The sequence below is a fragment of the Ursus americanus genome, chromosome 16 (genome assembly GCF_024610735.1).
Source record: "Ursus americanus isolate L20-20 chromosome 16, mUrsAme1.1.p, whole genome shotgun sequence".
Classification (NCBI taxonomy): Eukaryota; Metazoa; Chordata; class Mammalia; order Carnivora; family Ursidae; genus Ursus; species Ursus americanus.
Genome location: NC_142142.1, coordinates 5,967,880 through 6,089,775, shown reverse-complemented (window position 1 = coordinate 6,089,775; position 121,896 = coordinate 5,967,880). Strand labels below are relative to the sequence as shown.

Here is a 121,896-nt window from a genome sequence, read left to right as displayed (position 1 = left end):
TAGTTTTGATTTGTATTTCCCTGATGCTGAGTGATGTTGAGCATATTTTCATGTGTCTGTTAGAAGTTGTGGCATATGTGCACAATGGAATATTACCCAGCCATCACAAAGAATGAAATCTTGTTATTTGCAATGTTGTGGTTGGAACTAGAACTTCTAGAGCAAGCATGCATATCCTTCATAAGTGCTTAGAACCGTTTTATTATCTTAAACAAGGAAAATGGTGAAAGCACACTTCCAAATAAGAACACTGATAGACATAAAAAATATCTACGTTTGCATTTTAATGATTTATCACACATCTCTTATTAAAGTGATTCTAAGGCTAAAAACCATCTCCCTCTTCTACTTGGAAATGTGGGCACATTTTTCTACCATATATATTTGTACAAGAACAATCTGGGACAGATGAATCATCTAGATCCCACACCAGGGGTTTGTCAAATAGAAAATCTGTTCATAATCATGAAATTTTTAATAAAGGCACAATAAATAACTAGGATATTCCAGGTACTTTGCTGGGTACTGAAAAAGACAGAAGTGAACTGCTTTTTAAATCACTTGCGTGTTGATTAAGGATAAAGATAAGAAAAAAAATACTATTACTTAACATCATAGCAGTAGTCAGTAGAGAATGTTATACAGATTTGGATGAAAAATAGCTAACCTAAAATACATTTAAAGGAGCTAATTTATGGAGTCTATTGCAAACAATTAAAAATATAAATGAGCGAAATATTTGTGTATCTATTTTTTGCATTTAATTTAAATCATTTTATGTATGTGAACCTTTTATCTCCAAACACATCTCACACTACTATAAGACAGAGGAATTTGTAATAATAATTTATAGGAATTGCTGGTAACAGACACACACACATATACACGCTACATGTTCAGGAGATGCTGAGTCTGTGTAGGTGAGTATGTGTGCTTAAATCAGCACCTTTTAGTCACCGCTGATCATGCCTAACATAATAAAAGCTATGAACATGGGGCTCCTGGGTGGCACAGTGGTTAAGCGTCTGCCTCCTTCTCAGGGCGTGATCCCAGTGTTGTGGGATCGAGCCCCACATCAGGCTCCTCCGCTATGAGCCTGCTTCTTCCTTTCCCACTCCCCCTGCTTGTGTTCCCTCTCTCGCTGGCTGTCTCTATCTCTGTCAAATAAATAAATAAAAAATATTTTTTAGAAAAAGCTATGAACATGTTATTTTACTCTTTTCTATTTTTGTTTAGAATGATATTTTAAAAATCTTTTAAATCTAATTAGGACTGCACTACTATGGCTAAGATTGAAAGATACCTGGGTGCACAGAGAGATAAGAATCAGAAAGGAGATGGGACACTTAGCTATAAGAAGACAAGAACCCCAATCCTGACTCCTAAAACATCTAATCTAGATTATGTTGTTGCTTAATTAAATCCATAACTAGACATTTGATGGGCCCACTGAGTACAGGCAATGTGTCTCTTTGTGCTCAGTCTCTATTCTGTCATTACCATCTTCAGGTTTCTATAGCTGTTCAGAAATTGCTGAGTTGAGCTTTCATCGTGGCAGAAATTGCTCCTCAACCTTGTTTCTCACATAATTTTGCCTGGATCCGATTTCTAATCTGCTGACTCTTCACAGAGTACACAATGGGATTCATTAGAGGGGGAACCAGAAGGAAGGTATCAGCTATGATGACCCTAATAACTGGGGAAGCATTTTTGGCAAAGCGGTGAAGGGCGGCCAAGGTGACAATGGGCACATAGAAGATGAACACAGCACAGATGTGGGAGATGCAAGTGTTGAGAACCTTGAGGCGGCCCTTGTGTGAGGCAATGCCCAGAACAATCTTCAAGATCAACATATAAGACACAGAAATGCACACCAAGTACAATAAAGATGTAAGAGCCACAAATAGTCCATAGATGACATTGACCTTGTTGTCAGAACAGGCCAGCTTCATGACATCCTGGTGGAGACAGTAGGAGTGGGATAGAAGGCTTTTCCTACAGAATTTCAGTCTCTTTAGAATAAAGGGGAAAGGGAGAACCAACATAATACATAATGCAGCAAATACGAGGCCAACTTTAATGACTCTGGCACTGGTCAGGATGGAGGTATATCTGAGAGGACTGTAGATGGCTATCAAGCGATCGATGGACATGATTAAAAGTACTGATGCCTCCATAGCTGAGAATCCATGAATGAAGAACTCCTGGGCAAAGCAGGCATCGGGAGAAATTCCAGTGGCATTGAACAAGAAGATTCTCAGCATGGTTGGAAGGGAGGAGATGGACAGTCCCAGGTCAGAAAAGGCCAGCATGGAGAGGAAATAATACATAGGCTCATGCAGAGAGGTCTCTGTTTTTATGAAAAAGAGGATGGTGCAGTTCCCCAAGATGGCAAGGAGGTACACGAAGCAAATGGGGATGGAGACCCAAATGTGAGCATGCTCCATGCCTGGGATCCCAACGAGGAAGAAGGTAGAGATTGCCACTTCCGAGGTGTTAAAGAATGAACGTGAGGGGATCATTTAATTTGTGTATAGTAATATGAGGGGATCAGAATATAGATCTCAGAAAAGCCTTCCTGCAATGGCATGAATAGATTAGTTCAAATGTGTATGCTTTAAACATTGGTATGAAATCTTGGGATTGCAGCTCTTTTGTATAAGAATTCTTGGACTGAAACAATATATTTTAAACTATCTTATTAGGAGTAATAGCACGACCCATATCGATAGGATATCAAGAGACATGAATGCATATTAATCTGCACGAGTAAATGCCAGCAGATAGATATTTTAAATATTTTAAGTGCTTTTCCTGAAGTCATCATGAATGAGGGAAGCAGTAAATTTCACAGCCTCTGTTTCCTGTAGCAACTTTTTAAAGGAGAGTCCTGCCTTTAGTCTGAAGACTGTTTGGAGAAATATAGAGCAAAGAAGGACATCACAATTGCATTTGTAGTTATTAAAGAATATTAATTTTTTAAAACAGTGTTCTTTCAAAAATGGGGCTAGCAAGGCTTAATATCCACATCTAAAAGAATGAAGGTAGACCCTATCTCACATCTTGTACAAAAATTATCTCAAAATACATTATGGAGCTAAAACAGAAAATAACTCAAACAATCAAAGTCTTGAAGGAAACTTAGGTGGTAAGATTTTGTCACCTGAGGTTGTGTCTCTGTGATATCATTGGCGCTCTTTGTCTTTCTGGCTTCCTTGGCTCTCATATAAGCAGATATCATTTGATATCCACTGACATACTAAAGGAATGAAAAATTATACCCTCCATTTAGAGGCCACTATGTACAAATTAAATGATTAAATGGAATTTATACAAAACTCACCTTCACACCATTCCTTAAAATCCGTGAACTCATAGTTTTTTGTTAGAATCATAGACTGCTTTCTATTCATCATGAGAGAGAAAATGCAAAGCAGATATTTAAAACTATGAAGAAGGGTGTGGACATAGGACAGACTACGGAGAAAGTAACTCCATGTAGTCCGTACTGCCTCCCATGGATGCCCTCTGCAAACTCAGAGGTCTCTTATATCTGCACGACAATAACTCCACCATTCAGCAAACATGCCACCCCAGGGCCAGCCAGGTTCAAGCACCTGGCTTTGAATTTCTCTCTCTGCTTGGTCCCTGGCTCTGGCCTAGCACTTGGGTGACTGCTATCATTTAGAAGGAGTCTGGACTTCTACCATGCATTTATGGAATTGTTGGACTTTTTAGAGAGTTAGGGTAATGGCATCCATCCTAACCACTCAGCAACTACAGCCAGGCAGATACTACGTGAATTTTTTGCTTGAGCTGGTGCAAAGGCAAGTGGTAGCTAAGAACATCAGAAAGCTTACCAGTAAGTTGGAAAGTCGTTGGACTCACATGTCAGAGTAAAGAGGAAATGGAGGTGGCATGCAGTCACCAGAATTTCACTGCTCTGTAGGCACAACAGTCTATCCTGACCTGCAGAGTCTAGTCCTGCCTCCTTGCTGCTTTTCTGTTGGCCCAGAAGATGTCCAGGGTTCCAACTCAGCAGGCTGGACCCAGAGAAAAAGAAACTCCCTGTAGGTGAAAACTCAAAGGGGACTGGAGCCCTGGAGAGTCATCCAACCCCTGAAAATGAGAATTAATCCTTTGAGCAAAACACCCCTTAAGCCTCCCGTGCTTCCTCTGGCAGAATATGCTCCTGTCTTCAAAGATCAAGAGAATTATGTGAATACTCAGAACAGTTTCACGGTGTATGATACCTATGCCTTTATGTGTGCGTCTCCTCCAGTGAACTTTACTGCCGTAAACTGATACGTGTTTCCTTCTGCAAATTGACAAGGTTTTGAAAATTTAATTTTCATCCAGCATTTGCAAAGATGGAAGTTTTTTTTTAAGAACATAGAAATGCGTTTTATTTATTTATTTATTTATTTATTTATTTATTTATTTATTTATTTATTTAAATTCAATTAGCCAACGTATAGTACATCATTAGTTTTTTATATAATGTTCAATGATTCATTAGTTGTGTATTACACCCAGTGCTCATCACATCATGTGCCCTCCTCAGTGCCCATTGCAGAGTTCCCCATTCCCCCACCCACCTCCTTTTCCTCGACAAACTGAGGGCGGCGGAAAGATGGTAGTTTTCAACTGCACTCAGGCTTTGCTGTGGAATTTTATAAACGTAGAGATTTCTAGGGCTACCCCAGATTCACTGAATCTCTTCCCTTGATATTCATGGTATAGTGTTGGTGTGTTGTTGGTATGTTATGTAAATTATTTTCCATGATTATTCTGTTCTATATCAGTATTGTTTTCACTGTAAAAATCATGCTTACTGATTTGTATACAACAGATGTAACATTCACTGTACTTATGTATAGGATATATCATCATCCTTAGAGACATTTTTTTAAAACTTTTTTGGTAATAGTTTTATTATCTTGCTTGTAATGGAAACAACTGAATTTACTTATCAGTTGTATTATATGTATTATGAGTTTTTGAGACTTTTTATATTTGAATGGTGTAAGTAAAATTCACAATGGCCATTTTAAGATTAATGTAACACTTTTACATTAGCTTAAGTATCTTAAAGCAATGACCGGTTTTATTTGATAGATTCATGAAAGCTCTGCAATTAGCAACAGACCAGAATTTTGTCCTCAGTAGAAAAAGACCCAACCAGAGCTTGTGGGAAAGTCCTGCACCAAGTACTTCAAACTGCAAAGAATAGACTCGGGTAAATTTCAGACTATTCCAGTGGGTTGAGTGGTGATTTCCAGGACTCTTTTCAGTCAATAGATGATAGCTTTATGAGACTGTTAACCTAAGATCCAGGAGAACAAGAATTAATTGCACAGCACTGAATGAACTGATGGGTAACATCCTATTATGTTTGTTTGGAATATTGTTGATGTCATCTTATGTTCTATTTTCTGAATATATAAGGAGGATTTTTTTTCCTTTTCTTAAGCTTTTTTCACCAATAATAATCCAGTGGATTCTGCTTTTGTTAAATGAAATGAAACATTTTGAGGTTATAGCCAATTGTCATTGACTCCTCAGAGTTCAGAAACGTGAGTGTGTTTCTTTTTTTAAAAAAATATTTTATTGATTCATTTGACAGAGAGAGAGAGAGAGAGCACAAGCAAGGGGAGCGACAGGCAGAAGGAGAGGGAGAAGCAGACTCCCCGCTGAGTGGAGAGCCTGACGTGGGGCTTGATCCCAGGATCCTGGAATCATGAGCTGAGCTGAAGGCAGATGCTCAACTGATTGAGCCACCCAGGTGCCCCAAGTGTGTTTCTTTTCATGACAATGTGTACTTGCCTGGGTGCAATAAGAACCTGTCCTCTTTTTACTTAAGATATAATTTGAAGAATTGGTTATGCAACCAAGTCCTTTCCTACAATGTCATACTTGAAAATGTTGCTCATTTTATCAAGTATGACTAGTGACTTTTAGGGAGCTCCAATTGTATAAACTCTGTGCTGACAAAGCTCTCTCAAGTAAAGTAGCCTGTTACTTGACTCAAAGGCATAGCTCTTAAAGCTGTTAAAGGAGGTCACTTCCATGGCAGACTAGGATCCTGGGATGTTTTGGGGAGTCTGAGAAAAGAAAATATTGCCCAAATGTATAGATACGTGAAGGAGTAGTTTGACAAAGACAATTTCTTGGTTGTAACTCCCTATCCTGGATACAGCATGTGATAGCAACTTTTGAACATCTACACTGATTCTGTATAGAAATCTCCAGCACTGAAAACTTAAGAATGCCCATTTGGTATATTACCATTCTTTCTGCATCTGTGTAAATAACGAGGTAAAATCAAAGGAAAGCCTTATTTTGTGATCAGGAAAAAAAATCTTCCGTTGAACTTAGAATGTATTTAAAGTGGGGGAGATTACAGAGGAGCAGGTGCTTCGGTGGAAAACTGCATTGCTGAGAACACATTGTTATGGGTTATCTGATTCTGAGCATGTGAACTTGGTGTTTTCAATGCCTTTGAGCTCTTTTCCGACTCTAAGTTGTAGATACTAATAGCAGCAAAGTATCTCGTGTAGGTAGACCTGCAAATAAATTCTGTCTGGTAGAAAGTCAATAAGCATGTGTCCCACGAAGTGGAAGAGGCTGTTTGTAAAATTCATTTGCAAATTAATACTAATATTCCTATCCATAAATGTATCTTTTATATGGGGTCTCCTTTGAACTGGTTGTATCATTTGCCTGGTTCTTTCATTAAAAGTGAGTTAAATTTGGGCCACCTGGGTGGCTCACAGTTGGTTGAGCATCTGACCCTTGATCTCAGTTCAGGTATTGATCTCAGGGTTGTGAGTTCAAGCCCCACTTTGGGCTCCATGCTGGGTGTGCAGGCTACAAAAAAAAAGATGAATTACATTAGATCTCTAGTGGATGTTCATTTTATGTCTTTGCGAGAGCTGTAGTTTTACCTTTTTTGAAAATTAGTCTAATCAGGGTTTACATTCTTCCATGGGAGAAAGGCAAATCTTATACAGTATAATGAGTTCTGGGATTAGGTAGAACTCCCATAGAAACCTAGAAGACAGGAAACTTTTTATTCTGCATAACATAGACAGTGATATTTTAATGCTCAGGAAGGAAATACTGAAATAAATGAAATGAGTGAATGACTTAAATTCTTATATTTTCGTAAACTCTGCATGTGTGTATATTTGTCGTTTTATTGGTTTCATGTATGCACGTATCCCTGCCCATTACAATTTTAGTTCCCGAGCACATAAGCATATTTCATAAAAGTGGAAACTATAAGTTGAAGAGGACTAAGAAGACTATTTTAAATGAAGAGACAATCCTCTGTCACTTCTGATCACTACCCACATAAATGTATACTGTTAATTCTCAAATGAATGTATAGAATATTACTTTAAGTACGATAATGGCAAGCATATACTGTGCTCTTAAGGCTGGTTAAAGCAAGCTGGGTGAAAACGGAACCTTAGAATACATTTTATGTTTATGTCTGAGCCCTAATCCGAAATCCTAAACCAACATATTTGCAAGGCTGATTCTTCAGTCTTAAATAATGTGTTGAAAGATGATATTGTAAAGCAGTTAATACATGGTGTGAGTCCTTACTGAGTTGTTCTGCTTGTTCTGTGTCATGTTCTGATCGGGTTTGCAGTGCGGTTAAGCATCCCTGTCAGTTGTGTTTCTGACCCAGCTTCCCTAAAATCCTATTTCTTATCTGTTGGCTTTTCACGCAGTATACAATGGGGTTCATCAGTGGAGGTACCAAGAGGAAACCATCAGCCATGAGGATCCTAATGAGTGCGGGGCTGTGTTTGGCAAACCGGTAGATAACAGCTAGGGAGATAATGGGGACATAGAAAATGAGCACAGCGCAGATGTGGGAAACGCAGGTGTTGAGGACCTTGAGCCTTTGCTTCTGTGATGCTATCCTCAAAACCGCTTTCAATATCATCATGTAGGACATGAAAATAAATGTTAAGTCTAGGATGCCTGTGACAGCCACAAATAAGCCATAGATGACATTGACCTTGTTGTCAGAGCAGGCCAGCTTCATGACATCCTGATGGAGGCAGTAGGAATGGGAAAGGAGGCTCTTCTTACAGTATCTTAGATGTTTTAGAGTGAAAGGGAAAGGGAGGATCAACAAAACATTTTTCAGAGAAAAAGCAAGCCCGATGTTGATGACTCTGGCACTGGTCAGGATGGAGGTGTATCTCAGAGGGTGGCAGATGGCAATAAAACGATCCAAAGACATGATGAGAAGAACTGATGATTCCATAGCTGAGAAGCCATGAATGAAAAACTCTTGGACAAAGCAGGCATCAGGGGAAATTCCTGGAGCATTGAACAAGAATATCCTTATCATAGTAGGGAGAGAAGAAAGGGACAGTCCTAGGTCAGAGAGAGCCAACATGGAGAGAAAATAGTACATGGGTTCATGCAGAGATGGTTCCGATTTTATGAAAAACAGAATGGTACAGTTCCCCAGAATGGCAACAAGGTACATGAGGCAAATAGGGATGGAGACCCAAATGTGGGCATGCTCCGTCCCTGGGATCCCAGTCAAGAAGAAGATAGAGACTTCATTTTCAGATGTGTTGAAGGTAGACATGCTGGGTAAGTGAGAGAATCAAGATGAGAAGCTTGGGAGAGGCTTCCTGCAATGCTGCAAATAGACTGGCAGATGCCTGACTCTATCCAATTGCACTCATAGAGATCTTGTGAATCCACGTGATATGCACAGAATTCTTAGATATAAACCCAAATGGAGAAAGATAGGAAGAGGAGTCATCAATAACCAACTGAAAACAATAACTGAGAGAAAAGGAAAATAGATTCATATCAAAATTGAATCTTACAACAGATACAAGTTATAATAGGTATAAGTTCTATACAAGGACGGATTGGTCAACTAGGATAATTATACAGGTGTCTCTTTTCCAATTTGAGAATTTGATGCTTTCACTTTTTAATGTGAATATTATAACTTACATACTCTTAAAATTTCAAATAATTACATAAAATTCAGAGACAAAGTAATATATTTTTACATAATGTCTTCTAATGTAGACATGGGTTTTTTCCTTTCTTCAAATCTTCTATGTCTCTCCAACACATTTGGTTATTTTCTCTACAGAGATTATACATGTTTTGTAAAAATTTTTTAGAATCCTTATGCAATTTTTGCCATTATTTAAAGGATCATTTATTCTCTCTAATTTTTCTATTTTTCGTAATGATTACTGGTCATGTATAGGAATGCTGCAGATTTTTATTGTAGAAGCCCATTATAAGCCTGTCTATGCTGGCCGTTCTCTTTTTGTATCCTCCCTTCTTTTGTCCCCTTAACCATGTATGCACTTCTGTAATGAACTCCTTCACTAGACACTGCTCACTTGACTTCCTCATGTGCATCTGTTTCTTGCTGGCACATGGTCTTTCATACTTTTCACTTAAGATTTTCTTCTCCTCTTCTAGTCTTTAGGCTGTTCTCATTATCACTGATGTTCTGCAGTGCAACATGCAGTACACAGGTGGAGATTTACAATTCACTTATTTTGCTCGTAACTTAATATTTTCAAACTGAAAAGTATTTTTTTTTCAATTTTGAATGTCTTCTGCTATTATAACTTTCAACATTGCCTACTAACGATATATCTAGCTGGAGCATGTTGAAACTTCTCAGTCTAACTTCCTAGTCAGATTGCTTCATATATTCCAACACTTCATTGGTTTTTGTTGCATTTTGGTGCATTCTTCAGCACTACTGTCTTTTTTTTTTTTTTAATAATGATTTTTTATTATATTATGTTAGTCACCATACAGTACATCCCGGTTTTCGATGTAAGGCTCGATGATTCATTAGTTGTGTATAACACCCAGTGCACCATGCAATATGTGCCCTCCTTACTACCCATCACCGGTCAGCACTACTTTCTTATTCACTAATTCTGTTTTCATTTGTAGCTGGTCTGAAATGTATTCCAACTATTGAGTTTTAGTTCATGACTCTATTTTTCTTTTCCAATTTATATTTTTATTTTCAATTTATATCTACCTATCCCCCCACAATTTTTCATTGATTTTATTGTTATTATGCTGTCTTCAGGTTTTGAGGATCTTAAGCATGCCTGCTTCAAAACTTCTTTTAAATTGTTTAGTTTTTCTTTTTTCATCAGGGGGATTGTAGAGTTTCTTTGTCAGTGTTAGTCTGCATATATGTTTTAGAATTTTACTTATAATTTCACCTTGAGTGAAAATTTCCTTGTCTGTTTGATGATTTATTTTGTTTATGCCCCATGATTAGATGTAGCAGTTGACTCTTCCTTCCTTCCTCATTTGTCAACTGTACTAAGTCTTTTTATAATGGTAAAAGGATATTGTTTCAAATGAGAGCTGAGTACAGTTTTGCCCTTCTCATTCCCCCCACCCACCAACTATCTCAAGACCTGGCTTGTTATGGGGAGTAGACTTGGGCTGTGACAACACCTATTTCCACTCTCCACGTGGATTAACAGCTTCATGTACCAAGCAGGGTAACTTATATTGGTCCCTTGTCAAATATGGAGCACTAACATGCTGAGTCCCAGGCAGGTGCTGAGCTGCCAGTCACCAATATGCCTCTAGACCAGCAGCCACATGATCTGTGCATTCAGCTTCAACACACCATTATATGTTTTTAGATGGTATCTCATATCTATCTATATCTATCTATCTATCTATCTATCTATCTATCTATCTATCTATCATCTATCATTATCTATCTATCATCTATCTATCTTTCTATCTATCTAACTATCTATCTATCTATCTATCTATCTATCTATCATCTATCATGTATTTTCTACTTGTCTATCTAAGGAGCATGTCAATGTCTTTTCATTATCTTTAAATTTTATTTATTATTACTAAATGTTTGGCATAGAGTACAAATGAACATACCTGATTCAGCTTACCACACCATGTTGAATAAAATTCTCCATCAAAACTTAGATACAATTTAAAAATGTAACCTGTTAGAGCTTATGTTCAGGAAAAGTTGATTTTTTGGAGAATTGTTTGATCATGTGCTTTTGGGAAAATAATGAGTTAATGTACCAATTTAGTCTATAATACACTAAAACTAATTGCAGGTTTCTTCATCAATCTTTGTCATGAGGAATTTGATAATAACTCTCAGATCTGAACTATTTAGGCCATTTCTTAGTAGTTCCATTCTTATCTTTACATACACCTTCAACCACTTTGTCACAACATTTCTGTTGTCATGATGTAGAATTCCTAAAAACTCATGTTCCCTTTTTTCCCTTAACTGTTTCTTTTCTGTGATTGGTCTATTCTACAATCTCAAACTCCAATTACTGTAATCCACCCTCAGTTCTTTCTAGGTCGTTGTTGCTCCTTAAACTTTCCTTGCCTTCTGAAGGGATTTTCTAGACTAAACCCCACCTCCAAATTCTTATATACATTTTCCTCCACCCAAACCACTTCCATCTCTGGGTCGTCTGTAAACATTTTAGTGACATTTATTCCCCTCAAAAATGAGATGTTTAGGAGACAATTAGAGAAATGCCTAGGAAGTTTTGGCTTATATAATAAAAGATATTATATTTCTCCCAAAATTCATAGGTTGTAGATAACTTGGCATTGTTTTTTGACATATTGTTCTCTTAATATAATAAAACAATTTGTTTATTGATAAATCAAGAAAAAAGGAGTAATAACATTTTCAATGATCACATTATTTTATTCTTCACTATCAACCTCTACTTCTCCAAAACTAATATGTCTATCTATATCATCTATCATCTATCTATCTATCTATCTATCTATCTATCTATCTATCTATCTTTCTATCTATCTATATCTATCATCTAATCTATATAGATACATATCTCTCTTTGGAAAATGCTATACCAGGGCACCTGGGTGGCTGAGTTGGTTAAACAATTACCTTTGGCTCGGGTCTTGACCCCAGGGTCCTGGGATCGAGCTCCGCATTGGGCTCCCTGCTTCGGGGGGAGCCAACTTCTCCCTCTCCTGCTCCCCTGCTTGTGTTCTCTCTCTCTCTGTCAAATAAATGAATAAATAAAACCTTTATTTAAAAAAAAGAATTCAATGAGATGATATATATATATATATATATATATATATATATATATATATATATATATATATATATAAAGCTGTACCTCTCTGGAAGGGCTATTTTATTTGCTTGAAAGTGTGCCATTTTTGGAGAGTCTACAGTAAAGTAAAACACTGTACAGAAACACTTCCAGTATGTTGTTTCCATCCCAGAAGGGCCTACCCAACCCAATTCTGTACTTTGCAAAAATATAAAAAAACGCAGTTTAAGTAGCAGACACAGAATGTCCTTAAAGGATGGAGTTTAAATAAAGTTTACTATTTATATGGAAGTCGTTAAATAAGGTTGTTTATCATGTTCTTTAAGTTAAAGGTAGAGTGATGTTTAATGTAGTCGGAATGGTGTCATCCAGACAGCTTCAGGTGCTGAGCATATCCTGAAACTGAAGCAGGTGTTCAGCAGGAAAGGTGTGCTAGCTTGCCAGAGGAAAAGGTAGGCATCTTAATGTTATTGACTGATAAGATCATGCAGGTTTTCAGGTACTTACCAAGGTGTTGGCCACTTTTAAGGTTAAAAAGGAAATGAATGCAAGGTGAAGCCACCCCAATCCTAGTTGTTAGGCACAAGGTTGTTCAGGACAGTCTGATTCTAATCTTATACCTGGATGCCCTTTTAGCATAACAAAGGGCTCTGGGGATAAGAACTCAGGAAACTCTCCAGAAGGAATAAAAGGCCCACAAGTCTTTAAATGAATTAATTCAAGCAGTGCTCAGCTGAATTGCCATTCTGCATATGAATTAGCCATTTCAGTTTAATGCCCTAGGAGACCTGCCCTAGGAGGCCTCACCCATTGCATCCAGCAGAATTGGTTCCTCTGTCACCTGCCCTTGCAGAGAGTTTGTATGTGGCTTTTCTGGAGGAGTGTCACATTTTGTTTTCCAAGGTCCTTATGTTTGTGCCTATACTTGGGTTTTCATATAGTCATATAGAACAGTCAAAATTTTATTACTTTGTGGGAGTGCTTTTTATATTAAAGAATATAGCCTTCTATTGTGATATGTATGCAAATTATTTTTACTCTTAGGTCACTTGTACTTGTCTTTGCTAGTGATGGTATCACAGTTGGGTTCTCACTAAGGTGAATATTTGTGTGCAGTGTATTTGGAGAGTGCTCTGAGGTTAAAGACCTGTGGGGAAAGATGAACTAGAACTAGTGGGCAGAGAAGTTGAACTCTATGCAATTGCTATAACAAAGACTACATCACCTTTGGGAATCACTACCTCTAATCCTGCAGAATCCACAGTTGTGAGAACAGAAGGCACAGCAATCCCTGTGACCCATGTATTCTTTTGGGGGGGAGGTTGTCAAAGTACGTATAAAGGCCTTTGATTCAATGTGAACATATGAGAAAATCTCCAGCAAAAACAAAACATGAGGATGGATAACATTAAAAAGAAAAAAACCTTAATGCAGGAGGTCAGACCTATGTTATCAGTTCAATGGGAAGTCTTGAATTAAGGGTTCCCAGGATTATGAATTTTTAAAAATCTCTATTAAACATATTGGTGTGAAATTTTAAAGCAGTAGTGATAAAAGTAGAATGATAAGTGATTTTAGAGAAAAATGAATGAACATCTAAAAATAATCTAAGTTTGACTGCAAAGCAAATAAAATTAGATGTGGGTAAAAAATTGCAATAGCTAGACAGGACTTTAGAAGACAAAAGAGCTAATGTTTTCTAAGTACTTAGATATAATTAATTTCACCTAAGAAGTTATTTGAGGATGGTTTCCAATAAACCAAGTGAATTAATAGAAGAGGAATACATGAGCCCTAATAAGTGGTGTAAAACCATAATGTAATTAAAGTAAGTCCCAGGAGGTCACATGTGCAGCAAGCCAGAGGGTATCAAGTCTAGTTTGGAAAAACATGAGGGAGAGCTCTAATACATGTCTAGAGGAATACATAGGAAGTCTAAGATTTGCATAATGCTTGCAAATTTAAAACAATATAAGAAGGTGATGAGGGCAAAATAATTCAAAAATGAAATTAATTAAAAAACTGAAGAAAATTTAAGGAACTGTGGAAATAAATTGGGTATGCAATAATTATGTACTATGTATATTCCCATAGTCATAAAATTAAGACTACTATTTGTATATCTTCAACTTTTAAAGAAAAAGTATGAGATGTTTCTCAGTGATAATAAAACAACATAAACAGTTTAGAAGTAAAAATGTAGTGATTGGAAGGAAATTTTGTGGACAGAAATGTCCTCATTTTACTAATCCAGAAGTCAGGATATATGCTTATATTTCTTCGAATAACAAAACAATGTTAAGCATATTGTTTAACTGTTTACCATAGTTAATAAAGAATTCAAAACACTGATACAAGCATATGAAGAATAGGGACTTCTGGCTTCTGGTTCCACATGTAAGGAGCTTGGAAATTGCTTCTCCATCCTGAAGTGATTGAAAAATCAACAACTCTCCTAGCAGCACTAGGAGGTGAGAACACAGGACAAACCCCTGCACCCAAGGTTGGAGAGACAGCAAAATGAATACAGGGAGTCACAGTTTGCTGGAGCAGAGATTCATTAGCAGAAACCACTTTGGGAACTAATGCTGGCGTAGGAAAATAATAAAGACTGGATAATAAAGACTAGACCAGAAATAAATGAAATGGAAAATAGACAAATAATTTTAAAATTGACAAAACAAAGAATTGCTTTTTTGAAAATGTAAACAAAATTGATAAACCCTGGGCTAGACTAAGGAAAAAAGAGAAAAGCCTAAAATCAAATTAATGTCAGACACCAAGCCACAGATTAAAGAAGCTCAGAGTACCTCAAGCAGGATAAACATCAAAAAACCTGTACTTAGGCTTATCATTTTCAAACTGCAGAAAATCAAAGATAAAAAAATCCTAAAAGAATTCAAAGGAACAAAACACCTTACCCACATGGGAACAAAGATAAGACACATATCTGACTTAGAAACCTTCTGCTAACTTTGGGCTTTATTTTGTTTTGTTGTTTATTTGTTTTTCTGATTCCTTGGGTTGTAAAGTTAGGTTGTTTATTTGACAGCTTTCTTCTTTTTTAATATAGGTGTTTATTTCTACAAACTTGCCTCTTAGTACTTTTTTCCTTGCATCCCATAAGTTGTGATGTGCTATGTATGTTTTTGTTTCCATTTGTCTGGAGATATTTTGCAACTTTTTAAATTTCTTCTCTTACCCAATAGTTGTTTAAGAGTGCCTTTAATTTCCATGCATTTGTGAATTTTGCTATTTTCTTTCTATTATTGATTTGTAGTTTCATTGTGTTTGGAAAATATACTTGGAATGATTTCAATCTTCTTAAATTTGTTAAGACTTTTTTTGGGACTTAACGTGATCTCTTGGAGAATGGGACTTGTGCACTTGAGAAGAAAGAGTTGGGGAGAATGCTCTGTGTTTACCTATTAGCTCCATTTTTTCTATTGTGTCATTTCTGCTGTTTCTTTATTGACTTTCTGTCCATTGCAGTGAGTGGGGTATTGAAGACTCCTACTATTCCTGTATTATTATCTATTTTTTTCCCTTCAAATCTGTCAATGTTTGCTTTATCTATTTAGGTGCTTTATGGATGGGTACATGGATTTTTGTAATTGTTATATCTTCCTGTTGAAATCATTCTTTTATCATTATATGAAAACCTTTTATGTTTCTCGGGATAATTTGGAAGTGAAAATCTATTTTGTCTCATGTAAGTATAGCCATCCCTGCCCTCTTTTAGTTGGAATTCACAAGAAGTGTCTTTCAATACTACTTCATATTCAGCATATTTGTGTCCTTATATCTAAAGTGTGCCTTCTGTAGACAGCATATAGCTGGGTATTACTTAGCCATTTAACCACTTTGCAGCTTTTGATTGAGGAATTTAGTCCATTTACATTTAGTAAGGTAAGGACTTACTATTTCCATTTTTTAATTGTTTTCTGTCAGTTTTGTATTTTCTTGTTTCTCTTTATTTTTTGCTTATCTATTGGAGAGAGAGAGAGAGAGAGAGAGAGAGAGTGTGTGTGTGTGTGTGTGTGTGTGTGTGTGTGTGTGTGTATTTATCATGGGGCTTGTACCTAGCAAGCATAGGTATAGCAGTCTGTTTTAAGCTGATAACTATTAACTAACTATAACCATATCTCTATAATCTATACTTACTTTTTCCAGCATATTTTATGTAATTGATGCCAATTATTTCTTCATTCTACATTATCTTTCCATTAGCAAATTTCTGTGGTTATAGTTATTCTTACCATTTTTGTCTTTAAATTTATATACTAGTGTTAAAAGTGATTTACACACTACCAATACAGTATTCTGTTTCTTTTTATATTTATCTTCAGCAGTGAGATTTTTTTTGCATATGTAAGATTAGCAAGATATTTTACTTTTATTTTTTTATTTGCTTAACGTCCTTTTTTCAAATTGAGGAACTCTTTGAAGTTCTTTTACTTGAACTTAAACTCGAAAAACTTGTTCTTCAACTTGAAGTTCTTCAACCTGAACAACTTGAAACAATTCTTCGAAGGCAGGTCTAATGGTGACAAACTCTCTCAGTTCTTGCTTGGGAAAGTCTTTATCTCTTTTTCATTCTTAAAGAACAGATTTGCTGGACAAAGCATTCTAGCTTGTAGTTTTGTTTTGTTTCTCTCTCTCAGTACTTAGAATATAAACTCCTACTCTCTCCTAGCCTGCAAGGTGAGAAATCTGCTGATAGTCTTATAGGGGCTCTCTTGTATAATAATAATAATAATTCAAAAAATAATAATAATTCACTTTTTTCTTGCTGTTTTAAAATTTTCTCTTTGTGTTTGACTTTTGATAATTTAATTATAATGTATCTCTGTAAACTTCTTTGGATTTAATGTACTTATGTTTCTTTGGGATACATAAATTTGAACATCAATAACCTTTTTAGATTTGAGAAGTTTCAGCCATTATATCTTTAGATAAGCTTTCTGCCCCTTTCTCTCCTAGAACTTCTATAGTATGTGTATCGGTTCTCTTCATGGTGTTGTATAACTCTTCCAGGACTTCTTCACTATTTTCATACTGCTTTTTTTCTTTTTGTTCCTCTAATTGCAATATTTCAAATAACTTCTCTTTGAGTTCCCTCACTTTCTTTTGTTTATCCAGTTTGCTGTTGAAGCTCTTTATTGAATTTTCAGCTCAGTAATTGTATTCTTCAGCCACAGGATTTCTCTTTGTTTTTTTTCTTATGGTTTCTATTTCTTTAGCGAAATTCTTTTTGTTCTTGTATTGTTTTCCTGATTTTGTTTGTCTATTTGTGTTCTCTTGTAGTTCATTGAGTTTCTTTAAGATGATTATTTTTAATTCTTTGTCAAGCAATTCACAGATCTCCATTTCTTTATGGTTAGCTACTGGTGCTTTATTGGTTTCCTGTGTTGGTGTCATGTTTGCTTGATTCTTCATGATCCATGTAGCCTTACATTGGTGTCTGTGTATTTTAAGAAGCTGTCACCTCCTCCAGTCTATAGACTGGTTTTGGTAGGGAAAGGTCTTCTCCTGCCAGGTCCCTGGACAGATAGGACTGTGTCTGGGACTTTGGTTGAGTGGGGCTAGAGCCAGGTCACAAGGCTGCTTCTGAGTCCAGTGATGTTTATGGTTGGTGGGCCTTTTACTAGGTGTGTGGATGGTCATAATTCCCCTTAGATCCCCAGCCTAGATCCCCATGCCTGAGACCATGGTTGAACAGGGTGGGAGCCAGATCATGGAGCTGCCTCAGAGTCTGCGGTCAGTCTGTTTGGTGAAGCATGTACAATTTTTATAACAAATATATGTGTGTGTTTGTGTATAGATATGTGTGTGCATGTATGTGTTATAAGTAAAAATTGCAGGTTTTGCCAGTTAAAGCTCCTCAACTCTGAGAAAATTGTTTAACTCTTTGAGTTTTAATTCCCTAATCTATAAAATAGGGTGAAATGAGCTAATTCATATAAATAGCTTGTGACACTTAACAATCAGTAAAAATTGGCTCCTCTTATTATTGTGCTTATTTTTTGATAATTATTATTCTTCTTCTTTGAATAAACACTGCTAATATAAATGTACATTTATAAAATGTAAATAATATAAATTATTTTACATCACTTTTAAAGCCGTGGGTAATCTCTTTCCCACTTCTCTCTACATTCTTATATCCATGAAAAAGATTTGCTCAATATAAACCTACACTCCAAAAGGATTGACATAAATTTCCAGTCTTTTCCGCCTGAGTTCCTAAATACATTTTATTTTATTATTTTATTTTATTTTATTTTATTTTATTTTATTTTATTTTATTTTATTTTATTTTATTTTATACTATAGTACTTTTTTAAATACAAGAGCTAGGTTACTTCTCTATTTATTTTCTCTGACCAAACCAGGTTACAACCCAGGTCAACATCTCATTCCAGTTAGTCCCTAGTCTAACTTGTGTATATTTATTACAAGGCTTAGCACTGTCTCACAATTATATGTTTAATTTATGAAACAATCTATGAGATGGCAAACTAATTTAAGGAAGGCTCTATATCTTAATAACATTTGCACCAAAAATGACATGGTATTCTCTGGACAGAAATCATAAATTGTGAATGTAGAATAGTTTTGGGAGAGGAAATATACATTGATAATAATTAAATAATTGAACATGATGATAAACATTTTTGTTGCTGCCATAGAGATACTGATGACTCTTTACAGCTTGTACAATTCCCTTGTTCCCATCTCTGATTGTCCCCTATGTTCTCTACTAGTAATTCTTTTCTCAGTCTAAGCCCAAAGTCTAGTTTTGTTGTGGAAACATTTCTTCTACATCCAGAAGAATGAGTCACTCTTTCCCAAGAGTTGCCAGTGTCATAACAAAGGCAACAATTTCCCAGCTCTAGAAATTGCACCCCCCCACCTCATTACCTCAGTCACAGAAATGGATGTGATGCGTTCCTGTACTTTGAAAATGCTTTTTCTCCTGTCACTAAGATAGTTTGCCCAGAAGGAGTTAGAAAACAATCCATACTCTGCTGGGAATGGTTTTGGGAATAAGCCAGATTCTTTAGCCCCAGGCATCAGATGCTATTGGAATGATGAAGAGGGTGAGAATATGGGTAGGGAGGGGAGGAGAAATCGGTTCGTGTTTCTCATAGCTTCTCATTTTTAAAATAAAATGTAAAGTCTAGTGTTCATTTTCAAAGCTTTCTGATTGAATTCACAGCTTCTACACTCCTTATGTTTTCAAAACTCCTTGCCTTCTAACTGCTCAAAAAGTATGATCCTTAGATAAGTAGCATTGGCATTACCTAAGAGCTTGTTAGAAATTAAAAATATTAGGACCTCATCGATTGACGAATGGATGAAGAAGATATATTATATGTATATGGATGAAGAAGATGTATGTGTGTGTGTGTGTGTGTGTGTCATAGACTATTATTCAGCCATAAAAAAAGAATGAAATCTTGCCATTTGCAACAACATGGATGGAGCTAGCGAGTATAATCCTAAGTGAAGTAAGTCAGTGAGAGAAAGGCAAATACAATATGATTTCACTCATATGTGGAATTTAAGAAACAAAACCAATGAAGATAAGGGAAGGGAGGGAAAAAAATAAGATAAAATCAGAGAGGGAGACAAACTGTAAGAGATGCTTAACTCTAGGAAACAAACTGAGGGTTGGTGGAGGGGTGGGGTAACTGGGTGATGGGCACTAAGGAATGCACTTGATGTAATGAGCACGGGGTGTTCTATGCAGCTGACAAATCCCTAAATTCTACCCCTGAAACTAATACTACACTATATATTAATTAATTGAATTTGAATTAAAAAAATCACCAATAAAGAGTAAGCCCAAGAAGCTCTAGTCCCTCAGCCTTGATTCGAATAAAAGAAGTACCCCAGGTCCCTGTGCAGGAGTGGGCTCTCTCCCCTCCCCCAACCTCCACCCCACACTTGCTGTGTGACCCCAGGTGTGCCATGTAATTTCCACGTCCTATAAGTAATAAACTTCTTTTTTTTCAAAGTTTGCTAATAGTTCTTGCTGAGGGCATCTTGCAGTCATATAAATATATATCAGTACCAAAGATTTAGAAAAAGATAATTTACAAGTGCTAGTCATATTAGGATAAATTCGTATCAAATAGTTAGGAATAACTATAATGTAAGATATGTAATAGCTCTTATTTTAAAAGCATAAAACAACATTGAGAAAAAATAAAGACCTTAATTAATTGAAGTCTGTGTTCTCAGATTGGAAGACCTGGTAACCTAAAAATTTCAATTCTCCCAAAACTAATCTATGGATTTGGTCCATTCACAATGAAAGTCCCAATATAGATCTTAGTGAAAATTGGTAAGCTGTCTATAAAATTCATGAGGAAATGCAAAGAGGTGGATAGTCAAGGTATAAGCTAAAAAAAGAATGTATTAGGAAGCCATGCTCCGTATAAGCACGGTGGAAGTAGTGATGAACCAGATAATGGTGTTTGCCTTTACAGAAGTTAGTATGGGGACTTGAATCCTGTTGTTGCTTAATAAATTATTATTAAGCACGTAACTGATGAATATCCTGTCCAGTGAGAAGTTGTAAATACCTTGTAACAGAGGGGCCTCTCTGCACTTAATTACCACGGTTCTATATGGATGCCCCAATGAAGCTGAAGCTTCAATTTCCCTCTGGGTTGGAGTAATTATACTTTCATCCCCATACGCTCATTCAAGAAGAGAAAACTGGGAGTGGTGGAGAGAAGGGGGGACCCGTTTATACAATTTCCAGGATCATAATCATATGCTCTTGGCACAGCTGTGGTTAAGGGTTGTTTATATTAATTTTATGTCTGGGGACCCACCAGACTCTGACAACAATCCCTACTTTTCTATCCTGGGAGAAACCAGGAGTATTTATAGAGAGTTAGAATTATTCAAGCCTCGCTGTTCATGGAATCAAAGGTTTTCAGGACCTGAGGTTTCTAGAGAATCAAGACAGTAGCATCTGTAATCAGTACACAAATGACCTTCAGATAGAGATGGAAGTTCTTCTCAGGTGAGGGATAAACCAAAACAGAACTAAAGGTAGAGAAATGAGAAGACGGGAGCAATGAAAGGACTGGAAAAAGACAGCTACTTCTTTCTTTCTTTCTTTCTTTCTTTCTTTCTTTCTTTCTTTCTTTCTTCTTTCTTTCTTTCTTTCTTCTTTCTTTCTTTCTTTCTTTCTTTCTTTCTTTCTTTTTTTTTTTTTTTTTTTTTTTTTTTTTTTTTTTTTTTTTTTTTTTTTTTTTTTTTTTTTAAGATTTTATTTATTTATTTGACAGAGATAGAGACAGCCAGTGAGAGAGGGAACACAAGCAGGGGGAGTGGGAGAGGAAGAAGCAGGCTCATAGCAGAGGAGCCTGATGTGGGGCTCGATCCCACAACACCGGGATCACGCCCTGAGCCGAAGGCAGACGCTTAACCGCTATGCCACCCAGGTGCCCCTCTTTCTTTCTTTCTTTCTTTCTTTCTTTTTTTTTTTTTTTTATGAAAGTACACAAATTTAGGTGAAACAAAATGGAAGAAAATGGCAGCAGGGGGCAGATTAGGAAGGATAAAGATGTTCAGAAAGTAAACTAAATGGCAGAGGGAGAGAAAGCCCCAGAGACAGAAACAGAATATGATTTTACCTCCAGAGGAGGAAAGTTTCGGCAGAGAAAGACAATGAGACTGGATCCTTTGGGAAACTGGCTCCTGGTTGCATGATTAAACATTCATATTGATGTGATTATCTTATTATAAATTTCAGGTAAGTATAATTTTTAAATTATAAACAGCAGGTAGATTTTGGCACAGTGTGTGTTATTACACAAAGGCTAAAGACAGTAAAATCATTCAGACAATGAACAATTTATGCAGGAGGGGAAAGTGAGTATCATTTTCTTTAGAAGTAAACAATTGGAAATGCATGACATATCATAATGTCTTTTTTTTTTAACAATTTTAAGATAAGGTAGTCAGTCGGGAGAAGGCAATCTTTGAGAACCACAGGCAAGACCTCAGAGAGGCTGTGATAAAATGGTGTTCTCACTCTAAGTGGCTCTCCCTTAATTACTTGGAATAAGTGAGTGTGTGATGCAAGTCTTTTCACGCTCTGCCTTTGAAATGTCTTGACATCAGTCTCAGCCTCTTCCAACTATTTCTTTTTCAATTTACCATGACCAAATTGTGTTAAAATAAGTCAAGAACTGCAAAGAATCATTGTGAATGACATAGAAATGGAGTCATAAGAAAACCAACAGAGAAAGGACAACCGTAAGGGGACTGAGAAAAAGTGAAAGACATGACAGCTGCTCAGTGAGAGAGGACAAGAAAGAGCACAAATGTCCCAGCTTTAAATCCGTGCACAGGCCTGCAACTGAAATTTTCGAAGTCTTGCAATCTGAATTTAGAGGGTTCAGATCAGGGAGAAAGACATTTCTAAATTCCAGTGATCCACTTTATTTTCTGCAACTTTTCTGAGAAGTAAAGAAAATATGATTTGTATCAAAATTGAAAGAGAAAGCATGGGATGATTTCCTGGCATGTAGTAAAGGAAACTGCTTTTCTTCTGTGGCCACAATACAATCTCTTTGTGTATTTGTGTGTGTGTGTGGGGGTGTGCACACACATGCCCATGTGTGCTATATACTTCAATGTTAATGTCTAGAGTGTTTTCATGAGCTGAGCTTTAGAACAGAAATTAGAACAAAGGTTTCTGAGTGAGGAAGAAGAAAGAAAGAAAGTCAGCGAGCGACTTTAGTCCATTGTGAAGACTAGAGAGGAAAATATTGCTTGGAGGTAAAGAAAAAGAAATGCATGGAACTGGTATTCTGCCTGGTAGATGGCAAACTGCTTAGCTGACTACTTTCTCCAAGACAAGGGCTGCAGTGAAAACTCAGTTTGGACCACTTGGGGCCGGAGAAGAGGACCAGGGAGGTGTCTCACTCCTAGATGACGGGATGCCTGGTCTTGGGGGAAAAGGGAGAAAATGGCAAGTCTGTCTTACTACATGGAGAGGATGGCTTGTATTTCCTTCTGTTTTTCAGTTTGTAGATTGTAAGCCAAGGAGTTCTTTGGAGTTATAGATTGTTCTATAACTGAGAACTTTCAATGTTCACACTATAACATGCAGATAAGAATCCGTCAAGGGGGGGAATTTGAAAAAAAAAAGTTTTTATGAAATAAAATAGACACAATAAAAGGTCAGTGCTAGACAAATGGAACCAATGATCAATATGGGGCTACATTTAGAAAGATCTTCACTTGAGGCCAGGGCTGAAATCTGTGTTAGACTTTTAAAGAGTTCAGAGACTAAGTGTCTACAAGAAGGATGAAGGAGATGCTGAGATGTTGCAGAAGAGATGTCTGACTTTAAGGGATGGAGTAAGTAGGGGCGCCTGCGTGGTTCAGTTGATTAAGCTTGCTCTCTCTCTCTCTCTATAGAAAGAGAAAACAAAGCATGGGGTAAGTGGGGAATTTTCTCAAGGACTGTCAGTGGCATTAGACAGGGCTAAAATAAGGACACAGAGAACTGAAGGGGCAGAGAATCCCACAGGGCTTAGCTGCTGTGCCCAATGTCATCAGCCTGGGGAGCAGCAAGGCCAGCATCAGCAGAGGAGACCACAGCTCAGAGAAAGTAAGGCCAGACATTAGAATTCTATTTTGAAAAGGGAAAAAGAACTTAGTTGTTTCTAAGAGGCATTGATGTGGATGCTAAGGGTGACATATCTGGGATTGCTCTGGGTTCATGGAGGTACATGCAAATGGGTCATAAAATTAGAAAAACATTTAATATATAGGTTGAGTGTTTTTAAAAATGTGATTATACTTCATTCCCCCTTCTGATTACCCCCCCTTTCTTTATCCCTTTCTTCTCCTACCGATCTTCCTACTTCTTATGTTCCATAAATGAGTGAATGAAGCATGAGAGACTATGGACTCTGGGAAACAAACTGAGGGCTTCAGAGGGGAGGGGGGTGGGGGAATGGGATAGGCTGGTGATGGGTAGTAAGGAGGGCACGTATTGCATGGTGCACTGGGTGTTATACACAAGTAATGAATCATGGAACTTCACATCAAAAACCAGGGATGTACTGTATGGTGACTAACATAATATAATAAAAAATATTATTATTAAAAAAATAATAATAAAAAATAAAAATGTGATTATAAGCATCATTTTGAGAGGAAAAAATGCAAGAAAAGATCAATAGAAATGACATGGATATTACCCATTTTTACTAACAGATGTCTGATTTAAATATATAGTTTTAATGTTATTTTGTGGGAAGGAATATAGGAAGAGTTTTAATAGTTACGTTGTGACCTTATGATATATTTATCAATAAATATTTTACTTGCTACTGTGAGGAGTTTAGATTAAGGAAGAATTGCTTTATTAAATAGCAAAAATATGCAAGTGTGCTAGAATTATGGACTTTATTCTTTTTCATGTCCCCATTTTACATAATGTGGCATTTATTTTTATTATTAAAATATTAAATATTCTCAATTTTTAAATATTTTAAGTGTTGAATAAAAGTAAATATGAAGGGAAATTTTGTTGAGTCCTTGGGAACTGTTCAGTTGTTATGAATTAAGAGATAGCCTAGAAGCAACAAATGATTAACTCAAGAACATCGCTGACACGAAACAATGTAAATCCATAGACATTTACTCTTTTCTCTATTTTCATTTTTACAGTGTTTGGCAAAGATTTCTTTACTCTTTTGCGGCTTCAATTTTTAGTGTCCTCAGTGCAAATTCATCAGCGTTCTTGTCAGAGATGATCAGATTGTGTGGTACACACTTTTTGTTCTGGAATTTAATGCTCTTTGCTGTGGAAGACCCATAAGAAATACCCTCTTCCTTTCTCTGTGAGGTTGGAGGAAAGAGATGCGGTATCCTGCTTGCACTGCTCACGTTCACAAGGGATAACTTTGAGAGATAAAAAAGGAAAACAGAAAACATTCTTCACTGTTTGCCAAAGATCACCATGGTGGTCTGGAATAATAATAACACCATGGAGCCCATATTTATTCTGAGGGGATTTCCTGGATTGGAGTGTGTCCATTCTTGGTTCTCAATCCCATTCTGTCTTGTTTACTTGGTAGCATTTATTGGTAATGTCACCATCCTCTCTGTCATTTGGATAGAGTCCTCACTCCATCAGCCCATGTATTACTTCCTTTCCATCTTGGCACTAACTGACCTAGGTATGTCCATGTCCACGCTTCCCACCGTGCTTGCTGTGTTATGGCTGGATGCTCAGGAGATCCAGGCAAGTGCTTGCTATGCTCAGCTCTTCTTCATCCACACATTCACATTCCTGGAGTCCTCGGTGCTATTGGCCATGGCCTTTGATCGTTTTGTTGCTATTTGCCGTCCACTGCGCTATACCACCATCCTTAACAACAGTGTAATAGGCAAGATTGGTTTGGCCTGTTTGCTAAGAAGCATGGGAGTTGTACTTCCTACACCATTGCTACTGAGACGTTATCACTACTGCCGTGTCAATGCCCTTTCCCATGCCTTTTGTTTGCACCAAGACATTCTGAAATTATCCTGTTCGGATGCCAGAATCAGCAGTATCTATGGACTGTGTGTAGTTATCACCACACTGGGCGTGGATTCAGTCTTTATACTTCTTTCTTATGTCCTGATTCTTAATGCTGTGCTGGGTATTGCGTCTCATGAAGAGCGGTTAAAGGCACTCAACACATGCGTGTCCCATATCTGCGTGGTGCTCATTTTCTTTGTGCCAGTTATTGGGGTGTCAATGGTCCATCGCTTTGGGATACATCTGTCCCCCATAGTTCACATCATCATGGCCGACATTTACCTGCTTTTCCCCCCAGTACTTAACCCTATTGTCTACAGCGTCAGGACAAAGCAGATTCGTCTAAGAATTCTCCGCAAGTTTGGACTAGGGAGGCGGCTTTAAATAACCTCTATCCTGAAGTTCTCCCACTGAAAAATCTTGGGGCAGCTATCTGAGTAGATGAGAAGTAAAATACTTGGGTTTTGGTCATCTGGTTAAATATATAATTCTTTCACTTTCTAGGTATGTGATCTCAGTTAATCATCAACCCTTACAAGATTCAGATTTTTCATAACGAAATTGTGTTCTTTTCTATCCCCCAAATAATTGAGCTTATAAGGAACAATGTGTGTAAAAAAAGATTGCTTTTTAAACTATAAATTTGTTGTTATTGTTAAATTATTAATATAAATGATGATAATAGCAATAACTTTCTTCATACAACTGTTTATATAATTTCTCACGTTTATGATCCAGAAATTAATCTCTGTCTATCATTTGCCCATATTGTGTCTCTCATGCCAAAATGTCATAATTTTTAATGAAAAGATTTCTGACTTCTTGGGGGAATTTGGAACTTGACTTTTTGACAAGATTTTGAACTGCTACTGTGGCTGTTGGCTATAAACTAAGTTATCACCTCATCATCACATGTCTTTCCTCCCCTGGCCACTGTAGGTCTATCAGCTTCTTCAGTTTATCAGCAAATACTGAGGCAGACACATGGGGTTGCTCTAGAAAGCCTGACAGTCTAAAAGTCTAGGCAAACGTGCAGATTCCCTGTTCCACAGCACAGAATTTCATGTCTTCATCAGTGAGTGGGTTGGTAGTTGTGCAAAGCACCATCTTTATCTTTTAATAAAAATGTTCTCCTCTTGGGTAGATCTTCAATATCACTGCCTTTCTCAGTTTCTTTATTGTCAATAACCCGTTACTTTTCTTTTCTTCTTCACTAAGGTGGTTTCCACATATGCTTTCATTAGTGATATTTTACTATTTAATATATATTCACTTTCTTCTCCACTGTACTGAAAACCTTTTAAGCATGGGGTCATTACTGCTACACTAACACATCACTCTGGGGCTCGCCTCCCCCAACCATCATGAATACTCATAAAATAGTTGTAAGTGTAAATTATATTGCCTATTTGCTTATCCAAGTAAAACATACTGAGAAAAATGAAATACCTCTTGTAGCACTTACTGCTTTCAATGCTGCAGGTATATAAAATATAGAATGCATGGTCTTAATGTTAAAGAATTAATGTTTAATAGTGGAGACATATTTATAAAAGGATTATCAAAGTTAACGGATGCTATCATTGAAATAATTAGTACAACATTGTTATTTAAAGATTGGGATTGAAGTAATTGATACTTTGGCTGTGCCGTGTGGGTCAAACTCATTCTTGCCAGCTAGACTAAGTGTGAAAGAAAGTGGTGTGCTGAAGCTAGCTTTTTTGGCTTACAAAAGGCAATTGTGCAATATCTTGTTCCAAATCCATGTTCTATAAAACATTGGTAATTTGAAATTGGTCATGATGGGAATATTTACACAACAGAAACAGGCAAACACTACATACCAGAGCTTTTAAAAATTTTCCTAGAGAGTTGGTTGTTAAGCATTTACGAGCACCCCACTGGGCAAGGTATTCCAGGAAGGGGAGGTAGCATGAAGGAAAAGAAAGACTGTAGAAAGAGCATGTGTAAGTAATATACCCCCATCTCCAGGAGAAACTTGAGACTTGGCCAAACTATTTCACGTTACCTCAAAAGAGAAATGACTCTGAAATGAGTTGTAATGGACATGAACACGCACACTGCCCAGATCCCACTTCAATAAAAGATTTGTAGCCTCAGCTGCTGGAAGCGTTGTCAGTAGAGAGCCTTCAACTTAGAGCCTCAGCTGCAGATATGAGCCTCGCCCAAGGTCATGACCTATCCAACCACTGAGATAATAAGGTGTAAAGGCCTGACCCTTCAGGCCCAACGCAAAACAATTCACTTGGACAATTTTAGTCCCAGAATTTTCTGTGGTATGGACTATGGACCTGACTCACAGATCAATTTCTCCTTCTGGCAATCCTCCTTCTAGTCCTCATTTCAGGAAGCTTATCCCAAGGACTCTATCTGAAACATATTGCAGACTAAATTTTACATCAAAGTCTGCTTTCTTAGAAACCCTCGGATAACAGGTTTCCAGAAAAACTGTGCCAAAGATGAAAGATGAAATAAAATTCTCACAGAGACATCCTTGTACAGGAAGATGGAACAAAATAAGAGGAGATAGCCATGATTTTTGATTCTAAGTCTTAAGAAAAGGCCATCCTCAGTGTATGAGTCTGGGAGAAGGGAAATAATTCTTATTCCTATACTTCTAAGCATTGTGTGTAAGCATAGACAGAAAAGGGTTGTGGAGTTCTCACTTGGCTATGTTGAGAATAGGAAATTCCATCTGTTCTTACATGCATTCTGCTTTATCCAATAGAGCCTTCAGCATGTTAATCATAGGGGTTTTAAATTCCTGGTCTGATATTCCACCGTCCATGTCATAGCTAGTTCTGATACTTGCTTTGTTTCTTCAAATTGTATTTTCAACCTTTTAGGATGCTCCCCCCTCCCCCAATAGCTGGACATGGTGTACTAAGTAAAAGGAACTACTTCAAATAGGGCTTTATTAATGTACAGTAAGATTTTGGGGGGAGAGGGGTGCCTGGGTGGCACAGCGGTTAAGCGTCTGCCTTCGGTTCAGGGCGTGATCCCGGCGTTATGGGATCGAGCCCCACATCAGGCTCCTCCGCTATGAGCCTGCTTCTTCCTCTCCCACTCCCCCTGCTTGTGTTCCCTCTCCCACTGGCTGTCTCTATCTCTGTCAAATAAATAAATAAAATCTTAAAAAAAAAAAAAAGATTTTGGGGGGAGAGCATCCTATAGTCCTATGTTTAAGTTTCAGCCCTTCAGTGAGCCCATGCCCCTGGAATTTGAACTTCACAGGTGTTTCCCAGTTTTGTTTCATTTTGTTTTGTTTTAATTCTCCCCCCTTAGATGAAATAGGATAGCTAGCATGGACTGGGGTTGGGTATTTCCTTCTCCCACATGGACAGCTAGAGGGGGCCGGAGCTGGGTATTTTACTTTCCTAATGTCAGTTAGGTGCTAATACTCAAGCAGGTTAGGCTCTGGTTAACTAGTTTCGCCTAAGGCATTGTTAAAATGAACAGAGTGCCAAGGCTTATTTCAAAATGGTTCCTTTTCCCCTCCCTGCATGGAACATGAGCAAATTTTTCTTTGATATTTCTGTGGGAGTTTTGAAAAGCTCCTGGAGGCAAATATCATAATATTTTACCCTCCACCCCCTGCCATTGTTGGGTACCCTTGCAGTTTTTAACTGTCAGACTTATCCACACTGAGCTTCCAGTAACCTGTTAATTTGGTTCAGATTTTTCCTACCATAGTGGTGGTTCCTGAAGCCATCTTTCTTGTGAGCCTCTAATCTGTAAGGTATGATTCCCTATATTCCCTGACTCTTCATTCTTGGTGGGGGTATTTTGCCCTGTGTCCTCTCCTCTCTCATGGGTCCAAGAAGAGATACAGATTTTCAGTCTGTTCAGTTTTTTCCTCATTGTTGGGACAGAGTGGTGACTCTGAGCATCTCACATGAGGAACCAGAAGAAAGTAGCCATCAAGTTTATTATTTATAAAATCAGATCAAGAAAGTTCTCTTTTTTAGTTTAATATGTTTTAATAAGAATTATCAGTATTAAATTTAATCTAGTATTTTTCTTCATCAATCTACATTATCAAGTAATTTATCCATTTTATTAACTATATTTCATATATACTATATTCACTATATTTTCTATATATGCCATATTCACCATATTACATGTATATCATATTCATTATATTACACACAGTTAATTACATTGTGTGATTTTTGCTTATAAAACAACTTTGATGCTTGAATTAAACACACGAAGAGGAAAAAATCGTTTGTTATTCCAGACTGATGAAGAAAAAAATATTTGACTAAACTTAATACTGATTACGTATTATCATAAAAGTCCAACAGGATCATAGTGTGTGTGTGTCCACGTGCATGCAATTACTGGATTGGATTTGTTAGTATTTTGTTTTGAATTTTGTAATCAGTTTTATAGGGTATTTTGCTCTTTGATATTTCTTTTCTGTGATGTCACTTTCTGGTTATGGAATACAGGTTTTACTCGCCTCATAAAAATCATTGAGAAGCAACCCCTCTTTTTATATTCTCTAGAAATACATGTGTAGAGTTTCTGTTCTTCTTTCTATGCTTTAAGTTATTCATTAAAGATGCTATCTGGGCCTGGGATTTTCTCTCTATAAAACTTTCAAATAAGGTTTTCAAGAAAGACATAATTTCCTGATAATCTGGAGAACACTAGTTTCAGATAGAAATTTCTGGGCCCTTGTCTCTCAAATATTGTTTCTGTGTTGTTTTCTTCTCTCGTGTATCTTCACCATACATTAGAACCTTTGAATGTCTCACATGTCAATTATTCTCTGCTCTATTTGTCTGTTTTCATTTTTATCTTGTTCTTTTCTTTTGGTGCCACACTTTAGATATTAGCAGAAGATATTATTAGCAGATAGATATTATTTATATTATATTAGCAGATAGATATTATTTCAGTGAAGGCTTGATCAAGGCACCAAACAGAGTGCAGTGAGGAAACAAGCTGTGATTTCCATTTCCTGCTGCACTGAACCCTGTGCCACAACTGACCTCCTGATGATACATCAGAAGGAGGATCCTCTGCTTCCAGACGACAGTTGATCTTGGGTAACTGAAACCACAGAAAGTGAAACCACAGGTGAGGGGGAACTGCTGTAATTTTCCCAACATCCAACAGCTAGTAACTAACTGCTGTCTTTGGTTATTCAGAGCACAGACTTTTTCTAGTACATTCTTCGGACTAAATCCACTGCATCTTTCTCCATCAGATGATCCCTGCAACACTGCTCGGGTGCTGTGAAATCTGGACTCCCAGTTTGGGAATTTGGCATAATCATCTCCTTTCTCTGAGCAGGGGTAAATTCTCCCGTGGCATTTATCCTCTCTGAAGTTTACAGTAAGAAAAAAAAAAAAAATGGTCCTGAGGGGATGGCTAGTCAAGAGGGGGAATGCAGTTTAGAGTAGTTAAAGCCAAGGAGTGCAGTGTGGATAAAGCAACTAGCTGGATGGAGTCAGAGGTGCTGAAAGCAAACATGTTATCTTGGCTCTGGAGTTGCTGAAGGAGAAATGGATGCCTCACTCAGGACATCTATGCTTCCTTGAAGAGCTGTCTGCCATTGTGTTTTTAGTCTTCTCGTATATCCATATTCAGTGGCTTTCTCTACCTGCAACAAATCCTTTCACCTGGCAGAATGGAACTCAACAAATCTGTAGGAGGGTGAATGGCTGTCCACACTTGAGGACTCAGGTATGCCTAAAGGAAGGTTTCTGAAGTGAGAAAAATGGGCAAGAGGTTATAAGTACCTAATGTATTTTCAAAGGCTGCTCAAAAGAGCTCTGGGTTGTGATGCCATTGTAGACTCATCCCCAATATAAATAGTGCACATGATGGGAATCCATGTACTGAAATCTCTGTTCTCGGAAACATTGCTATCTGATATTAACTAAAAATTATACCATTAAAGATGGTGATAATGACAATGATGGTAATGTTCATGGTGATTTGAGCACCTCCTCTATCTCCCTCTCACATATATCACATACACTCGGCAGTATTATGAGCCAAAAAAGAAATCTGGCAAATAACTTTCAAGAGAAGCCCTGAGGGGTAACATAGGTGACACTCCAGGTCACACCTGCTTTTGGATCACTGTTGTGTTTGGCTCATACTCTTAAGATTGTGGGTACTTCGGCATCTTCATTAACATTTTGCTTCACTTAAGCCCAAAGTTATCTCCCAAAGGTCTTAAGACTTTTTCTTCACTTAAGCCCAAAAGTCTCAGACTCTGTGCCAAGAACTTTAGATACATTTTCTTAAGTAAAGTAATCTCTTAGGTAAGTTAATATGGTTCTCAGGCTTTTATGCTCAAAGAAGTTCAGTAATCTGTCCAAAGTGATAGAGGTAGTGAATGACAGTTGTCATCAGCCTTCCTCTGACTCTGGAGGAGGAGCAACTGAGAGCAGGGTGCTGTGTCTACATCAAATAGACCCTTTTATGGAAGATGGATTATGAATATCCTAGGTCCAAGGAGTCTTTAATGTGAAGTAGTAGGAGAAAGTGATCTAAGAGGGAAGACTCGGCATACCTGGCCAGGATGAAGTCTCTGAAGATACTGAAAGAGTTGAGGAAGTTCTATCTATTTGTCCTTTATCATCCCACATTTTACTTTCATCCACTTTTTAAAAATTACTATGACCGCCTTCTAAAGGATTACCCTGCCTTCTCTTTTGCCAGCCTTTAATCCATTCTTAACATTGATTCTAGTTTGATGGCAATATAATATAAATCTGGTTGTACTGCTTACTTTTTATTAAAATGACTACATTGTGTCTTCTAAGATTAAGTCCAAGCTCTTTATATTTATACCAAGTTCCTTCAGAAATTCTGGTCCCCTTCTATTCAATCTTTGCTCCAATAACCATCTGAAGACCCACCCTGTCCTATCGTTTGGCTCAATTGCATTCATTCATACGTGTAATGCTAATATCATTCTGCATTTACCTGTTTGTTAATCAGCACAGAATGCAACACAGCCTGTTGGTCCCTCTATCTCATACGTGTCATTTGAAACCTAATTCAAGAATTACCTTCAATAAATCTTGCCCGACATCTCTGGGTCAGGTTAGTTTCCTATTTCTGTGTTTTGTACGGACTTGTATTAAACTACTACTTTAATTTTAGATCTCTCCATTTACTAGGTTATAAGTACTTGAAGTCAGTTTTTATATATTTCTCTACATTTTAGCACTACCAGTTTTCTTTTTATAAAATATATTCTCAATAAATGTACAATGATGAAATAGATTAATTGGGAAAAAAACAGGTGGTAATTATATATTATGAGCAAAGGAGTGATTGGAAAGAATCTATACAGAGCAGCACGTGTCAGACCATTGCTGCTTCTTGTGATACTGACTGTACCCGAATTGTTCCAGGTTCTCGTCTTCCCGCTTAGACTGAGGGTGCCTCCATCATCACGATGTCTGTCTTCAATAGCTCTACCTTGTACCCTCGCTTCCTCCTGACAGGCCTCTCAGGCCTTGAAAGCAGATATAGCTTGATTTCCATCCCCATCTTTCTGATTTATGCCACCTCAATTTCAGGAAACATTACCATCTTATTTATCATCAGAACTGAGCCTTCCCTCCACCAACCAATGTACTACTTTCTGTCAATGCTGGCACTTACTGACCTGGGCCTGTCCACTACAACCTTGCCTACCATGTTCAGCGTCTTCTGGTTCCATGCCTGGGAGATCTCCTTTAATGCTTGCCTGGTCCAGATGTACTTCATTCATGTTTTCTCAATTATTGAGTCAGCTGTGCTGTTGGCCATGGCCTTTGACCGCTTTGTAGCAATCCAAGAGCCCCTGCGCTATGTGGCCATTCTAACCAATGGTGTAATCATTGGGATTGGGTTGGCAGTTGCTGGAAGGGCCTTGGCTCTGGTCTTTCCAGCTTCCTTCCTTCTAAAGAGGCTTCAATATCATCCTATCAATATTCTCTCCTACCCATTCTGCCTACACCAGGACCTCATAAAGACAACTGTATCCAGCCGTCGGGTCAGCAGCATCTATGGCCTCATGGTGGTCATTTGCTCCATGGGACTTGATTCAGTGCTTCTCTTCCTATCCTATATCCTCATCCTTGGCACAGTGTTGAGTATAGCTTCCAAGAAAGAGAGGATGAAAGCCCTTAACACCTGCATCTCCCATATCTGTGCTGTATTCACTTTCTATACACCAATGATAGGGCTCTCTATGATCCGTCGCTATGGACAGAATGCTTCCCCAATTGTCCATGTGCTCATGGCCAATGTCTACTTGCTGGTCCCACCCCTCATGAACCCCATTGTCTACAGTGTCAAGACCAAACAGATTCGTGACAGAATCCTCCAGAAATTCAAGCAACAGAAAGTTTAAGAGAACCTAAAACATACATTTCCTACCCCTCTCCTTTATATTTATGAGAGTATTTCATGTTAATGTAGAATTTTGAATTTAAATTTTGCTAATAATATTTTATTTTATTTTTTTATAATAATTTTTTATTATGTTATGTTAGTCACCATACAGTATATCCTTAGTTTTTGATGTAATGTTCCATGATTCATTATTTGCATATAACACCCAGTGCACCATGCAATATGTGCCCTTCTTAATACCCATCACTGCCCTATCCCAATCCCCCACCTTCCTCCCCTCTGAAGCCCTCAATTTGTTTCCCAGAGTCCACAGTCTCTCATGTTGCTGCAAATGTTGGGTAATCATTCTTTCTGATGGCTGAGTAATATTCCATTGTATATATGGACCACAGCTTCTTAATCCAGTCATCTGTTGAAGGGCATCTCGGCTCCTTCCACAATTTAGCTATTGTGGACAATGCTTCTATGAACATTAGGGTGCATATGGCCCTTTTCTTCACTACATCTGTATCTTTGGGGTAAATACCCAGTAGTGCAATTGCTGGGTCATAGGGTAGCTCAATTTTTAACTTTTTGAGGGACCTCCACACTATTTTCCAAAGTGGCTGTACCAACTTGCATTCCCACCAACAATGTAGGAGGGATCCCCTTTCTCCACATTCTCTCCAACATTTGTTGTTTCCTGCCTTGTCCATTTTTGCCATTCTAACTGGCGTAAGGTGGTATCTCGATGTGGTTTTGATTTCAATTTCCCTGATGGCTAATGATTTTGAACATTTTTTCATGTGTCCATTAGCCATTTGTATGTCTTCATGGGAAAAGTGTCTGTTCATATCTTCTGCCCATTTTTTTGATTTGATTATTTGTTTCACATGTATTGAGTTTGAGAAGTTCTTTGTAGATCTTGGATACTAATATTTTATCTGTAGTGTTATTTGCAAATATCTTCTCCCATTCCTTGGGCTGCCTCTTAGTTTTTTGGACTGTTTCGTTGGCTGTGCAGAAGCTTTTTATCTTGATGAAGTCCCACAAGTTCATTTTTTCTTTTGTTTCTCTTGCCTTTGGAGATGTGTCATGAAAAAGGTTGCTGTGGCTGATGTCAAAGAGGTTGCTGCCTATGTTGCCCTCTAGGATTTTGATGGATTCCTGTCTCACATCGAGGTCTTTCATCCATTTGGAGTTTATCTTTGTGTGTGGTGTGAGAGAGTGGTCAAGTTTCATTCTTTTGCATGTAGCTATCCAATTTTCTCAGCACCATTTATTGAAGAGACTGTCTTTTTTCCACTGGGTGTTTTTTCCTGCTTTGTCAAAGCTTAGTTCCCCAAAGAGCCGATGGTCCATTTCTGGGTTCTCTATTCTGTTACATTGGTCTATATGTCTGTTTTTGTGCCAGTACCATGCTGTCTTTGTGATCACAGCTTTGTAGTACAGCTCGAAATCCGGCATTGTGATGCCCCCAGCTTTGTTTTTCCTTTTCAACAATTCCTTGGCGATTTGGGGCCTTTTCTGGTTCCACACAAATTAAGGGCTCTTTGTTCCAGTTCTTTGAAAAATGTCATTTGTATTTTGATTGGGATGGCATTGAAAGTGTAGATTGCTCTGGGTAGCATGGACATTTTAACTATGTTTATTCTTCCGATCTATGAGCTAATAATGTTTTAATTTAAAGATAGTAGATATAAACCTTGATAACAGTAAAACCTATATTTTCCTTATAGAGAATAAAAGCATGGTTTTGTTCTGACTTTATGTTGACATACTAGGGAATATGATCACTAAGCCCAGGTTAGGTCATTCTTAGCAAAACCATGATTTTTCTTTTAATAATTAGCCGTTAATATTTGTGAAACTAAGAGTCATCAAGTCAACAGTCTAATGAAGTTTTTTGTTATACTTTGCAAAGTTCCTCAATTTCTGAAGAAAATTTAGATTTTAAGATGGCTTTTGATCTGTCAATTACTGAAAGAGAGCTGTTAAAGCCTCCAAATACCAGATTGGATTTTTCTATTTCTCCTTGTCATTCTATCAGTTTTACCCCAGGTATTTTGATGCTTTGTTGTTAGGTGCATAGATATTAAGATTTGTTATGTCTCTTGGAAATCACTTTATCAAAATATAATACCCTTCTTATCCTTGATAGTTTTTCTCACTTTAAAGTTTGTCTTTTCTGAAATTAATATAGCTCTCTAGCTTTCTTTTGATTGTGTTAGCATGTTATATCTGTCTCCATTCCTTTACTTCAATATATATTTTAGGGGACTAGTTCGCTAAGTACTGTTTTTTTGTTTTTTGTTTTTTGTTTTAATGTTAACAGCTTTCTGAGATATAATTCATCTACCATACAATTCATCCACTTAAAGTATACAATTCGGGGTGCCTGGATGGCACAGTCAGTTAAGTGTCTGACTCTTGGTTTCTGCTCTGGTCATGATCTCAGGGTTGTGAGGATTGAGCCCTACCTTGGGCTCTGTGCTCAGTGAGGAGTCTGCTTGAGATTCTTTCTTCCTCTGCTCCTCCCCCCTCTCACAGGCATGCATGATCTCTCTCAAATAAATAAATAAAATCTTATTTAACAAAGGTGAATATATTATTAATATATTTTAAAATATATACAGGGAGACTTTCCAAGATCATGGAGGAATAGGAGATGTTTTCGTAAAATATCCCTCGACTGAGATTAATCTGATTATCTCCCCCCTGATTAGACCACAGTTATGTGACTGGGGAAGATCACATAGTAAAATACTATTTATGTCAAAATATACCAAAGGTACGTACTATCAACATGGTTTATCACTGTTGACATTGAGCTTCATCACCTGGCTGAGGTCATGTTTCTCAGGCTTCTCTTGCTCCCCCATTTCCAAGTTTTCTCTGTGCAAGTAATTTACAATGCATAGCCCACAAACTAAACAGTGAGAAGTTATGCTCCACCTCCCTGGACATGGAGCATCGTCATATGTTGTTTGGAATTTTTTTTGCGTGAGAGATAATCTATTCCTGCATTTGTTTATGTATTCATTTATTTTTATCAGTGTGGACTCATATTTATTTTATACTTCAGGTTGTAACCAATACTACTTTATTTTGTCACATTGACCAGCTCTGGCTATTGGGAATCCTTTCAGTTGGCCCCTGTGTCCCTTTGACTTACCCCCATAATTGTGTGGGGGTTTTTTTGGTGAAGAGGGGTCACTTCCTTACTTTCTAGGACCACAAGATGCTACAGACATATCCCATATATCCCCTGCCCCAATCTTAGAATGTGATATTTCTTTGAGAATTACTGATACCTTTAATTACTGATATTTCTTTGAGAATGACTGATACCTTTAATATCATTACTGATAATGATATTAGAAACAAAGTTTGGGTGCTGGGTGTACTTTGCTACTGGGGTGTCATTGATTTAAGACCTTCTCAGCTGGCAGAGCAAGGAAATGCTAACCTGTGTATGTATCCATATCTATAAATATCTATCATTTATTTATCTATCATCTTTCTATCATCTGTTATCTATCTAAAACTAAACATAATGATGTCTCTAATCTGTTCCCACATGAATTGAGGGAGTTATCCTTGATTCCTTGTTTGCTGTAGGTTATTATAAATATGTGTCGTCATTTAAAAAATATCTTTCTTTAACCATTGATATGATCAATATGACTTTTCTTCTTTAGGCTGATGTTCTAGGTTACATTGTTTTTTGAACATTGAATCAGTCTTGTATACCAAGAATAAGCACCACTTGGTCGATGTACACTTATTTTGGTAAATTGTTAGCTTTAATTTAATAATATTTCATTGAGGATTTTTGCATCACTTCATGAGCAATAATTTTGAGGCATAGTCTCTCTCTATATATTTGGACATCTTTAAATGACTTTGGTGTTAGGGTATGTCCAGCTTTGTAAAATGAGTAAGTATTTTTTATGCTTCTATAATCTGGAAGTGATTTTAGAGAATTGATATAATTTCTTACTTTAGTGTTTGGTAGAATTCATCAGTGAAACCCTCAGAACCTGATTTTTTGGGAAGGTTATTAATTAGTGATGCAATGTATTTAATAAACATGGAGATATTTAGAATTGTAAATTTTCCTCTGTGGGCTTTATATTATTTATATATATCCAGTTGACCATTGAACAACATGAGTTTGAATGGTGTGGATCCACTTAAATACAGTACAGTACTATACTCTTCCTTAGGATTTTTTAATAACATTCTATTTTCTCTAGCTTACTTTATTGTAGGAATACAGTATGTAAAACATATAACTTACAAAAAACAGGTGTTAATTAACTGTTTATATTATCTGTAAGGCTTTCGGTCAACAGTAGACTATTAGTAGATAAGCTTTGGGGGGTGTCAAAAGTTATAAGTGGATGTTCAACTGCATGGGGGTGGGGGCACAGTACTCCATTTTCTGTGTTGTTTGGGATCAAGGCTAATTCTATATATAGGACTTAAAACTATTTTCAATGCTGTTGTTACTAAATCCTACTTGGCTTTTAGTTGTGTGAAATTTATCTAAAGGAACCTTGGAAGATGGTTGGAGACAATTAACGTTATGACTATAAAAGACATGGTTAGGACATGAATATAAAGTAGCCATTAACAATTTATTTTATTTATTTTAATTTTGTTCAAAGATTTTATTTATTTATTTGACAGAAAGTAGAGAGAACACAAGTAGGCTGAGCAGCAGGCAGAGTGAGAGAAAGAAGCAGGCTCTCTGCTGAGCAGGGAGCCTGACGTCAGCCTCGATCCCAGGACTCTGGGATCATGACCTGAGCCGAAGGCAGACACAACCAATTGAGCCACCCAGGCACCCCATCAATTAAAATTTTAATACCTAAATTTTTAAATTTTAAGTACTTGAAATATTAATACATTACTTACAGATTAGCATATCTGAATCTTATCAATCAGACCAACTGGAAATAGGTATGAACTTTCCCTCAAAAGGTAGGACACTGCATTAGTTTCTTGGAGGAATCCCGTTGGTAATCCTGTGTAGCTTTCAAAGTAGGGAGTCAAATATTGGATGGAGATTTAAAATCAATGTATAAAAATAATTTATAAATATAAAGATATCAATATTTATTTTATGTATTTTATTCTTAAATATTACCAAATTTGAGTTGCACTTAAAATGAGAAACAACATCCAAATTAAGGAAAACACTGGAAAGAATGCTGTCGGTGTTCTTTTGACAAAAGAGGCCATCAAAAGCTCAGAATGTACATCTTTCTGTCTCTAAGAGAAAAAAAGCATTTAATGTGCTCAAGGTGCTCACAGGAAATAAATTCTTCAAACAATTGTATTTAGATCTCCCTTGTGTCACCTTCCATTGATTCCTTTCAGAAAGTGTTTACTGAGTCTCTATTCCATGCTCCTTGCTGAAAGATATTCTTCCATGCTTCCAAACCCTGAAGATACATGTTCTGGCTCAGTCATGTTGCAGAGTTGTACAGTCATTTTTGTACCATCAGATGGTGAACATCAGGAAATCAGTTCCTAGCCTCTTGAGCAGTTGCTTTTATTTTCTATTTCATGATTTTTTTATTTAAATTCAATTACCCAACATACAGTACATCATTTGTTTGAGATGTAGTGTTCATTGATTATTGGGTTGTGTATAACACCCACTGCTCATCACATCAATTGCCCATCTTAATACCCAGCACCCAGTTACCCCATCCCCCCACCCATCTCCCCTTCTGCAATCCTCAGTTTATTTCCCAGAGTCAAGAGTCTCTCATGGTTTGTCTCCCTCTCTGATTTCTTCCTATTCAGTTTTCCCTCCCTTCCCCTATGATCCTCTGAGCTATTTCTTATATTCCGCATATGGGTGAAACCATATGATAATTGTCTTTCTCTGATTGACTTATTTCCCTTAACATAATACCCTACAGTTCCATCCATGTTGATGTAAATGGTAGGTATTCATCCTTTCTGATGGCTGAGTAATATTCCATTGTATATATAAACCACATATTTCTTATCCATTCATCTGTTGAAGGACATCTGGGCTTCTTCCACAGTTTGGCTATTGTGGACATTGCTGCTGTGAACATTGGGGTGCAAGTGCCCCTTCATTTCACTACATCTGTATCTTTGGGGTAAATACCCAGTAGTGTAATATTTTATGATTTTTTTGTGTACACATCAGTTTCTGCTCACAACAAATTCAGGAAGAATAATAAAAAGATCTTTGATCTCCAGGAATCATGGAGAAGATATGTCCCTATAAGATTACACAAAATATTTATAAGAATATCCAACAAATTCTTGTAAAAGTAGGGAGACTTTGAAAATTTATTTTCTACATGAACTTGTCTGAGATTCATCTACTTTTGTAAAGCATAAAGTTCCAAGGGATGCATGTGTGTTGCAGTCCACAAAGAAGGAGGGCTTTGGAGAGGAGAAGTGGTGCTATAGATAGAAGTTTGCCAAAATACACTTAACATGTACTCTCACATAAACACACAACACACCCCACACCGTCCCAAGGAAACAATTTGGTTAAACATGACTCAAAACCACCATTAGAATTCTATATATTCAAGCTTCTCTTAAAAACAAGATTTTCATTCTTTAACAGAAGTATTGTTTTCAGGTATGTTCACTTCATGCTTCTCCAGAAAGGAAGGTGGTGGCACAGTGAGGGCATGTAGTGCCTACAGAATTTTATGAAGAATAAGGAAAAAGATGCTAAAATGAAAAGTAAAAGCTGGAGACATTTTTTTTTTTACTGCACTAAATATCCCAGGATTGTCCTCAGTGAAATAAGATAAATTTAAGTTTTTAACAGAAATCTATGAAGATATTTCTTATTTTACATCTAAATGTAGTTCTTTGTTTCAGAGAAAGCAAGGCAATTGACATGAACTAAGTGTGCCGTCTCAAACACAGAGAGATGGAGGTTCACTAAATCTCCATAGTTAAAAGGAAAGGGGCTTTCAGTGGGATGTTTCTCCTGCTCTAACAGAGCCCTATAGTCAGAAGAATAAATGTTCAACACCAACAGGGGAGGAAACATTGAGATTTAAGAACAGAAAACATTCTTCAAAGTTTGTTCCTTTAGGAGCTGCAGGATCCCTTGATATGAGGAGCAATAGAAAAAAATCAACCTAGAGTAGAGTCAAAATTAACTTCTTTCAGTTCTATCCATGCCCTCAAGAACTAAGGAAACAAGAGACTCTGCTTTGAGGTGAAAGCACGGATCACACACTCACGAATCTGCTTTGTCCTCACACCATAGATAATAGGATTGAGGGCAGGTGGCACGACCACATAGAGATTAGCAACCAGGATGTGGACATAACGAGGAATTTTTTTGCCAAATCGGTGGGTGAGGAAGGAGAAGAGAGAAGGCGTATAGAAAACACACATGACCCCAACATGTGACCCACACGTACTCAGAGCTTTGTGACGAGCATCTCGAGATGGGAGGCGGAAAACCGCACGAAGGATGTAGGCATAAGAGATTCCAATCAGTGCCAGATCCAAAATAAGAAAAGAAGCCACAAAAAGCCCATAAATGGCATTAACTCGAATGCTGGCACAGGCCAACTTGGCAATGCCCATGTGCTCACAATAGGAGTGGGCAATAATTCGAGTCTCACAGAAGGGCAGACGATGGGTTAGGTAGAGAATGGGCAACATGAGCAGGACAGGGCGCATTATAATACCCACACCAATGCCCGCTAGCACTCGGGGTGTCAGGGTGGCTGTGTAGTGGAGTGGTACACAGATAGCCACGTAGCGGTCGAAAGCCATCGCCAGCAGAACAGCGGACTCCATTCCTGTGAAGGTGTGTATCAGAAACATCTGGGCCACACAGGCTCCAAAACCAATTTCATGTGCATCAAACCAGAAGATACCCAGCATTCGGGGCACTGAGGTTGTGGAGAGGGCCAGATCTATGGCTGATAAGATGGCTACAAAGTAGAACATAGGATCCCGCAGAGTACGGTCAGACCAGATGATCAACAAAATGGTGGCATTGCCCAACAGAGCCAGTAAGTAAATGGAGCAAAAAGGCAGGGAGATCCAGCCATGAGAACCCTCAAGTCCTGGGATTCCTGTAAGAAAAAAGGTGTCTGGGTGGAAAGTAGAAGTGTTTGTGTGGAACATCTTGCCATTGATGAGATGAGAATTAGTTGACTACCTCTAGAAGGAAAAACAAGAGCTATAAATGCATATGTCAAAACTTTCCAGTAGGCTTAATTTTTTTCTGTACCTATATTATTATCAAAGCTAATGCTGGGGGGCTGGGATGGCTCAATCATTTAAGTGTCCTGCTCTTGATTTTGGCTCAGGTCATGATCTCACAGTCATGAGATTGAGCCCACATAGGGCTCAGGGTCTTAAGACCCTCTTAAGAGTCTCTCTCTCTCCCTCTCCCTCAGCCCTTCCCCCTGCCTCTCTCTCTGTCTCAAAAAAAGAAGAAAAGCTAGTGCTAAAACTTGAGTTGAAAGTAATATGAAGGAACAGACTTAGCACTCTTCAAATGGAAGTAACATTAACTTTATGAAAGGTCTCTCTCTCTCTCTCAAGTTTTGGACAATAATATCTTACATTCATTTGCTGAAACCCCATATAAAACCTGGAATGAATTTTAAAAACTTTAAAGGGGCTCATATTTATACTGAGATATCCATCTTCATCGAAGACAAATATGCTTTATCTAAACACAGCAACACAAAATCATCAAACAACAGATACAGACACGTGCACACAGAATATGACAATATAATGAGAATAGAAGTGCACCTAGACCTGTAGAATGATAGAAAATACAACAAGATTTCTTAATCCAGTTTGTTCAGGATCAGATATTACATTGATACATTTTTAGAAAACCAGATCCACAATGAAGAACTGTGCTTCATAATGCATGCCTCCGTATTTACTCATATGCTCCCACAGACATGCTGTGCTGTACCTCAGATATAATAAAAGTTGCACAAAGATGGATGGACACACTGTACTGTACCTCAGGTATGAAGATAGCCACACAAAGATAGGAAAACACTGCAGCTGGAAATCACTTCCCGGAGAGAAATGTGTGTCTTTGCTATAGTATTCTGATGAGAATTAGCTTAATAAACAACACCAAAGTTTCTGTTGGTTGCCAAATTTTCAAGAATGTCCCCAGACATCCAACAATTCTCCCCATCCTTGTATGTGTGTGTGGGGGAGAGATTTGGGGGGAAGAATAGTGAAAAGATGTGTTGAAAGGAGAAGCTTTGAGATAAGTAAGGATTTGTTTCCAACGACTATGATGGCGGTCAACATCAGGCTTAAGAAATCCATGTTCCTGATTTACCACGCTGTAGTTATGACTTTCTCTCTTTCTCCTTTGTTCCTTCTTTCCTTCCTTCCTCCTTTACTTTGTCTCTCTCCCTTTCCTTCCTTCCTTCCTTCCTTCCTTCCTTCCTTCCTTCCTTCCTCCCTCCCTTTCTCCCTCCCTCCTTCCCTTCTTTCTTTCCTTTTCTTTTTCTTTTCCCTTCTCTTCTTTTTCTTTTCTTTCTTTCTTTCTTTCTTTCTTTCTTTCTTTCTTTCTTTCTTTCTCTTTCCTTCCTTCTTCCTATAGAAAAAAAACAAGCAGAGATAAGATAGCACTATAGAAAAAATAAGGAAAGTATAGAAAAGTTTAGGAAAAGAGAGGAGGAAAAGTGAAAAAAGAAGAAAGGAAAGGAAAACAGAAGGAAACATATAGAAAGGAAGGTAGGAACAAAGGTCATCTCAGCTCTAATTGACTCCTGAGAAAAGTGACAGAGAAAAGTCCAAATTTGAGGAAATATTTTATTAATGACTTTTAAAAAACAGAGATTCCCCAGCTAGTTCAGTCCTACAAGACTGTACATAATGTTTATCCGCAGGCTACTTATTTCTCCTCTTCCCTCTTTGTAATCAATTTTATGCACCTGCATTTAACTCTGGGCCTCTGATGAGGTTATTTTTAATTTATTACATGGAAGGCCATGCCCTAATACACAATTATCACTGACAATTAAGATCACTTGTACCACAACGTTAACTTCCCTCTATAGAGGGTTATTTTAAAAATTTACGTTGTCTCAACATAATCCAGTAAAGACCTCTTTCAGAGAGGTCTCTTTCAGAGAATCTTTCTACAGTAGTGAGATAGAATATATTAGCTTCATAAATTCAGTTGCAGCCTGTTCCTTAACTGGTAGACAAGAGTCTATAATCACTATTCATCCCCATCACACATTTAATAGGAAACTCACCTCCAGCAGGACTAGAGCTAGAGAGCTCCAGTATATCTACTAAAGGGAATAAGGCTTTATACTACCCATATTTAGGGTCCTTGGGGGCCTGTCTGTAAACAAAGCCAACTCAAATTCCCTGCATGAACCAGAACTAACACCTGAGAGTCTCCTGAGAAATCCCATTCTCTGCACCTGGGATAAAGGGACTGATGGAGATTCAGACATCTCTCCCACCCCAAGTTTTGTCAATTGGGTGTCAGAGATGCAAAAACTAATGCTACAAAATGTAGTCATATGAAATATGAAATGGGTGGCTCAGTCAGTTAAACGTCTGTCTTTGGCTCAGGTCATGATCCCAGGGTCCTGCGATTGAGCCCAGGTTTGGGTTCCCTGCTCAGACTGGAGTCCCTCTCCTTCTGCCCCTCCCCCCGACCTTGCCTCTCATGCTCTCTCTCTAGCTTACCCTCTCTCTCTCTCAAGTAAATAAATAAAATCTTTTTAAAAAAGGAATATTAAATGAACAGACTCTCTTACTGGGTAAATTTTGCACCTTGATTTTATTAGATATTATAGCAATGCAGACTTAGAACATTAATGACCAATACATATATCTCCCTCCCCACACCCATGTCTTAGTAATCATAGTAATCATCGATAATCTATTAATATATCATAGCTATCAAAAAGACAAAATCTGGGGTGCCTGGGTGGCTCAGTCATTAAGCATCTGCTTTGGGCTCAGGGGTGGTCCTGGTGTTCTGGGATCGAGCCCCACATCAGGGTCCTCTGCTGGGAGCCTGCTTCTTCCTCTCCCACTCCCCCTGCTTCTGTTCCCTCTCTCGCTGGCTGTTTCTCTCTCTGTCGAATGAATAAATAAAATCTTAAAAAAAAAAACACACAAAATCTCTTGTTTCTTTTCTACGTAGTGCTAGTCTCACTGGCTTTAAATAGAAGTCAATAAAAATTAACATGAAAATAAAATAACATGAAATGTATTTAAGGAGATGATATACATGGAGGCCAAAGAATGGAAAGATTTGTTACCCTAATATTACAAAATAACAAGTCAAAATGTATTTTTCAATGTAATGAATAAAAAATAAAAGTGAAATTACATACTTAATCATAGAAAAATATAAGAACACTACATACCAAAGTTTCTATTAGGATGGTAATACAGTAGGAAAATCACTTACTGGGAGATGTTATTCCCATTACATATATCAGTTAAAGCACTTATATTAATAACACAGTAAAATAATCTATTGAAATTACTGAAACTCTATAAAGGAATGACAACTCAAAATAAAATATAAGAGCAAAAATTTATTCTGGCACCATAAAAGAAAAGAAGACCCAATGAGTATAAGAAAATTTTTCATTACTGTTACTCATCAGGAAAATGTGAATTCAAAGCACAGTATGACATCCTACAAAATTTCCAGTGTGGCTGAAAATAAGACTGATAATTCCAAGTATTCTTCAAGATAGGGGACATCTACTGACCGCTTTGGAAACTGGAAGTGTCTATTAACTCTAAATATTCCCTGTGTACCAGCAGTCACTACTAGGTAAATGTCCAAAAGAAATAAGAGATTATGTGCACCAAAACACATACACAAAAATGTTGCTAGGGATTTATTCAGAATAGTGGAAAAAAATCAAACAAGTCAAAATTTTCAGCAACAGTAGAATGTATACATTAATTGGGTTTTTTCATTAAAGAAAATACTACCTGTGAAGAAATAAAACAACACAAATATAACAATGAGAAACAAAAAAAGAAAAAGAAAAAAACCAAACAACTGAATTATTGTTATATGCAAAATGGATTCATCCAACAGAAATCTTGTAAAAGCAAAAACCAGATACATTAAATTGTGTTCTTAAGAATTTTAGACTTTATCGTTTTAATGTGGAACTTGGGGGGCAAAAAAACAAGACCAAAACAAACAAACAAACAAACAAACAAACAAACAAACAAACAAAACAACCTCTGCATGAATTAGAAGATAAGGGGCACAGGGACCACAGGGGAAGGGAGGGAAAACTGAATAGGAAGAAATCAGAGAGGGAGACAGACCATGGGAGACTCTGGGCCCCAGGAAACAAACTGAAGGTTACAGAGGGGAGAGAGGTGGGGAGATAGGGTTACAGAGTGATGGGTATTAAGGAAGGCACCTGTTGTGATGAGCACTGGGTGTTATACGCAACCAATGAATCATTGAACATGACATCAAAAATTAATGGTATACTGTATGCTGGTTAACAGAACATAGCAAAAAAATTTAGATGGCTGAAAGGATTACCTGTTTAAAGCTGTCAAATTTTCCACATTAATATTTAGATGCAACTCAACATTCATCAAAATCCCATTTTGATTAATTTCATATAATTCAATAAATTTTCTGTGAAATTTATTCTGATGAATTATGAAAAGAATAAGGTACATGTCACAACATCAAATTTAGATTATGAGATAAAATGTTAAAGTCTAATATGATTTGAATATTCTAAATCATGTGATATGCAAATCATGGAATAAAATTGAACCAAATATCAAAGTGACATTATGCTTGATGTTTGCTTTTTATTTATATTTTCCTATATTAAAAATAAAAAGTGAAGGAACTAGACACTTATCTATCCTTTCTTCATACATACATATGATGTATTTAAGAAGAAACAATTCTGAGACTCAAGCAAGCCTGCTGAGAGGCAGGCTCCAGAGACAGTCCAGAAAAACTCCCCTGCCCTATCCCCACCCTTCTTGGATTCTCCTGTTATTAAGATGTTAGCTCCAAAGACTTAGAACCTGAGTTCTGAACTCAAGTTCAACTCCCAGTGGTTTCTTTTCTTGTCATGCGGGGAGGCCGTCCCCACTCTATGCCCATGAGAGCCCTAGAAATGAGAAAACATGGCTATAACTGAGCTCATTTAGAAATGCTAAAGGTCTTGAGAGAAGTGAAGTCTTCCTCAGACCAAGGCGCTCATCCTCATCCTCACAGAACCCCTGGTACTTAAGGCAATTTTAGTCCCACTCGTTCGTATCATGGGCTAGCTGGGTGGACAATAGCCAAACGGATGTCTTCAGGGCTCTAATCAGAGCACACAGGCTCTAGGGAAGACACCCTGAGTATGATTTCTCAGGGCACCTGAACCCATTTGGGTTTGTGACCCCTGAGTAGACCACTGCTGTTTTACTCTGTAGGGGTGGAGATTAGGCTACAACTTTTATTGAGGATAAATTTGTGTGTGGGCTTCTCTGCTTAGTTCAGTACATCAGAGGAAGGCTGATGAAGGAGAGGATGAGGGTATAGATGTATCAGTCCTATATCCTGAGCAAATCTATGGTATCTGAGCAATGATTCATGCTGCTCAAGTAGTCTTCAATGCATTGTGCCCTTTTACATTGATGGAACCTTATGGAGGGCTCATCTCCTAAAGATGAATGCAAAGATGACAGACTTGGTAATTATACTTGCTTTCAAATTCCAGATCTTTGAATTCATAGAATGATTTTGGGGAACTTAAATTAACTTTCTTAGTTTTTTGGTTTTTTTTTTTTTTTAATCTGTGTTGTAAGTATGGTTATCTACTTAAGACCCCCCCTAAGGATTAAATGGGATAACGCCTGCAATGTAAATACTATATGTACCTAATATACGCCACTTCATGTTGATTTATTTTTGTAAAGAGATGGATAGGGGTGTAGAATTTAGCCCGAAAACATTATAGGGTTTTCTTTTTCTAATTTTTCCTCCCCAAAAGCAGATGTGAATTTCTTTAGCTCCAAGTCCTCTTTTTTTCCATGCTTTGTAGTCAGACAAGGAATCAAATGCTAACAGAATTTGATTTTGTTGGAAGCTAATCCCTGGGTATGTCTTAAAGACTTAATATTAGAATCAGGAAAACTATTAATGCACTGTGGTGTTTGGGGATAGTGTGGACTATAATAAATTTATAGTGATTCCACTGTTTGTCTTAAATTTATATTGAAATTATTTACCAGAAAAATAATAACACTCCCTTAACTTCTCCTGTTCTCTTTTCTTCATTCATTGGGACAAGCAAATATATGAAAATACATGGCCTCTGTCTGTCAAGTAAGAATTTGCAATATAATAAAGGAGAAAAACATGCAGAAATATAAAATACAATATGACAAGAGATAGAAGACAGGTAAGTACAGATAGCATAGGAACACTTGAGGATGGAGGTCCATGATGGTTCAAAATTCCTAGAAAATATTCTTACAGCTGATATGTGAGCAGATTTTTCAATTCTAACCAGGTTACCTAGGGTTTGTATGTGTGAAGAAACGCCATGACAAAGACATAAGGTTACCACTTTCACGAATTGAGTAGATGACCCATTCCTATGTGCAGAGAGATATAGAAAACATTTCAAGAGTTAGAAAACTTGCTAATATTTTATAAGACATAGAAGGCCACATTTTCTTTGTAATTTCTTGGTTTTTATTATTTTCTGGTAATTAACATTTGTAACTGTGTTTGTTTATTTATTTACTTGCCTTAAACTACACATGTAATAATACATGAATATATAGAATATATTGGCACTGTTTAAAAATGCCAAGCCATGCAGATACAGCTAAATTATATGCTCTATACCTCTTTCCATCCATTCCACAGTTTAGATCTCTTCTCCATTGGCTGTGTATACATTTTAGGTTATTATGTTTATAAAATTCTTCTAAATGTGTGTGTATATGCACATACATATATACATGCACTTAATTTTTGCATGGGTGTCAATGTTAATGGAAAATATCAAACTTCTGCTTCATTTTTTTCATTCAAATTTTTTTCTATGTCAGCTTACATAAATACTTATTCTGTGTTTCTGAGCGTTCTATAATATATAGATAACACAGATTTTTAAGTTCAGCATTACTTTATTGATGGACATTTTGAATGCTTCACTATTAATTCCATTACAGGCTCTGTTACAGTGCATATACTTCCATAGGTATATGTGAACAGTATTCCCTTGGATGGCAAGTAGTTAAATTGCTCTGCCCAGAACTTAGTTTTTAATAAGAAAAATACTATGAAATTTTCCTCTAAGAGTAGGGTCAATTTTCTCCAATCAATTGGGCATAAGAATCACTCTTTAACCCAAACCTCATTAATGCTTGTTATCATCAATCTTGAAATTTTGTTGGTTAAAAATATCATACTGTATGAATTGTATCATATTCATTTAAGTTTTAATTTCCTGAAGTGTGAATGTTTTCTCTACATAATCTTTCCACATATTTTCTTTTTTATTTTTAAAGATTTGTTTGTTTATTGTGAGAGAGAAAGAGAAAGGCAGTGAAGGGGCAGAAGGAAAAGGAGAAAATCTCCAGCAGACTCCCTGCTGAGCATGGAGCCCGACCTGGGGCTAGATCTCAGGACCTGAGATCATGACCTGAGCTGAAATCAAGAGTCAAATGCTTAACCCGTTAGCCACCCAGGTGTCCCTGTCCACATATTTTCTATTGGTAAAATATGTTTAAATTGTGTAATGGCATAGAGCAAGTAAAAGGAATGAAGGCAAAAGTGCATGAGAAATATGAGAATGTTGATGGAATTACAAATATAGATAAAAGGATATCAAGTTTCATTTTAGGACAAAAGAAGAAAGAATGTGAAAATGCACTAGCTTAATGTATATGTGTGTACATAAACATAAAGGTAGGACAGGGTAAGGTTGACAGAGCTGTCTGGTGGCAGATGTAAATTTTCTTTCTGAGATTGAGAGGTTAATTTTCCCTCTGAGAGGTCATATGTTGAAAGTGAAGGAGGATTACTTAAAAAGAGAAAAGCTTAGATTTGGACCAGTTCCTTTATGGAATATAATAGTTGGGTGCTTTTGACCAGTATTCATAATCAAATTAATAGTGATGGCTTTTTTTTCTTGTTGTGAGATACAGGACAATCCTTGTCTTCTTCTAACATACACAAATACAAGTAGACTGTCATCTCATTAGGTCAGTTTTTATCACTACATTTAAGAATAAGGGCTTTAGAATCAGTGCCTGGGCAAGAAACAGGTCTATCACTTATTATAGATATTTAAAGTTATAGAAGTTACCTAAATTCTTCTCATCAAAATGGAGATGAAATTTGTGAGATAATACATGAAATGTTCTCAGGAAAACAACTGACTCACATCAAGCATTTTAAAATGTTTAACTATTAAATTATTATATAACTCCCCAATGAATTGGTTTCCCTGGATTTCTCTTCTGTCCCAATTCATAGTGTGCTTCAGACAGAAATGTCATTACCTAAACTTTCCATAGAACCTTGACCCACCTATCCAGCTGTTTTTGCATTCAAAAGAGAATATCCATCTCTAGGGATCTTGAAGGCCAAATAACCACAGCAAGCAGAAACTCTGGGTACGAAACTTCAATGGAATAATAGCAAAACACATGTCATCACTGTCACTCCATACTGATGCCCAGTCTGCTATGCATATTCCAATCCTGGCTTCAGTGGACACTGACTTAGGGAGCATTTTTCCTGATCACAACACTCCATAATCTTCAGCTGTCCACAATAGTGTTGAAAGGAGTGTCTGTGGAACAGTGTCAATTGTGCTTCTAAGAAGAAAAGGAGGAAAAATCTGTTTATTTTGGGACCACTATGACTTTCAAAATGTTCTACTAGTCTTAAGAAATGGAAGAAGTATAATCAGCAAATCACAGCATGGGGTGGGGGGAGGGATCAGCCAAGCAGAAGTGTGCAGAGTGAAGGAAAGGTCACGAGGGGAAGTTTGGATGAATTTGCCTGGAGAGGGAGCTCAGTGGAGAGCCAGTCATAGAGCAGTTCGACTAAGTCGATACATTTAAGGGAGGAAGGAAATTCACGAGCGAGGTTATAATCACATTGCCACAATTCCCTCCCTGGGAGGGCAGGGCTAAACACAGATGTGTCACCTGTGGACAGTCACAAGTAATGCAAAGAGCTGTTCACTTCCTGACACACTGTTATCAGCCCCACTCTGGTCATCATGCTTATTGAGCTCCAGGTTGGTGTGAAGAACCTCCTTCTGGTCCTTCCCAAGCAAGCAACATAGCCTCCCAAATCTTGGAATTCCATTCTCAAAGCTACACCCTATAACTGAGCTTCTTGGCATGTCCCAGAACCAGGATGACTAAAATCTAAAGAAAAAAAAAAGACATATTTTCTCTTCCTGTCATTCCTCCTGCCTGTGTAATTTATGTCTTACAACTGTTTCTAAGTCCTCCAAACCCATAACTCTTACATATTTTTCCCGTATGATTCTACATATATGTTTACAAATACATGTATCTTAATGAAAGAAATTAGTTGAAGGATCCATTACGTACAGTGTAGTTTCAATGAATTAAGCAGTTATTCCACCGTGCATCTACATTTATTTTTATTATATTTTTAAAATATTTTTATTTAAATTAGTGAGAGTTAACATACAATGTAATATGGGTGTTGTACACACATATTGAATCACTAAATTATACACCTGAGACTCAAACATTGTTTAGCTTTCATTTGGTATTACTTTCTTCTCAGTGGATAGAAGATTTTGGACTTTCATATATTTAGCTCTGATTTTGGGGACCTGCATATTTTCCCCTATTTGGCATCTACAGATCAGGCACATTGCAAATTACAACTGTGAAATCGTATCTGAGAGATATGATGAAATAATTTGTTAATATTGATAGGCATTGTAACTACTCTATGACATACAATTCCCTACTGACTTAACTCATCAAAGGTTTGGATATTTCTAAGTTATTATTTCTGTTTGGTGTAGAAAAAAATTCATGAAGAGAAAGCTAAAACTTCTGACACCTGTTATGTCAACATACAGTAAGACTGATGTCCATCCATCAGCCTTCATTCTCATTGGCTTTCTTGGGTTGGAGGCTGCCCACATCTGGATCTTCATCCCCTTCTGTGTGGTCTACGTTTTGGCCCTCCTGGGAAACTGTTCTCTGCTGTTCATCATCAAGATGGACTCCAGCCTCCATGAGCCAATGTACCTCTTCCTCTGCATGCTGGCTGTGGCTGATCTTATTGTGTGTACCACAGCTGTACCGAAACTTCTTAGCCTTTTCTGGTTCCATGATGGAGGGATTCGTTTTGAAGCCTGCCTCACTCAAGTGTTCCTGATTCACTCTTGCTCCACCATGGAATCTGGCTTCTTCCTGGCCATGGCATTTGACCGTTATGTAGCCATTTGTAACCCATTAAGACATTCAGCTATTCTGATACACGCTGTAATTGGGGGGATGGGTTTAGGTATAGTACTCGGGCACAGCACTTCTCAGTCCTCACCCTTTTCTGCTATGTTGGCTTCCCTACTGCAGGACCAATATCATTTCCCACACCTACTGTGAGTTCATGGCCCTCATCAAGATTGCCTGTGCTGAGACAAGAGTCCATAGAGCCTACAGCCTCGTTGTTGCCTTCCTCACTGGTGGGGTGGATTTCATATTGATCATCTGTTCTTATGTTCTCATACTCCACACTGTCTTCCACCTCCCATCCAAGGAGGCCCGACTCAAGACCTTGGGGCCCTGTGGCTCCCATATCTGTGTCATCTTAGTGTCTTATACTCCAGCCTTCTTCTCTTTTCTCACCCACAGGTTTGGTCACCATGTGGCTCCCCATGTCCACATATTTATGGCCACCATCTATCTTCTTGTCCCCCCCCCCATGGTGAACCCCATTATCTATGGGGTGAGGACCAAGAAGATATGGGACAAATTCTTAAATTTTTCAGTTTTTCAAAGCCTGTGAGCTAAGTCTTTTGTGTTGGGGAGTAACATATGAGCAAATGTTATATTGTCTATCTTAGAATGTGTGATTTCTTCATGGAGCTCCTCTTTTAATGGTCAGAGGGTGTGGGTTTTCTGTGGGAAGTAACTCATCCAAAGACATATTTTATGTTGTAACAATTGTTACATAGAGGCAAATGTATTATTGAGTATGACTCTTTACCAAAATGTTAAAATATTGTTTCCTAAAAAACACACACACAAGCATAAAATGTAGAATCATCTGAGGCTAAAAACAAGAGATATTTAAAATTAACATGATATATAATCACGTATCTTTGGTTTACCATTTAAGACTTACTACCAGATTTACAAATTTCCTTTTTTTTTTTTTTTTTTGCCCCAGTTCTCCCCTGAGAGGGGCCTGCATAACTTCCAAATGTTCTCTTTCCATTCTGAAGAAAGGGAATTAGTGCTGTTTCCTTCTTCAATTTGATTCTTTACAAGAGCTATGTTTTTTCCTTGGAAAAGACTTTCAGCACCTGTTCTCTAATCTGTTTAGTTCTGACGCCATAGATTACAGGGTTGAGAGCAGGTGGAATGACTACGTAGAAATTAGCCAAAAGGATGTGGATATAGCGTGGAATATTCTGGCCAAACCTGTGGGTCATAAATGAAAAAAATGCTGGGGTGTAGAAAGCCAACATGACACACACGTGAGAGCCGCAGGTGCTAAGTGCTTTGAGCCGGGCATCGTGGGAAGGCAGTCGAAAGACTGCACGAAGGATCTGGACGTAGGAAATGACAATAGCTATGATGTCCAACACCAGGACAGAGATGGCACATAAGCCGTAGACGATGTTGACCCTGATGCTGGCACAGGACAGGCGGGCAATGCCCATGTGCTCACAGTAAGTGTGAGGAATAATTTGGTGTCCACAAAATGGTAACCGTAGGATGAGTAGAACAAAGGGCATGGCAAAAGACAAAGTTCTCAGTAGGATTATCAATTCAATGATGACTACTACCTTGTTTGTCAAGACCAGTGCGTACCGAAGAGGGTTACAGATGGCCACGTAGCGATCATAGGCCATGGCCACGAGCACAGCTGACTCCATGCCAGTACATAAGTGGATGAAGAACATCTGGATGAGACATCCCTCAAAGGAGATTTCTCTCAGTTTGAACCAGAAGATGCCAAGCATCTTGGGGATGGTGGACGTTGACAGGCCCAGGTCGATAGATGACAGAATGGCCAGGAAGTAGAACATGGGCTGGTGGAGGCTGCTCTCGGTCTCAATCACTGAAAGGATGCTTATATTCCCAAGAACAGCTGTCAGGTACACAGCAAAGAAAGGGAAACCAATCCAGATATGTATATGTTCCAGCCCCGGGATCCCCAGAAGGAAGAAAGAGTACGGATGAAATAGGGTGGTATTAAGTGAGGCCATCTTCTGGGATATTTTGAGAGTGAAATAGATTATCGATCAAGTACCTCTCATTCACTGAATAAGCCTCATCCTTGCTTCGTGCACAGAGAAAATGAAGGGATCAGTGAGGGGATCAGACCTGTCGTGTCTACCCATCACTGAGACCTGAAAGGGTACAAACTGAATGGTAAAATGAAGCCACGTGATTTCAGTGTACTTCATCATATCCATTCAATTTAATTAAATATTGGTATTCAATCAAAATTGACTGAGTATCTAGTATAGATGTGGCAAATTCTGCAAAAGGTGAGTTACAGAAGTTTCCTTTTTTGATGGAACTTGAAGTTTTAGTGGTTGAAACAGTTATGCAATCAACCATTTAAATTAATAAAATAATTGTTAAGATAAAGTTGTTCTCTTGGTCCTTAGGTACACAACATATTTTCCTGTAAATCATTTATCATTATTTTATACAAAAATCATTTGATTTATGACTACACACATTATGTACAAGGTAGGAATGTAAACATGAGCCTAATGACGGCCATTAGGACTCTGCATGTTCCACATTTCCGAGCTGAGCATATATAATGCAGTCTCCAAAGAAACTGCAAGTGTAGCAAACCAGTATTTTTTAAGACAATTTTGGATCTGTGTACGCTCCTGGATGTTTAAGGCCCCCAAAACAGTTTTCATGCCGTAGTCATTTTCTGATCTCTCCTTTCTTGCTGGTGCCAGTATCACAGAATAAATCTGCCTTGAGATTTCATTAACGAAGCCACACCAAACTTCATTTCAGGACAATCCTCTTCATCTGGGTCTGCTTAGAAGGGAGTGTACATATTCCTCTTCAGTTCTGTTCTGATGATAAGGAAATAGAACCTTGCCCTGTAAGTACCCTCCTGCAGATGTCTGTGCAGGAAGAAACACAGAATTACACATGGGCACAGAAACACTAATGTTCAGGTTTGTACAAGAATACAAAATTATTCAGTAAAGTGAATTAATTTATACACACCAGTCCTGGAAACTAAATTCATCATTTCTCTGACTATAAAAGTTGTTACAATACATACACATTAATAACTCTAAGCACGTTGTGATCAAGAGCTCTTCCTTTCTCTTTTACATACTCTTGAGATGATAGATAGATAGATGATAGATAGATCATAGATAGATAGATAGATAGATAGATAGATAGATAGATAGATAGATATCTGCACACGGAGAGAAGGTCTGGCCCTTAAAAGTACTCAGTAGAAATCGAATTACCAAGAACCAGCAGCAGGAAAGTAGGTCTAATCCATACCAGTAGGAGGCTGTCTCCTTACTGACCTGAGAAGTTTGGGAGCACGTGGAGGGCTGTGTTATTGTTATAGATCACCTTTGATGTACTCCACTCTCTTACAGACAGAACTAGGCCTTTCCATTGCTCCTCTGCCCAGTATTCTGTGAGAAAGTCCTGTGCAAAGCAGGAAGAAGCCACAAACTGCATTAGCCAGATCAACTGTATTAGAACAGTATGTCTGGGGATGGAAGCATGTGTGTGTTTGGGTCTGTGCATGTGCATTTCTGTGTGTGTGTGTGTGTGTGTGTGTGTGTGTGTGTGTTGGAAAAGTGCACTGCAGCTTGGGTCTTGGGCGAATTGCTTAAGAAATCCCGGACAGAAGAGTTTGATCACAGGTACAGGAAGGTGACAGTTAAGATAACTAGTCAAACCAAGCAAATTAATAGATCGAGAAAATAGAAGAGGGATTTCAAGAAAGAAATAAGAACGATATAGAAAAAGAGCCCTAATTTGAACAGGGATGACTGTATGCAAGGAATAGAATTTGAACCCAGGAGATTTGGGAAGGGGATGAAATAGAACCCTAGAATCGGATTTCTTCTTCTGTGATTGTGGTTCAGCTAATTTAGAGTTTAGTAAGATGAGAAATGGAATAATGTTTAGAAGCAGACACTAGGAGTTGAAGCCAGAGTCTTCCTGCCATGTGAATTTGGTTCAATTATTTCCCTTCTTTGGGTCTATGATTCCTCACCTATGAAATGAAGCTAAAATGCAGAGTTCTCATGAGGTTTGCATGAGTCAAAATGTGTCATCAAGAATGTATAGTTACAATTCCTGGTAAAAACCTATCGATTAGAACAGGATAAAGTAGAGAGCTATCGTGGAAGTGGTTCCGACTTATCTCAGGCCTTCAGATAATCCTCACATCAGGGGTCAGCAGACTAAACCCTCATCCTCACTTCACATGCATATAACTATTTTGATAGGGTTTCTAACATTTGTAATAGAGTATATCTGATTAAACCAATGGTTAGACATTTTCACAGACATTAACATTATGTTCTCGGAGACCAAACCATTCCAAAATGATTAGCACATTGGGGCGCCTGGGTGGCACAGCGGTTGGGCGTCTGCCTTCGGCTCAGGGCGTGATCCCGGCGCTATGGGATCGAGCCCCACATCGGGCTCCTCCGCTGGGAGCCTGCTTCTTCCTCTCCCACTCCCCCTGCTTGTGTTCCCTCTCTTGTTGACTGTCTCTATCTACGTCGAATAAATAAATAAAATTTTTAAAAAAATGATTAGCACTACCTTCAGTTGAAAGAAAGTAGCAAGTGGTTTGGTGTGTTTTACTAGGTTGTAATTGGTGAGAGGTAATTTCTGAAGAGATTAAGGTAAACTCGACTATTGTTCTCCGTCTGTGTCAAAAATGCCCTCAGGATGGCAACATTTATCCAACCTTTAAATGAGATTAGAGGGGATTGAAGGACAGGTAACAGTGAGCAAGAGACAGAACAGATGAGAAGAAAGAACCTGACTGATCAGTAATTAGACAGACTCCAGGTCAGTGAGGAGCTCTCTGCACAGAAAGAACGGCAGAGTTGTCGAAAGCCGTAGGAGCTGCACACAGAGATGGTGCGAGGATGTATCAGAAATAAAAGCAGCAGTTGCCCATGTGCACGTAAGAGCTTATCTCAGCACATTCCTACAGTCAGTTCCCTTATCCCCTCCCTCCGGTCAGCACGTTTTCCTACTCCCCCCACCCCCGTCCTATCATCCACCACTCTTTTCCTTGTGCTCAGCTGGACGCAGATAAGGATCCATACTTCTAAAGCATCCCTTACCAGCAAGGACTCCGGGAGAAGTTAGCAAATCTCCCCTAGCATCCTTCTGAGCTCCATTTGCTTTGGTGGGAGGATTTTTTATAATGTGACTGCAGCCTCTAGAGTGAGAACTTTGTCTGTCTTGGAACTCCCTGAGGATAGTGGGGGCTAGAAACCTCGGAGATCTGGATTAACTCCTTTTCTAGTGCAGTAGAGTACACCAGACACTGATAGACCATATCCTGATTCTGGCTCCTGACTTCCAAATCTAGGATTAGCATAGTTCCAGACAGACAATTATTATTATTATTTTGGTCTTGTAAAATTCTTAACATTTTTTCCAACAAGGTTCCTGGAATTGGTTTTAGGCTATTGATTTTGAACTCCTCAAAGGGGAGGGGGTGCTGGTCCAGTCCCCAAATATATATAAGCTAATGATTGAATTAAGTCTGGGTATATCTTCTTAGTATTGTGTAACTACCATATTGACTCCATATTTATTATAACTGAAGTGCTCAAAAGTAAAGAAGTACACTAAAATTGCTCCATAATGACTCAGTATTTAGCATAATTGCACTATCCTGAAGTGAAGAAATGCACACAGTTTTGCATCATACTGAAATCTATCATGGCATTCCAGTGGCGGTTTCCCATCAGTAATGGAAAGCAGAGATAAAAATCCAGAAGGCAGAGGCTAGTCATTTTATCACTCCCTTCCTGACCACTTGTTTAAAGCCATGTACGAATGGCCTTAGCCTTTCAATCTCAATTTTGAAACCTGTAAAATGAGGACAATTGTCAAAAGAGTTTCAGTGTCCTGTAGTCCTAACATCATATGAGAGTGTCATCCGTTTCACTGATGAAGAGACAGAAATCAAGAGGGGAAAAGAAGTTTACATGGGGAGGTAGAGCTGCGTGTTCAAGCTTCCATTCCAGAGGGCTTTCCATGCGTAACAGGAACTGATCTGGGACATTCAGATGGATACAGCAGTTTCATCGTTCATTCTCGGATGAATTCAAACAACTATGCACTGACCGTCTACGATGTATCAGGTACCATTTTAGGCACTGCCCGTATAGTAGGAAACAGGACAGCCAGTAAGAGAAGACAAGAAACAGAATATAGAATTACATAGATGAGATATACTGTCTGCAAAAGACTCATTTTAGACCCCAATACACCTCCAGATATAAAGTGAGAGGGTAGAAAACCATTTATCATGCTAATGGAGACAAAAGAAAGCTTGGGTAGCCATCCTTTACCAGCCAAATTAGATTTTAAACCAAAGACTGTAATAAGAGATAAGGAAGGACACTATATTAGAATTAAAGGGTCTATCCAACAAGAAAATCTGACAATTGTAAATATTTATGACCCTAACATGGGAGCAACCAATTATGTAAGCCAAATAATGCAATATTAACGAAACACATTGATAATAATACAATAGTAGAGTGCTTTAACACCCTATTCACTGCCATGATCGTCTAAGCAGGAGATCAACAAGGAAGCAACAGCTTTGCATGACACACTGGACCAAATTGACCACAAATATATTCAGGTCATTCCATCTAAGTCAAGGGAATATACATTCTTCTCGAGTGCACATGGAACATACATTCTTCTCGAGTGCACATGGAACATTCTCCAGAACAGATGACATAGTGGGTCACAAATCAGGTTTCAGCTGGTACCAAAATATTGGGATCATTCCCTGCATATTTTCAGACCACAATGCTTTGAAACTTGAAGTCAATCACAACAGGGAATTTGGAAAGAACTCAACGACAAGGAGGCTAAGGAGCATCCTACTAATGAATGAATGGGTCAACCAGGAAATTAAAGAAGAATTAAAAACATTCATGGAAACAAACAAAAATGAAAACACAATAGTTCAAAATCTTTGGGATGGAGCAAAGGTGGTCCTAAGAGGGAAGAAAATAGTCATATAAGCCTTTCTCAAGCAACAAGAAAGGTCTCAAATACATAGCCTGATGTTACACCTAGAGGAACTGGAGAAAGAAGTGGGGGGAAAAAAGCCTAAACCCACCAGGAGAAGAGAAGTAATAAAGATAAGAGCAAAAATCAATGAAATAGAAACCAGAACAGTAGATCAGATCAATGAAACTAGGAGCTGGTTCTTTGAAAGAATTAATAAGAACAATAAACCCCTGACCAGACTTATCAAAAAGAAAAGAAAAAGGACCCAAATAAAGAAAATCATGAATAAATGAGGAGAGATCACAATCAACACTGAAGAAATACAAACAGTTATAAGAACATATTATGGGCAAATATATGCCAACAAATTAGGCCATCTGGAAGAAATGGATGCATTCCTAGAGACGTATGAACTACCAAAACTGAAACAGGAAGAAATACAAAACCTGAACAGACCCATAACCAGCAAGGAAATTGAAGCAGTCATAAAAATATCTCCCAACAAACAAGAACCCAGGGCTGGATGGCTTCCCACGGGAATTCTACCAAATATTTAAAGAAGAAATGATACCTATTCTTGTGAAGCTGTTTCACAATGTTGAAATGGAAGCAAAACTTCCAAACTATTTCTATGAGGCCAGCATTACCTTGATCTCAAAACCAAAGACCCCACTAAAAAGAGAATTGCAGACCCACATCCCTGATGAACGTGAATGCAAAAATTCTCACCAAAATACTAACCCATAGGATCCAACAATACATTAAAAGGGTTATTCACCACAGCCAAGTGGGGTTTATTCCAGGGCTGCAAGGGTGGTTCGACATCCACAAATCAATCAATGTGATGCACCACATTAATAAAAGAAAGGATAAGAACCATACCTCTCAATAGATGCAAAAAAAGCATTTGACAAATACAGCATCCTTTCTTGATTAAAACTCTTCAGAGTGTAGGGAAAGAGGAAAAATACCTGACTATCATAAAAGCCATCTATGAAAAGCCCACAGGGAATATTACCCTCAATTGGGGGAAAACAGTTTTCTCCCTAAGGTCACTAACACAACAGGGATGTCCACTCTCGCCACTGTAGTTCAACATAGTACTAGAAGTCCTAGCCTCAGCAATCAGACAACAAAAAGAACTAAAAGGCATCCAAATCAGCAAGGAAGTCAAACTCTCACTCTTTGCAAGTGACATGATATTCTATGTGGAAAACCCAAAGGAGTCCACCCCAAAATTTCTAGAACTGATATGAGAATTCAGCCAAGTGGCAGGATATAAAATCAATGCACAGAAATCAGTTGCATTTCTTTTTTAAAAAAATATTTTACTTATTTATTTGAGAGAGAGAGAGCACAAGCAGGGGAGTGGAAGAAGGAGAGGGAGAAGCGGGCTCCCCACTGAGCAGGGAGGCAGATGTGGGGCTCGATCCCAAGACCCTGGGCTCATGACCTGAGCCAAGAGCAGATCCTTAACTTACTGAGCCACCCAGGCACCCTTCTGTTGTATTCCTATACACTAACAATTAGACAGAAGAAAGAGAAATTAAGGAGTTGATCCCATTTATAATTGCATCAAAAACTGTAAGATACCTAACCAAAGGGGCAAAGGAACTGTACTCAGAAAACTGTAGAACACTCATGAAAGAAATTGAGGAAGACACAAAGAAATGGAAAAATATTCCATGTGCATGGATTGGAAGAACAAATATTGTTAAAATGTATATGCTTCCCATGAAAATGTATATGCTTCCCTATGAAAATACCATCAACTTTTTTCACAGAGCTGAAACAAATAATCTTAAAATTTGTATGGAACAAGAAAAGACCCCAAATAGCCAAAAGAAGGTTGAAAAAGAAAACCAAAGCTGGGGGCATCACAATGCTTGACTTCAAGCTCTATTACAAGGCTGTAATCATCAAGACAGTATGGGACTGGCACAAAAACAGACACATTATTCAATGCAACAGAATAGAGAATCCAGAAATGGACCCTCAGTTCTATGGTCTACTAATCTTTGACAAAGCAGAAAAGGGTATTGAATGGAAAAAAGACAATCTCTTCAACAAATGGTGTTGGGAAGATTGGACAGCCTCATGCAGAAGAATGAAACTGGACCATTTTCTTACACCATACACAAAAATAAACTCAAAATGGGTGAAAAACCTAAATGTGAGACAGGAATCTTTCAAAATCCTAGAAGAGACAACAGGCAGCAACCTCTTTGACTTTGGCTGCAGCAACTTCTGGCTAGACACATCTCCAATGGCAAGGAAAATAAAGGCAAAAATGAACTATTGAGACTTCATCAAGATAAAAAGCTTTTAGAATGCCTAGGTGGCTCAGTCGGTTAAGTGTCTACCTTTGGCTCAGGTCATGACCCCAGGGTCCTAGCACTGAGCCCCACGTTGGGCTACTTGCTCAGTGGGGAGCCTGCTTCTCCCTCTGCCTGCAGCTCCTCTGGCTTGTGCTCTCTCTCTTTCTGACAAATAATAAATAAAATCTAAAAAAAAAAAAAAAGATAAAAAGCTTTTGCACAGCAAAGGAAATAGTTTACAAAACCAATAGGCAACTGACAAAATGGGAGAAGATAGTTGCAAATGTCTTATCAGATATAGGGTTAGTATCCAAAAATCCATAAAAAGCATAGCAAACTCAACACCCAAATAACAAATAATCCAATCAAGAAATGGGCAGAAGACATGAACAGACACTTCTCCAAAGAAGACATACAAATGGTCAACAGACGCATGAAAAAATTCTCAACATCACACGGCATCAGGGAAATACAAATCAAAACCACAGTGAGATACCAGTCAGAATGGCTAAAATTAACAAGTCAGAAAATGACAGGTGTTGGCAAGGATGAGGAGAAAGGGGAACCCTCTTACACTGTTGGTAGGAATGTAAGCTGGGGCAACGACTCTGGAAAACAGTATGGAGGTTCCTCAAAAAGTTGAAAATAGAGCTATCCTACAACTCAGCATTTGCACTACTGGATATTTACCCCAAGGATACAAATGTATTCATCCGAAGGGACACCTGCACTCCAATGTTCATAGTAACATTGTACACAAACTATGGAAAGAGCCCAAATATCCATTGACAGGTAAATGGATAAAGAAGATGTGGTATGTGGTATATATACAAAAATATATACATACACACACACACACACATATACACACACATATGTATACACTCACACACAATGGAATGCTACTCAGCCATCAGAAAAATAAAATCTTTCCATTTGCAACGACATGGTTGGAACTAGAGGGTATTATGCTAAGTGAAATAAGTTAATCAGAGAGAGACAAGCATATGATCTCACTCATATGTGGAATTTAAGAAACAAAATGGAAGATCATAAAGGAAGGGAGGAAAAAATAAAACAAAACAAAATCAGAATGGGAGACAAACCAGAAGACTCTTAATCATAGGAAAGAAACTGAGGGTTGCTGGAGGGGAAGGAGGTGGATGATGGGGTAACTGGGTGATGGACATTAAGGAGAGCACATGATGTAATGAGCACTGGGCGTTACAACTGATAATCACTGAACTCTCCCTCTGAAATTAATAATACACTCTATGTTAATTAATTGAATTTAAATAAAAATAGATATATATTTACAGATATGTGTAACCATCAAAGCAGTCAATTTTTATCATCTCAAAAATAATTTCATACTCTCTAGCTATCACTTCCATCCCATATCTTCTACCTAAGCATGGAGGAACCACTAATCTGCTTTCTGGCTCAATTGATTTCCCTATTCTGCACTTTCTTATAACTGTAATAATACAATATATGGTATTTTATGGCTGATTTCTTTCACTTAGCATCCTGATGTAGCATATATCAGTACTTGAGTCCTTTTAATGGTGGAATGATACTTTGTTTTATGGTGTTATATAAATGCGTTCAGGACTGCTGCTGTGTGTTGACCTGTTTATTGTTTATTTCTTCACTGCAGGTAGGACTTTGAGCTCAAGCCTACTGGCACAGATTGAAATACTTACACATCCAAATACTTTAAGCAAATCCCAGACAAATACAATTACAACCATATAAAGACTCCCCAATCTGCATATTTCGCAAAACCGTACTCGACTTCTGCTAGCTATAGATAAGATGAACTCTAGGGTTAGAAAAAAGACTCTAAACCACTGCGGCCCTTCAGGGCTCTCTGACTCAGACACTACCTTCCATGCTGCTGAGAGATCCTGTCAAGAAACACGCCCTCTCTCCAATCGCCCGCTATCTCTGGAGTTCCTTCGCTCTTTTCCCCTTGGAGGGGTGGCCCTGCCACTACCCTGGGAAAGTCTCCTCCTGCGTGGCACTTCCTCCACTTCTCCTACCTCACTGTGCTACTGCCATCTCACGGCCAAGCCTTTTCCTTAGTCACTCCCCAGATCCCCGAACTCACTAGAATGTGTATCATATACTTTGTTTCTCATTCAGATGATTGATGAACATTTGGTTTGTTATCACCTTTTGTCTATTATGAATAATGCCAATATGTATATTCTTATACATATTTTTGCGTGGTCAGAGAACATCGTTTACGTTATTTCTATTATTTTAAATATATGTATTTATATATGCTATAAATTTATATATATATTTATGATCTAGCATATAGTCTATCCTGGAGAATGTTCCATGAGCACTTGAGAAAAATGTATGTCCTCTTGTTGAGTGGAGTGGTTTATAGTATTATTTGAGTTTTCCATCTCCTTGTTGATCTTCTGTCTAGTTGTTCTATCCATTACTGATAGTGAGAAAGTGGAGTATTAAAGTATCTAGCTTTTATTTTTGAACTGTTTATTCCTCCCTTCATTTCTGTCAGTTTTTGCTTCATGTATTTTGCTGCTCTGTTATTATGTGAGCGTATGCCTATCATTGGTACACTTTGCTGATGAATTGATCCCTTTATCATTATAAAAATACTATCTTTGTGTATAGTATCCTTTTTGGTTTTGGTTTCAAAATCTGTTTTTTTCCGAGGTAGAAAAGCCACCTTTTTCATAGTTCCTTTTTGTGTGATATTTTGTTTTCCATTCTTTTACTTTCAATCCATGTGTATGTGTCATCCGCAGAGAGCACAGAGTTGAGCCATGTTTTAATATCTGGTCTGACAAACTCTGCTTTTTGATTGGATTGCTCAGTCCATTACCTTCAATGGTAATTTGATCATGATAAGTTGAATTTACATCTGCCATTTTCTTGTTTTTTTATATATTTTTATTTTTAAATTTCTCCATTCCTTCTTTGCTTTCTTTTGCTTTAAATTAATATTCTTCTATGTAGCATTTTAATTTCTTTAATGATTTTTTCCCTAGATACTTTTGGTGGCTTTCCTTAGTGTTTATAATAGGGCTTACCGCAATCATCTTACCAAAATCATCTTCTGATGTATACTAGCTTAATTTCAGTGATATATGGGAACATTTAAACTGTTACTCCTATATAGCTCTATTCCATTTTCCCTTTATTTGTGGTATTGTTACATGTATAATACATATATTAATGTCACAATTCCGAAATATATTGTTTTAATTATTAATTTACCATCTGTAGACATTTCTAATAATACAGCATCGCACCTGCCTACCTCCTCTGTGCTGTATTGTCAAATACATTATACATACATTATATTTCTATATGTTATAGGGCCAGCAATATATTGCATCTGTACCATTTATAAAACTGCTTTTTAAGGCAGTTAAGAGAAGAAAGGAGATAAAACATACATCTAAACTGTCTCTTATAATTATACAATTACCTTTACTGGTGTTTGTTTGTTTTTTGTTTTTTTGTTTTTTTTGTGTGTGTGTGCATGTAGATTCAAAGTAAAGTCTTGGAGCATTTACTTTTAGGCTGCATTTGACTATAATCTTAAACCATTGTCTAAGAAGAAGCAATTGTTAAGTTAGACTTAAAGAAACCAAAATATTCTGTGTATCAGGCACAGTGTTAGAAAATAGACAAGCCAGGGGCACCTGGGTGGTACAGTCGGTTGGGTGATGGACTCTTGATTTCAGCTCAGGTCATGATCTCAGGTTCCTGGGATCAAGCCCTGAGTTGGGCTCCGTGCTTAGTGTGGAGTTTGCTTGAGAGTCTCCCTACTGCCCCCTTCCCCTCCGCTTGTGCTCTCTCTCCCTCAAATAAATAAATAAATCTTTAAAAAAATAGACAAGCCAAAAGCTGGAAGAAAATAGTTGTGAAACACATGACAAATGATTTGTGTAGAATGAAGTTCTCCTACAACTTGATCATTAAAAGACAAACATCTATTTTAAAATGGACAGAACTGAACAGCCATTTCACCAAAGAAGATATACGAATAGCCCATAAACATATAAAAATGTGTTCCAAAACTAGAGAAATGTAAATTTAAATCACAAAGAAATACATACGGCTACTCAGGCAAGCTAAAATGAAAGGCTAAAACAATAAGCAAGGGCGTGGATGTGATTTTCTGAAATTTCATAAATTTCTCAGGGTGTATAAAATAGTACAACACTTAGAAAACAGATTTGGCAATATGAGTTCTCTGTAAATAGACCCTGAGACGGTGTTTGGGGCATAATGTATTTATGAAAATGTTGATGCTAGTGAAAGGCAAGGCAAGGCAATAGGGTTGGACAGAGAGAAATAGAATTGTAATATCGCCCTGAAAAAGCTGTGTCCAATCCTGGAGAGAGCTTGGCATGAATATTGACTATTAATAGTGATCTTCAGATAGACCTCAATGAACTGGCATTTTATTTGTGTACCTGCAGCCTTAACTTTTCCTGAGGAGTAGGGTTAGTTATACCTGCTGATATGGTATGCCTTCTTCTTGCTTCCTGGTTCTGGTGCCCAAGAGCCCAAAGTCCCCAGATAGTAGTCACGGCTTATAATTAAACGTAAATCTTGCTGGAAAAAGTACACACTCTTTACACCACCAGGACCTGTGAGCACACAGAGTCACTGTTAGGACAGAAAGCACAATATCTCCCATGACCTGTGTACTCTTCCCATTGTGGTCCTAGCACATAGGAAGGTCTTTGATTCAGTGTGTACATTGACTCCAAGAGGATACCATCCCATAGAATACGGCTTGAGCTGATGCTCCAGATGTGCCTTTTGCAAGCTGTGTGAATGCTCTGTTAGGCTGGTAACTTGCAGTATATGATATAACCAACGGATTGAGTAGTCCTGAGCCCACTGTCTCAGTTCTTTGGTTATAACCTGTGTTCCCTGGTCTGATACAATGTTGAGTGAAATCCTGTGCCAGTGGATGAAACGCTCCATACGCTTTCAGAGAGTGGTTCTGCTGAGGCAATGCAGGTAGAAAGACAATCCCACACCCAGAATGCATGTCTCTTCTGTGAGATCAAGCTGCCCACCGTGGCAGGATTAGGACAAACGTAGTCAACTTCTCATGAAGTGGTTAGTTGGTAACCATGAGAAATGGTGCCACATCGAAGTCTCGACATCAGTCTCTATCGCTAGAAGGTCTGACATTCAGTGTTGGCAATAGCTGGATCAGTCTTAGTTATGTGGGATTCCACAGTGTTCAACCCTTGGGCAGCTCTATCGCATCCTCTATGGCCTCCAAGTTCACGCGCAAGCACTGTGGTGGCTGAAAACGGAGGATGATTGATGGCTGATTATACTCTTCTGTCAGCGTAGCTGCACCCTCCACAGTGGATAGTCTCTGGTGGGCAATAACGTGTGGTGCAAAGACCTTCACAACATATGCCCACGTCATTCTGCCTCCCCAGACCTCCCGGACTCTGGTCTTTCCGTCTTTTCTTGTCAGTCTCCTGGCCAGCCCTAATTCACCACTGCCAATGATTCTGTGTATGTTCCAGTCTCAGGATTCTTTCTTTTCTACACAAAGGGATCACTAGGTGCATCACCTAAGCCTCAGTATAGGGGACCAACACTTAAAATAAAAGCAAAATCTGTTTGCGGAATATATATCATGCAACGAAAGGGAATAATGTGAATGTGTATGCAGTGATATGATTTTTTAAATATGATTTATTGAAAGAGCTGAATAGCAGTGCGTGTAGAATTATTTCAATTCTAAAAAAAATAATTCAAACAAGATGTGTGTGTGTGTGTGTGTGTGTGTGTGTGTGTGTGTGTGTTGAGAGAGAAATTCATGGAATCAATCATTTCAAATGGTCAGTGGAGATTATCCTTGGTTACGGGTATGGGGAGAAGGAGAGGCCAACATTCACTTTTTTTTTTTTTTTTAAGATTTTATTTATTTATTTGACAGAGAGAGAGACAGCCAGCAAGAGAGGGAACACAAGCAGGGGGAGTGGGAGAGGAAGAAGCAGGCTCCCAACAGAGGAGCCTGATGTGGGGCTCGATCCCAGGACTCTGGAATCACACCCTGAGCCGAAGGCAGATGCTTAACGACTGAGCCACCCAGGTGCCCCTACATTCACTTTTGTATTAAACATGCCAGTATTATTTATTTTCAGTAACAGGCAGTATTTTAAAAGTAAATACTATTCCCTTATCTTTTAAAAGTAATAATTTGTTCCTGAAAGAATTAAAAAACTGAGGGGCTCCTGGGTGGCTCAGTTGGTTGAGTGTCTGTCTTTGGCTCAGGTCATGATCTTGGAGTCTCAGTAACTAGCCCCACGTAGGGGGTCCCTGCTCAATGGGGAGTCTGCTTCTCCTTCTCCCTCTGCACCTCCCCTCACTCGTGTTTTTTCTTTCTCAAATAAATAAATAAATAAATAAAATATTTAAAAAAGAGAATTAAAAAACCCAGTAACCCAACTGTAGTATCACTAACATAAGGACAGAATAATACAATGTGACAATTGCTAGGAAAAAGCCAAGAACAGAATGCTCTGAAACTGAACGCAAGGGAGCAATTAATTCAGCATAATGGTGTCTGGATGCTCTCATATTCTCTTTTTTTTTCCTAAAAAAATGACTAAATCATTTACATTACGGGAAATTCACCTGACTCTGCTTGCATCCAGTTAAGGATTGATTAAAGTATCCAGCTGGGCTTTTTATTCCCTCTGTGGGGAGCATTATCATCCCAAAAGGCCACTAACAAAGCTTCATGGAGGAAGGACTAGCATCAGGAAGTCATCATAATCCTGTGTACCTGAGGCTGGGGTTGAAGTGGCTTCATTCTTGGTTCATATATCTGAGCCTGGAGTGTAGACTTAATGGCCCAGACCTCGGTAAGTACCTGAAAACCCTTATGGTCCAATTAGATATCATCAATGAGGAACATTAAGATGGATAAAATGTGTCCTTGATGAACTGTTAGTATTTTACTATTTAATACCAGCTTAAATCTCTGGATATACTTAAGAGTGCTCCAGAGAAACAGAAGCAATAGGATATGTATTGGGCGCTGAGGATTACATATGGAGGTTGAGATGTCCCGCCATCTGCCACTTAGAGTTGGAGGTCCTAGAAAGTTGATGGTAATTCAGCCTGAGTCGAAAGACCAGAGCACCAGGGTGGTAAGGGCAGGAAAAGATGGATTGACGTCCTAGCTCAAGCAGTCAGGCAGGAAGGACTGAATTCTTCTTCCCTCCCCCTTTTGCTCTATTCAGGCCCTAAACTGATGGGATCAGGCCATTCCATACTGGGAAGGGCAAACTGCTTTATCTATGAATTCACAAATTTAATAAATCACACATGGCTAGGTTTTGTACAAATTCCATTTAATCTCTTAATTTTAACATAGAGGCCTCCAAGTTGAGGATATGAGTTTTCATTCATTCATTGGATGTCATGGGAAATGAAATATGATTATATGGGAGACCATAAACTAGAGGAAGGAGGAGAAGTAGAACTATTATGAGCAAGAGCACACCACGCTCTGAGTTACCATTCCTCTCATTACTGAGTTAACTCTGACCTAAAATTTGGATTAATTTGTGTTCACAAGGTAAGCAGGGTTAAAACAAACAGCAACAAAACAAGGACTAGTTTTCCAAGCAGGAGAAAAACAAGTGTTGCTCGAGTTTCGTAATATTGAAAATGTCAAGTTCTGCCCTAGGTTGCTCTATGTAAAATAAAAATGTTATACTATTATATAAAAATATGTATCCTTTAAAGAAATGACTGCTTTGCACAGATCACGGCGTTCTTTCTTCAGATCATCTTCTGTAGCAATAACACGGAAGCAGGAAGCATTATGATATGTGTGTTTGGGGCTAACCAACCCACCCAAAGCAGCAGAGGACTGGAGTGGGGGTGTAGGTCCGAGAGCATGGAACTGTATATACCTAATAGGGGAGAAGGCAGGGCTTTGCATTTCAGTCAAGGTATTTGACTTGGGAAAGTGGGGGTTATTCGGATTTTCTTAAGAGAAAGAGAATGACTGACATTACAGAAAGACAAATCTGGCAGCTGGCACAAAGGCATTGTGTAACACCCGTGCACACACGTGGCCTCTGTGATACTGGTGGTGAGTACCTTCCAAACAGGAATGTACTGACTATTCAATCAATTGCTTATAAGGTTTTTATTTTCTTTTTGTGTGCTAACTGCATTTAGAACTTCCTCTGTATTCTCCACTATTGAGAATTATGATTCCACATGCATTTATTTCAAAACTATATTTTGCTGTGGTTACATTTATTACTAAATCGCTAATAGATGACATAGGGACAGAAGTTAAACTAAGCAAGGAATTCAATCTAAAAAGATGGAATTAAACCCAGAGAAAAAAACTCAAGAGCTCAACAAAATGGTCACATTACTAGCAGCTCAGAAATGCAGGAGGCGTGTGCATAAGCTCATGGATTGTGAAGGAGAGGTTAAGAAAAGGGTACAGGAGATAGATGTGAACACACACGCACACTCACAGAACAGTATGTTCAAGAAAAAGAGAAATGCATGGGCGCCAGGGTGGCTCAGTTGTTGAGCATCTGACTCTTGGTTTGGTTCGGCTCAGGTCATGATTTCAGGTTCCTGGGATTGAGCCCTGTGTGAGGGTCTGTGCAGCTTGAGATTCTTCCTCCCCTCCCTCTGTTCTGACCCCTGCTCACACTCTGTCTCTCAAAAAAAAGAAATAAATAAGATCTTAAAAAAAAAAAAAAAGGAATGGAGAAAAGATAAAAGCAAGAGTGAGGGAACAAGCATGTGTAGAAAAGAGAGGCACTATTACAAAGCTTGATACTGATTATATACAAAAGAAATCTACAAGACTTTGGCAACATATGTGAGAACAAGAGAGGATGAGAAAAGAACAAGGCAGCATAATAAACAACTGACCTATGTACCACTTTATGGGCTGGCATCTGTTCCCTAGTGACCAGGAACTGGTATAAAAGCAAATCATATGTGTTAAATTTATGTTTTTGTAATGTACCTTTTAACACTTTGAAATATTTACAGCTTCTTTAAATAATGTCAACAAGTTATCTTCAATAATATTGCTTTCATGCTAGCACAAAGGAGTAGCCAGGCACCAGTTATATTACAATGTATCTCTCTGACTTAAGTGTTTCCCTTTATTCCTCATGTTTTTCCACTTGTAACTAACATTGACTCTCCAAGATTCCCTCCGGCATGCAGATTGGAAAGCAAGCCAAAGTTTGCAGAATGCGATTGGTGCTGGCACGAGGCGGTCACCCATGGGTAGCAGTTACCCTCGCATAGTCCATTTCAGTCCTTCATTCCTTTAGCCTCTAGTTGAGAAAGATCACTTGTATTCATCCGACAAATATTTACTAAGAATCAAATGGGTGAAAGCATCAAGGAACACCAAGATAAACATGAAATATGCCCTGACCACAAAGAGATCAGTGAAGTGGGAGGAACAGATGCGAAATAAATGTCAAATAAATACTCATATGATAAACTTGCAAAAGGTCATAAAGCAAGGCATATTCTATCTTGGATGTAAGGTGAAGAAATGTTCCAGGAAAGGATTCTAAAGGACATGATATCTAATTTAGAATTTGGACAAAGGCAGGCAAGGAAAAGAAGAGTGTTTTTATGATACGTAAAAGCAAAACACTTGAAACAGCACAGTATTCTGGATATTGAAAGAAGTTGACTGGGACATAAAGGGGAGAGTTAGTCATAGAAAGTTAGGAGACTGGTAATTAACATCCCTCTCTAGCCAGGATTATACTGCGATCATTATTAGAATTGTTTAGTCCTACATTTTCTCTTTTTTGTTCACTACGTAGAAAAAAAAATACATTACTTTCCTAGCAACATTTCTCTTGATCTAAAACGCTTACACCCGGGGCGCCTGGGTGGCACAGCGGTTAAGCGTCTGCCTTTGGCTCAGGGCGTGATCCTGGCGTTATGGGATCGAGCCCCACATCAGGCTCCTCTGCTATGAGCCTGCTTCTTCCTCTCCCACTCCCCCTGCTTGTGTTCCTTCTCTCGCTGGCTGTCTCTATCTCTGTCAAATAAATAAATAAAATCTTTTTAAAAAATAAAAATAAAAAAATAAAACGCTTACACCCTTATCATATCACAGAGTGAATTTTACGATCATTGTGGATTTTAAACTTCCAATTTGTGGCCCCATTAAGTATTATGGAAATAATAATACTCCTAGATGGTAAAAATAATCAACAAATCTAAAATACTAACTGTGGTTCTACTATAACTTTCCAATCGCTTTTACAAAGTTGCCATACCATTTTACAATCCCATCAGCAGTGTACGAAGGTAAAATTTCTCCCAAATCCTTGCCAACACATATTATAATTTTTTTTTTAAATTTTAGGCAGCCTATAGGTGTGAAATGGTATCTTGCTGTGGCTTTGACTTGCATTTTCCCGATGATGAATGATGTGGAAGATCATTTACATCTGCATTATTGAATTATAAAGATTTTCCCTAAATTCTGGATGCATGTCCAGATACAGGATTTGCTAATATATTCTCTTATTCTGTGGGTTGCTCTGTGGACTTTCTTGATGGTGTACTTTGAATCACAAACTTTAAAAAAAGGTTAAGTCCAATTAATGTATATTTAATGTATTTTTTGTGCCATTTTACTGTTATAGCTCTTGTATGGAAGTCTTTTATTGTGAAATAATTTGCATATAGTGTGAGGTTAGGATCTAAATTCATTCTTTTGCATGTCAATATGCAATTGTCTTACCATCATGTTTCAAAACAATACAATTTCTTAAAGGTTAAATATTAAATAATTGCACATGTATCTGTAGTGTGATGTTTCGATCTGAACCTATGTTAATGTGTATAATTTCCAAGTTCATAGAATGTCACTATCCTAACAAAATATGTTTAAGAAATAGAGGTTGATAAATTTTCTGTTTCCTTCTTATGTGCTGAGTCTAGGGAAAACATCTAGGATATTTATATCCATCTACTGATGAATATATGAGGAATAGGTATATTTTCATGTTCCTGTATCCTACTTGCATGTATTATGATATTATTCCTGTCCACACTTTACAAAATGTTTTATTTTAATCCGAAGAATTTTTGCAGAATAGGTGGAATCACAAGATTCCATTGACCCAAACAACTAGACAAATGGCTACACAAATACACATTTAAGGAAACTAGTTTTTGCCATTGCAGGAAGGCTCTTCTGAGACCCACATCCTCATCTCCCTTTCCTGCAATGTCAGTCTTTAACACCTCGGAAGTGGAAATCTCTACCTTCTTCCTCGTTGGGATCCCAGGCATGGAGCATGCTCACATTTGGGTCTCCATCCCCATTTGCTTCGTGTACCTCCTTGCCATCTTGGGGAACTGCACCATCCTCTTTTTCATAAAAACAGAGACCTCTCTGCATGAACCTATGTATTATTTCCTCTCCATGCTGGCCTTTTCTGACCTGGGACTGTCCATCTCCTCCCTTCCAACCATGCTGAGAATCTTCTTGTTCAATGCCACTGGAATTTCTCCCGATGCCTGCTTTGCCCAGGAGTTCTTTATTCATGGCTTCTCAGCTATGGAGTCATCAGTACTTTTCATCATGTGCATGGACCGCTTGATAGCCATCTACAGTCCTCTCAGATATACCTCCATCCTGGCCAGTGCCAGAGTCTTTAAAATTGGCCTTGTATCTGCTATAAAAAGTATCTTATTGGTCTTCCCTTTCCCCTTTATTCTAAAGAGACTGAAATTCTGTAGGAAAAGCCTTCTATCCCACTCCTACTGCCTTCACCAGGATGTCATGAAGCTGGCCTGTTCTGACAACAAGGTCAATGTCATCTATGGACTGTTTGTGGCCCTAACTGCTATGTTAGACTTGATGTGCATTTCTGTGTCTTACACGTGGATCCTGAAGATTGTTCTGGGCATTGCCTCACACAAGGGCCGCCTCAAGGTCCTCAACACTTGCATCTCCCACACCTGTGCTGTGCTCATCTTCTATGTGCCTGTCATCACCTTGGCGATTATTCACCGCTTTGCCAAAAACGCTTCCCCAGTTGTTAGGGTCATTGTAGCTGATACCTTCCTTCTGGTTCCCCCTCTAATGAATCCCATTGTGTACTCTGTGAAGAGTCAGCAGATTAGAAATCTGATTCTCACGAAATTACGTAAGAGACAAGGTTGATGAGAAACTTGAGCTGCAGTGAATGCCCAGCTCACCTGGCAATGTTTGAACAAATGTAGAGGTTGAGAATGACAACAAAGGAATAGAGACTGACAAAAATATATATTTCATCTACTCAGCAGGCCCATCAAGTTTCAAAGTATTGAGTTCATTTAGCAGCAACAACATCCAACAGAGCTTGGGGTTATAATACGTTGAGCACTACATTTTCTACCTCCTTTTTCCCTTTTACCTCTCCACACAAGCAGCTATATGACTATATCAACAATAGCTACAGAAGTACCATCTTATTTTGATTCAACAAAATTTTCTATTTATTATTCTAAAAAAAAAGGAAATTAGTATGTCCATTTGGGAAAAAAGCAAACATAACTCTAACTCAGGCATGATCAGCCCTGACTGAAGTGAACAGAAAGATTAATCACTCTCTCTCTCTCTCTCTCTCTCTCACACACACACACACACACACAGCATCAGCATCCCCTAAAAACCTATTTTGTGTGCATTTGTGTGTATATTTGTGTGTTTGTGTGTATGTATGTGTGTTCGTGTGTTGGGGGGTGATATATGTCTGTTTGTGTGTTTGTTTCATCAGCAACTCAACTAAATCATAAAAATGCTCCTATCTTCATTTACTGTGAAACATGTACTAAATGTAAATACAGTATAGGTGAGCAAATATGTCATCAATTTATATTTTAAGTTCTCTGCAATATATTAGGGGCACCTGGGTGGCTCAGTCAATTAAGCATCAGCCTTCCTTCAGCTCAGGTCATGATCTCAGGGCCCTGGGATTTAGCCCAGTGTCGGGCTCCCTGCTCAGTGGAGAGCCTGCTTCTCCCAATCCCTCTGCTGCTCCCCCTGCTTGTGAGTGCTCTTTCTCTCTCTGTCAAATAAATAAATAAAATCTTAAAAAAATATTGAATACACTGCTTCCTTTAGTATGCATATTGGGTGAGCTGCTCCTTACAAATTTGTATAGTACTTTCTTTGCCAGTTAGATAGCTAAACAGCAATATTATTTCTTAATTGGCTACATCCTACATCAATGTGTATGTGATTGAAGTCAAATATTTTAATTTCTATCTTTGTCAGTGTCTAGCAAAATACCTCGAACATATGGATTGGTTATCATATGTTGCTAAAAGCATAGCAATCCTAGCACGTTTTGAAGACATGGATATAATGCATGATAAGAAAACCAAAGAATCCATTAAAGTATGTCTGAAAATCCCCATTAATATAAAGTTCACTTCTTTTATGAATTAATTACTTGGATAGAAATTAAAATAAAAGCAAGCACAAATATAGTCATCAATCCTAAAATAAGTGGAGTAATCTCATGTATGTAGATAAGATCTAGTCAGGTCCTCACAAAAATTATCTAAAGTTTTCTAACTGAATTTTGTCTCACTTTTAATAAGCACTAATATTTAATCCACACTAAATCCTGAAAATTAGAAGGTCTGTATTACTAAGGTAAACACTCCCTGCTAGAGGCGGTACTAAATCATAGTATCCTATGCAGCACAACATTCTTAGGTAAGACATTGCAATGGCTCACAGATAGGAAATAGAAGTTGCAGGAACCTGGGGAGCTTCATCATTCTTAAGTTCTAGAAGTCATAGCATCACCAACTCTTGCTCTTTTCATCTTTCTTCTTTGTTGAAATCACTATTCTGAATGAAACCCCCTACGTGATGAGTAAATGGTCACAAGTTGGAGGGATAGGTAGTAGGAACACTTCTTACGTCTCCACTAACAGAGAAAAGAGTGAAATTTCACTATGAACTTCACTTAGAGACTTAAGGAAAGGCCTGAAAAATATGAATTACTTGATATTCTTAAACCAGAACTTGTCGTAACACCCTTGGGTATGAACTCAATGTGATTGGCAAAACTGGTTCATGACATTACTACAATCGCTGTGACTGGAATACACAAAAGAAGGTGTTTCTCTTCCTAGGAAGGTTGAAGAAATGGTATTTGGAAAAAATAGAACAAACCAAATTAAATAAAATAAAGGAAAATGAAATAAAACCAGTAGCTGTCTCCTAGACCTGCCAAAGAACGGAATGACATTATTGAGAAAAAATATAAAAAATATGATTTAAGAAAAAAATTATTAAAGGATACATAAGAAATGAGCTTAAATAGCAGCTTTTAGGAATTTTATTGGGAGTTCTTAGAAAATGGATCCGTTATTATTTTACACCAAGAATTAGCAATGAGTGTACTTAGAGAATGCAATTCATCGTGGAAATGGTAAATCATTTTTAGAATGCTACATTTAAGAAGACAGACAAGTATGCTGAAATATATCATCTTAACTGACAGCACCTATATAAGAGCCATGGAAAGCCCTCCTTTCAATCTTGGCAAGGCATTAGAATCACTTGGGAGCTTTTCAAAGTCTGGATAATAATGTAACATCACAGGCCAATTAAAACAGAATACAAAATTATTTTTAACCTATTATCCTATTGATGGATATTGGAGTTGTTTCCAAATTTTGGCTGTTATAAATAAAATTCCTATAGATAATCTTAGAGATGTGTTTGCTGTGGCAGCTGTAGTATTTATGTTATGGTATCTCATTATGATACTAATTTTTATTTTCCTCAATGCAGATTGAACTGTGAGAGTTCAAGTACACTTTTTTTACATTACTTACTAATTTCTAGGGGTTCTTTATATATCCTTTGTCATATATGTGTAATAAAGATGTTTATTCCTTGTGGATGGTTTGTCTTTTGGTCTTCTTAAAAGTGTCATTCAGTGAATGGAAGTTCTTCCCTTTTGTTAATTATAAGTGATTATTATTACTTCAGGGCTAATCTTTTTATGTCCTTGGTTATTCCAAGGTCATGAACATTTTTTTTTGTAATTTTTGTTCTACATGTTTTTTCCTTTGTTATTTAATGCTTAGGTCTATGATCCAGCTGAAATTAATTTTGATAAAGTTCAATATTTATTCATTTATTTTTGTATATAAATTGCTCCATTTGTTGAAAAGACCTTCCTTTTCCTATTAAATTTTGTCAGTGTCATTTTGTCTCTTCTTGTGTGTTGGTTTGCAACCTCAGGAACTTCCCAGGTAAAATCTGAAACTGGCCCCCATACACGGAGGGCAAGCAGAGACCAGAGAAAGAGGCAGAGCATTCCACGTTGGTAGGTGGCAGGTTTAACAAGCACAGAAACATATATGAGGCTTGTCTTGGGTAGTCGTAGGACGAGGAAATCTCCACATCTGCTCCCAGAATCTTAAAAGTTTACATAAGGCGTTCATGGGTTCAGTCACGTATACCACCCAGAGGGTCTCAATAACACATTGCTTCCTCAAGGCTATGTCCTTGAACATTTCAGGGCTCCTACTGTGAATGGTGCCCAGAATGTACATTCGGAGGATTGGGTGGGGGTGAGGAGCCTCCAATTATCCAGGTCCAGTTCATGGGTCAATTGACAGTCATATCCTGTTGATAAATTCCTCCAACATTGTGTCAATGCCACACCGCTGAATAAATGCAGCTTTAGAGTTAGTGAGATCTAATGTTGCAGTTCATTCAATGTTTTTCTTATCTTGCCTATTCTAGGTCTTTTGCATTTCCACATAAAGTTTACAACCAGCTTGTCAATTTCCACAGTAAAACCTACTAGGATGTGATTAGAATTGTGCTGAGTGAATGTTACTTTGTGAAGAATTGTTAGCAACACAGAGTTTTCTAATCTATAAACCTGATCTCTCTGCTTATATAGATCTTGAAATTTTCTGCAGTGTTTTGAATTTATCCGTGTAGGTATCTTAAAAGTATTTATTGTATTTATTTTTGCATGCTTGGTTTTAGCGATTAAACACCTTGACTGGCATAAATGGTATTTTATATTTATACAAATTGTTTTTTCAAGTGTGTGGGAACTCAGTTTTGTATATTTCTGGCTGGCTTTTTAAAACTAACCTATTCTTGGGTGCCTGGGTGGCTCAGTTATAATGTTAAAAAGTTAAAATTAACTTATTCTTAATATTTATAGATTTCTAAACAATCATCATTTGTGAGTACAGACATTTTTACTTTATCCTTTCAAATTTTTATTCTTTTCATTTCTTTCTTTTTTCCATATTACACAGTCCCGGACGTCCAGTAGAATTTTGAACAGAATACTGATAGGGACATCCTGAACTTTACATGTCATTGAGAGAAAATGTCCAACATTATTTCATGACTGTAATGTCAACTAAAGCATTTTTATATATGTCTACCAATTCAAAGTAGTACCCTTTATTTCTAGTTTGCTCAGAGGTTTTGTGATGAAAATATATTAGGACTTTATCTATTGAGATGGAATGCAGTTTTTTCTCTATGTCAGTGTGAAATTTACTCATTGATTATTGAAAAGTGTGTATTTTTATGATCAGCTCCACTTGGTCAAGATGTATTGTTATTTTTTATATATCGCTGTACTCTATTTGCTGTTTTTAATGTGTTTGTAGATACCTATATTCACAAAATATATTAACCATCAAATACCGTTTGCATTATTTTCTTCGTTCCAAAGATAAGATTAACCCTGCTAATCTCTGAGAATAAGCTGGTAGGCCGTTTAGAATGTTGAAATAATACAGAGTTCCAGCCAACCATTCTGTCTATAACTCCCCAAATATTGATTGACATTCCTGATTGCATGCAACATGTTTAACTATCAGGAATCTGGCAGCCCTGAGCTCCTACCTTACCTCTACCATACAACCCCTGCCTGATCTTGGAGAGACCACGTGACCTCCTTGAGAAAGATTTTCTTCATCACCTGAATGAAGGTAGTAAATGTACTTACTATTATCCAACATATTAAAGGATTCATCATCGTCATCTAGTAATGAATGAATCTCAATATGTGGAACAATTTGAATACTTGATACTGTTAGTTTCTACTATGTATGAAGTGTGGGAAAGAAGAGATTAAAGGGCCCAGATATTTGGCTTGTAAAATATTGAACATCATAGTGTATTCTTATGATAAGTCCCTAAGAGACAGACTTAGGAAAGGGGAAAATGAAGTCTAATTTGGATCTGTTGGTTTACAGGGATATTTAGTTAGTGATGTCCAGGAGCATGTGGAAGGATGAATCCAACTTGAGGAGTGAAGTCTAGGCTAAAAATAGATGTCATAGGGTGTTTGTCTTGCATCACTTCTTTATATACACAAACTCAACTCCCAACATCTCTGCTTGGACTCTGACTGGGGCAGAGGAATATCTGAGCCAAGTACCCAACAGAAGTCTCAGAGATTTTGCTCAGCATTTACCACTACCATGTTTCTCCCATACCTGGTTACTAAGGACCTCTTACTATTGAAAACGGTTCCTGATTCATAGTCTAGATACTTATTTCATGTCCTTGGTATTAACTCTCACTGGATTTCCTGCATCTGCATGTGTTTGTATGCTTATTCTCAGAGCAGAGGCAGCCTGGCTGCAATCCCCAGAGAGTTCAGTGCCCCTTGAGCAGGTGACTGGGGAAATAAAGAGGCAAGCCCTCATATATGAGGAGGAGACTTGGTGGCAGTCAAATTCAATGACATGTGGGATTTTATACCAGAAGCTTTCAGCTACTCTCAAAAGTGATCTCCAAAATATCCACTCTCTGGTGAGTACCCAGATAGCCCTCTAGCTTTCACTTACTTTTGAATTTTTTTTAATTTTTATTTTATTTTTAATTTTTTGGCTCTCAACCACACAGAACTTCCATATAGAGCAGGAGGAAGCTTCCAAAAGTCATACTTCTAGCAAGAATGTTCCTTTCAGAGACTAGTTAAAAACACTATTTACCTTTTGGAGGATCAGCCTTCGGTAATATTCAAATTCTCCTAAATTGCAATACTGACCATGTCAGTTTATTATTCTCCTGGTAACACTTCACAAGTGGTCACAAATTTCAGGCCAAAAGAAATGAGGTATGATTTGTCAGTAATCTCTGCAGGGACTGCCCTGACAAATATATACATGATTTGAAATACAAGTATTTTTTAAAGAATGTTTAAATAACCAATTTTCAGATGGCAAAAAATAGCATTAAGGACAGTTTAATTTTGAGAAGACCATACATTACAAGGGGGATTTCCAAAGGTTAGGAAGAAAAAGAGTCTGGAATTCCTTTGCCTTTACTAAATGTCACTTTGGGAATCATATATTCTACCCAATATTAGATCTAGCACACAAAAGCAAAACAGTAGACAACTTAAGGGCCCTGGTTGTGATGAGTGCCAGGTGTTGTGTGTACGCGATGAATCACTCAATTTTGCTGAACCTAGTATTACACTATATGTTAACTAACTAGAATTTAAATAAAAACTTGACACGTTTTTTAAAAGGGGGGAATTGATGACTGCTTACTAAAACTTTACAGAAAAAAATGAATTCAGACCTGTATCTGAATGCAAAATAAAGGTCCAGATTCTCTATAGGGAAAATATGGCCAGCAGTAATTTTTCCAAGCTAGGATAACTGAAGATTCAAGTTCAAAGTGACATGTATTTTTCACTATATGGTAGCCACATAAATTCTTTGTCCTGTCAAAAGAAGCTCTTCAAAAACTATTTTTTGGTGATTTTCCAGATATTCATATTTTACTAACGTAGCATCTCTCTCTCTCATTGTAGAGCCCTCTAAATGCGTCATGTCTATTATTAATAAATCGAACGTTGAAATCACCACCTTCTTCTTGGTTGGGATGCCAGGGCTGGAATATGCACACATCTGGATCTCCATCCCCATCGGCAGCATGTATCTTTCTGCTATTCTGGGAAACTGCACCATCCTTTTTGTCATCAAGACAGAGCCCTCTTTACATGAGCCCATGTACTACTTCCTTTCCATGTTGGCCATGTCTGACATGGGCTTGTCCTTCTCTTCTCTACCCACCATGGGGAGGATCTTCTTATTCGATGCCCCTGAAATTTCTGCCAATGCCTGCTTTGCCCAGGAATTCTTCATCCATGGATTCACAGCAGCGGAATCCTCAGTGCTCCTGATCATGTCATTTGACCGCTTCCTAGCCATCCACAGCCCTCTGAGATACAGCTCCATTCTGACTCCTGTCAGAGTTGCCAAAATAAGAATAGTATTCTTTTTCAGGAGTTTCCTCCTGGTTCTTCCCTTCCCCTTCACTTTGAGAAGTTTGAAATATTGTAATAAAAGCCAGTTATCCCATTCCTACTGTCTCCACCCCGATGTCATGAAGTTGGCCTGCTCTGACAACTGAATCAATGTCATCTATGGCTTTTTTGGAGTACTTTGTGTTATGGTAGACTTTATGCTCATTGCTGTGTCTTACATCCTGATCCTCAAGATTGTGCTGGGAATTGCATTCCAAAAGGAGCAGCTCAAGGCCCTCAATACTTGTGTTTCACACATCTGTGCAGTGATCATCTTCTATCTGCCCATCATCAACCTGGCCATTGTCCATCGCTTTGCCCGACATGTCTCACCTCTCTTCAATGTTCTCATGGCAAATGTTCTTTTACTTGTGCCTCCAATGATGAATCCCATCGTGTACTGTGTGAAAACCAGGCAAATTAGAGTGAGAGTTCCGGCAAAATTATGTCAGAAGTAGATACAACAGTGATGTGTAATAGGAAACATAGCAGCTAGTTGTTTTGGGAAAGATTCCCAAGATAAGTTGCAGAGAACCTAATATTTGACATGAAGATGCATCAGTATCACTTTTTGTCATTATGTGAGATTTATGTCATTCATAACTGATACCGGGCATGGATATAAATAGAAGTGGTAACAGAAAGTGCATATCTTAAGGTCCCTCCCTTAAGGGATATAGAAAAATCCATTATCAGGATGAAAATAGATGTCTTATGATGTCATCTATGATAGAACCAAAATGATCATGTATATCCTTCCAAGGGATATACAGAAGTGGATACCTCATCCCTCAAATGCAATCCATCTGTATTCATTTCTTTGAGGTCTAGACTCAAATTATAACTTAGTCTGTCTTCCTCTCACTATTTTCATTTTAGTCATCCCAGTATAAGTCACCAGTATCTCTTTAATGAAATACTGCAATAATCTCACAAGTTTCTAAACATCTACTCTTGTTACTTTCTATTTGATTCTTTATGTTAGACAAGAGTTATGTCTTTAAAATGAAAATTAGATAGTATGATGATGACTCTTTTGAATATTGTTTCTCTTTTTTTTTTAAATTTTGTTTATTTACTAGAGAGAGAGAGAGAGAGGGAGTGCACAAGCAGGAGGGGAGGGGTTGAGGGAGGGGGAGAAGCAGACTCCCCACGGAGCAAGGAACCCAATGTGGGACTGGATCCCAGGACCCTGGGATCATGACCTGAGCTGAAGGCAGACGCTTAACTGACTGAGTTACCTAGGCACCCCTAAATATGAAGTTTCTTATTTCTTTGAGAATAGAATTGAAGCGATGAAGTACATACTCTAAGACTATACATTGACTGGATCTTTCTCCTTCTCCAGCATCATCAGACAGTCCTTAAACTCCAGCCCTTTTGGCCTTCTGCGTATTTGTAGAATTTACAGAGCTCTCTGCTTCTTGTGAATTATCACATCTGATCCTCAATTTTAGAATGTTCTTAACCCCAATTTCATATAATTCATTTCTATTCACTTTTTTGTTATATTTTGACTAAATTTCACTCTAGAATACTTCCTTAAGCCCTCAGTCCAAAACATAACCCTTGTTTTGAAATCTCTTTTATAGCTAGTTTATCCTCTATTCTGTTTATTATTGTTTGCAATCACAGATATAATTTCTTTCTTTCCTTTCTACTTTCTGAATAAAGCGTGCTTTCAAAAAAAGGCAAATCATATCCATTTTATTTGTTTCTGTTTACTGAATGCATAGCATGTTTTCTGATGTGGAGTAAATCTCCAATAAATAATTGTTGAATGAATTTGAATGAACAAGCCACATTTGGGGAAAGGGGAATTACTTGTTGAAAAGTTCAGAAACACTCCACCCAGATGTGATATAATTGTCTTCAGTTGTGTGTTACAAAGACAGGCATATCACAGGTGCTCAAAAATGTTAAAGAAAAAATAATATAGGGTTAAGGAGGAATTTATTGTTTAGGTTGTGGTAAGTGACAAACCTTCCTAACCTTCCCAACGTGACCTCAAAACTCAGATCATAGAACCGAGTTTTCATCTTTTCTCATATCCACTCATTAACTCAAGTCTTATCCACAAATCACAATAATTCTTGTCTCCTACATTTTATCCTCAGGTAAATCAAGAAACAAAGTCTATAAATGTCAGATGCTTAATGAACAATAATGAGCCCACACTTGGAAGGTAACTCAGAATTAATGAGAACTTTTCACAGCCATAAACATTGTTTTTGAACCTCTAATATGTGCAACATGGGCTTCCAGGCATTTTCAGACATATATTTTATTCGATTCTCATAATACCCTGGCTTTATATAAAACATTCCTGCCTATTTTTTCATTTGAAGATACTGAGGCTCTGAGAAACTGAAAACAATTCTCATAGACAGGAAATTAAAAGCTTTCATTCAAACCTTATCATTTATACCACAGGATAGTACTGTCTTGGCTACGTATTAGCTCTCACGTACATTCAGGATTGCACCTGTTTCCACCATGTGTCCTAGAATAGAAAATCCCATCATCAGATCAGACTAAGAAGTTTTTCTGCTTCTTGGCTGTCTTAATCCACCCAACTTTCACAGTGCACCCAATATGAAAGCAGCGAATATGTTATCTGCTTCAAAAAGACAATAGTGGGGCAGCTATAGAATAGATGGCCCCATTTCAAATAAGATAAATTGAAAAGTAATTGGGTGATGGGCATTAAAGAGGGCGTGTCATGTGATAAGCCCTGGGTGTTATATGGAATTGATAAATTATTCAATACTACATCTGAAACTAATGATGTACTATATGTTGGCTAATTGAATAAAAAAAAAAAAAAGAAATGTGAAGGATCACAGGTCCCAAGCAAGTCCAGGATTTAGCAGGGAAAATCCCATTATGCTTAAAGTTTTGAGAATAATTCTCTTTTGCTTTATGTTCAGTCCCCCAGGTCTGCCAGGATGGCATCCTCGCCTTTTTAGACCAGTTGAGTATTGGCCTTGTCCCTTCAACCATGGGTATTGGCAGTCTGTTCCACTGAAATCAAAGCAGTGGTCCTGTCCTTTGTCCTTTGAAGCCAAAGGAGGAACGACCCTGTCCCCCAAGCCTTTGGTTCTCTGGGCCCATGGTAGTGTTGGCAGTTCTGCTAACCTCTGAACCACCTTTGGGGTCATTCCTCCCTTTTCTTAAAGGCTAGTGCATGTTTGTAGCTTAAAAGCTGTATTGGCCAGTCCCATAGCCTCTCAAAAATCTGACACCTTTCCTTCATTTCATCTCATTTATGTCCCCATCAGTATAAACTGCCAACATTCCTGTTGGTGTATAACGCTCTAACACCTTTTTGGCTTCCCATACAATTCGCCAGGTCATCACAGATTTTACTCATACTGCTACCACAGGGGACAGAGACTTCAGTATAGAGCTGAGCTCATCTCCTCCGAAGCAAAAAGTGAGAGGGTTTTGAAATGCTGAAATGTGCTGAAGGAAAGTATTGAAGGATGTGGGAAGGGAGCGTTTGACCACTGTGATTAGGCCACTTGTGTTTGATTAATAGTGTTTATTCAAATTAGGCTTCTAGCCTCTCACAGAGACTAGGAGACAGGGGTCCTATCTTTCTTGATGATTTAATTTCAAAGGGAGGTTCCCATGTCTTTGCCAAAGACATTCCTGACTGTAGAAGATACTGCCCAAAGAGACGGAGAAAGAATTTACAACTGCAAATTTTCTAAAGTATATGTTCTAAGAAAAGGCAGATCAGGGGCCTATCTCAGGTTTTAGTTGGGACAACCAGTAAACTCTTTTGGCAGGGCTAATCTTTCTCAGGTAGACATTTTAAGAATAGAGGTCATTATCCAGGGATATGGCCTTGAATTGATAGAAGCCATGCTAGTGTGTGGTCAAGGAGAAGGTCCTCCCTCTGTTGGGATGTCTCAGTGTCTCATGATACATTGCCTTCCCTTTATGTGTCTCTGTGTCCAAATTTCTTCTTATAAGGATATCACATCATATTGGATTAGAGCCCAAGACCTTATTTTATCTTAATTACCTTTTTAAAGGCCTTATCTCGGGGCGCCTGGGTGGCACAGCAGTTAAGCATCTGCCTTCGGCTCAGGGCATGATCCCGGCGTTATGGGATCGAGCCCCACATCAGGCTCCTCCGCTATGAGCCTGCTTCTTCCTCTCCCACTCCCCCTGCTTGTGTTCCTTTCTCACTGGCTGTCTCTCTCTCTGTTTCTCCCTCTCTGTCAAATAAATAAATAAAATCTTAAAAAAAAAAAATAAAGGCCCTATCTCCAAATATGATCACACACTGAGGTGCTGAAAGTTAGGACTTCAATATATAAATTTGAGGGGAGTGATACAATTAAGCCCATAACAATATGCTTTCCTTTTTCTCCGTTATAAAGAACTATTTGATGTGTGCATTTGACAATTAAAATATTCAGTTATCTGACAAATGGGTTGGTTTGATGGTGATCAGAAGGGACTAAAAATGGCCTCATCATTTAAAATATCTGTCTTCAACACACAATTGTGATCTGTATGAAATATGTCTCTGCTTCAGATACTAAATTTGAGATGAGGGAATGACCCTTACATGTAATCACTAAAAATCAAACAAACAATAAATATTATAAAATTTAGAAGAAATTCATCCTTTCATTTCTTTCTATGTTTCCTATTGTCGAATACCATCTACTGGTCTCTACAGGACAAGTCAACTTCCTAGCCTTTCACTTTCTATGGAAGTTCTACTTAATGCCATATTTCATTATTCCATAATTTGTCTCTCTTCCATTCAATAATTTAAGCCATGTTAATGTGTTATTTTCCAATAAGGTAAAACCATGACCCTGACACATATATAAATAATGAACATCCATTAAAGGTATCATTTAACTTATCTTTTTTAATGAGGGAAATAGGCTAATGTAACAATCTGTTCAAAGTAGAATTCACAGAAAAGGTATGTTTATAGACAGAAATGTTGACATGAATTTGCAAATGAGTACAAAAATGGATTCATCCATATTGGGAAAGGAAGTCAATTGAGCTCTGACCAGACAAAATATATTTGCATGTCTACACTGGGGCACCTGGGTGGTTCAGTCAGTTAAGTGTCTGACTTCGGCTGGGTCATGATCTTGGGGTTCTGGGATTGAGCTCCGTGTGGGACTCCACGCTCAGTGGGGAGTCTGCTTCTCCCTCTGTCCCTCTCCCTGATTGTGCTCTCTCTCTCTCAAATAAATAAATATAATCTTAAATATATTTGCATGTCTACCAAACATGAATTGTTTTTAGTAATTAGTATCTATAATTAACAGAATTGTAAAATAGTGCAAAGACATAGAAAGGCACAAAGCCCCCACATAATCGGGATCAGATAACTCAGAAGGCCATGCTTTAAACAATGCATAGTTTTCCACTGACGCCCACATTTTCCCCTATAGTCTCCTCCATTTAAGGAAAATAGAATCTTAAGGAATAATTATTCTTGATTACAAAATGAGGCTAACTCATTAGCTTTGGCCTGATTATTTACATAAAGGCAGGAAGGATGTTAAATTGCCATAAAGGTCTTCTTAAATTTGCAATGCCAGAGATTTTCATAAGCAATCTCAGACTGAAGAGCACCTGCGTGGCATCAGTTAAGCATCTGCCTTCTGCTCAGGTCATGATCTCAGGGTTCTGGGATCAAGCCCTGGGTCAGGCTCCCTGCTCAGTGCAGACTCTGTTTCTCCCTCTCCTTCTGTCCCTCTGCTTGCCTGTGCTCACTCTCTCTCTCTCTGTCTGTCTGTCTCTCTCAAATAAATAGATAAAATCTTTAAAAAAAATCGCAGATTGAAAAGCCGCTTATATTTGCTGTACTGAAACTAGGAAGCCAGTCCAAGAAACTTTCTCCATCAGATTTCCCTTACAGTTCCTGTACACTTTGAATAAATTCTTCTCTTCTTGAAGTCATCAAAATGTCTCTAGGGTCCTGGCCTTCCATGGAAGTGACCTCTCTTAACTCTTTGAAGGCTGAACGGTATAACCAATTGCCAGGCCAGTTTTTCTCAAAGGGCTTGGTCAGCACTGGCTCTAGAAGGTCAACTTTAGTTCCTTAACAGTGGTTGCTAATACCTGATTACATGAACGACGTGTTCAAGTATGCCATCCCAGGCCATGCCCTGGTTGCATAATCAATTTTTCCAATCATTTCTTGCTAAAAAGGTGAACAAGCTTTTATTGCACCTATAGAAATAACTTCATTGCCATGAAAAGCAAGGACACACAATTGAAATTGTGGAACTCAGTTAGAGATAGGTAACATCCCCTCCAGGAGAGGATTATGCTAAGTGAACTGAATCAAGCAGAGAAAGACAATGATCATGTGGTTTCACTCATATGTGGAACATAAGGAAGAGTGTGGAGGACCACAGGGGAAAGGGGGGAAAATTGAATGGGAGGAGACCAGAGAGGGAGACAAACCATGAGAGACTCTAGACTCAGGGAAACAATCTGAGTGTTTCAGAAGGGAGGGGGGCGGGGAGATGGGACAGCCGGATGTTGGGTATTAAGGAGGGCATATATGGTGATGAGCACAGGGTGTTATGTGCAACTAATAGATACTTGAACACTACCTCAAAAACTAATGATGTACTTATGTTGACTAACTGAACATAATAAAAAAAGTAAACACATATCATCAATGCTGAAAAATAAAAAAGAAATAGGTAACATTTCGAGGCACCTGGGTGGCTCAGTTGGTTAAGTGTCTGCTTTTGGCTCAGGTCATGATCTCAGGGTCCTGGGATCAAGTCCTGTTTAAGGCTTCCTGCTCAGCAGGTAGTCTGTTTCTCCCTTTCCCTCTCCTTCTGCCCCCCTCCAAATAAATAAATAAAATCTTAAAACAAACAAATAGGTAACATTTAAAAATGTTTCACTTCAGTTTACAAAAGCAGAGTCTGCTAGATTATTATGGGTTGCAGATAGCTTAAGAAGGCTTTTATATACCCAGAAAATAGAACATTAAAAAAATCAAACAATATTCAAAACAAACACAATAAAATGGACCTCATCAGTGCAGAATTGTTTAATTCCTCTGCTAGATCCAGGATTAGTAGTCTCCAGAAGCTATCCATCTCTCAATGTGAACAGTCCTGGCTATCATGACTCAGTCGGCTGGAACAGACTGATAGTTACCTAAGAATCTAGTTTTGAAATGAGAAGTGCTACTACAGTCCTTTTCCCTGGGCTCTGAGACCATCATTCCTTGTTGAAGACCCAAAACTCTGGCTTGTTGAAGACTGCGGAGTTTTCAGATAAGCATCGGAATAAAACAAAAACAAAAACTATCTACAGGTTTAAGATAGTCAAGATAGTTAAGATAATCTTATAATGGCTATAATTTATAATTAATTTCTTTCTGATAACTTTCATATGTCAAAGTTCCAAGGAGACTGGGTAACAAGAATAATGCAACTGACAAGAAAATTTATTTGATTCTCTGATATGCAAAACAAGATAATGAAGTCATTACAAGAAATGAAGTTCTTTTTTTTTTTTTTTTAAAGATTTTATTTATTTATTCGACAGAGATAGAGATAGCCAGCAAGAGAGGGAACACAAGCAGGGGGAGTGGGAGAGGAAGAAGCAGGCTCATAGCGGAGGAGCCTGATATGGGGCTCGATCCCAGAACGCCGGGATCACGCCCTGAGCCGAAGGCAGACGCTTAACCGCTGTGCCACCCAGGCGCCCCAAGAAATGAAGTTCTTGATAACCATCTCAAGAATAATGATAAAGCTTATTTTTGAGGACAGTGGACGTCACATTTGTGTATGAAAATTAATAAGTAGAAATTTTTCTGAGGAAATTACCCTGACTCACATTAATCATGAGAAACAATATATATACTATACCAAGAAAATATCAAGACTACACCAAGAATATCAAGTAAAGAGATTCAGGGAGTCTAGAATAGGACCTAGACATCTGTATTTTTATATAACTCCATGGTGAAGTCTATCTGTATCTCCATTTAAAAACCCTTGACCTTAAAGATGCTTAGTGAAAATTAAAATTTCAAAACCCTCTCAACTTGTAGAAGAAAACACTGTAACTTTCAGGAAGTAAATCCAGTGGAGGAGGCAGAGCCAGAAAGGCGTAGTTATGCAATCTGAAACTGCTGTATTATTCACATGGTGCTCTGGGATCGTGTGGGGTGAGCATCATTGTGCCCGAGGGAGCAGAGGAGACTTCTGAGTGTTCTCCACAAATGACTAATTCCTGTGCTTTCCTGGTCTCTGATCCCCTTGAAGGGTCACCTATGGGGAATTTTCTTTTCTTTTCCTTCTGAGTACATCCTATTAAGTTGGACTCTGCAGAGATTTCTGGGCCACTTGGGAAAACATCAAGGAGGGCTAGATTCTGTAGGTCAGGAGAAATCAGTGTGCTTGTACAGCAGCAGAACCCCAGTAACGGTGGGCCACCTCTAGGTCTTCTGGATTCTAATGTGTGGTATGACGATGTTCTTACCCACTTGCTGGTAAGTTTCCTGATATTCACAGGTGTCATTTCCTGATTCTAACAAAAATGGTGTCTATGAGTTCATGGCTTTTAAATCATCTTTTGAGGGTTTTTTTTTTTTTGGCATAAATTTTTTTTTTTTTAAGATTTTATTTATTTATTTGACAGAGATAGAGACAGCTAGTGAGAGAGGGAACACAAGCAGGGGGAGTGGGAGAGGAAGAAGCAGGCTCATAGCAGAGGAGCCTGATGTGGGGCTCGATCCCATAACGCCGGGATCACGCCCTGAGCCGAAGGCAGACGCTTAACCGCTGTGCCACCCAGGCGCCCCATTTTTTTGGCATACATTTTATTTGATTTAAGGACACAGCTCTCCAAGATGAGGTTATAATTTTTCATTCATTCAGTGTTTGTCAGTGCATATCAAAATGTTATCTGCTGACCTGGGATTCTATGCAGCCAGAGAGAGGAAGCCAGGTAGCACTATCAGTCAGTGGGAGCCCACTGTGCACTGAGTTACTGTTCATCCTTGACCAAGAGTTTGAGGATTACTTTGTGTTTGCTAGGTAGGCAGGATTAAAACAAAACAAAACAACAAAATGTCATTCCAAGCTGTGGGAATTATAGATGTTGCTCAACTTTTATAATATTAAAATTGTCAAATTCTGTCCTAAATTCACCTAACTCAAAGAAAAGAATCTACACTATCATTTAGAATTATGATGGGAATGAAGCATGAGAGACTATGGACTCTGAGAAACAAACTGAGGGCTTCAGAGGGGAGGGGGGTGGGGGAATGGGATAGTCTGGTGATGGGTAGTAAGGAGGGCACGTATTGCACAGTGCACTGGGTGTTATACGCAAGTAATGAATCATGGAACATTACATCAAAAACCAGGGATGTACTGTATGGTGACTAACATAATAAAAAACATTAAAAAAAAAAAGAATTATGTATCCTTTAACCAAGTGACTGCTGCCCATTGATCACTACAGTCCCACATTTCAGATCATCTTGTGAAGAAATAGTATGAAGCATGAAGCTCTAAACCCATGAAATATTTATAGGCTAATAAGCCCCACCTGGCAGAACAGAGGACTTAAGTGGTGGAGTATGGTGGGAAAGAGGCTGAAAATATGTGTAGCCTGACTAGGGATAGGGCAAGATCAGACAAGGAATTGGATGTTGGAGTGCACGTCTGAGTTTTCTTAAGGGAAGACGGACTGATCAAATTAATGCTAGAGGAAGGCAACTCTGACACCTGGCACAAAGGCATTTTGTAACAATTGTGTACACATAAGGTCTCCCCTTCAAAATTATTTAAAATCTGGTTAGTTAACATACAGTGCAATATTAGTTTCAGGTGTACAAGTTAGTGATTTGGCAATTCTATACAACCCCAGTGCTCATCACAGCAAGTGCACTCCTTCGTCCCCGTCACCTGTTTCACCCATCCCCCCACCCACCTCCCCTCTGGTGACCATCAGTTTGTTCTCTATAGTTAAGAGTCTGTTTTCTGGTTTGCCTCTCTCTCTCTTTTTTCCCCCTATGCTTTTTTGTTTTCTTAAATTCCACATGTAAATGAAATCATTAGGTATTTTTCTTTCTCTGACTGACTTATTTCACTTAGCATAATACTCTCTAGCTCCATCCACATTGTGGCAAAGTGGCAAGATTTCATTCCTTCTTACAGCTGAAGAATATTCCATTATATAGAAAAATATCATATGGTAATACATAATAAATTAATATTTTATTAATGTTATTACTATTTTATTAATATATTGATATATTATATATATATTGCATCTTTTTTTTTCCATTCTTCAGTTTGACATTAGTGGTGAGTGCCTTCCAAGTTTCATGTAATAACTATTCAATCAACTTCTCATAAGTTTTAAAGTTTTTCTCTATTGTTAATTGCATCCAGAAATTCCTCTGTATCCTCTGCTAAGCGTCCTGTTATTCCCTGTTTTATTTCAAAGCTTTGTTGCTGTGGATTCAATTATCACTAAACTGCGACAGGCAATCTAAAGAGACACAGCAAACTCAGCAGCAACTTCAACCCAGGGAACGCAACTCGGGAGCTCGAGAGACGTGATCTTGGAAGTGGCGGCTCAGAAACATACCATGAGTACGTTGCAGTTTACCAACTGTGAGTATGCAAGTAAGAGAAAATATACAAGAGAGGGAAAGATACAGACAAAAAGTTAGGAGCAAGGAAGAGAAAAATGGAGAAAGGGATTGTTGAGAGTCTATGCTTAGAAAAGAGAGGCAACAATAGAAAAACTGGGCACTGATTCTGTATGAAAAGCATCTGTGAGCCTCTTGCAGCATGTAGGAGGGAAAGAGAAGGCAAGAAAAAAGAGCAAGGAGGTAATGCGACATTGCTAGATGCCTCTAGGTGTAAGAATATCCATTCTCTAATCACTGTGTATTGTTGTGAATGCAAAACATTTGAATTTTATATTTATTTTAATTTGTCCTTGGACAATTTGGAATATAGATGGTTTGTTTAAATAACGTGGATAATTTTCTTCAATATAATTGCTTTTCTGTTGTCAGAGGAGAATAGCCAGATACTGGTTATGATAAAATATACATCTCTTAATATGCACCTCATGTTTTCCACTTGTAAACTAAGATTGACTGTCTTGAGATTATTTTATTTCTGTTCTACATTTCTTTAGCCTCTCTGTGACAAAGATAGATTGTCCCACAAATGTTTAATGAGAACCAAATGTATCACGGGATCAAGTAACAATGAGATAAATATAAAATATGCTCTGCTCTCAAAGAAAGCAGTGAAGTTGGAGGAACAGATACCAAACAAGCAAACCATAATTAGTAAGGTAAACATGCGAAGTTCCTGAAGAGGTTATAGAGCAAACCATCTGTCATCTTGCAGTGGAAGGCAGGGGAGAGTTCTACAGAAGGTTTTCTCAAGATGATGCCTAACTTAGGATATAAGCAAAGACAGACATGGAAAAAAAAAAGTATATATATATATATATATATATATATATATATACATATATATATACATGTATATATATATGCTATAGGGCATTTGTGGCATTTGCAAAGGCAAGAGATTAGACACATTATATTCTGAAAATTAAAAAAAAATGGCTATAACATAAAGAGGTTAGCTGGCCACGAAGAGAGAGAAGATTGGCAATTAACTTCCCTCTCTGGCCAGGAGTGCATTAGATTACATTAAGATTACTACGATATTGCATGGGGCACTGGGTGTTATATGCAACTAATGAATCATGGAACTTACATCAGAAACCAGGGATGTACTGTATGGTGACTAACATAATATAATAAAAAAAAACATTAAAAAAAGATTACTATGATAGGTGATTAGTCCCATATTTTCTCTATTTTTTGTTCATTTTATAGGAAAAATGCACATTACTTTCTTTAAAGAATTCAATTTGTTTTGAAGAAAGCAAACTTCCTCTTGATCTAATACTATTATGCCCTTACCATTTCAGAAATGGCATTCCACAATTCTATGACATTTAAATTACCAATTTGTGGCCTCATTTTTTTGTTTCTTAAATTCCACATATGAGTGGAATCATATGGTATTTGTCTGTTTCTGACTTCACTTAGCATAATACTCTTTATCTCCATCCACGTCATTGAGAATGGCAAGATTTCATACTTTTTTATAGCTGAGAAATATTCCATTATATATATATATAAATATAAATTTATATATATATAAATTCCATTATATATATAAATATATATAAATATATATATTATATATAAATATATATATATAAATTTATTTATATATATAAATCTTCTTTACCCATTCATCTGTCGATGGACAGTTGGGCTGTGTCTATAATTTGGCTATTGTAGATAATGCTGCTATAAACATTGGGGTGCATATATCCTTTGGAATTAGTATTTTTGTATCCTTTGAGTAAATACCTAGTAGTACAATTGCTGGAATATAGTTCCAGCATACTCCTCCAATGTGCTGAGAACCACAAGATTGGGTTTAACCTTTTGAGGAACCTCCATACTGTTTTCCAGAGTGGTTGCACCAGTTTGCGTTCCCACCAACAGTGCATGAGGGTTCTCCTTTCTCCACATCCTCGCCAACATCTGTTGTTTCCTGTGTTGTTGATTTTCGCCATTCTGACTGGCATGAGGTGGTATCTCATTGTGGTTTTGATTTGTATTTCCGTGATGATGGGTGATGTTAAGCAAGGAAACTCAGAGGCAGCATTTACTGTGAGTAGAGTATCAATCTCTACCTCAAGGGAGGTAGAGAAATATTTAGAAGCAGAACAAGAGACAAAAAGAAAGTTACTAAAACAGAAGAAAGATAGAAAAGAGCATGATTAAGGGACAAAGCAAAGAGAGAAAGTCATGGGAAAACAATGGATATACCCAAGACAATGAAATCTGGGGGAAAGGGGTAAGGACTGCAAAGAGATGGAAGCAGACAGGAGTAAAAAGAAACGGGTAAAGGAAGTGAAAGTACAGTGAGGGCTCAACAGGAGAGAAAAAAGGACAAAGACTGTGAAATGGGAGTCAAGGAATCAAAGTAGTAAATACATACACATATACGAAGGAGTTTTACTCACAGGAGATATGGCTACAGAAAAGAGAGATGAGAATGAGCAGAAAGGGAGGTAGAAAGAAAAAGACAGAATGACTTTCACACTCTTGGAGAGAAATCGCTTTTGTAAGACCTTATACTTGACAGGAACACTGATCTTTACTCTTCCTTTACTCTCATCTGGTGGCAAGGCATACCTGACTACCCTCGTGTGTCCGCACTGGAGAGACAGCATATCATAGTTATTAAGAGCACAGAGTCTGGAGCCCTATTATTATGTCCTGAAACCCTGCTTCATTACATCCTATTTCTAGGACTTCGGGCAATATGCTTTATTACTCCACGCCTCCATTTCCTTATGTGTTAAATGAATATAATAACAGTACTTCCTTGTATGGTTGACAAATATGGTGACAAAGCAGTACCTGGAATCTAACAAGTTCTTTGTAAGCTTCAGAAGAAAAAAAAAAAAGGAAGGGGTGTTTTTGATCATGAAGGAGGGACACTGGAGCGCGTTATACTTTGCAACAATATTGAAAACATTAGCTCAGTTCTGCATGCTCCTCCAATGTGCTGAGAACCACAAGATTGGGTTTAGAGATGGAGGGAGGAATTGAAAGGGGATCCTTCAATGTTCTTACTAAAAAATCTGGTAAGGTTCTGTTTCAGGTCATGGGTGATGTATAATTGCTTATTACATTGCCCAGAATTCCCAAGACTGAGAAAGTGAGTATCAGTGAGCGATGGAACCAGAAATCAGTTGAGAGACACTACAGAGACCGGGAGATGTAAAGAGACACAGACTCAAACAGTCATTTTGAAGAGTCGCAGGAACAGTGTCAGAGAGACAAGGACAGAGAGCTTGAGAAAGAGAACATGACGGGGACTGATGGATGTGGCCCAAGAGTAGTGAGAAAGGATGGTGCTAGAGGTAGGGACTTCTGGTTGGAATTCCTACCTGAGGTAGGTAGGTATTCTTAGAACACTGGTAGATATTCCTAGAATCCAGCGTGGGAGAAGACAGACTACTTAATGGAACTTATGTCCATCTTTCATTCTCCATCTCCTCCAGGAGTGAGTGAAACATGAGTTCAGAAAATAGCACAAGAAGTCATAAAGAGACTCCTCATAGTCAGTGGAAATAACTGCTCTTCCTCTGTAGACACAGAGTAACCTTAGATTTTCTGTGATGCATGACAGAGGAGCATAGATTAAGCAGTGGGGCAAGGTAGACGGGACAAGGTTTTACAGGTGAAGAAGGAGAAAAGAAGGTTGAGAGTAGATATCAGCGGATCCTAATTAATAGAAGACTGTTGTTTGGCAATTATGACAGAAAACCCTCCGAGTGGGGGTGGAGTTGTTTGCGCTTGGTCAGGATAGAACATGGGAGGTGAACAGATGAGCGGCTTTCTCGGTGCTACGGAGTCCCAGGAAAAGATTTCAGATTAGAGTGGGTCAAAGGCATGTCAGTCCCTTAGGGAACAGGATGAGAACATACGGATCAGGAATTGCTGGACTTGGGAACTAGAGAAATGTATTTATACTTTTTCCTGAAGGTCCTGGTTCCATGTTCCTTCTGAACCTTTCAGTTATTTCGTGGGACAAGGCACACTTTAGAACAGAAGGATGTTAAACTTGAACCCTCAGGTTCCAACCCCTGAATTAAATATTCAGTTTTCTCTACCAGGAAAGAAATGCACACACATCAGTGCAGGCAGCTGAAAAGTTAAAAGAAAAGTCAAAATCTTTGCAGGGAAGTTCTCACCCTGGTCTGGGCAAATACCAGAGAGAGATTTTAAGAGGTTGGAGATTTAGGCATCGTTGAGAAGAAGGGTAAGATCCTGGAATTTCTGCAGATTTTTGAAGAAGAGATAATTTGACAAATGATAAGTAAGGTTAGAATTTAGTAATTATAAACATCTAATAATATTGTTCTTTATACTATATTTTTCCTCACATACATACACATACAGCATCTGGACAGATGAAAAAGTTTATAGGTCAAACCAAAAAAAGCATCAAAAGAGATTTTATTTAATATTTATTAATTGATGGAAAACAATGCTTTCTCATGTTTGGAAGGAAGAGATAAATAAAAGAAAAGATTTGTTTAATTTACCACCTAAAATTGAATTCTAAAGCAAAATGACCAGAGTAAGAAAATTATAAGAAACTATTAAAAATGGGTTGTTTTGATTAAATCATCAATTTTGTATAATTTAGTAAACAAATATAATTGACATATAAAAAGCCTAAGGAGACAATTCACAGATGAATTCAAATAAATAATCATTTATGTGAAAGAATGATCTATCTAACCGGTAAACAAATGAGAATAGCTTTTTTTTTTTTTTGAGGGAAAAGGGGTTAAAAATAACATTTAGTAATAGCCAGAGATAATTTCATACATAATTTAGACATGAGCTGATGGTAGAAAGACTCGTGAATTTCCGGCTGGCTATTCTACTTATCCGTTGTATGACCTTGGACAAATAACTAGACACCCTTGCATTTGAGTTACTTTGTTTTTATGTGGTTACTACAATAACTAAATAAGATGAGGTATATATACTTAACAGAGGGACTGGTGCCATATTATTCAAGAAATGATAGTTTAATTATTATTTTTAAATTTGTATTGGGCACTATGTATCAGTATATATTATATATCAGTATATATTAAATGTTATACTATTTGGTTCAGTGTACCCCTTTCTGAAAATTGATGCTGAGAAAAAGCTTAAGATATGATAAAAAATTGATTTACATGAAGATATTCATATAACGTTAGGTACAAAAACAGTGGCCTGGAAAATTAGTAAAGGATATAGAGATACCACATTATATAAAATGAAAAGAGAATACAATAATATTTATACAATGAGATCAACAAGTACATAGACTAATAAACATACATTGGTAAATAATATAGACGTCAAAATAATGAACATAAAGCGCATATCCTCTATGATCGTCTATTTCAATTGAGTAAAGTCTTGGAATATCAAAGAATTTATATTTTGTATACACAATTCAAATTTATCCAAGAGTAATAAAAAATTCATTTGGGGATTGGTATATATTTGTCTAAGTCAGTTGGATAACAAACAGAAAAGTGTAACAGATTATCATCACCAAGTATTGAGAAAGATGAGTAAAATTCAGAGGCAAAAATTCTGATTTAATATTTAATCCCACAATGATTAATATTAAATGAAAGACAAATGTATAACAAGGTCTATTGTTGTGTGCTTTGGAATCACATATGCAGGACTACTCATGTTCCTGGAAAAACAAATAAATGAATTAGAAATTAGAAATCATTTGATATGTAGATAAAATAACTAATCGATTAAGTCATTTGATTTAACTGAGACATAGGTTCATATATCTGAACAACGTTTTTTAAACTGAAAAGCATTATGAAGTAAAGAAAGGTAAAGAAATAAAAGTGTTATATATCATTATTCTTATTAGTAAATAAATATGCCACAAATATTTTGTCCTTTGCTGCTAGGTTTTAATGAATGCACACATATATTTAAAGAGGTTTCAGAGGTTCATTTGTGACCTATTCCCTGAACTTTCTTTCCTCTTGATGATTTAACAAATCAGTCGCAGATTCTGCTGCAACTGGAACTTCCATGCTTTGCGGAAATTTGAAAAGCTAAAAGGTATAAAAAATGTTAAAATGATACATCATGACCTTTTCTTTTCTCATCGTGTTGCATTTTCATAGAACATGCATGTTAATTTTTAGAAAAACAGAAAAATATATTAAAACAATGAGATTAGGATATAAGGGTACTCTTGAGGAGTGAAAACGAGATTGAGAAACGATCCACAAGCTAATTTGAAGGAGATCAATGCAGCTTCCTTATTTTCACTTAGATTTTTTTTGTATTAATGTATGCAATTTATCTAAAGGTTTACATTTCTCTATTTTGCATGTGCATTAAGTTTTTCAAGGCTGTGATGTACACCTGATAGCATCCCAGCAAAGATCACACGTCCCTGTATACAGCTGCGACCAGACTGCGTGTTTTATGAACTGTCCCTGAACTGAGAATTCAGCTGCCTGCGTTGCCTTTCTTCATACTTGCATTTGTGTGAGTCATTTGAAGAACTAAAGACTGATGTTACATGAATATGGTAGGATTTGCTCACCAGTCTGAATAACCTGTGACTTTCTCAGCATCTCACACACAAAGGGCATCTGAAGCACCACCATGGTGGTCTGGAATAACAGTGGTGCTACGGAACCCGTCTTTCTTTTAGGGGGTTTCCATGGGCTGACGTCTGTTCATGCTTGGCTCTCAGTTCCATTTTGTCTTGCATACCTAGTGGCGTTTGTAGGCAACATCACCATCCTCTCTGTTATCTGGAATGAGTCTTCACTCCACCAGCCCATGTATTATTTGCTGTCCATCCTGGCAGTAACTGACCTGGGCATGTCCATGTCTACGCTCCCCACAATATTGGCCATGTTGTGGTGGGAAGCCCAGGAAATCAAAGTAGGAGCTTGTTTTGCTCAGCTTTTCTTCATCCACACCTTCACGTTCTTGGAGTCTTCAGTGCTGCTGGCCATGGCCTTTGACCGATTCATTGCTATATGTCGTCCACTGCACTACTCAAGCATCCTCACCAATGATGTGATTGGTAAGATTGGCTTGGGCTGCTTGCTACGAAGTGCAGGAGTCGTGATGCCCACACCCATATTATTAAGGCGCTATCAATATTGCCATGCCAATGTCCTCAGCCACCCCTTTTGCCTGCATCAGGATATTCTGAAATTATCCTGCTCTGATGCCAGTGTCAACAACATCTATGGATTGTGTGTGGTCATTATCACACTGGGCACAGACTCAGTCCTCATCCTCCTCTCCTATGTCCTAATTCTCCATGCTGTGCTGGGCATTGCGTCTCGTGAAGAGCGACTGAAAGCACTCAACACGTGTTTTTCCCATGTATGTGTGGTGCTTATCTTCTTTGTACCTCTGATAGGGGTATGCATGGTCCATCGCTTTGGGAAACACCTGCCTCCCATAGTCCACATTCTCATGGCTGACATTTACCTGCTTCTTCCACCAGTACTTAATCCCATCATCTATAGTGTGAGGACCAAGCAGATTCGTCTTGGAATTTTCCACATGTTTAGGCGAAGTCCGAGTCTTTAGAAAACACATGGAATTGGTTTGGACGAAAATTTTCTCCATCAGCTTCTTAATGGTACAACTTCCTAGATATGTGATTTTGGAGAATTCCCCACATCTCTTTCATTTCTAAGTTTCTTCTTTGTAAATTTGAAATTTTATCATTGCTCTGATGATCTTCTGACAAGGCAGAACCCCAGAGAGGAGAGAGCTATGCAGAGACAGACACACGACCTGAGGACAGTCCTTAGAAGCCTTCGGTTGTGTATCGGTCTGTGTATTACTGCAAAGAAACTACTGAGGCCAAGGAAAGAACCACCAGAAAGGAGCAGATGCAGCAATTCTCAGGTCTTATATATGATTGAGAAGAGTTCCTAGGCTTACAGACAGTGTGGAGAAACCTTGTGATAAACAGAACATCTGGCTGTGTACCCTTAGTAATGACCCCGTTATCTCACCCAGTTACGGTTGACCAAAAGCTGTATTTGGTCTTTCCTAACAAAGCCTGAAGAAAATTCTTGAAGGGGGTAAGGCCATTTCCATGTAATTTTATGACACACAAGAATAAAGATAAAATATATATTTAGAGAAGTACAAAAAAAAGAGTGCATTTTATTTTGTGTCCTTTCTTTTGGAAAACAACAGAATGGAAGGAGCATACATTATGCCTCCTGCTATATTTTATAGGAATAGATTGCACGTTCTAGTCCTATAAACGCCTGTTCTCAGACCATGATGGGGTTAGTAGGCCCACCTAATTCAATGGGTCTGTGTTAGGAATTTCATTGTAAAATACATCTAAACCAGATTCTCAGTTGACAGCTTGTCAATAATGAAGTTCTTTGTTTTCACTTGTTTGACATTAAAAAAAAAAAAAATCCCTCCATTTAACTCAGGACTCAGCACAAAAAGTTTTGTAATTCTGGAGTGCTTCTTAAATGACCACCCATATTTTTATAAAAATCAGTACAAGTATAGGAAAATAAATTTAAAGAAATTTAAAGAAATAAATTTAAAGAAAATAAATTTAAAGAAATTTAAATTTAAAGAAATTTAAAGAAATCTCATAATATTGGGAAGGAGGGAAATCATGACTAAAATATGAAATAAAGAAAAATATACATAAAAGATCAATCTAGAAAAGCAATTGTCAACAAAGAAGAGTTATAGAAAGAAAAAAATGTAGATCAAGAAATTTTAAATTAAAAATAATTCCAAAAAATTAAAAATAATCCCCAACTTTTAATGTCATAGATCCACGCCTTAAAAAGGCCCAATTCATTTAGTAAAAGAGGATGAATTTTCAGAAATTTAAGGAGATAATATTAATCTATTTCAAAGCGGAGAGAAAAATTACAAGAGGTTACTTGCAGGAAACATGAGTTACGGTGGTATCAGAATCCTCGATTTCCACATGGACGATAGATGTAATCATGCTTATAAAATCATCTTCAACCAATATAACTGTATGAGTTCGCCAGGGCTGTGGTAACAAAGTACCACAGACTGGGTGGCTTAAACAACAGAAATTTCTTGTCTCACAGTTCCGGAGGCTGAAGTCTGAGATAGAGGTGTCAACTGTGCTGCTTCCTTCTCAGAACGGTGAGAAGGTGTCTGTTCCTGGCCTCCCGCCTAGATTACATGGTGCCTTCCCGATGTACATGTGTTTCCTCACAGAGTTTTGTTTTGTTTTGTTTTTTGTTTTATTAAGGTTACCAGTCAGATTGAATTAGGAGCCCACCCTACTCTAATATGACCTAATTTTGACTTAAATTATTGCATCTGTAATGACCCTATTTCCGAATAAGTTCACATTCTAAGCTACTGGGTATTAGGACTTCGACATGTAAATTTATGGCAGGGAGGGGCACAGTTCAACCAATAATGACAAAACCCAAAATATCAACCATAGTTGAGGGCGAAATAATAGTTCGGTCATACAGAGATGTTGGAACTATACCTCCCATTCATTCTGTCTTTGGAAATTAATATAAGGATGTGTTCCCGAAAAAGTAGGGAGCTGTCTGTAAAATGGGAAGACACGACGTATGAAAAAAAGTGGACCCAAAACAGGGGAGTAGAATAGGGCATTCCCAGCTGGGCACATGAAAAGCAACCATTTCAGACTGGAGCTACAGAATTGAGGCCACCAGGTGGGAGGTCTTTCAGGAAAAAAAAAAAATTAAATCTGTATCTGTTGAGATATTTTACATTGTAAGTTTCTGAAAAGATAATCCAAACTGTCTTCACCATTACAAAGAATTTATTGGCTTTTACAACAATAAAGATGTTGGTCTGGTTTTACATAACAGCTATTTGAATAAATAAACTGTGTTACTGGGGACCAAGCTTGTTTTAATATTTGCAGTTGAGAGTCTGTGTCTCATCTTGACCTTAATTTTGCTGTCTTTATGGATCCAAGATATCTTTTAGCAGCTCTCAAGATTCGATGTGTCCTTCACACTCACAGAGGAAGAAATGTGCCATTAAGCAAATGTCTTAAAATTGATTTTGATTATGTATAAAGACGTTATTGGACCCAAGAGAATATTTCATGGTATATGTACAGGTGAACAGAAACTGTAAATGTGCAGGAAACAGCTTGAACGTTTGTAGAGAATGATGGAGAAGTTTGGCACGGTCAAATGAAAGATATTGTTTCTCATACTTTGTAGTCAGTGTTTTATTTCTTAAGCCTAAATGCTGTTTTAGGGAGGTTCCCAGAAACTTCAGTTGTGTGATAAAGGGATATAATTTTTTCAATCCAAATAATCACATTCTTTTTTAAAAAATAATTTTTATTTTGTTATATTAGTCACCATACAGTATATCCCCAGTTTTTGATGCAATGTTCCATGATTCATTATTTGCATATAACACCCTGTGCCAAATAATCACATTCTAATAGAATCTGCATGATATATGCATGATTGACTCTAAAATTAGAAAAGAAAATGTATTTTTTAAAGATTTTATTTATTTGACTGAGAGAGAGCAGGAGCAGGTTGAGGGGGAGGGGAGGAGGGCAAGGGAGAAGCAGTCTCCCCGCTGAGCAGGGAACCTGATTGCTTGATCTCAGGACCCTGGGATCACTACCTGAGCCTAAGGCAGATGCTTAACTGACTGAGCCACCCAGGTGCACCTGAAAAGAAAATATTTAATGTTACTAGAGGTTTCAGAAGAAAAATGGTTACAGAGTTAGTAGCCATTGGTGATTCCTAAACTTGCTTTGCATGAATAGTATTTATGCAGCTGTGCTCATGAGGTGAAATCTATAATAATAATTAATGATAATAATAATAATAATAATAATAATAATAAGAAGAAGAAGAAACCAGTTATAACTGATCACTTACTATGTACAGGACACTGTTCTAAATGTCTCAGAGACATTTAATTTGTATCTCAAATGTACCCAATGAGGAAGACACTATTTTGATTCCCGTTTTATAGTTAAGGAAACTGAGGCACAGAAATGATACATAAGTCACCCAAAGTCACGCAGCTACCGTGAACACCGGCACGCTGGCTCCAGGATTGAAATTTAGGCACTTTTCAATAGGACTTTTGAAATTTGTACAGGCAAAATCATGGTCGTGGTAGGGAATTCATGTACAGAACACAGCGTGGAAAAAGGATCATGGATCTTTGTCTTCAGTGCTAGTTGGGGAAACTCAAAACAGCTGTACGAGAGGAGGTTGGAAAAAACTTAGTGAAAAGAAAGAGTAAAATTAAAAAAACCCTTCTATACTAGTTCAAGTATTTGAATTTAAATTAGCTAGTTCCAGTAAATAAATAAATAAATGAAGAAATGGAAAAATAAATAACTAAATAAGCCAGTTTCTTCTATAAGTAGGTCAGTAAGCCCTAGACTTGGCCCACAGGGTCACATTCACACGGAGATACAGTGTATCTGTTTTCACACGTGTCAAATACAGGTGACAAAACCTCTGCGCTTTACCCACTCTTCAACTTTTGTTTATACGTCCTTCAGTTTGCCTTTATGTTCCTTGGGATTTTTGGTTTGGGGAATAGAATCTAGAAGTTTGTGTGCAGTCTCCGTGGACTCAATCCCAGAGGTTGGTGTAAAGCTGGGATTAAAACGGGATGTTTTCTTAGAAATATCGCTTAGGTGCTAGAAGCCTAAAATACAGGTACTCTCCATGCCGTCCTCAGAGGGAGGTAGAAGGGCTGTGCTGCTCGATGCTGTGTGTAAGTCTCGGTGCCTGGAGAAGGTGAATCAGCTGCTGCTGTCTGGTGGCAGGAAATGCAGAGATATATGGGCAAAGCAGCCTGAGAACTGGACCAAGTGGCCAACTGCACCAGGCAGGGAAAAACCAAAATTATATCTTTAAATGGGGATGAGATTATCTTTAAACGTCTCGGGAGATCCAATGCCTTTAATATCATCCTGGCAGTTGCTTTGGACGAAATAAATTTCCATGTCGGTAGGAAGGGATGGGGCCCGTGGAGAGCTGCAGTTGAGAGTAGTCTCCTAGTATTGCTCCACAATAAACGACGGGGACTCTCCACCTTGGCCTTGGCCGTCACCTTCCTAGGCAATGGTTTCTTACTTGGCCAGGGCGTTTCTGTTTTTGCCGACAAATAAGAGTCTGTGCACTTTGCGGCACTTGTGCTTTCTTCGTTGCACCGAACTCACAAGTGATAGTTTATATTTTTTTACCTTGATATGTTTTCTATGTTGAAAAAAATAATTAAAAAATGGTAAAGTGAAGCTATGACAAGGACAAAAACAGATATCTCTGCTTTATTTTTTAAAATTTGATTTATTTATTGAGAGAGCGAGAGAGCATGTGTGAGTGGGGGAGGGGCAGGTGCAGAGGGAGAGAGACTCTCAAGCAGACTCCATGTTGAGTGTGGAGCCCAACACAGGACTCAATCTCTCGACCCTGAGATCATGACCTGAGCTGAAATCGAGAGTCAGACGCTTAACCAACTGAGCCACCCAGGTGCCCCTATCTCTGCTTTATTTTTGATTACAACTGCTGCACCGTACATTCCAGGGCAAGTTCCTCTACCTCATTCTGAGTGGTTTGATGCATTCTGTAGCATTTTGAAGGCATTGCTTAAGTACCATTCTCCATACCCTTCAGATCACTGCAGAAGTAAATTCTTCTCTATTGAGACATGACTGTCCCAGAGAGCTGCAAAAAATACCTTCTCTGGTACCAAAAGCAATTTGAGGATTCTCTGGTACCAAAAGAATTTGAATACCCAGATTTTCAGTGTCTTGAACTGGTAGGAAAAGTAAACCAACAAGTATTGTCTCCATAAGCAGTGGTAAAATTAACACCGATAAGATTAACAGGTGCTCTGGGAGTCCTGGATATGCTGTGAGAGTGAACGGGTATGAAATGGCATTAGACAGCCCTCCTTGCCGCTTTCCCAACTGATATTCAGGGCTGTCTGTAAATCATAAGCAATGGCTCTTTCTACTCCTGGCCAGGCATCCCAAGAGGCCGGCCCTTATTATCTGATATGGTGTCTGTGAGAGGCTGCTGAGTTTTTACCTATCAGTCAGAAGAATTCAGATTTAATTGTGAGAGCACCTATACACCTGGACCTATAATTAATTTCGTTACGGATTTTTAAAGGTATTTTCTTTCTTTCTATGTCTTTGTCTGTGTTTTTTGTTTGTTTGTTTGTTTTTTGTTTTTGCTTTTGTTTTTGTTTTTTTGTTTGTTTGTTTTTTTGCTTAAAGGCATTTTTAATGGCCTCTGTAGTGTATTAACTTGACCTCATCTGTAGTCTTGATGTGGCCAGTGTCACTCACCAGAGTATATTTCCAAGAGTGGACTTACATCCCATTCTCCTTCAAAGGGAATGGTAAGCTCTAATTATTAGAAATCTTCCCTGAACTTGCTGCAAACCTCCATGTTTGGTATTACAACTCAATCAGCAGGCAGGGTGGAAACTCTGAATGTGACCTTGACCTGCCTTATCTGGCTGTGACATATCTCATCAAAGTCCTTCAGTAGCACACTTACTATGCTTTAAGCATGACATCAACTCTATGCTGAAACACTGAGCTAGCAAATAGCATGGCATCACCTTCACCCTCTGACCTCTCTTCTGACCTCTCCTTCTCGCTCTCTCATTTTTGCCCTAGAGTCGGGGCAGCTTCACCTCCTCTGACCAGTGACAGGATGATACACCAGAACAGGAGTGTTTTTCACCCACCCACATTCTTCCTCGTTGGAATCCCCGGTCTGGAAAGGGCCCATGCCTGGATCTCCCTGCCTTTCTGCTCAGTCTACCTTGTGGCTTTACTGGGCAATGCCACAATTGTGCTGGTCATCAAGACAGAGCAGAGCCTGCGGAGGGAGCCCATGTTCCACTTTCTAGCTCTCCTTTCAACTATCGATTTGGCCCTTTCCACAACCTCTGTGCCCCGCATGCTGGGTATCTTCTGGTTTGATGCTCATGAGATTAAGTTTGGGGCATGTGTGGCCCAGATGTTTTTGATCCATGCCTTCACTGGCATGGAGGCCGAGGTCCTGGTGGCCATGGCCTTTGACCGCTATGTGGCCATCTGTGCTCCACTCCACTATACGACCATCTTGACATCCCGGGTGCTGGTGGGCATCAGCATGTGCACTGTGGTTCGTCCAGTTGTGCTTACATTTCCCATGGTCTATCTCATCTACCGCCTGCCCTTTTGTCAGGCTCGTGTAATCGCTCATTCCTACTGTGAGCACATGGGCATTGCGAAATTGTCCTGTGGCAACATCCGTGTCAACGCCATCTACGGGCTCTTTGTGGTTTCCTTCTTTGTCCTGAACCTGGTTCTTATTGGCATCTCATACGTCTACATTCTGCGAGCTGTCTTCCGCCTCCCATCACAGGATGCTCGGCTAAAGGCGCTCAGCACGTGTGGCTCTCACGTTGGGGTCATCTGTGTTTTCTATATCCCCTCAGTGTTCTCCTTCCTCACTCACCGATTTGGACACAACATACCATGCTACATTCACATTCTTGTTGCCAACCTCTATGTGGTTATCCCACCTTCTCTCAACCCCATCATTTATGGAGTGAGGACCAAACAGATTCGAGAGCGAGTGCTCCACGTCTTTATCAAGAAATAAGACACATGACATGTTCTTTTACTAAGGATTTTGCTCCATCTAGAGAGATGTGTGTGTTCTTGCTTTAACAAACATCTCCTAGTTCTAATCTATTGCTGCCAGTTTGAGATACAAGCTGATGTATCCCCATCTGTTGACGAATGGACTCTAAGACTTCTGGAACCTTCACTGGAGCTCAAGTTCAAAGGCTAATGGTCTATCTTGGAAGGAGCAGTGTGGCCTCTGTCTGCATGTCTTCATGCAGAGTCCTTCATAGGATAAAGGTGCTCTCTTTCTGGGTGAAGAACATATTATACTGTTTTTGTTTTGTTTTATTTTTTGTTTGTTTGTTGTTAGTTCTGTAATTAGAGAAATGTGGCAGTGGAAATTTGACCCTGTGTCCTTCCTCATGTGTTGGTTGGTTTCTCCATTCCTTCATGCGTTCATTTTATTGCTCCTTAAATTAACATTCATTTTGTATTTGTTGTATGTCTTGGATCATTTAATTGCTAGGGATATATCCATGAACCACGCTAACATAAAATGTCTGGTCTTGTGGAGCTTGCATTGTCTTATGTTCTCTAAAAAAAGCCAAGTTCATGGGTTCAAAAAAAGAAAAATCATTGCCAAATCTGTAGGTTGAACTGGAATGATTGCCAAATATGTAATATTCAGTGGAAAGATAGCCAAAACAAACACAGAATTTCAAAACTATTTCTTTTTTTTTTAAGTGTATTTAACATTTTGGGAGATACAGAGTGGGTGTGGGAGGAGAGCGGCAAGGGAGAGAATCGTAAGCAGACCCCGACTAAGCACAGAGCCCGACGCAGGGCTTGATCTCAGGACTCTGGGATCATGACCTCAGCCGAAATCAAGAGTTGATGCTTAACGAACTGAGTCAACCAGGTGCCCACAAAACTGTTTCTTAGGTAGCAACAGTACCATACCCCTGAGTGTCTCTCTGCAGTCAGGCCCAAAACAGAAGCGTAGTCTTATCATTGAATTACGTATAGTATTTCTCTCTATCTATGTGATGCGTGCTGGCCCTTGTCTATCATCTTATTCCCTTTTGTTCTCTCAATCTACATTTGACCCTGAATTACTCCATCCCCAAATACAAGGGCTCTCATCCTAGACCTATGATCTAGTTCTAGTTCCTCCACTGACTTTAATGCACAAGCTCTGAAACCAATCTATGAATAATCACCTTTTTTTTTATACTCCTGTGGGCTTTCAGTTGATGCAATAAAAATACTTCCCCAAAACCCAAGCAATGATCTTTTGCATCATCAAACTTGTCATATAGCTTTTAACATTTTTCTCTTTTTCAGTAATAGAAACAGAAGAAAGAGTCAAAGAGTCAAAGTGTATAATTATTTACACCTTTATTTTTGTTACAAGTTTTTATTTACGTTCCAGTTATTTAACACACAGCGTGATATCAGTTTCAGGTGTAGGATTTAGTGATTCAGCACTTCCATACATCGCCCGTGTTCATCACAAGTGCCCTCCTTCAGCTCCATCACACAGTTAACCCATCCCCCCACCGACCCCCCTTCCAGCAACTCTCAGTTTGTTCTCCATAATTAATAGTCTGTCTTATGGTTCACCTCTCTTCCTTTTTCCCCCCTATGTTTATCTGTTACATTTCTTAAATTCCACATATGAGTGACATCATGGGATATTTGTCTTCCTCTGACCGACTTATTTCTCTAAGTATTATACTCTCTAGCTCCACCCATGTCATTTCAAATGACAAGATGTCATTCTTTCTGATGGCTGCGTAATATTCCATTGTATATACGTACCACATTTCTTTATCCGTTCATCAGTCAATGGGAATTTGGGCCTTTCCATAATTTGGCTATGGTTGGTAATGCTGCCATGAACATTGGGGTGCATTCACACATTTAAAGCAAAGTAAGAACAATACCGTATTTGTAGGACTTTAGCCTTCATTGTTGACTCTGAAAATGGAGAAGAGAGCCATGAGTTAAGGAATATGGGCAGTCTACAGAAGCTGGAAAAGCCAAAAAAAAATATGTTCTCCGCTAGTGTCTCCAGAAAGGCATGCAGACCCTCTGAAAACTTGATTTTAACTCAGTGAGATGCATGAGCTTTCTAACAAACTGGACTGCAGGATAATAAATTTGCTTTGATTGAAGGCGCTGCATTTCTGGTAATTTATCACAATGGTATTAGAAAACTAATAAAGCTTTGCTCCCACGATCAGCACCTGGGAGAGGTGGATGAAGAAAGAGGGAGAAAATGATTTGGAATGAAATGGCAACAAAAGTGTCAGCTGAATGTTTATACGGGAGTGTCTGGAGCTGGAACAGCCCTTCCTAGTTGTCCTGATTGGGCTGAATCAGGTCGGCTTTCTGCTCCTTCATCCACCAGGCATTATGGGGGCTCTCTGGGAGGGGGATTTGACCTTAGGTGAGGAAGGTCCATTAGGCAAGAGAAAAAGCAAAGAGGGCCACATTCTCAGTGCTTAGATGATTGAGAACTTCAGATCTGAAAGGGGGATAGAGAGGACACACTGTAGCATCCACTATAAAACCCAAGCAGGGTAGGAGTTTCCTGTGGTGGAGACACTACCATGAAACTGCATCTAATTCTTTGGAATTTGCCTTTTGGTCCTTTTTGCCTCTGGCTTTTCTGAAAACCTCAAGTGAGAAACCTTTACATCCCTTCCCTGTCTTTGAAGTCTAACTAAGCCTTGTGTTTGCAGGTATAGGCTAGGCTTCTCACTCTTGTCCTTTAATAGCTGTTTCTATTGATTTCGAAGCTATTCATATACAAAGCACTTAGTTTTCACGTCAATTTTAATGTCTCTAAAGCTTTCTGGGGGGGAATGACATACATAGACTGCCATCTTGACAGCGGAAACTGTCACATTATGGTTTAAAAGCTTGGGAAACCAATTTTTTTAGTGTATCTATTTGACAATAGGTCTGAGTGGAGTCATTTTTTTCATTTAATATTCACTTATGATAGTTTTCATTGTTAAGTTATTGTATGGTCTTTACTGACACATTTTAAAGTCCATAAATTAGAATGAGAGAGAATATGTTACGTGTATTGCAATGCCCTCCAAACACTTTGGTATTGTTTTGCTATTTGGAAATATATTCTTTTGTGTTTTTGACTTGTTCATTGAAATTATATCACATATTATTTTATATATTTCTTGTATGTCTATAAATAAAAGGGTATGCGTTATGTATAGACTCCTAATGCACTTTATTTTTAATGGAAATATAATATCTTTGAGTGAATACACTCTTTTGTCCATTTAAGTACTTATTTTGTTTGCACTGATTCAAAGCAGTATAATAAAAAGTTTTGTGCACAAAGCTCATTTGGTATTTGAAGTAGATAATGTAATTATTCGACATTTCCAATGATCCTCAGTTCTTCGTTTACAGCTATTTGAAAGCTTCAGCGTTTTCCATCAGCTGGTACTAATCCTTTAGCATTTCTTGTGGTGCAGGTTGGCTGGCAATGAAATCTGTCAGCGTCTGTTTACCTCAAAATGTCTTTATGGATAACTCAAGATGACAAATGAAATTTGAGCAGACATTTGTAGTTGAATTAGGAATCAAATACTTCCCATAATGAAAATCCCAGGTCCACATATGTTCCCTGGTGAACTCAATGTGTAAAGAGGAATTAATATCTCATAACGCAGCACAAAGTCTCCAAATCATAGGAGTGGGAAATCCTGTATCTGAACTGAATCAGACCAACTCTAAGACTGGATATTTTCACCACTTCTCTCTATGGCCTCTGTGACCTAGATATGAAAAATTGTCAAGGGGGAAGATTGAGAAGATCAATCATGGACAAAGGACAGCGAGACCCAAAACTCACAGATGTCAATCCCCATAGCTAAGCATTCAATGAACCTAGAGAACATGGTCAGGTCAGTGCAGAGAGATTCCGAGTACTCAGGCTGAAAACGGGGTCTCCTGTGCCAGGTTATTATGTTTGAATTTAGAATATGGATTAAGTACGGTTTTTTATCTAGGAAAGAACGATCCATAGAATCAGGCGGTGAAGTATTACTTAGAGGGAGATGGGATGTATCTTTCTTTGTATCTTATAGAAATGATAATATTTGTGTGTTTTTGCCCCACATTCGTAGTTTTCTCTCTATAAATTCCTATCCGTTTCAGTTTTTCTTAGGCTTCTGCTTCTGGAAATCATAGTGTAGGAGTTTTGCCAGCAATCTCAGAGGATTTGATCCCAGTGCACAATTTACACCAGAAAACGGAGTTAACCCATTTGTCTAATTTTATAATCAGCTAACGCCTTAGTATAAAAGGACTCTTCTCAGACTGTATTTGTTTAAAAAAGCACACAGAGCTATGCTGCTTGAGATTTTCCTTGCATCTCTATTCCTGTGGAGGAAAGAAGCATCCAAGATGAACTGTGGTTTGATTTCAGTGTGTAGTGCAGTGAAAGGGAGATGATCAACGGTGGCTGAGAACTGCTGGTTTGATCTGATACGACATGATAGCATCATGTGGTCCAATGTCTGAATGTAACAGGGGAAAACTTGCGACATTTTTTTTTAACTGAAAACTTTAATTTTTTTCATTGTAGTTTTTTTTTTTTTTAATGTTTTAAGTTTAACCATGGAACCTTCAAATGGAGATTGGGTATCTGTAAATATATCCAGACGATCCAAGGCTTTTAAAATCCATCTACAGAATGATTATATAGTTGGTCGATAAAGTATCATCTGCTTCTGCTCTGGGTTATAGGGAGTGAATGAATGGACTTCTGAAGCACGATGAAAACCTGAGGTGAGCAGTGCCATGTTACTGAGAGTTTATTTTCACACAGAAACCCAAGCTAGGCATCGGGGTGTTAGGAGGCTTGTTCCTGGCCAGCATCAAGAATGGCTGTTACCTGGAGTTGCAGTTCTTAAAAAAACACAAATAAGGGGGCATTGCAAAATACAGCTTTTATCTCCTCCACCCCCAAGAAACACACACATACACACATCTAATCTTAGAATGGATAGAACTATTATTTTATTTTTTTGCCTTGTTATGCTTCCCAAAGAAATATGGAGCTATTTCGAGGATAAAAACTGGAATCTGGGCCACTATATCCTGATCTTGAACCAGTCTGTCTTAAGGTGGAGACCCAGAGAATGACCTTTATTTCATTGTTTGAGCTTACGAGTGAGGAGGGGCTTTTTCATTGTTTTGAAGTCAGTGCAAAAGCTGTCTTCTCTATGCCCTTTAGACAACTACAGAAAGCAGTTCTGTCTAGACTTAGTTTCTCCCGACAGTTTTGTGATGCTCGGAATGCCTTCTTCACAGGTCTGTGCCACATGAATTAACCCACATTCCCAGTTCACCAGGTAGAAGGAGTGAAGGCAATACATGCTCGTTCTGGAGCAGTCCTAAGATTAACAGGTGTTCCCAGAGGAACTGAGGTGGTGTGGAGAGTAAATGAAGACGCTTCAAATACTGCTAGAAACCACCATTCCCTCAACGCTCTAACACACGATGGGCTATGAAATGGGTTGGCCTTGGGAAACTGGAGACATGAACAAAAATACACATAAGGTTTATCATTATCTTTCTGGGATGTTTCATGTATGGACGTACGTGACCCAGCCTGTGATGCCCCTCAGCAGGCATCCCAGAGTATCTGTGCTTTTGTTTGGGACAATGTACTTCTGATCTTCTGTTTCTCTTTGACAGGCTATTTGGCTGGACCTTGACATTTTCTCTATGTCAATAGTGATGAATGACTCATTGCATGATTTCTGCATTTCCTAATTACAGAAGTGTCTTGTGCATCTGTGCCTATCACCTTGCTTCTAGCTGCCTGTCGCCTTATTCAGATTATATCTGCATTTCCATGTGTGCTTCCTTGAGGATTAAATTCCTTGAGACTGGCCTATTGAAATGAGTATGGCTTGGCTGACAATAAAAAAAAAATACATTAAAAATCCCTTTCAAACACCAACCTTTTTTATTTTCACTGTGTACTGAAGCATTAAGCTAGTCATTTTCATGACCACCTGCAAACTCTTTCCCCCTCTTTCTAGGAATGACATCTCCGCTGTCATTTGGAAGGATGTTTTATCCCAACAGGAGTATTTTTCACCCACCCACATTCTTCCTCGTTGGAATCCCCGGTCTGGAATGGGCCCATGCCTGGATCTCCCTGCCTTTCTGCTCAGTCTACCTTGTGGCTTTACTGGGCAATGCCACAATTGTGCTGGTCATCAAGACAGAGCAGAGCCTGCGGAGGGAGCCCATGTTCCACTTTCTAGCTCTCCTTTCAACTATCGATTTGGCCCTTTCCACAACCTCTGTGCCCCGCATGCTGGGTATCTTCTGGTTTGATGCTCATGAGATTAACTTTGGGGCATGTGTGGCCCAGATGTTTTTGATTCATGCGTTCACTGGCATGGAGGCCGAGGTCCTGGTGGCCATGGCCTTTGACCGCTATGTGGCCATCTGTGCTCCACTCCGCTATACGACTATCTTGACATCCCGGGTGCTGGTGGGCATCAGCGTGTGCACTGTGGTTCGTCCAGTTCTGTTCACAATTCCCATTGTCTATCTCATCTACCGCCTGCCCTTTTGTCAGGCTCGTGTAATCACTCATTCCTACTGTGAGCACATGGGCATTGCCAAACTGTCCTGTGGCAACATCCGTATCAATGCCATGTACGGGCTCTTCGTGGTCTTTCTCTTTCTGCTGGACCTGGTTCTTATTGGCATCTCATACGTCTACATTCTGCGAGCTGTCTTCCGCCTCCCGTCACAGGATGCTCGGCTAAAGGCGCTCAGCACGTGTGGCTCTCACGTTGGGGTCATCTGTGTTTTCTACATCCCCTCAGTGTTCTCCTTCCTCACTCACCGATTTGGACACAACATACCACGCTACATTCACATTCTTGTTGCCAACCTCTATGTGGTTATCCCACCTTCACTCAACCCCATCATTTATGGTGTGAGGACCAAACAGATTCGAGAGCGAGTGCTCCACGTCTTTATCAAGAAATAAGACACATGACATGTTCTTTTACTAAGGATTTTGCTCCATCTAGAGAGATGTGTGTGTTCTTGCTTTAACAAACATCACCTAGTCCTAATCTATTGCCGCCAGGTTGAGGTACAAGCTGATGTATCCCCATCTGTTGACGAATGGACTCTAAGACTTCTGGAACCTTCACTGGAGCTCAAGTTCAAAGGCTAATGGTCTATCTTGGAAGGAGCAGTGTGGCCTCTTTCTGCATGTCTTTAGGCAGAGTCCTTCATAGGATAAAGGTGCCCTTTTTCTGGGTAAGGAACATAGTATCCCGGCTTTTTTTTTTTTTTTAATTCCAAAATTAAATAAATGTGGCAGTGGAAATTTGACCCTGTGTCCTACTTCATGTGTTGGTTGGTTTCTCCATTCCTTCATGCGTTCGTTTTATTATTCCTTTAGTTAACATTCATTTTGTGTTTGTTGTATGTCTTGGATCATTCTAATTGCTAGAGATATAACCATGAACAAGGCTAACACAAAATGTCTGGTTCTGTGGAGTTTGCACTGTGTTATGTTCTTTAAGAAAAGCCAGTTTATGGGTTCAAAAAAATCATTGCCAAATCTGTAGCTTGAAGTGGAATGGTCTCCCAAACATGTAAGATTCAGTGGAATGATAGCCAAAACAGACATACAATTTCAAAACTGCTCCTTTTTTTTTTTAAAAGTGTATTTATTTATTTGAGAGAGAGAGAGAGAGTGAGTGTGGGGGGAGAGTTTTCACATCAATTTTAATGTCTCTAAAGCTTTCTGGAGGGAATGAGAGGAGTTACATAGACTGCCATCTTGACAGTGGAAACTGTCACATTATGGTTTAAAAGCTTGGGAAACCAATTTTTTTTAGTGTATCTATTTGACAATAGGTCTGAGTGGAGTCATTTTTTTCAGTTAATATTCAATTATGATAGTTTTCATTGTTAAGTTATTGTATGGTCTTTACTGACACATTTTAAAGTCCATAAATTAGAATGAGAGAGAATAATGTTACCTGTATTGCAATGCCCTCCAAACACTTTGGTATTGTTTTGCTATTTGGAAATATATTCTTTTGTGTTTTTGACTTGTTCATTGAAATTATATCACATATTATTTTATATATTTCCTGTACGTCTATAAATAAAAGAGTATGCATTATGTATAGACTCCTAATGCACTTTATTTTTAATGGAAATATAATATTTTGAGTGAATACACTCTTTTGTCCATTTAAGTACTTATTTTGTTTGCGCTGATTCAAAGCAGTATAATAAAAAGTTTTGTGCACAAAGCTCATCTGGTATTTGAAGTAGATAATGTAATTATTCGACATTTCCAATGATCCTCAGTTCTTCGTTTACAGCTATTTGAAAGCTTCAGCGTTTTCCATCAGCTGGTACTAATCCTTCAGCATTTCTTGTGGTGCAGGTTGGCTGGCAATGAAATCTGTCAGCGTCTGTTTACCTCAAAATGTCTTTATGGATAACTCAAGATGACAAATGAAATTTGAGCAGACATTTGTAGTTGAATTAGGAATCAAATACTTCCCATAATGAAAATCCCAGGTCCACATATGTTCCCTGGTGAACTCAATGTGTAAAGAGGAATTAATATCTCATAACGCAGCACAAAGTCTCCAAATCATAGGAGTGGGAAATCCTGTATCTGAACTGAATCAGACCACCTCTAAGACTGGATATTTTCACCACTTCTCTCTACGGCCTCTGTGACCTAGATATGAAAAATTGTCAAGGGGGAAGATTGAGAAGATCAATCATGGACAAAGGACAGTGGGACCCAAAACTCACCGATGTCAATCCCCATAGCTAAGCATTAAATGAACCTAGAGAACGTGGTCAGGTCAGTGCAGAGAGATTCCGAGTACTCAGGCTGAAAACGGGGTCTCCTGTGCCAGGTTATTATGTTTGAATTTAGAATATGGGTTAAGTACGGTTTTTTATCCAGGAAAGAAAAATCCATAGAATCAGGCAGTGAAGTATTACTTAGAGGGAGATGGGATGTATCTTTCTTTGTATCTTATAGAAATGATAATATTTGTGTGTTTTTGCCCCAGATTTGTAGTTTTCTCTCTATAAATTCCTATCCGTGTCAGTTTTTCTTAGGCTTCTGTTTCTGGAAATCATAGTGTAGGAGTTTGGCCAGCAATCTCAGAGGATTTGATCCCAGTGCACAATTTACACCAGAAAACGGAGTTAACCCGTTTGTCTAATTTTATAATCAGCTAACGCCTTAGTATAAAAGGACTCTCCTCAGACTGTATTTGTTTAAAAAACCACGCAGAGCTGTGCTGCTTGAGATTTTCCTGCGTCTCTATTCCTGTGGAGGAAAGGAGCATCCAAGATGAACTGTGGTTTGATTTCAGTGTGTAGTGCAGTGAAAGGGAGATGATCAACGGTGGCTGAGAACTGCTGGTTTGATCTGATACGATATGATAGCATCGTGTGGTCCAATGTCTGAATGTAACAGGGGAAAACTTGCAACATTTTTTTTTAACTGAAAACTTTAATTTTTTTTCATTGTAATTTTTTTAATGTTTTAATTTTAACCTTGCAACCTTCAAATGAAGATTGGGTATCTGTAAATATATCCAGACGATCCCAGGCTTTTAAAATCCATCTACAGAATGATTATATAGTTGGTCGATAAAGTATCATTTCTGCTTCTTCTCTGGGTTATAGGGAATGAATGAATGGACTTCTGAAGCACAATGAAAACCTGAGGTGAGCAGTGCGATGTTACTGAGAGTTTATTTTCGCACAGAAACCCAAGCTAGGCATCGGGGTGTTAGGAGGCTTGTTCCCGGCCAGCATCAAGAATGGCTGTTACCTGGAGTTGCAGTTCTTAAAAAAACACAAATAAGGGGGCATTGCAAAATACAGCTTTTATCTCCTCCACCCCCAAGAAACACACACATACACACATCTAATCTTAGAATGGATAGAACTATTATTTTATTTTTTTAGCTTGTTATGAATCCCAAAGAAATAGGGAGCTATTTCAAGGATAAAAACTGGAGTCTGGGCCACTATATCCTGATCTTGAACCAGTCTGCTTAAGGTGGAGACCCAGAGAATGACCTTTATTTCATTGTTTGAGCTTATTAGTGACTAGGTGCTTTTTCATTGTTTTGAAGTCATTGCAAAAACCACCTTCTCTCTGCCCTTTAGACAACTACAGAAAGCAGTTTTGTACAGGTTTTGTTTCTCCAGACTGTTTCGTGGTGCTCGGAATGCCTTCTTCACAGGTCTGTGCCACCTGACACTTCCTAGGCATTCTTTTACCCACATTCCCAGTTCATCAGGCAGAAAGAGTGAAGGCAATACATGCTCGTTCTGGAGCAGTCCTAAGATTAACAGGTGTTCTCCTAAAACTACTTCTAGCTGGCCTGTTGTCTTTTGGATTATATCTGCATTTCCATGTGTGCTTCCTTGATTTTTTGCATATCTCTCTTCAGACAGGAGCTTTACAAAAGGTACAGGGCATATGAAATTATTCCATATTTAATAGCAAGTTCTGTGTCTTATCATTTTGCTGTTGGCTTCCTGATAAGCAGTGTAGATTAAAAAAAAAAAGAGGATTAAATTCCTTGAGACCGGCCCATTCAAATGAGTATGGCTTGGCATAAAATAAAAGAAAAAAATACATGGAGCCCCTCGGTGGCTTGGTCGTTAAGCTTCTGCCTTTGGCTCTGGTCATGATCTCAGGGTTCTGGGATGGAGCCCCCCATCAGGCTCCCTCCTTGGCGGGATGCCTGCTTCTCCCTCTCCCACTCCTCCTGCTGGTGCTCCCTCTCTCCCTGTGTCTCTCTCTGTCCAATAAATAAATAAAATCTTTAAAAAAAATTATCCCTTTCGAATAGCAACCTTTTTTGTTTTCACTATATATTGAAGCACTAAGCTAGTCATTTTCGTGACTACCTGCAAACTCTTTCCCCCTCTTTCTAGGAATGACATCTCCGCTGTCATTTGGAAGGATGTTTTATCCTAACAGGAGTGTTTTTCACCCACCCACATTCTTCCTCGTTGGAATCCCCGGTCTGGAATGGGCCCATGCCTGGATCTCCCTGCCTTTCTGCTTAGTCTACCTTGTGGCTTTACTGGGCAATGCCACAATTGTGCTGGTCATCAAGACAGAGCAGAGCCTGCGGAGGGAGCCCATGTTCCACTTTCTGGCTCTCCTTTCAACTATCGATTTGGCCCTTTCCACAACCTCTGTGCCCCGCATGCTGGGTATCTTCTGGTTTGAAGCTCATGAGATTAACTTTGGGGCATGTGTGACCCAGATGTTTTTGATCCATACTTTTACCGGCATGGAGGCCTTCGTCCTGGTGGCCATGGCCTTTGACCGCTATGTGGCCATCTGTGCTCCACTCCACTACAGGACCATCTTGACATCCCGGGTGCTGGTGGGCATCAGCGTGTGCACTGTGGTTCGTCCAGTTGTGCTTACACTTCCCATGGTCTATCTCATCTACCGCCTGCCCTTTTGTCAGGCTCGTGTAATCGCTCATTCCTACTGTGAGCACATGGGCATTGCCAAACTGTCCTGTGGCAACATCCGTGTCAATGCCATCTACGGGCTCTTCGTGGTCTCTTTCTTTCTGCTAGACCTGGTCCTTATTGTCATCTCGTACGTCTACATTCTGCGAGCTGTCTTCCGCCTCCCGTCACAGGATGCTCGGCTAAAGGCGCTCAGCACGTGTGGCTCTCACGTTGGGGTCATCTGTGTTCTCTACATCCCCTCAGTGTTCTCCTTCCTCACTCACCGATTTGGACACAACATACCACGCTACATTCACATTCTTGTTGCCAACCTCTATGTGGTTATCCCACCTTCACTCAACCCCATCATTTATGGTGTGAGGACCAAACAGATTCGAGAGCGAGTGCTCCACGTCTTTGCTAAAAAGTAAATATTCTTGCCCATGTTTACCAAGCGTTTTGACCTAGGAAGGAAAATGTGGGCTCTTTTCAGCAATTTTTCTCTGTCTAAATTTAGTGCTGCCAAATTATATTCCAGAGCATTTGATCTTGGCCTAATATCGATTCTATGATTTGAATAATTTTCAAAATATTACAAGTTGAAGGCTAATTCCTTAGAAGCAGGAAGTGTTTGCATTATTTCACGCTGTGTGAGAAAGAAGAGTCCACGCAACGACCCTTCCCATCATTACATTTGCAGTGCTTTATTTCTCCCCTGATTTTTAAGTCCTACTTTTCCCTCTGTTCAACAAAAGTCAGACAAGGAAACATACAAAAAATGCCTTTGTTCTCACAACATGGAATTAAAAACTATTGTTACTGCAGCTTATTTATCTTGAATGTTATTCTTAATCAAACACACAAGACATTTAATTTGAAATGACCTATGAGACTTACCCCGCCCAGTTCCAATTTTGTCTTATCCTCAGAGATGGCAATGATCACTACACGCTCTTCTTCTTTGAGCGTAAATTGATCTTTTTAAATTCAATAATTTCTGTGGGGTTTGCGATTATAATTTTTTATTTCATGTGAATGGTAATGCACTGTGTATCATTTCACAGACAATTGTTTCACTTACTATTAAATTTAGAGACTGTCTATGTTGATACATATGGGATATAGTGTTCTTTTTTAAATGTAGTAATATCTTTCATTTGCATTTTATCTTTTCATAATTTGAAGATCTATAATACTTTAGTTATATTTAATTCAGAATTGATGTTGTGACATCTTTATGAATTATTTTTGTTCATCTTTGACAAATTTCTAAAGGTTCCAAGCTTAGAAAATGTAGGACCGTCAGATAGTAGGTTACTAATTGAATAGGTCATGTCTTTATTTTTATGGTGTTTATTTACTGATTTCGTTGCCTCCTCTCCAAGTTTCCGCCTAGTTTCTTTGAAGTCTCATAGCATTTTTTTTTAAAAGATTTTATTTATTTATTTGACAGAGATAGAGACAGCCAGCGAGAGAGGGAACACAAGCAGGGGGAGTGGGAGAGGAAGAAGCAGGCTCAGCAGAGGAGCCTGATGTGGGGCTCGATCCCATAACGCCAGGATCACGCCCTGAGCCGAAGGCAGATGCTTAACCGCTGTGCCACCCAGGCACCCCTCATAGCATGTTTTTGATTACACTTGACATATTAGCACTTTCCTATAAGCCCTTTATATTTAATACCTTAGTTTCAAATGGCAGATTACATTTTTAAATGAACTCAATACTGATTATATTGCCTATAACACATGCTTTTGACACTTTCAAACCGAGGACTTCCTCGTAGCTTTATTATATATCAACATCCCCACATCTATGTTGTTATTGGGGTGTATGTTAAGTTTTACTTTTAATTCCACTCTAACTGCAATTTATTTTGAGGTGAGATTTAAGAAAAGAAATACCTTTCTGTTTCTATTTAATAACATAATTTTTCTAACCTGTTTAATTACATAAATGACTTAATAACTCATCGCTTCAGAACTGATTTTCATTTATTCTTTCTTTGTATTAAATTTCAATTTATACACGAGTATGCTTTTCACTTATAGAGCTGGTTTGTCTGTTCTTGAACCAATATCACAATGTTCTTCATCACTAAACATTATAAAATATTTTAATAACTTTTAAAGCTGATTATCCTCCTGTACTTTTCTCACTCTCCCTTTGTTCTTTAAATTAACTTCTAGAAAAACAAAATAACATGCTGTCATTTTGTTGTACTTAAAAATATCCTGTTGGAATTTTGAGTTCATTTATTATTTGGTTCATTTACTATCAATTAATTAAACAATGTGTTTTTAATTCCTTAAAGTATTAGCTGAGAATTATTATGCTCTTCACTTGGACAAGCACGGATACTAAAATGTGCCCTGGGGCAACTGCACCGTGACTACCCTTCCCAGCCCCCTGTTTCCCAGCATTCTCTTCCCTGTAAGTTTCCAGTTTAGAGTTGGTCACATCAGAAATGCATAAGCTGTGGGAGCAAATGTGAAACAGCAACCACTATTTTCTGTAGTTCATTATTGTTTACAGGGAGAGACAGAGAAACACAACGATACTAGAGCATTCTCATTTCTCCCCCTGTCCTTCAGCTCCATACACAGCTCTCCATGGCTACTGACCTGCTTATCAACAGCGTTCACAAATGCACCATCAAATATTTTACTGCAAACAGAGGCAGTAGCCAGGAATAACAAACCATCTTCCTTAAATTTCTACACTCACTTCTTTTATGGATCCATCCCAGAAGCGGAGAGTACCAAGTCTTCTGCAAATACCAACTCATTCACGCAGGCCTAATCTGGCTAATAAATTTATTTTTGGATCTTTCCCCTCCCAGCTCCTCCCACAATTGTATCTAATTCCTATAATAAATTCTTTATTCCTTAATACTTGTAGTGGTTCTGAACCCTAACTGATGTAGGTATAGATACCAGAATTGCTTCCTTACTTAATCAGTCTTAGGGAAATTAGGGCCTTGCTGCTATTGGCAAAGGGGAGACATTGGTGGTATGTAGAATGTGGTAACAAAACACATTATTACCTTCTATAATGAAGTGCTTAAAGAAGGCAAGACTTGGAGTGTCCAAGTATTTCTGTTAAATATTTTAGTAAGAATAAGAAAAGTATAGATTGTTCTTTCTGTGATAAGCTGGAGAAGGAGGATAAAGGAAATAATGAGTCAATGAGGTCAGGGCTTTAAATATCTAGCTCAAGGCCCAGGCACAGGAAACAAAGCATGTTAAACTATGCTTTAAAAAAAATAAAAATAATAAAAAAAAAAAATCTCCCGATCTCCTGCTAGGTCATTTATTTGAAAGAAACAAAACTCTAAAAATTGGAATAGACATCAATGAAGTAAATCCTGAGCTCTGCTAAACCCCCTTTACCATTAGAAGCAGCTCTTCTTGTCTTGTATGAGGTAGATAGTCTCCCCCTGTTCAAAGAAAATACCTTCCCCTGAGGTAGCTGGCTTTAAATGGATTGGTGATCTATGCCACAAAACTTCCCACCACTCTGTATGGTTTCTGAGAATAGTGGTGTCTAATAGGAATAAAATGTGGGTCACCTATATAGTTAAGATATGCTATTAACCATGTTATGAAGCCTAAAACTAACTAAAGGTAGTTCAATGGAATATTTAATCTAACTTAATATTATCTAAAATTTATTTAAGCATAAAATCAATATACATATCAATTAAATATTTAATAT

At 38.2% G+C, this 121,896-nt stretch overlaps 12 protein-coding genes and 1 pseudogene across 13 annotated transcripts; 9 read left to right on the top strand and 4 right to left on the bottom strand.

The window, feature by feature from the left end:
* Window positions 1–1,568: 1,568 nt before the first annotated feature.
* On the bottom strand, window positions 1,569–2,462 carry LOC123782598 (olfactory receptor 51A7-like). The gene has a single exon (XM_045782848.2). The coding sequence runs from the start codon at window positions 2,445–2,447 to the stop codon at window positions 1,569–1,571; it is 879 nt and encodes a 292-aa protein (XP_045638804.2). The 5' UTR covers window positions 2,448–2,462.
* A 5,216-nt stretch (window positions 2,463–7,678) lies between these two features.
* Window positions 7,679–8,620, bottom strand: LOC123782613 (olfactory receptor 51A7-like). The gene has a single exon (XM_045782864.1). The coding sequence runs from the start codon at window positions 8,618–8,620 to the stop codon at window positions 7,679–7,681; it is 942 nt and encodes a 313-aa protein (XP_045638820.1).
* Window positions 8,621–25,134: 16,514 nt separating this feature from the next.
* On the top strand, window positions 25,135–26,091 carry LOC123782611 (olfactory receptor 51L1). The gene has a single exon (XM_045782862.1). It carries the CDS (start codon window positions 25,144–25,146, stop codon window positions 26,089–26,091), a length of 948 nt encoding a protein of 315 aa, XP_045638818.1. The 5' UTR covers window positions 25,135–25,143.
* A 7,069-nt stretch (window positions 26,092–33,160) lies between these two features.
* Window positions 33,161–34,102, top strand: LOC123782636 (olfactory receptor 51G2-like). Its single transcript, XM_045782888.1, has one exon. The coding sequence runs from the start codon at window positions 33,161–33,163 to the stop codon at window positions 34,100–34,102; it is 942 nt and encodes a 313-aa protein (XP_045638844.1).
* A 7,190-nt stretch (window positions 34,103–41,292) lies between these two features.
* LOC123782612 (olfactory receptor 52J3-like) lies at window positions 41,293–42,246 on the bottom strand. The gene has a single exon (XM_045782863.2). The coding sequence runs from the start codon at window positions 42,244–42,246 to the stop codon at window positions 41,293–41,295; it is 954 nt and encodes a 317-aa protein (XP_045638819.2).
* Window positions 42,247–52,176: 9,930 nt separating this feature from the next.
* Window positions 52,177–53,160, top strand: LOC123782642 (olfactory receptor 52D1-like; annotated as a pseudogene).
* A 482-nt stretch (window positions 53,161–53,642) lies between these two features.
* Window positions 53,643–54,590, bottom strand: LOC123782615 (olfactory receptor 52E1-like). The gene has a single exon (XM_045782866.1). It carries the CDS (start codon window positions 54,582–54,584, stop codon window positions 53,643–53,645), a length of 942 nt encoding a protein of 313 aa, XP_045638822.1. The 5' UTR covers window positions 54,585–54,590.
* An 18,631-nt stretch (window positions 54,591–73,221) lies between these two features.
* LOC123782643 (olfactory receptor 51A7-like) lies at window positions 73,222–74,163 on the top strand. Its single transcript, XM_045782894.2, has one exon. The coding sequence runs from the start codon at window positions 73,222–73,224 to the stop codon at window positions 74,161–74,163; it is 942 nt and encodes a 313-aa protein (XP_045638850.2).
* A 6,672-nt stretch (window positions 74,164–80,835) lies between these two features.
* On the top strand, window positions 80,836–81,771 carry LOC123782632 (olfactory receptor 51A4-like). Its single transcript, XM_045782883.2, is given in 1 exon segment — window positions 80,836–81,771. A coding segment is annotated over 1 exon segment (936 nt).
* Window positions 81,772–98,367: 16,596 nt separating this feature from the next.
* On the top strand, window positions 98,368–100,338 carry LOC123782597 (olfactory receptor 51L1-like). Its single transcript, XM_045782847.2, has one exon. The coding sequence runs from the start codon at window positions 98,631–98,633 to the stop codon at window positions 99,576–99,578; it is 948 nt and encodes a 315-aa protein (XP_045638803.2). The 5' UTR covers window positions 98,368–98,630; the 3' UTR covers window positions 99,579–100,338.
* A 4,848-nt stretch (window positions 100,339–105,186) lies between these two features.
* Window positions 105,187–106,660, top strand: LOC123782602 (olfactory receptor 52J3). Of its 2 annotated transcripts, XM_087868546.1 has the most exons (2): window positions 105,187–105,198; window positions 105,734–106,660. In XM_087868546.1, exons 1-2 carry the CDS (start codon window positions 105,187–105,189, stop codon window positions 106,658–106,660), a joined length of 939 nt encoding a protein of 312 aa, XP_087724672.1. The 2 variants fall into 2 exon arrangements, with proteins under 2 accessions (XP_087724672.1, XP_045638809.2); XM_045782853.2 differs by lacking the exon at window positions 105,187–105,198 and having other exon boundaries at window positions 105,683–106,660.
* Window positions 106,661–112,735: 6,075 nt separating this feature from the next.
* On the top strand, window positions 112,736–113,685 carry LOC123782604 (olfactory receptor 52J3-like). The gene has a single exon (XM_045782855.2). It carries the CDS (start codon window positions 112,745–112,747, stop codon window positions 113,681–113,683), a length of 939 nt encoding a protein of 312 aa, XP_045638811.2. The 5' UTR covers window positions 112,736–112,744; the 3' UTR covers window positions 113,684–113,685.
* Window positions 113,686–117,597: 3,912 nt separating this feature from the next.
* LOC123782608 (olfactory receptor 52J3-like) lies at window positions 117,598–118,613 on the top strand. Its single transcript, XM_045782858.2, has one exon. It carries the CDS (start codon window positions 117,648–117,650, stop codon window positions 118,611–118,613), a length of 966 nt encoding a protein of 321 aa, XP_045638814.2. The 5' UTR covers window positions 117,598–117,647.
* The last annotated feature ends 3,283 nt before the right edge of the window (window positions 118,614–121,896 follow it).

What these genes read in the sequence shown, in the direction of transcription:
- LOC123782643 (XM_045782894.2), top strand. Translation starts at nt 73,222, where the DNA reads ATGTCAGTCTTTAACACCTCGGAAGTGGAAATCTCTACCTTCTTCCTC.
- LOC123782611 (XM_045782862.1), top strand. Translation starts at nt 25,144, where the DNA reads ATGGTGGTCTGGAATAATAATAACACCATGGAGCCCATATTTATTCTG.
- LOC123782636 (XM_045782888.1), top strand. Translation starts at nt 33,161, where the DNA reads ATGTCTGTCTTCAATAGCTCTACCTTGTACCCTCGCTTCCTCCTGACA.
- LOC123782608 (XM_045782858.2), top strand. Translation starts at nt 117,648, where the DNA reads ATGACATCTCCGCTGTCATTTGGAAGGATGTTTTATCCTAACAGGAGT.
- LOC123782604 (XM_045782855.2), top strand. Translation starts at nt 112,745, where the DNA reads ATGTTTTATCCCAACAGGAGTATTTTTCACCCACCCACATTCTTCCTC.
- LOC123782597 (XM_045782847.2), top strand. Translation starts at nt 98,631, where the DNA reads ATGGTGGTCTGGAATAACAGTGGTGCTACGGAACCCGTCTTTCTTTTA.
- LOC123782613 (XM_045782864.1), bottom strand. Translation starts at nt 8,620, where the DNA reads ATGTCTACCTTCAACACATCTGAAAATGAAGTCTCTATCTTCTTCTTG.
- LOC123782598 (XM_045782848.2), bottom strand. Translation starts at nt 2,447, where the DNA reads ATGGAGCATGCTCACATTTGGGTCTCCATCCCCATTTGCTTCGTGTAC.
- LOC123782612 (XM_045782863.2), bottom strand. Translation starts at nt 42,246, where the DNA reads ATGTTCCACACAAACACTTCTACTTTCCACCCAGACACCTTTTTTCTT.
- LOC123782615 (XM_045782866.1), bottom strand. Translation starts at nt 54,584, where the DNA reads ATGGCCTCACTTAATACCACCCTATTTCATCCGTACTCTTTCTTCCTT.